The 141443-nt window shown below is 41.9% G+C and overlaps 14 protein-coding genes and 1 gene segment (V, D, J or C); 9 read left to right on the top strand and 6 right to left on the bottom strand.

The window, feature by feature from the left end:
- LOC308375313 (uncharacterized protein) overlaps window positions 1-3998 on the bottom strand; it is an 8700-nt gene extending 4702 nt beyond the window's left edge. The window contains exons 1-7 of the mRNA XM_080851389.1: window positions 3866-3998; window positions 3205-3407; window positions 2770-2856; window positions 2565-2660; window positions 2367-2477; window positions 1833-1980; window positions 1-1077 (exon numbers count right to left, since the gene is read on the bottom strand). The exon at window positions 1-1077 is cut by the window's left edge and continues 531 nt beyond it. Coding sequence (XP_080707515.1) covers window positions 1-1077; window positions 1833-1980; window positions 2367-2477; window positions 2565-2660; window positions 2770-2856; window positions 3205-3407; window positions 3866-3893 — 1750 coding nt within the window. The 5' untranslated portion in view covers window positions 3894-3998. The remainder of the gene's footprint in view (window positions 1078-1832; window positions 1981-2366; window positions 2478-2564; window positions 2661-2769; window positions 2857-3204; window positions 3408-3865) is intronic.
- Window positions 3999-5974: 1976 nt separating this feature from the next.
- LOC308375312 (Ig kappa-b4 chain C region-like) lies at window positions 5975-6677 on the top strand. The segment is given in 2 exons: window positions 5975-5981; window positions 6361-6677.
- A 7929-nt stretch (window positions 6678-14606) lies between these two features.
- LOC308375311 (scavenger receptor cysteine-rich domain-containing protein DMBT1-like) lies at window positions 14607-20045 on the top strand (the record flags this gene model as incomplete). Its single annotated transcript, XM_080851388.1, has 11 exons — window positions 14607-14817; window positions 15673-15981; window positions 16074-16382; window positions 16562-16864; window positions 16975-17058; window positions 17414-17725; window positions 17820-17981; window positions 18434-18568; window positions 18822-18920; window positions 19451-19522; window positions 20005-20045. 11 exons carry the CDS (start codon window positions 14607-14609, stop codon window positions 20043-20045), a joined length of 2037 nt encoding a protein of 678 aa, XP_080707514.1.
- A 1610-nt stretch (window positions 20046-21655) lies between these two features.
- mcm6 (minichromosome maintenance complex component 6) lies at window positions 21656-29178 on the top strand (the record flags this gene model as incomplete). 3 transcript variants are annotated; one of them, XM_080850951.1, is made up of 17 exons in its annotated part: window positions 21656-21796; window positions 22291-22437; window positions 22778-22888; window positions 23080-23329; window positions 23601-23766; window positions 23998-24143; window positions 24489-24639; window positions 25433-25574; window positions 26021-26162; window positions 26307-26414; window positions 26678-26833; window positions 26917-27045; window positions 27292-27453; window positions 27862-27979; window positions 28195-28383; window positions 28632-28771; window positions 29056-29178. In XM_080850951.1, the coding sequence occupies exons 1-17, from the start codon at window positions 21699-21701 to the stop codon at window positions 29176-29178; spliced, it is 2478 nt and encodes an 825-aa protein (XP_080707077.1). In that variant the 5' UTR covers window positions 21656-21698. The 3 variants fall into 3 exon arrangements, with proteins under 3 accessions (XP_080707077.1, XP_080707075.1, XP_080707076.1); XM_080850949.1 differs by having other exon boundaries at window positions 27862-27994; XM_080850950.1 differs by having other exon boundaries at window positions 27862-27997.
- Window positions 29179-33173: 3995 nt separating this feature from the next.
- Window positions 33174-43429, bottom strand: tmbim1a (transmembrane BAX inhibitor motif containing 1a). 2 transcript variants are annotated; one of them, XM_080850860.1, is made up of 12 exons: window positions 43279-43429; window positions 38707-39086; window positions 38351-38424; window positions 36809-36873; window positions 36606-36659; window positions 36356-36406; window positions 36119-36158; window positions 35616-35653; window positions 34728-34815; window positions 34437-34532; window positions 34221-34274; window positions 33174-34040 (listed from the first exon to the last, which is right to left on the bottom strand). In XM_080850860.1, the coding sequence occupies exons 2-12, from the start codon at window positions 39068-39070 to the stop codon at window positions 33891-33893; spliced, it is 1074 nt and encodes a 357-aa protein (XP_080706986.1). In that variant the 5' UTR covers window positions 39071-39086; window positions 43279-43429; the 3' UTR covers window positions 33174-33890. The 2 variants fall into 2 exon arrangements, with proteins under 2 accessions (XP_080706986.1, XP_080706987.1); XM_080850861.1 differs by having other exon boundaries at window positions 38351-38421.
- A 9107-nt stretch (window positions 43430-52536) lies between these two features.
- pnkd (PNKD metallo-beta-lactamase domain containing) lies at window positions 52537-56649 on the top strand (the record flags this gene model as incomplete). Its single annotated transcript, XM_080851794.1, has 9 exons — window positions 52537-52697; window positions 53048-53163; window positions 53253-53365; window positions 54235-54293; window positions 54535-54627; window positions 55084-55250; window positions 55473-55559; window positions 55954-56069; window positions 56254-56649. The coding sequence occupies 9 exons, from the start codon at window positions 52537-52539 to the stop codon at window positions 56425-56427; spliced, it is 1086 nt and encodes a 361-aa protein (XP_080707920.1). The 3' UTR covers window positions 56428-56649.
- Window positions 56650-57578: 929 nt separating this feature from the next.
- On the top strand, window positions 57579-60462 carry catip (ciliogenesis associated TTC17 interacting protein; the record flags this gene model as incomplete). The annotated part of the gene is made up of 9 exons (XM_080851387.1): window positions 57579-57654; window positions 57953-58138; window positions 58261-58316; window positions 58476-58562; window positions 58927-59094; window positions 59386-59510; window positions 59872-59948; window positions 60039-60127; window positions 60268-60462. 9 exons carry the CDS (start codon window positions 57579-57581, stop codon window positions 60460-60462), a joined length of 1059 nt encoding a protein of 352 aa, XP_080707513.1.
- Window positions 60463-60779: 317 nt separating this feature from the next.
- casp8 (caspase 8, apoptosis-related cysteine peptidase) lies at window positions 60780-66861 on the top strand. Of its 4 annotated transcripts, none has more exons than XM_080851564.1 (10): window positions 60780-60906; window positions 62046-62357; window positions 62543-62642; window positions 62984-63122; window positions 63238-63287; window positions 63518-63566; window positions 64487-64536; window positions 64816-64924; window positions 65755-66262; window positions 66359-66861. In XM_080851564.1, the coding sequence occupies exons 2-10, from the start codon at window positions 62047-62049 to the stop codon at window positions 66486-66488; spliced, it is 1446 nt and encodes a 481-aa protein (XP_080707690.1). In that variant the 5' UTR covers window positions 60780-60906; window position 62046; the 3' UTR covers window positions 66489-66861. The 4 variants fall into 4 exon arrangements, with proteins under 4 accessions (XP_080707690.1, XP_080707689.1, XP_080707687.1 ...); XM_080851563.1 differs by having other exon boundaries at window positions 63515-63566; window positions 64819-64924; XM_080851561.1 differs by having other exon boundaries at window positions 63515-63566.
- A 117-nt stretch (window positions 66862-66978) lies between these two features.
- On the bottom strand, window positions 66979-68795 carry casp20 (caspase 20, apoptosis-related cysteine peptidase; the record flags this gene model as incomplete). Its single annotated transcript, XM_080851618.1, has 5 exons — window positions 66979-67135; window positions 67419-67920; window positions 68120-68225; window positions 68371-68396; window positions 68495-68795. The coding sequence occupies 5 exons, from the start codon at window positions 68793-68795 to the stop codon at window positions 66979-66981; spliced, it is 1092 nt and encodes a 363-aa protein (XP_080707744.1).
- A 1256-nt stretch (window positions 68796-70051) lies between these two features.
- Window positions 70052-79255, top strand: dytn (dystrotelin; the record flags this gene model as incomplete). The annotated part of the gene is made up of 14 exons (XM_080851386.1): window positions 70052-70070; window positions 70603-70677; window positions 71024-71225; window positions 71676-71761; window positions 72431-72531; window positions 73106-73177; window positions 73353-73516; window positions 74175-74286; window positions 74850-74986; window positions 75487-75691; window positions 77006-77079; window positions 77378-77528; window positions 78356-78905; window positions 79146-79255. The coding sequence occupies 14 exons, from the start codon at window positions 70052-70054 to the stop codon at window positions 79253-79255; spliced, it is 2058 nt and encodes a 685-aa protein (XP_080707512.1).
- Window positions 79256-88701: 9446 nt separating this feature from the next.
- On the bottom strand, window positions 88702-106688 carry adam23a (ADAM metallopeptidase domain 23a; the record flags this gene model as incomplete). The annotated part of the gene is made up of 26 exons (XM_080850850.1): window positions 88702-88747; window positions 91932-92022; window positions 93773-93884; window positions 94206-94374; window positions 94606-94725; window positions 95184-95289; window positions 95609-95672; window positions 95967-96017; window positions 96178-96258; window positions 96355-96441; window positions 97155-97226; window positions 97932-98031; window positions 98323-98374; window positions 98506-98593; window positions 99125-99209; window positions 100261-100427; window positions 100618-100686; window positions 101029-101094; window positions 101395-101492; window positions 101713-101785; window positions 101988-102051; window positions 102291-102373; window positions 102805-102868; window positions 104098-104174; window positions 105534-105760; window positions 106610-106688. The coding sequence occupies 26 exons, from the start codon at window positions 106686-106688 to the stop codon at window positions 88702-88704; spliced, it is 2391 nt and encodes a 796-aa protein (XP_080706976.1).
- Window positions 106689-109553: 2865 nt separating this feature from the next.
- zdbf2 (zinc finger, DBF-type containing 2) lies at window positions 109554-115117 on the bottom strand. The gene is made up of 5 exons (XM_080851858.1): window positions 115077-115117; window positions 114919-114964; window positions 114406-114502; window positions 113314-113441; window positions 109554-112991 (listed from the first exon to the last, which is right to left on the bottom strand). The coding sequence occupies exons 1-5, from the start codon at window positions 115111-115113 to the stop codon at window positions 110534-110536; spliced, it is 2766 nt and encodes a 921-aa protein (XP_080707984.1). The 5' UTR covers window positions 115114-115117; the 3' UTR covers window positions 109554-110533.
- A 1703-nt stretch (window positions 115118-116820) lies between these two features.
- eef1b2 (eukaryotic translation elongation factor 1 beta 2) lies at window positions 116821-118876 on the bottom strand. Its single transcript, XM_080850939.1, has 6 exons — window positions 118714-118876; window positions 118085-118207; window positions 117772-117895; window positions 117532-117598; window positions 117151-117279; window positions 116821-117026 (listed from the first exon to the last, which is right to left on the bottom strand). Exons 1-6 carry the CDS (start codon window positions 118791-118793, stop codon window positions 116872-116874), a joined length of 678 nt encoding a protein of 225 aa, XP_080707065.1. The 5' UTR covers window positions 118794-118876; the 3' UTR covers window positions 116821-116871.
- Window positions 118877-119423: 547 nt separating this feature from the next.
- ndufs1 (NADH:ubiquinone oxidoreductase core subunit S1) lies at window positions 119424-126919 on the top strand. The gene is made up of 19 exons (XM_080850849.1): window positions 119424-119496; window positions 120207-120289; window positions 120484-120575; window positions 120798-120905; window positions 121055-121131; window positions 121248-121329; window positions 121460-121590; window positions 121901-122086; window positions 122334-122468; window positions 122716-122830; window positions 123079-123224; window positions 124007-124135; window positions 124267-124396; window positions 124531-124691; window positions 124920-125074; window positions 125303-125478; window positions 125777-125911; window positions 126027-126099; window positions 126442-126919. Exons 2-19 carry the CDS (start codon window positions 120211-120213, stop codon window positions 126531-126533), a joined length of 2202 nt encoding a protein of 733 aa, XP_080706975.1. The 5' UTR covers window positions 119424-119496; window positions 120207-120210; the 3' UTR covers window positions 126534-126919.
- Window positions 126920-127551: 632 nt separating this feature from the next.
- On the top strand, window positions 127552-135953 carry ino80db (INO80 complex subunit Db; the record flags this gene model as incomplete). Of its 2 annotated transcripts, XM_080851138.1 has the most annotated exons (10): window positions 127552-127880; window positions 129572-129818; window positions 130434-131119; window positions 131899-132004; window positions 132342-132551; window positions 132933-133042; window positions 133339-133472; window positions 134141-134373; window positions 134586-134743; window positions 134923-135953. In XM_080851138.1, the coding sequence occupies 9 exons, from the start codon at window positions 129601-129603 to the stop codon at window positions 135750-135752; spliced, it is 2685 nt and encodes an 894-aa protein (XP_080707264.1). In that variant the 3' UTR covers window positions 135753-135953. The 2 variants fall into 2 exon arrangements, with proteins under 2 accessions (XP_080707264.1, XP_080707263.1); XM_080851137.1 differs by lacking the exon at window positions 127552-127880 and having other exon boundaries at window positions 129562-129818.
- Between the last annotated feature and the right edge of the window lie 5490 nt (window positions 135954-141443).

The following is a 141443-nucleotide window of genomic DNA, read 5'->3' as shown; positions in this document are numbered from 1 at the left end:
CGCACTTCATGCAATGATGGGGCCGCTCCTTGGTATGGTAGCGCTCGTGCATCCGCAGCTTAAAGGCCGTGGGGAAGGTCTTCTCACAGTGAGGGCAAGGGTAATTGTGCTCTGAGGTGTGGCAGGCCTGGTGAATCTTCAGGTATGACCCCTGAGTGAAACCCTTTCCACAAATGGTGCACTTGTACGGTTTCTCTCCCGTGTGCACCAGGTGGTGTTTCGCCAGATCCGTGCGCTTACGGAACGCTTTGTTGCACACCTGGCACTGGAACGGACGCACGTTGGAGTGAATCTTTTCGTGGATTGTCAGGAAGCTGAGGGCCCGGAATGTCTTCCCGCACACAGAGCACTGGAACGGTTTCTGACCTGTGTGAGTGCGCTCGTGGTCTTCCAACAAACACTGGTAAGGAAAGCTTTTGCCACACTGGTCACATGTGTATGTCTCACGGTGCCGCCGAGTTTGTGGAGATTCCTGGGACTCGTCTGGTGAACCTAGACTGGACGTGGTCTTTCTGCGGAGAACAGTCTTGTCCTGATCAACGCGTAAACTAGTACGAGACCTAGCAGCAGACCTGGAACGAAGAATGGTTGATTTGGGAAGGCATGGTAGGAAAGGAAGTGAAATGACTTTGCTTGCTATTTGGGAGATCCATTTTTCCACACTTAGTGGTGTGACTTCTGTCGCTTTCATGCTGCGCTTTCTGACAGCAACAGGGTTTATCACATATACAGTGGAGGGGGTGGCAGGCTTTGCAACCGCTTTTGCAGGTTGCTGGATCACATATATTTGCTGGTTTGTCTTATTGCTCACAGATTCTGACACACCTTCACTTGAGGCGTCTCCTGGGCTTTGGAGGGTGTCTACTATCGCTCTTTCCTGGGGGGAAGGTGCTTCTTTGGGACTGTACTCTTCATTAGACACGTATTCTACACCATCGAACCCCTGTGGTTCATCACAGTCCACAATTTCATTAGGGTCACTTAAAGAGGTGATCACAACACTTTCAGCAACTTCTACTGGACTGGATGGGTCAGCCATGACCATAACTTCTTCCTCAATAGGACAGGCAGGAGGACCTGTAGGGGAGTGAATGAACAGAATACTATGAGAAAATGAGTCAGATATTGGATGACAGTACATATACTAAATCTTGCACAACTGCTTCATGCTGGCATTTCTGTATAAAAACAATAAAAAGACACATCAAAAGAAATTCTGACAACAAAAACAATTCTGAATCTAATGAGCATGTAAAACTTAAAGAATACACCACTTGAGGCCTTCTTGACAGCAAGAATTTGTTGGCATTTATACCAGTCAGGAGGGAGGGAGAACACAGGCATACAGAGAGTGGTGACACAACATTATAGGGTGTGGTCTTAAGCTTATGGCAGGAAGGGGAGACAGGTACTATGAGGACAGAGGACAAAAGGTTGGGAGGTTGCACGTTGCTTCTAGGTGGAAGGAGTTCAAATGCATACCACACATACACACACACACACACACACACACACACACACACACACACACACACACACACACTTCATGCTTTGCTCTAATTAACCCCCTCAGACTAAAGGTGGGGGGTTGCTCATTGCAGGAAGAGGGCTCTCTGGGGGGAAGGAGTTCAAATGCTTACAGGAGAGCAACAATCCTCACAAAAGTAATTTGAAAGCTAAAGGCTATTGTCACAGCTATCTGCTCTTACTGAGACAGGAACATGGGTCATACAAAATAATGTAAGCACGACTTAGTTCAGATGTAACACAACAGGAAAGCAGCAATATTGAGTAAACATAAGTAAACGTTTGACATAAAATTATTGGCATACCGCTAATCACCGCGACTTCACCAGCTTCCTCTGTGTTAGGACCAGTGTCACCGTGTAACTTCAGAAGGTTCTTAAGGTCTTCAGGAGGCATAAGTAGCTGTGAACAGTCCTCCAAAGCACAGGAGGCGGCACGGAGCCGAATTGCAGTCTGTGGGTACAAGCAAGGCAGGGTAGGGTGCGATAAAGAGCTTGGATGCAGAAGCTTTTATCACCAAATATTCTTTTTAAAATGTTAAGCCACTGGACAGATCTCTTGCAGGAAGAATGTTAAGGGGATGCGTGGCTTTTAAGTCTAATATTTAAGTCTAATAATTTGTCCTTTCATCTAACAAAAAGTCATATTAAAAAGACACTTTAAACGCTCATTACTCTTAAAAATCCTATTTTTATCTAAAACCACATGGTGATATTTGTATACCTTCCCCTAAATAAATTACTATTGCTGATGTTTTGCCAGGAACTTTTTTCTGACATTTGACTTTGAAGACAAATGTGGTATATTTTTTGGAGTTGATAACATTCACTGAAACTAACCTGTCTCAAGTCTGGCGCCGGCAACAACTCCTCCACTTTAGAGAGGAACTCCAAGACCAGATTCTCAAGTGCTGCATCATATTCTGGACCGTACAGCTCAGGAAAAACATTCTACGGAGAGGGAGACAAGTGTTTCCAGATAAAACTGTGTGGAAAGATACCACAGGTGTTGTTGTGAAGGATAGTACACACACTAACCTGGAAATAATGTCTTCTTGAAGGCGGGTGTGTCAGTACAGTTCGAATCAGTTCGGCGAAGTCATCCAAGTACTTCACAGCCTCTTCATCACTACTCTGAAATAAGCCAAGTTAAAATTGCAGAAATATCACTGTGTGTGGAGGGGTAGCAACCCCCCCCCCCCCAAAAAAAAGTCAAGTAAGTGAGAAAAACAGAATCCCATACCGACTGTTTCAGTTTGCTTAACATGTCAAGGTGAGCCTGGATAGTCCTCGGTGCCGGACATTTAGGACGATAAAACTCCAAAATCATCTGAACAAAGCAATAATAGACTTGCCTACATTACTGAAATAAAACGCCAATACAACAGTATAGCTTGGCACAAGGTCTCAGTTCTCTTAAATACTCTATTTGAATTCATCAACACATATATGACAAGGGCAATTATAACTGCACCCTACCGACAAATAAAGTCAGGAAGGGTTTCAACTCAACTACACAAAAATGAGACAAATGTAATTTATGCTTAAAATAAGTTAATATGTTCATTATCCATCCGCCAATAGCACAACGTATTTAATTGAACACATTAGTTGACAAGACAGTCCATCATACAATCTCAAGTACCATTACTAGTATCTTTGCACACTGTTTTCTCACCCGTGTCCGAAGCTGAATAACGAGCCTTGAGCTCTGGCTTTCGTTGAAGAACCTGGGGGCTGCCTTGGACACCAGACTAACAAACTCCTCCAACTTCCCATAATGGGCATAGTTGTGGAGTTCTGCCACTTGCCACATGAACGCTGTCATCAAGCGTGTAGGAGACACCAGAAGGCGCAGGGAGGAGAGAGGCAGGGAGGGAACTGTGCAGAGAGAAATCATTGCAGTTTACACACAAGGTCAATTTACACTATTGCAGGATACTGTAAAGGTGGAATAGGTAAGCTGAAAATGACAATATGAGGATGTGCACAGGCTGATCTGTAATGTAAAAAAAAAAATCCATTTGCAGCCAGAAATCTGAGGTAACGTTAACTTTGGTTATATCATCGTGCACAACATTGAGGAGCTAGCTATCATGGCCATGTTAATGTGTTGCTTATTATTTCACTGCTTCATGCAGAACAGAAATCCGAGTACTTTTATTTTCCACTTAGTGACTACTTCTACAATAAGAAAGAAGCATGTCTTCCTGTTAAAACTTTATTGAATGATGTCAGATTGAGGGTCTTTGTTGTTGATGTGTTCACGCTAAACTTAGCTGAAGTTAGTCGGCTAGTACTTTCAAGAAGCACGTAAAATACCAGATCAAAGAACTTACTAGTTTTGAAGTTCTCTGCGGATGACATTTTTTTCTTCGCAGGAAGCGAGTTATTTTAAATGTACGGTGAATCTAACTTAAAAAAGCGAGGAGCTAGCAACGGATCATTACGTGAACACAGAAACGACCAGCCATGTTGATACAGGAAATGATGGTTAACTGTAGTACTTATTCAAACATTTACAATGCTGCCACCTACTGCCGTGGAGTAGAACCTTTTTCTTATTTTATTTTATTTTATTTCTTACCATAAAAACAATACCGCCACGATAAAACGTAGAATATAAACATATTACTATATTAACACATACATATGATTATTAATATGAAACGGTATAAACGAATAAACTGTCGTATTCAAAAAAGTTAACGGTTTCTCAGTATTCTCAGTATCTGAATGACCACCTTCAACACAAGGCAAATTTGTATAGCACAATTTTTACACTTAGGTAATTCAATATGCATTTCAAATGAGCAGATAATAGAGCATAGACGTAAATTAATCCTTTTCTTTTTTGGCGAATACTATAACAACTACACTAGGCTACATATCTTGCCGTGAAGTAGGCATACTTTGCTAATGTTGTTAACAAGGTAGACCCAGTGTAGGCCTACAGTTGTTTACGCCTTGTGTTAAGCCTTGTATTTTGTTTTACCAATAGACCTGGTGGAACCATACTCAATTTGCCTTTCCCTGCCCACCGTGTCAAAACCGGGACCACAGTCGCTGTCCGCGGTGCTGAAAACCCATTTAGACGTTCACGTTCAAGAAATACAGTGTGTCTACCCTCTCATAGGAGAGCATTTGTGAATCTAAAAAAACCGTTAAGACAACTTTCAACCTTCTGGTGTCAAAGGTTACAGCTTTTATAATGTTGTCAGAAAACAAAAGAAAAAGCTTTAAGCGACGTATAAGATAGATACATTTTTGAGCAACCACTAAATGCGCTTGGATATGCTGGCCTGTGAGTGTCAAGACGCAAATCATTGTAGCGTGAGGAGGTTTTTTTTACGGGCTCTGAATGGAGTTGTTAGCCTGACGATGTCATACTCATAATTCTAGTCAGAATATGAGTCTGAGACCGGACCACTTGGCTGTGATTATGGGGCGTGTTTCAACGAACCAGGAAAGAAAATTCCTCTTCGCTGAATTGGATACCTAGAACCAATCAGAGCAACGTAGTATTATTACCATCTGATAGATTAAACTTTTACCTGATCCCGTAGGAAGGACGGCAAAAACATCTTTTCAATCGACAAATGCCTTGATCGCGTTTCTCTGTTCCTCTTTCAAAATGAATGCGCTGTCAATATCTGTTGAGATATGCCTGCTCACGTTACTTAATTAGCACTCAAGGCTAGAAGCTACCATTAGTTTCAATGTTTTTTTTGTCTACGCTGTTAGCATAACCTTTCAATAATGGTCTAGAGTGCATAAGTTAAGACCTACAATCCTAGGCAACATTGGTGTTGCGTATACACAACTAACCGAGTCAATGTAGACATAAAAAAAGTCGTGTAGATACCTTAAATCATATCAAATATGTCCCACTAAGCTCCCGAGACGGCGCCATCTTTGTTCGATGTATACCGGTATTCTATCTATGTCTGTCCATCAACGTATAAAGCCCGCCCTTACAATTTGAATGGTCAGATCCCTTTTCGGGGCCGTTTAAACCCTCCCAACTAGCTCGACTCCAGACTGAATCTCCCAGACCAAAAATGTTGTGGGCGGAGTTCAGGCTGGTGTCCAGGCTATGGAGTTGTATCACTGTGGTCTACTTTTGGTAGCGGCACGAAACTTGAAGTTGGATTTAAGTAGCAGTAACACTAATGTTTTGCTTCTTTGGATTTTTGCTCAATTTAGATTGATTGACCAACTGAAGTTTGACATAGCTTGCCTAATTTTCGGAAATACAACTGTACAAATACAATCTGTATTTTAAAAATAATTATGAACGACTTTATCAGCAATTAGCCTATACCTAATTATTTGGTTTTACTCTCGTTATAGTTTTGTTAAGGACTGGACCAGTTAATGTGCCAAAATGCCATTCTCTCTTCTGTTTGATAAATTATATCATAAATATATAATTAATGAAAGCAGAAATGTATGGTACTTAATGCCAGTAAAGAAATACATTACTAAGTAGGCTACATAAACCTTTAATAGTCATCTGATGAGTCATTTAGTTGCTCGGCAGGGTTGCTATGGAATCGAATTATATATATATGTATATCTATCTTTATCATTACCGAAATCTAGAAAACGATGCCCCAGTTTTTATGGTTGAGGGGAAACCGTCCAAAGTCCAAAAAACGTAAATTAGTCTACATTTTTTATTTTCTATGTCGAACGATGTGGCTACTGGATGAAACAAACTAAAAAAAATTATGAAGTTAAGTGTAATAACATTAATTGTTTTAAATATCATCGAATACGTTTATGTAATCTACTTGCTGTCTCCCCTTGGTCCCCTTGGTCTGTCCCCCAGGCAACACCAGTCCCAAAGTGACAGTCCTGCCCCCTTCTAGCATAGAGCTCCCCAGCAATAGTTCTGCCACACTGGTGTGTCTGGCCAACGGCGGCTTCCCCTCAGACTGGACTCTCAGCTGGAAGGTGGATGGGATCAGCAGGACTGGTTTGTCCAGTCGCTGGGCTCCAGAGAAGGATGGTCTGTACAGCTGGAGCAGCACACTGACCCTCCCCTCCCAGGAGTGGACCAAGGGGGTCACAGTGACCTGTGAGGCCAACCAGGGCTCCCAGTCTCCAGTCACCAAGGTTATCAAGGGAGGCGATTGCTCCGAGTAGCATGCTTCTAGTCTCTGCAGTCTGATCTGAGTGTCTCATTTTTATCTTGCTTACAGTAGGGAAGAGTAATTGTTGGCATGCAGCCACAGGCTTTTACTACTGTTTTTTTTTATTTTATTTTTTTTACTTCTCTTGCCTAATGTAACCCTTTCATGTTCTTGAGTTACTATTGCAGAATATTATGTGAAAAAATAAACGCTTTTTGCTGAACCATACCAATTTTTATTGATTTCAAGATTGGATCATAATTCACTTCACACAATGACATTACTTAATTCCCCCAAACTGCATGATTATATTATTACCATTTTGAAAGAAAATGTAAATATCAAAGCTCAAATTGCAATTTTTCCTGATAGATTTCCTATAGTATGTCTTACAGTTTAAAAAAAAACGGAACAGTACTGCACATCTGCTAATAGCTCATTTATTTTCTGAGAGCAGCAAAATAACTGAACCTTGACGATGTAAATGTGAGTTTCAACACCCAACAGTAGCCACACAGTTGCACTCTCAAGACAACCTCTCCAAGACTGTGCAAGTGTAGGTGATTGATTCAATTCAACCAGCATATGCAGTACAAATCTAGAAAGTGACCAATTGGTGTTATTCTGAGTGATACACATTTTTGTATTAAAAGGTATTGTATAACATGTGTGGTTATAGTATACTAAAACTGACTTATAGTTTAGCCTTGCAGTCAGTTGTCGAATGGATTGATCAAAGGACTTGGTGGAAAGCCAATTTAGTGGGAAATATCTTGGCTTATTTTGTGTATTGCATGGGGCAGATCTCAATGCTATGGTGGATATGTTTTAGACTGGAGGTTATCATAGTGTAGTGGTATTTTGAATCATCACCTTGTTTATTTTTTTTTATATCGCTCCCAGCATCCTCTTACTATGCTCTCAACCTCCAGACTCACACACAGAATACGGGTCACATGTTACAGGTTAAGAGAGAGAACACACAAAGGAAATGAAGGTAACACTGTGGGGTGCATCTGAGGCGCTGGTTGGAGTGATACAAGGGATGCCTAGCAGGAAGGGGGGGCGGGGGGCAACCTGTGGGAACTTGTTCTAGCTGCTGAAAAGTGTGCAGGCATATGCATACAATGACTTCAAATACGAAGGCCTGATGCTGACAGTGATTAGCCATTTACAATAACCATAGAATGCTAATAAACCAAAGGCAAGTCATTACGCATAGTTACGGACAAAGAGATGAGATCTTGAATTGAAAGGAAAGTACTAAGATAGAGAAGATGTAATGTCATGAAATATAATGTCATCAAATAAGAAAATCCTTCAGTAACCCAACATCAGCTGAGGATGGAGGATTGATAAGTCTATAGTGCATATTCTATTATGCCTGCATTCTAGTGGAACAGTTCTTGCTGGTGATCTGTCTCCTAAAAGCATTCACTCTGCCACACAGTGATGTTACATATTTGACAGTGTATCTTTTATCACTGTAGGCAGGCAGACAGGCATGTGCTTCACAGGGCTAAGCGTCACTGTGCCTCTGACTGACAGAATCAAAATCAGAAAGAGGTTTATTGCCAAGTAGGTTTTGAAAAAGGAGAATCTATGAACAACAGTGCAAGGTTGTGCCACAGTGAACTAGTCAAACTCATAAAGGTCCATAGAAAGAATCTCTTCCATGTGAATGGTGGAACCTGACTCATCAGATGACAACAAGTGTGTTAGGTCTCAGTGAGGATAGAAACCTTTTTTCATTGTTGAGAGAGCTGTACAGCAATCTGTCATTTTGCTGCTGTGATATCCAATCGTGTTTGGTTATGCATCTACACCATTGATCATTGATCAATTGTATACAAATGTATTTGCAGTATGCTGTATACAATATTAATTTAGTACACAAGAGTAGTATTTCAGTGTCATTTCAATGACGTTACTACAGGTCCCCCATTGTGTTATGGTAGTCATGTGTAGCCAGACTGAGGAAGGGTTTTTGTACGGCTCTGTTTCACTGTGTGAACACCTCAACGCTGTGTATACTCTTGCAGTAATAAACTCCACTGTCTTCCCGGTGGACTCCACTTATAGCCAGTGTGAAGTCACTCCCAGATCCACTGCCACTGAACCTAACTGGAGCATCTTGGTGGTGCACATCTGCACGATAAATAAGGATTTTTGGTGGTGCTCCTTCTTGTTTTTGGTACCAGAACAAGCAAGGTTTTCCTGAGCTGCTACAGTCTGGATATACTGGAGTGCTGGTTTTACAGTGGATACTGACAGACTCTCCAGGAAGAACATGTTTCACGTCTGGAGTCTGTGAGACTGTTATCTCTCCATTAGATTCTGAAAAGGAAGGATCATAAAGTTTAAAGAGTAATATGTGACATACAAATCTATTATGCTATTAGGCAATCATGATATTTATTTTGGTGCAAAATGTAGCTTCAAAATAAATGGCAGCTGTCCAAACGCGAAAAGCATTGAAACCTTTCACTAGAATTGATTTTCAATTGCACACCACTCAACCCTTAATCTTCATTCAGAAAAAAAGAACCTTACCTTGAAACCACAGAACAGATGCCCAGAAGAACATGAATGTACAAATCATTCTTATATTTTTGTGTCTCACTTCTTTGAATGAAAAAGAGCTTTTCATTCTCCGCATTGAACTCACAGTGCTATAAATACTTCCAAACACACCCAGATAAAACTCAGACAGCATTCATATGAGATAAGAAAGTTGTCATTTTGATACAGTTGAAGTCAATAACTTTTAATAAATGATTGAGGGCGTGAATACTCCTGGATGGTGGGCCATAGCTCTAGTTTACGCTAAGTTTGGTCTGTTTTCTAACCTTACATCTCGGGTACATGGGATAGACTAAGGTTCAATCTCCAGCTGCTGTGGAGCCTGAACTTTATCTCTTTGTTAAGTTTATGCTTCAATCTCCAGCTGATGTGTTTTTCCTGCATGTAGCACTTGTGTGTTGCTGCCTTTGCTTTGTGGGATGTAATGCTTACTCATTGTTTGCCAACTTCCAAACAGTAGGCGCACAGGGCTTTAAGCAATTAAAAAAAATATATATAATAAATAAATAAATAAAGTTTGAAAGGCAGCAATGCAATACAGCCATTCACTATTACAGATAAAGAGGGAGTGAATCCATTAGAATAGAAAATACTTAAAACAGAATAAAGCAGACATTCACAAACAAAAGAAAATGTGAGACTGGTGATTACCATGTGCCATGAAGTAATGGTTGAAGGTCAGAAAAACCTCTGGTTTATACTCTAATTCCATGATTATTTATAATTAACATACGTTTCTGATTAGGATTACCAATTCAACATACTGTAATGCTCATTTCCTGGTGCCAAAGGCTGCTGTTTTCTGTAGTTCAGTGTACCAAACTTCCCCTTGGCCCTCAGGGGATGGCTGAACAGGTCAGGTCTGATCAGGTCTTAGACGTCAGTAAGTCATCACTTCCTCTATTCTATGCAAAATCTACCTCTATAGCACACTTCCAGTAACCCAAAATGTGACATGTCTCAAGCATACTTGAAGGCAACATTAAATCAAAAAGTGGAATGTCATAATGTGAAAGTCATAACAAGCCCAAATAATGCCAACCAGTTCAATTTGTATGTCTGTTTTCCTCAATGCTTTGGTTTCTTTGCAAGATGTTAAGGGGTTAAGAGATAGGTCCTTGTCCTCTAACCCTTGACCCTAACGTAGCCTAGTGTGGGTTAATTCTATGACAGTCCATACATCAAACCCTTGGAGCCCAATAAGATGGTAAGCCATAGCATTTTCTCCCTCCAGAAGCTAACCGCTTCCCACTTCATTGTTGACCTCTGCTGTTGGTTCTTTTAAAATATTTTTTTTTTGCCTCTGATAATGATGTGCAGGTATGGAAGTGATGGAGCCTACGAGCCGCCAAAAATGATCTAAAAGCACCATCTACAGGCCAAATGTTCTATTGCTCGACTTCTGGGCCCAGTGCTCTGAAGGGTGTCTGAGGCATATTTTCAGTAACAAAACTTACTATTGCTGTGCATACTATTAGCATAATGCCAGAATTAGCTCTCAGGTCTGTGAAAATAAAAAAATAAAAACATGTTTTGAGTTGTGTGCGTCCTACTGATAAGAATCAATAGAGAAGGTTGAAGTGAACCTCATTAGCTCTTCTTGTTGTAAGACCTGAAGCAGAAAACCACAGCGGTCTCACAGCTGCATCAAACATGCAGCACAGGAGCTGATGGGGAAGAGGAGGATCATAATTGCCAAACCACAGTGTACACTCGTGGTGTTTGCAAGAACATGAGCAAATGAGCGTGAATGTACACACACTCATGTCTCTGTGCACGACTCATGACGTCCCTGCACATATGCAAAACCAGTATGTGACACAACTTTTGTATTGTCCTTCTGACAGGGCGCATCCTGTATGAAGACGTGGAGGAGGATCAGAGGACACCCATCTCAGGTAGGGTATGAGAGGGGGGGCTGCTGACTTATGTCGATGTCTGATGCAGGTCTGTCTTTACTTCCAGTTGCTTCTCTGAGAGAGCCGACGGTGGAGTACTATGATGTGACTGCTGATGATAATGAGACCAACCTCGATCAAAGCAGATCAGCAGATGGAGCAGAGACCGAGGCTGAGCTTGCTCCGCAGTAAACTTTGCAAATTCACACAAAAAAGTGAAAAAGCAAAAGTGTTCACAAAAAATTGTATTGCACAAGTTTTTTGTATGACTAAAATCCTCTGCATACCAGTATATACAAAAAACGGCAATATTTCATCCTTTTGTTTAACTAAAATCCTCTATATATATATATATACAAAAGACCAGTAACATTTTACACAAAAGAGCACTTTGTTATTTTAAGATTCATTATTCATGACAAAGCCGGTAGGCATTTGTTCATTACTTGGAATATTGCATGTATCTTACATTTCTGTGTTTGGATTGCCTTTTTTATGGGTGGATGTTATCTAATTTAAGCAATGGAGGAGACAAAGCCTGCCAATGAAGAAGAAGTGGAGTATTAAGATGACATCACAAATGAGGAGAATAACCTGAAAATGACAGCAGGTATGATGGGACTGTACCTTTTTTATATTGATACATCATGAGCAAACTTCATGTAATTTATATGAAGCGCATGAAGACACATTTAACAGAAATAACCCATAATTTACTCACTCTGTCACCATCTTGATATTTAAGGGATGATGACAGCAGACCAACTCCAGGAGAATGATAGTGTCGTCACTGGAGAGTACTCCAGCAATTTAATGGTCTCCAACTAGATGATGATGATGATGATGACTCATGATGATGATGATGATGATGATGGTGGTTGTTGTTGTTATAGAAACAATTGATGGTTATGATATGATGCTTAATATTGTTTCATAAATGTAATTGCATTATGCTTATTACTGAATTGAATGATTGGTAATGCTGTTTTATTTAATGTTTAGTAAGTCACTTTGCACAAATGTGCCTGCCAAATACCTTAACTAAAACTAGAAATAAATCATCAAATCCATTGCTTTCAATATCCATCAGCACAGATGTTTGTTTTGATTGGTCAGTATTATGAGTAACTCTTGTTGTTCTTGGTAGGTATTGATTATGATGATGTGGGGGTGGAGTCTGAGGAGTGACACTGGACATGAAGAGGTCAGCAGAGGACTCCCATCAGCTGTGGTGGACTAGAGCTCTGAGTTTATCATTGAGAGGTGCCAGATATATTTGATAGGGCTTTTAATGCCATATATTTTTTAAAGTGCCTTTACATTATCTGCTTATTGATTTATTTTCATGTTCTGCTTACTAAATTTTAGGCAATAACTATATGCCTTTTTTATGTAACTTTGTCTTTGTCCATGCAAATATTGCCTTCATTATCTACAGCAAACTAAAAGAAAAACTAGACATTTTAAACTCTGCACTCTAAACATTCAAATTATTTCCTTCAATAGTATGTGCAGGCATAAGTAGTATTCTTCTTAACAACAAATAAAAATGCCTCTGGACTTTTGATGATGTAACTCTGAAGATATTATGAATAAACAGTGATTCTCAATAATACTGTGAACTGTGAAGTACTCTGTTTCAGATCCTTTAAGCATCTATCTGTTTACATGGGCCCTCTATGTGGTCGACAAATGCATTTAAAACACTTTAAATGATCAACATACAAAAAAAGACTGGACAAACAGTACTGTATTTAGTTAGTGGTAAGGTTTAAATAAACAGCCAGATAATTAAAAAATCTTTGCCCAACAGTCAGTAAGATAGATACAGGCAAATAGATCAGTGATCAAATTGACTGTGTGGATAAGAGCTATAAAATAAGTTATGTGGATAAAGAAGTGAAAAACTGAGAAATCTCCTATGGCTTTTGTTTGTCACATACATAACATGGGTGATTGAGTGCCCCTAGTGGTTTGAAACGGTATTGATGGGAGTTTAGTATAAAACCCAAGAGCAGGGCCCACAGATCTGGGCCCTATTCGGCGTAGCTCGCTAAGCGGTTTAGCGAGCTAGATTCCAGGCTAAAATAAAATACGCACCTCTTTTTGGTTCGGCAAAGAAACTTTCGATAAATCACCATAGTAACATATCAATTAGCACTAACCTGCTCCAGGGCAGGCTAACCTAAGTTTAGCTGGATAAGCTTGCCACACCCCAGGAAAAACATTACTTCCCATTATTTAGTGGTATGGTCTAAATTAGTAGCAAAATAATTAATTGAGGGTTCATGTCTTTGCCCAACAGTCAGTAAGATAAATACATGCAAATAGATCAGTGATGAAATTGACTGTGTGGATAAGAGCTATAAAAGAAGTTATGTGGATAAAGAAGTGAAGAACTGGAAGATTAAGAATGTCATGTCTCATACACTCCTTCTTTTACTTTGCCATCTCTACTTGAAAAGCTCTGTGATGTCAGTATAGGAGTATGGCCTACCAGCTAAAGGGCACATTATAAAAATGATTTGGATTGATGTCTATTAGGTATTCCCTCAAACCCAAATTGAATCTAATAGTTTATGATCATAATGAAAAAATGTACAGCGTACAAATGTTCACAGCACCTGTGTTTGCTCACACAGTAAGTAAAGGGAGAGAGGGGCACGTGTTGTAAGCACTGCAGTAGACCTCCACAAAGATGTGTGTGAGCACACACACAAACACACAGACATATATCTTCTGTAGATGCAGTGCCTTCCTGACCACAAGAATGGGTCTGTGTGACATCACTACTGAGCGTGCTCATGGGTTGAGTCTAGAGACACTGTCTTACCACCAGTTTGACAAATATGGAGAACAAACTACACAGAGTCTTCTGATTTGCCACTGAAGTGTTTTTGATCATTTCCTATCGCTCTTCTAATATGGTCACATCGAGTGTGATTGGCGGCTCAGGGGACGCATTGGGTCTGGGGGGAACGAGGAGGGTACAGTTGTTTCAGTGAGTCGTCTAGGAGAGCAGAGGTGAGCCCCAAACTCAGAGCTTCTGCCGCAGGGGAGATGAAGATGGAAGGCTGCCTGTGGGTCATTCTCCTGTCCTCTGTGGTCCTGGCCAACCAAGAAGGTACTTATTTACAAGCTCCTATTTATAAAGAAAATAAGATGAACACAATTAACTAAATATTAACAATCATATTCAAGTAGTCTCTGATTTATGCTGATAGATTTAAAGTCTAAAGAACATTCAGTCACACAAGGATACAAATTGTACTGGAACACTGAGTAGAGGTCACTGATATTGGTGCTACATGAGATAAAAGTAAGAGATCTATTGAAATTCTGTTTTCATCTGTTTCGTTTTAGATGCTGTGAGGTTGGTGAATGGTGTTAGTCGCTGCTCTGGAAGTGTTGAAGTGTATCATCAAGGAGAGTGGGGCACAGTGTGTAGTTATGAGTGGGACATGACTGATGCTGCAGTGGTGTGTAAAGAGCTGGGCTGTGGTGATGCTGTGGAAGCTCCACGTTATGCTCACTTTGGGCCGGGATCAGGGAGAATCTGGATAAACAAAGTGGAATGTAATGGATCAGAGTCCACACTGAAGCAATGTGGCCATAGGGGGTGGGGTCGTCACTACTGTAGCCATGCTAGTGATGCTGGAGTCATTTGTTCAGGTAAGCAGCAGATGTTTTGAAATTATCATATTTAGTTGGTATAATTATATGGTGATATGAAATATAGTGAATAAGAGTAATGTTTAATGTTGCCACACAACATAATTGTTTAATACAATTTCTTCCCAGTTTACCATTATACAGCTTGATTAAAATTTGGTTGGTTGTGAATAAATTGTGAGCAAAATGGCAACATCTCATATTAGAGTGTTTAAATGGACCATGATAACCTAACTTATTTCAACCTGGTATGAACATTTAACTGTAAAGCTGAGCCACTTGATACGCTGTCCTCAAACACCCCATGTTATCTCACATGTGCAAGCCCAGGTCTAACAGTTCCAAAAGACGGCTTAAGATGGAGACGGAAGGATGAATTCACTGTATGCAGCAAATATATTTTTCAAAGTATACCACCTGTTTATAACCTGTTATCACTTTTCTATAGGGTTATTTTTTGACATTTCAAGCCTTTATTGATAGGATAGTAAAGACTAGACATGAAATGATCGGGGGACCAGGATGGTGAGTAGGCTTGGGTAAAATGACATCAGGACGGACTTGAACCTGATTAGTCATATTTACATGTTTAGCAAGATAGACAGCAATAACTGACTGAAGATGAACATGATTACATCACAGCCAATCAATATGGTAATTCGGGAGCACGGAAGGAAGGGATGTAACTTGATATGCTGTTGACCACAAATATCCGTACAAGCATCAAAAGTCAGCTCATGGTTAAATCAAATTACCATAATGTTATGTGGGGAGAGCAAATTAATATCTGTCATGTACTGTTTTGCTTGGGACATGGTGATGATGTTTGCATTACTGTCCTTACTTGAACTTCAGCTCGAGTACCCAGGCTGTCTAATGGCGCCAAATCATGCTCTGGGAGAGTGGAGCTGATTCATAAGGAGACCAGACACACAGTGTGTGATGCTGCGTTTGACTGGCAGGATGCAGAGGTGGTGTGTCGAGAGCTGGACTGTGGGGCTCCTGTAGAGGTGCTGGGAGCAGCTGCATTTGGAGAGGGAAAGGGCCAGGTGTGGTCAGAGGAGATCCAGTGTGGAGGCAACGAGACTCAGATTCAACTCTGCCCAACATCTGCTCTGAACCACCGCTGCTCACACGACAGGGATGTGGGACTGACTTGCAAAGGTACAAATAAAATGTGTTATTATTGGATTCATAAAAGACATGCAATATTTAAATACTGTCCCAATACATTATCATCTGTATTCTCTCCCTAGCTGCTGTGAGGTTGGTGAATGGTAGCAGTCGCTGTTCTGGAAGAGTGGAGGTTTATCATGCAGGAGAGTGGGGCTCAGTGTGTGGTAACGGATGGGACCTGCATGATGCTGCAGTGGTGTGTAGAGAGCTGGACTGTGGAGAGGCTATAGAAGCTCTTAATGGTGCTTATTTTGGACCGGGGTCAGGAATGATTTGGATGAGTGACGTGCAGTGTAGGGGGTCTGAGTCCACAGTGAAGGACTGCAGGTCACAAAGATGGGTTGCAGACAACTGTGGTCATCATCAGGATGCAGGAGTAATCTGCTCAGGTAAGTTAACTGAAACATACTGCTTCTTGTATTAATCATAGGCATTATTACACGTCACATGATCATAATCTAACTACATTTAGAAAACACATATCAGTGTATGAGGTTTGTCGGGACATTTTATAAACATGCTGAAATTTAAATATACTTTTTGATATATTTCAATATTTAAATTGTAGGAGTCAAACTGGTGGGCCATTCTCCTTGCTCTGGGAGAGTGGAGCTGCTTCATATGGAGACCAGACTCACAGTGTGTGATGCTGCGTTTGACTGGCAGGATGCAGAGGTGGTGTGTCGAGAGCTGGACTGTGGGGCTCCTGTAGAGGTGCTGGGAGCAGCTGCATTTGGAGAGGGAAAGGGCCAGGTGTGGTCAGAGGAGATCCAGTGTGGAGGCAACGAGACTCAGTTTCAACTCTGCCCAACATCTCCTACACCCTCACACAACTGCTCTCACAAGCATGATGTTGGATTAGTTTGTACAGGTAACTTAATAGTCTTATTATAAAAATAGCAGACCGTTATATACCTTTGTGAGTTCATTATCTGAACTATTAAGGCTGGAAGCCATGATGTTATTTTCTTTTTACTTCAGATCGTGTGAGGTTGGTGAATGGTAGCAGTCGCTGTTCTGGGAGAGTGGAGGTTGATCATGAAGGAGAGTGCGGCACAGTGTGTGGTACTGATTGGGAAGAGTTGTATACGGCAGTCGTGTGTAAAGAGCTGGGGTGTGGTGATGCTGTAGATACCATGCAATATGCCTACTTTGGAGAGGGAACAGGGAGAGTCCTGATTGCTGAAGTTGCCTGTGGGGGGTGGGAGACCAGACTTAAGACCTGCCCTCATAAGGGATTAGGTAAACATACATGCCAACCTCACAACAGTGTTGGTGTCATCTGCTCAGGTAAGATGCTTTCAGTAGTTTTTAATTATGTAAATAGTTAATTTCAATTTCCATTATTTAAATGATCATAAATGTGTGTCATACTTGAGACATGATTGCATAATGCAAAGAGCTTCTTATTTCCACACAGAACACCGAACTCCCAGGCTTGTGAGCGGTTCCCACCAGTGCTCTGGGAGAGTGGAGGTGGTCCATGGGTTCACCTGGGGTACAGTGTGTGAGGCTGCGTTCGACTGGCAGGATGCAGAGGTGGTGTGTCGTGAGCTGGACTGTGGGGCTCCTGTAGAGGTGCTGGGAGCAGCTGCATTTGGAGAGGGAAAGGGCCAGGTGTGGTCAGAGGAGATCCAGTGTGGAGGCAACGAGACTCAGATTCAACTCTGCCCAACATCTGCTCTGAACCACCGCTGCTCACACGACAGGGATGTGGGACTGACTTGCGGCGGTACAAACTAAATGTGTTATTATTGGATTCATAACAGACACGACATATTTAAGTACTGTCCCAATACATTATTATTTCTATAATCTGTCCCTAGATACTGTGAGGCTGGTGAATGGTAGCAGTCGCTGCTCTGGAAGAGTGGAGGTTCTCCACAGACAACAGTGGGGCTCAGTGTGTGGTAACGGATGGGACCTACATGATGCTGAGGTGGTGTGTAGAGAGCTGGGCTGTGGAGAGGCTATAGAAGCTCTTAATGGTGCCTTTTTTGGACAGGGGTCAAGAGGAATTTGGATTAATGACATACAGTGTGTGGGGTCTGAGTCCACAGTGAAGGACTGCAGGTCACAAAGATGGGTTAACGACAACTGTGGTCATCATCAGGGTGTAGGAGTAATCTGCTCAGGTAGGTTAATTGAAACGTACTGCTTATTGTTTTAATCATAGGCATTATTACACAAGTTACATGATCATATTATAACTACATTTAGAAAACATACAGCAGTGTCTTAATTAACCTCCTACAAACCTCACGTAACTGCTCTCACAAGCATTATGTTGGATTATTTTGTACAGGTAATATTAGAGTTATTATAAAAATGACAATTTCCATTATTAACAGATTATTGACAATCTTTAGACAAGAGGCCAACATTTCATGTTCTGTTCTCTAGGCATATTCTCAGTAACAACTCTAACTGCATTCTTCAGGGCCTACAGGTGGTCCATGTGAGCCTGCAGGGTCTCCTGTCTCTCCAGCGGCCATAGCGGCTCTGGGGCTCCTGTTCCTGCTGCTGCTGGGGTCTCTGGTTGTGCTGGTGGGGCAGAACAGGTCACTCAGGAGAGGTACTGTAAAGTCAACATCTTAATTATTTCAATAAGTGTTCTTTTTTATGTTTGACTGCCAAGGATTTTGTATCAAATGACGTATTGGTTTGAAAATGTATGCATTTGTCACAGTAAAGTAATTTAGACAATAACTAAAGCCTTAATGTCATCAAATATAAAGCACAAATGTAATTGCAATGGCCCAATGTAATATAAAGTATTACTGTATTAAACGATGTCATGGGGGTTGGTCACTCTTCCTACCCTACAGCTCACTCCCAGAATAGACACATCGCACAGAGTGAACCTGTCTATGAGGAGCTCGACCTCAGACTGACCACAGTCGGCACCTCCAGAGGTCGTCAGAGAGGTGAGAGGCCATCAGGCTGGGTTTATGAACACCTCAGACACACAAGCTGTACTCAGAGCACTGGCACCAAGCATGCAGACAAACAAACATGTACTGTATGACACATCACACATTGAGAACATGATGCCCTACTGTTGTGCATACTATTGGAAGACTGCCAGAATTAGAAAAAGTTTTGAGTTGTGTGCGTCCTACTGATGAGAATCAATCGAGAAGGTTAACCTCATTAGCTCTTCTTGTTGTAAGACCTGAAGCAGAAAACCACAGCGGTCTCACAGCTGCATCAAACATGCAGCAGAGGAGCTGATGGGAAAGAGGAGTATCACAACTGCCAAACCACAGTGTGCACTCGGGGTGTTTGCAAGTACATGAGCAAATTAGCGTGAATGTACAGACACTCATACCTCTGTGCAAGAAGCAGTGCGTGGGTGTGTCTTTCTTGATGTCCCTGAACATATACAAAACCACTGTGAGACTAGGTTTGTTTAGGTTACTGACTTTGACACAACTTTTGTATTTCCATCTGACAGGGCGTGTCCTGTCTGATGCTCAGAATTCATGGTATGAAGACGTGGGGAAAGATGACAAGAGACCCGTCTCAGGTAGGGGGATGAGAGGGGGGCTGCTGACTGACTCTTTGAAGGGTTCCTGTCGATGTCACATGCAGTTTTTAATGAACTTTTGATTTATTTTATTTTCACCAAATAATATTGGGCTTCTCTTTACTAGAAGGTTCTTACAGAACATTCTATTTTCCTCTTCGTAGCTATACATACATCCTATGGACATCTTTAATTTTTATATTTTGAAAGAAGAAAAAGTGTTATTAATTGTTGGATTTCCTCTGTTCTGTTGCCTTTCCGTTAGCACAGTAAATGGCATTGTCATGCTATTGCTTAAAAAGTGGCCAGTTGATAACATGAAGCATAATTAGCCAAAATAACTAATGTTTTGTAAATCGCTTTGGACAAATGTATCTAAAACTAGAAATATATCATCAAATCCATTTTTTTCAATATCTATGAGCACACGTTTGTCGTTTTGATTGGTCAGTAGTATGAGTAACTCTTGATGTTCTTGATAGGGATTGATTATGATGATGTGGGGGTGGAGTCTGAGGAGTGACACTGGACATGAAGCAGAGGACTCCCATCAGCTGTGGTGGACATCTTTATATTGAGTTTATCATCGAGAGATGCCATATATTTGATAGAGCTTTTTAATTCCATATATTATTGATAGTTTTTTTAATGCCACATATGTTTCAGGTGTTGTTTGACTTCCCAGGGGAGCATAGGCCATCGATAGCAAGTTTCCACCAGATTTTTTATTTTTTGTAGGCAGTGCATCGCCTCAATCACCCTTATGGACAAGCTGCTCCTGGCAACACATTTAATATGTGAGTAAATCAGGTCCAATAAGCCCAGTGGCCAGTGAACCTGGAAGCTCACTGCCTCCTATCTCCATGATGATATTTGATTGGATGGAGGGATATGTTTTCTTCAGCATGTGATGGTCTCTGAAGACTTATCAGAGTAGTTGATCGTTTTGCTCTCTCTAGAGGCCAAAATTGTATTGGTGTCAAAAACCTAAAGATTTTAAGCTATATGTATTTTTCCTAACAAGAAATGAAAATGCATCTTGATTTATGATGTAACTCCGAAGAGATGATAAATAAACTGCATTCCTGAATAATACTGTGCTGTGTAAACACTTATTCTGTTTCACAACCTTTTGAGTATGTTTACATGGGCCCTCTACGTATGTTGTCAACAAATGCATATAAAACAGAAAATGTCAACATGCACAAAAGAAGTGCAGGATGAGCTGTCTACAATTTGTATCTTCACATAGGTCCACATAGGTCTACACAGTTCCACATAGGTCCACATAGGTCACATCATATCTTGCTTTATTTTCGGAAGATTTTGTCTTAATAGCAAAAGTATATTGTAACATGCAAGGGTTTGCCTCCCTTCTATGTGCTGATGTTAATGGCAAGACTATATGTATTAATAGTAGCCCATAATGCTTTGGCCCTGGGAGTGTTGAGTTGTAGTCATTCTGGATTAGTGTAATTCTACCTCCCCTTGTGTCTAATGTCAGAGTGTATGACTGTTTCCACCGTGTGTATTTGCTGTCTGATGCCTTGGATTGGCCCCACTTAGCGTCAATGTATGTGCTGTGCCCGGGTATATGACCTTCATCCTCCCTCCTGTTCTGTGTGGTACTAGCTGCTCTTGGTGTTGTATGGTGTAAACCTGGGGCATGAGAGTCGCGTTAAGCTTCAGTGTTGATAGCCTTCAACTTGATGGAATTTATCATGACGTTTAACACCATTTCAAAAATGACCAGGAGGTGTCGCTGTTGCATTGGTTTTTAAAACATTGAATCCTTCTACTTATGTGGTTTCAAATGTTTGGAACGTTTTCGGGCGTTTCAGTGTTACACAAAGCCTCGCCAAAGAATGTCTAACAAGGGGACTCACGGATTCATATACAGTTACAGCAGTTTCTCGGGAGTAAAAACAACATAGATCTGTGCCGATTTTTAGTGTTGACAAAGGCATACGCAGATCTTCTCATGTTGTAGAACACACCCATTTTCATCTGGAAATCCAATCGTGTGTCAGATATTCATGACGTTGCTTGGTTGTCGGCGCGAAAATGGTCACATGGTGTTTTTTCGCGCGAAACTTTACCACTCCGCCAGCAACAGGGTAAGGGAGAACGTGTCGGCAATATTACATTAAAGCAGTTTTTAAGGAATTAAAACAACATGGATCTCGTCGAACCCGCGCTGGAGAATCCAGGACAGATGGTGAAGGATGATTTGGCAGAAAAATGTCAAAAATTGTTCCAGGCATTTTTGGAAGAGTAAGTTGCAATACTTAGTGTTTTCTGCCAAGAAAAGTTAGACGTTTAACGTTACAACAAATGTCATTGTTCTCCCATCTTGGTGACTATACTATATGTTTTGACACTGAATAATTCCACCGATGTATTTGATTATGTATCTGCTGACCTAGTTACCTTTTGTCTTGGTGAAACCACGGTACCTTTTGTTGTTTCCTCCTTTATTGTTAACCAAGTCCACGTTGCAGACTGAAAGCGTAACGTTAATTCCAGTGGTAACCATTTGCACGTCTATCTGACAATCCCAATGATCTGGACTCTGGTTGCGGAGAGACAATGTGCTATCGTTAAAGTATCTCGTTCTATTTAATGTCAAATTCCTGCTTCATGGCGGTCTAAAGCGAAACGGTAGTTGTTGCATTTAGTTTCTTTTAAACTGCTTTGATGTAGTGGATATAGTGTGTTTGTAAATCTCGGCGAAAGGATATTGACAAATTATTCTGTTCTGTGCAAAGATTCCAGAATGGCGACGGCGAACTGAAGTATCTGCGCGACGCGGAGGAGTTGATTCGCCCGGAGAGAAACACATTGCTCGTCAGCTTCACAGACTTGGAGGGGTTTAACCAGGAACTTGCCACTACCATACAAGAGGAATTCTACAGGTAAGTTAGGCGTCGTATGATTAGTTACATGCGTGATGAACAAACTGTTTTGATCCCCTATAAATACGGGGATATTATTATAATGCTACTTTTGCTTGGCTTATGTTTGAATCCGCTAGTAACAGATAGTTAGCATGACGCTACAGTGCTTCTTGTCGGCTAGTAAGTCAAGTCACGAACTTACCAATACTGGTTGTCTATATGTATTTTTACGAATTATGTTTTAGTTCTTAAACTACCAGGCTTTATAGCGTAACAGGGTTCGGAATGGCTTCAGACGGGAAATGATCAGAATAAGTCGTTGAGCTAAATAATGAAGTGCCTTTTTGAAATTTTGCAGAGTTTATCCCCATCTGTGCCGTGCTGTGAGGAACTTTGCCAGGGATCATGGTAACGTTCCGGCCTCTAAAGAATTTTATGTGGCCATCCAGGACCTGCCAACCAGACACAAGTAAGGAGTACAAAACATTGTAGACTTAACAAAGACCAGAACATGTGTCATGTGGTTGTTTGCAACTTGTCTGTAAGAGTTATAATATTTGTTTGTATCACTTTGGTAATGCTAAGTACTTTTCAATGTTATACATGAGTCCCCTTTCTTCTGCTTCATACATCAACCCTTTAAACCCTCTAACCATTCAGGATCCGTGAGCTGACCGCCCTACGCATTGGGGCGCTGGTCCGGATCAGTGGACAGGTTGTTCGCACCCACCCAGTCCACCCAGAGCTGGTGAGCGGGACTTTCCTCTGCCTGGACTGCCAGGGCGTGGTGAAGGATGTGGAGCAGCAGTTCAAGTACATGCAGCCCAGCATCTGCAGGAATCCTGTCTGCAACAACCGTAAGCGCTTCCTGCTGGACACCGACAAGTCAAAGTTCATCGATTTCCAGAAGGTAAAGGTCCCTCTGTGGAGACATCGCACCTACCCCCATTAAAACTTAAATGTTAAACGTTTGGCCAAGCCAGTTGTCCCAGGGCTCCAGTTATCCGGCTCCTTCAAGATTTCAATGTCTCAAATATATTACTCTCAGTTACAGTATTATTTTGGCTGTCTTCTATGGCTGTTACCCCCCCCCCCCCCCCCCCCCTTTGACTGTCAAACGGAAGTACAATGCAAACTTGATTAGGATAAACACCCTGAGCAGACTCTGTTGTGGAATTCAGGTGCGTATCCAAGAGACACAGGCGGAGCTACCACGTGGCTCCATCCCCCGCAGCATGGAGATCATCCTAAGGGCTGAGGCCGTGGAGTCCGCCCAGGCTGGCGACAAGTGCGACTTCACCGGGACACTCATCGTTGTCCCCGATGTCTCCCAGCTGGCAACCCCAGGTAGTCATTTCATCAACATGAAAGACATGGGCCAAGCCTTTGGGGAATTTCAATTCTCACTAACCACTTTAGTACTCGTCTCAGCGCGCACACCTTCATGAATTAACTATTCATGTTGTGTTCTGTGCCTTTTTTTTTACTTTGGCGATGGATGTTGATGACCAATACCTTGCATCTTTCTGTCTCTGTCTATCTGTCTGTCTGTCTCTCTCTCTCTCTCTCTCTCTGAAGGTGTGCGCGCTGAGACGAGTACTCGCACGGCAGGGGCGCAGGGCTATGAGAACGAGGGTTTGCGCGGGCTCAAGTCACTGGGTGTGCGAGAGCTGTCCTACAAGCTGGCTTTCCTGGCTTGCCATGTGTCCCTCACCAACCCAAGGGTGAGTGAACCCCCCACCACACACACACACACACACACACACACATACACATCCCCATTCTGTGTTGTATTGCACCAGCCTGCTACCTCATCTGTTGATTCACAGGGACTCCCTTTTAATAAATCCCAAGCATGATGATGATTAGAATGCTTGTCATGATGATGGTTAGAATGCAATCACATGTATAGAGAGTAAGATCAAATATGATATTCAGTATGATTTAAGACACTAGAACTATAGGCTTATCTCAGTTATCTTCATGTTACCTTTTGACCTGAGAGCGTCCATGTGGTTTCTGGGAAATTGAGTCTTTCTCCACCCTGACTTGAACCTGTGCTTTTGTAGTTTGGCGGGAAGGAGATCCGTGATGAGGAGCAGACGGCTGAAAGCATCAAGAACCAGATGTCCGTGAAGGAGTGGGAGAAGGTCTTTGAGATGAGCCAGGACAAGAACCTGTACCACAACCTCTGCACCAGCCTCTTCCCTACCATCCATGGTTGGTCAGATCTCTGTTTGCCCTATGGCATAAGCCTGATGGAGTGTCAGTTGGCACCAACTTGACCTAGGTTGATCAGTCTCCTCCACAGCGTTTTATTCACTACTCCAATGCAGATTTATAAATGTTCAGTGCTGTTTGTAATACTCGGTGTATTTCACTTAGTCATTTCCTGACTATTACCCAGTGTTTAGTTTATACATTCAGCCCTGGAGTTGATACTTGGGTGTGGCCTATACATTTCACCTGCCAGTCAGTAGCGTGCATAGTAACTCTGCCAGTTAAAGTGTGAATGGGGGTCCCGTTAATATAATCAGGTAAAAATAACATGGGAAGGATACCAAATTTTAATTCACTCAGTTATATAACGGTAAAGTTAAGGGTGTCTTGACCCACCCCCCAACTGCAACAACAAAACACCTATACAGTGTAACCCAATGCGGCAAGCGTGTAACAATATGGAAAGGATCTCTACAAAGCTAGAACTGTAAAGAAGCTTTTGCAAATGGCCGCTTCATAGCATAGTAGCACTTGCACCACAACTCCATGGCATTTAGATTTTGAGACATGATGACTTAATGTTGCATACACTGAGGTTAAGGCACAGGTGTGGTCAATACAGATATTTGTTTAATAAAATGACATGCATTACTGTGGTTTATGTACAGTGTAGTTAATAGTCAGATAGATACCATAACTGTACAAGTCAAGCTGCATCAAAGTGGAAAATAGTGAATGTAATATTTAAGCATTCACTGATGGTTCGTGTGTGGTGTTTCCCCCCTCCCCCCAGGTAATGATGAGGTGAAGCGTGGCATCCTGCTCATGCTCTTTGGTGGGGTCCCCAAGACCACCATGGAAGGCACGTCCCTGAGAGGAGACGTCAACGTGTGCATTGTTGGAGACCCCAGCACAGCCAAGAGCCAGTTTCTGAAGTGAGTGTCTCCTCAGCGGCGCACTTACGTCTTGGACTATTTCTCTTTGCATTGCAGCCATGCCTGAGGAAAGGCCATTTGACTTAAGCACATATGAAGGAAAGTGTAGTAGAAGGGAACAGTAGTTACATTCATGCACTTTTTATTCCTTATGTAAAGTAGTATTTATTGATACACAAGGCCTCTATTACTCGTAGCTTGATTGTTTTCTCCTTTGTACATTGCTTTGGATATAGTGTCTGCTCAATGTTAATGCAGGTTCTCTGGGTACTTGAGAGTAGGTTAAGGTGAGCTATGTGAGCAGTTTTTAAACCTCACTTAAGAGAAACTGCCCCTAACACCCCACCCTTCATGTCCCTCCTTTTATTCTTCCATTTCCACTGTCTTCCTCCTCTCCCCCTCCATCTTATCCTTGGTCTCTGCTCTGTTTCCTCCCCTCCTCTCAGGCACGTGGAGGAGTTCAGCCCCAGGGCTGTGTACACCAGTGGAAAGGCCTCCAGTGCTGCTGGTCTGACGGCAGCAGTGGTGCGGGACGAGGAGTCCCATGAGTTTGTGATTGAGGCTGGAGCGCTCATGCTGGCTGACAATGTGAGCAACGCCCTCTGAAATGCACGCTTATATCTCTCTAAAGCACGAGTTCGACAAGTTTTTGTGTAACTCCACATACATGGTACCTTAGAGAAAAGTGGTTGTGAACAACAATCAGTTTAAATGGGATGTCCTCGTCCACAGGGTGTTTGCTGCATTGATGAGTTTGACAAGATGGAGACGAGGGATCAGGTGGCCATCCATGAGGCCATGGAGCAGCAGACCATCTCCATCACCAAAGCTGGGGTCAAGGTAAGAGTGAAGCCCACTACTTAATTCTAAGAATTAGTGTTGGTTCAAATTCAGTGCTTACTTAGAGTGGTCACAATTTGTTTGGGTTTTTATATGTATTTATATATATACTTTTGTAACATTTTCCATGCGTCTTTTAGTGTTAATCTTGCTCTTGGATAAAATGTTCGTGTTTTATTCTTGGAAGATGTATTGGCTCACACTGCCCCCTTGTGGTTAGTTAAAAGTGGGTTAAATCCCAATCGATCTTGCTTTGTGCCCAGGCCACACTGAATGCCCGCACCTCCATCCTGGCTGCAGCCAACCCTGTGAGCGGACGCTACGACCGCTCCAAATCCCTGAAGCAGAACGTCAACCTCTCCGCTCCCATCATGTCCCGCTTCGACCTCTTCTTCATCCTAGTAGACGATTGCAATGAGGTGAGTTCCCTCATGAATAAAGTGTGTGTGTTGAATTGATCACATGCAGGATCAGTATGTCTCACCTCAGCCATTCTCGTCAGGTGACTGATTACGCCATTGCCAGACGTATAGTTGACCTCCACTCCAGAATTGAGGAGTCAATTGACCGACTCTACTCTCTGGATGAGATCCGCAGATATCTGCTCTTCGCCAGGCAGTTCAAACCAAAGGTGACTGAACTGGAATGTGCCAGCTTAGCTTGTCTTCAGTTTCTATAGTCATATTACTGCTCTTCACATTCAGATAAACTGTTGTCAATGTAGTTAAGTGTTATGTATTTTTGTATAAAACATATTCTCACATCTTGGACCATATTGACATTAGGTGGGAAATGTAAGCTCCCATTTGACCTAGAGTGTATACAGTATGTTTGATTTTAAGTTCCATTAACTGAAAATTCCATGAATCCTGAACAGATTTCCCAGGAGTCACAGGACTTCATCGTGGAGCAGTACAAGCGACTGCGGCAGCGCGACGGCTCGGGCGTCACCAAGTCTGCGTGGCGAATCACCGTGCGCCAGCTGGAGAGCATGATCCGCCTGTCCGAGGCCATGGCGCGCATGCACTGCTGCGACGAGGTGAGCCCCCCCCCCCCCACAGCATCTCTCGAGGGCCTCAGTTGAGCCTCAGTTGCTATGGTGCCAGTGGGCTTCTGGGAACTGTAATTGATTCGAGTAATGGGAGTCTGATGTGATTAGTGCTTCTACAATAGGAGTCTTGGCCACAGAATGCCATAGGCCATTAGCAGGGCTGTTTTGAGGGTGGTTCAGTGAGCTGCAAACAGGGTGGTTCTTCTGACTGCCACTTCACACTGAACATGCCTTATTTAACAACTACCAGCTCCACAAGAGTTGTAGTCACAGTATGTTGACATTAAGCAGTAATGCACAAGACCAGTCCACTGCTCTCTTCATGTTTTCCTGTGGAACACCATTTTCTTGACTTGACGCGCTCGTTTACTGAGGTTGTGTTCTCCATCCCTCCAGGTTCAGCCAAAGCACGTGAAGGAGGCCTTCAGGCTGCTGAACAAGTCCGTCATCAGGGTGGAGACTCCTGACGTCAACCTGGAACAGGAGGATGAGGCTGCCATGGAAGAGGAAGATGGTGACCATATTAATGGTAGTCCTCAAATCCGTCTGTTTGACCTGAATTGCATAAAATTGAATCCATTTAGATTTAGTTGTGTTCTTTCAAGTCCGAGATTTCATTTATATTGAGAGTGGTGGGTGGGTGGGTGAAATTGCATAAATGGAATCATCAGTATACTCCTTTTATAAAAATGTTTTCCCTCAACTTGCATTTCAACTCATTCTCTGCAGGTGATGTACCTAATGGAGGTATTAATGGCCATGTGAACGGCCAGGTGAATGGTCACGTTAATGGAACAAATGGCCACGCTGATGATTCAGAGAAGCAGTCTGCAGCAAAGCCTGCCATGCGCCTCTCCTTTGCTGAGTACCGCCGCATCTCCAACTTGATGGTGTTGCACCTGCGCCATGCAGAGGAAGGTGAGCGTTTACAACAACAACAACAAACAAACAAGGTTGACCAGTCAGTTTTTATTCGCACAAGTATAAACATTCACAAAAGACCCGTGTCTACCCTGAAATTATAGAGTAGATGGGTGTTGAGGCTGTATTAATAATCACATAATTGCCGTCAAAATATAAAACTACACCACATTATCCTCTGTGACTCCACAAAACTCTTCACTCTGGATGCTAAACATATTCCCATTTGTGGTTTGCGTTTCCAGAGGAAGATGAAGCTGCACTGAAGAAGAGTGCAGTGGTGAACTGGTACCTGAAGGAGATAGAGTCCGATATCGACTCGGAGGAGGAGCTCATCAGCAAGAAAGCCCTCATAGAGAAGGTCCTCCACCGACTGGTGCACTATGTGAGTAGCCTTTTCACAGATCTCTTCTCCAGCCGATTGATTAATTGTTTTGACAATTGTATTGTTGGTTGTCGAAGCACTGTAATGCAGGGGAAAGAAACATAATGTTCTCATCAACATTCACTAGTCAAGACTCATCACATTAAAGTACATTTGAGTTCATATTTGCTAGTCACAAAGGAAGTCAATGATCGACTTGAGAGGCGGGATCCAACACCTCTACACCTTAATAATGATTTATTTATTTTTCTAAATTATTTATTTACTTATTTTCCTATGGACAGGACTGCATCCTGATTGAGCTGTCACAGTCCGGTCTGAAGGGCTCATCGGAGCCCAGTGTCACGGAAACTCAAGAGGATGAAGTGGTGCTGGTAGTCAACCCCAACTACACGCTGGAGGATTAGATCTGTGCTCTGGGAACATTTTAATATTTGTGGTGTGAATCCATGAAGCCCATCCAAGTCTTGAATGTGATTTCAAAATGGTCATCACGGCTCGGGATTGTTGCATGCACATAGTTTTGAAAAACATGTGACATGTACAAATGTCATTTTTTAAATTGTGTTTTAAAATGACATTTGACTTTTTTTCCTTGGTGAGTTGGAGGATGGCTCTCTTAAAGGGATACTTTCTAAAGTAGTAAGCCAATTATTTGTAAATATGTTGCTTTGATTTCTACAAAGCATTTGAACCTGGTTTATTGGACCCTTTCTTTTTTTAGCCTTGTAATGCTTTCATGTTGCTCTTATCATGTTTATGTTCATGTAGGTCCTGTGAGACAATATTCTTTTAAAATAAATATGGATCTCTTTTATTCAAATTGCTGGAGTTAATTCACACAATGTGTAGGATTTAGGGCATCTGTTTGAAGGAATACTATAATACACTGATAACAGCAGAAATGAAAATCACTTGTAATAATGATTAATTAGTTATTGTTAGGATAATAAGCCTTTCATATCTGCATAGAGAGGAGGTCGTCTTCCAGGGCGTTGAATCAGCCGTGTTGCATCGTAATGTTTCAAGTTTCAACAGTGGACAGACCATAGTACTGGCTCTAGAGGACCTTTCATATTTTCATGGCAAGAGATGGCCACCGTTGGTCATCTTACACGCTTTGAGAGGTAGAGGTGATGTAGTGGTATTCAGTTGGTTACAAGCTGCAACCTTGCTGTAAGATGCAGCTTAATCCTACACAATGCACCTCAAGTCTTTATAAGCTGTTTATCAGTAATTGAAGGACAAAACATTAAGCAATCAGTGATTTGCAGCTTGCATCAGCTTATGATTTGGCCCTCACTTACCAAATTGTGCTAGATATACGTATGTGTGTAGATGCAAAAAAATTGTGATTTGCCAACTGCAACTTATATTTGTAGTGATCCTTTTCATTGGGGAAACAGTTCGGCAACCTTTCCAAAGTTTTAATTATAAAGACCCCGATAGCCAATTTGACCTTTTTTGTTGTTGGTGGGTCTCATGTGCCTGCATTTGTAAAGTAAGCCTAAACCTCATTGCTGCAATGGTATAATCATGAACCTGTACCGTTAAAGCAATGTGCATCAATTTGCCACATTTTCAGACTCCACATTCATTTTAAAGGTGCTTGTTCATTTGAAGGGCATATAAACACCTGTTGTGTAGTTTCCACCATTTACAAATCAAATGCATTATATAATTGTCCATGACAGACCTCCCCCCAAAAATATATAAGAAAATCTTGCCCCTAAACTTGCCAAAATCAGACCAAAATTCCATATACTGCTGCTTTGAAATGTCCAAATGTCTACTAATTTTTGGAGATTGCTGTGAAATAGGCTGATCCAAAAAAACAAAACATTTTGTTACCTGACTGGTATCCAAGACTAGATAGCACTTACACCCATAACTAGCCTACAGTGAATTGATGGCCAAACCAGGTAAGTGTAGGCTTCTCTCTCGTCACACATTCAAGTATATTACCAGCAGTGAAGGTAAGTTACCATATCAATTATCCAACATGAAATGTACACAAAGTAGGTTGGTATGATATACAAAATAACAAGCTTGTTACAGCAAATTACACGGTTTGTCAGAAAAGCAATGGTATAGGAAAAAAAAAAAAAAGAAAAATCTTAAAGGCACCCAGTGCAACTTGAAAAATAAACATTAAATTTCTAGTCTTTTTTACACGTAGTAAGTTTCAAAAACTCCATACCACTGATGTTATCATCAGATCTCACCACACGACGACGTCTCATCTTTGCTCCTTGAATGTCGATAGCTAATGGTGTGGAGTTATTGAAACTTACTACGTGTAAAAAAGACTAGAAATTGAATGCACTGGGTGCCTTTAATTTTGGAAAAAGGGGCGCTTTTTTTGTTGACCGGGGCGAGTCGTGACGATACGTTTTTTTAACCGCCCTGGTTCCGACAATAACCAACCTGTGCGCATGCGGAAGGAATATCCAGATTTACACAACAAAGATGGCGGCGCCCTGTAGATATGCGACGAGGTCGGCCGCAAAAGGTTTTGTTAAAACACTTTTCACACAACAAAGATTTTAAATATGTACCAACAGGATATCTTTGAATGCTTGTAATGCAGTTTTTCACCGGACATTTGACTGTACCATTGCCATACTGTCATACAACTTGCTGTAACGAGGAAGGTTTTTTTTTTAAAATATATATATAATACCAACTTGTAATTTTTTTGTTGGATCATTGATATTGTAACTTACCTTAAGTGTTGGTCGGTTGGTTGGTAGGTAGTTTATTTAAGGGCTTCTTGGCCCCGGTCGGTTCTGACAACGCTAGTCTAGCCACACCGATACCTTATTACTGATAATATGTAGTCCATAACAATGTCCGATATGTCACACATGGGAGTAAGTTTGGCTATGTGTGGACTTAGCGTCGTCCTGTCGATTTAACAAGCTTGATACCAGATTATTATCTTAGCTTTGCATGTGGTATTAATGTAGTTTGGAGGTAGTTAACTAACGTTAATATTACTATACAGGTTTTTGCCAGGTCTGGTTACAGCAGTGGGCACAGGCACCTGTGCGCCCATCCCTCTCTTGTCTACCTTGTCTGCAAGCTATGTGTCAAAGGAGACATCTGCACGGGAGTCATACTCCAGCTCAGACAAACATGAAGGTGGAATCACACAAAGCAACTGGACAGAACAATAACAAGACAGAATCCAAAACAAAACCGGAAGAGGATGAGGAAGAGGACGACGGACCAGAATACATCCCAAAGAGAAAGGCAAAAAACCCCATGGTCAAAATAGGTTATGCATGGTAAGTTCCTTCCACTGACACAGGTTAAATGGCTTTATCCTGTATATAAGAAAGTATGCTATGTTGAAATAACATCTAGCTCAAGCAAAGTGCCCTCTGGCCTTGGCGACCTTACCACTCCAAACAAGTCCAAAAAGTGAGAACATGTGTCATGATATGATGGGAGGAAAGAGTCTGTCTGACTTCGAGTAAGTTGCATTCACCTTCACAGATGAAGTGTTTGTATGTTTTCAGAGATGTTTTACTTCAGCCTTCTAGCGTTTGCGCCCAGAAACAGTCCTTCAATTGAATCCATAATGGCACTTCATGTTGTAGGCCTATTAAAAAATATTGTTCAGTGCAAGCCAAGAGCCTTCTGACTTCACGACTTTCTGAACCACTGCCATCAAATCAAATCATAAAGTTATAATATGTTTTGATATGATGTAGGGATAGAGTATGTTTGACTTCAGGTTCTGAGACAGGGGAAGACTGCTTCAATACAGTACTTCCTACCTGATTCATTTAGACCTCCATGGTAAGTCAAAGTAAGTGATTGAGCAAATGATGAAGGCTGTTTAGAATTTAATCACATATGCTCATACTGCTCTTTCAGGATGATTGGGTTGCCAACTGGAATCATCAGCTTCATCCTTGCCAAGAGAGAAGTAGACAAAAACCGACTAAAACAGCTACGAATTCGTCAAAGAATGAAGAACGCTAATGAAGGAGAATACGAGAGTAACCGATACAGGACCATTTCAAAAGTGGAATGAAAAACAAAAGCCTGTTCATGGAATTGCTGAATGTGCACCAAAGTAGGGAGCACAGCTTTCAAATTACCCACATTGGAACTGATTTAATATTCTTTAGAAAATGCCACAGAAATATCAGAAATACTGCTGGAAAGATAATGGGCAGATCAGAAAGAATGGTTGTCAACAGTTATCAGACAAAATGGCTAAAGGCCAAGTTGGATTATGGGCAAAATGACAACACTTGAAATGTTTTCTGCTGAGCATACGGCCCCTCCGATTATGTATATATGGATATGATTAAATATATGTTGATGTATATAAATACAGTTAGGACTATTTGAGGTGTGTGAATAAACTACCATTCATTGACCAAAACAGAATTAAATGTTTTATTTAACAACAATGTATACAATCCTTGTGTTTTTATATAAGGGTAAATTATCTGTTACTCGTACACAGATTACTAATTAACAATAAAATCTCAAATTATATTCATCCTTTTTCCATGTCTGCTTTGATTATCAGTAAATTGGCAAATTTATTTCTGTATAAAAATAAGGAACACAGTCAACAATTGCCAATTGTATAAAGTGAACACAGCATTGATGTAACAAAACAGCAAAACAGATAGTGCATAAAAACATATTTTGATTGTTATCATGATATTTATATAAATATTCAAACTAGTCAAATATTTAATACAGTGATAGAAAACAAGTATAGGAATATAGCTGTGCATCTCTGATGTATAACATCATCACGTCAGTGTTGAAAATGGTAGAAGTAATCCTTTATATTCTGCATGAAAGTCTGTTCATTCATTGTCAATGGGCATAATTGTGCCTTCTTTCTCAGTGAACACAGTATGCCATCAGTGACTGCCAGATACCCTTGCGTGGGCGTATTCTGGGGTTGTGATTACGAAATTATCTTTTGTATGATATCTGTGAGTTACAAAGCATATATGATATAGAATAACAGCCTAAATGTATCCCATGTTGCTTCATTTTGATATGTTGTATTCTGACATACTTTCATTTGTGTACCTTAATATCACGAAAGTGCTACACAGATGTGTTGAGTAATAAAGACTCATCGGTTTGAAGCACCAATGAGTTGTAGGAGGAGCAGGAAGATTTGGATAATGTCAACGTAGATGGAGAGAGCAGCGAACACGTACTCCTCAGGGCCGATGGAGTACTTCCTGTTCCCGATCAGAAGCTGGGTGTGGTAGGCCAGGAACTACGGTGGACAAAAAACAGCAATCACACATCCACCCCTTTAAATCAACAGAGCAGTTTCTACAAGGCTATTACGTGTTTACTTCTTGTGTATGTGTGTGTGTGTGTGTGTGTGTGTGTGTGTGTGTGTGTGTGTGTGTGTGTGTGTGTGTGAGAGAGAGTGTGTTTCAACTAAACTCACAAGTGTGAACACAATAGCGCCAGCTGCTGCGTACAGCATGTGAAGCCATGGAATCTGAAAAGTAAGCATGAGAAAAATTTGAACCAGCATTTGTGGTTTGAGGGTATAAATGCCTCTGCGATGCATTCCAGAGGACACCATAGTCAGTACTTAAAATAGTCCAAAATTCAAAATATTGAAGAAATATATTAAACTATTATGACTGGGTTTACTCACATATGTAATTGAGAGGACAATGGTTGTGATGATGCCAGTCACAAAGATGACTATTCCCAGGACACAGAAGAGGCCCTGGCATTTTGTGAAGTCCACCTGCAGGAGGACATGAAAACCACCATCAGTAAATGTCTTGACGACATCAATGAGCAAAATTAGGTTAATATTAGATCAAACAGGAAACATAAACCTATTCAAAGCATTTCCTCTTCCTGTAGTCGAGTGACACTGGACACACTATCTGCTGTGTGTGTGTGCTTGAGTGCATGGATGATGATGAACCTCACTTACCTTGGTCTGAAAGCAGAATACAGTAACAGCAATGGTCACTATAGCTGTGATGCCCAGTGCAAGAAACACAGCTTGGGTGCTGTAGTAGCTAGGGAGAGAAACAGGAGAACACCAGGCTTAGATCACCACACATGACATGACCCTTCACTACTAAACATAAATATTCATCCTAAAAATTGTTTTGAAAGTAAAAAAGAAAAAAAGCATGACAAAAAATGCATCGCCCCATTATGCGAGAATTGGTATTTACTAAGCTCCCCCTAAAGTTGCAGAGTGCAGTTCACTTTTACACCACTGTCGTGAATACGATTCCCACTTTGAGACCCCCTTATGGACAGTGGTACACGTGGTGGTTCATTTGTTGACAGGCTGAAGGACATAGAACCGGCAAAGACAACACCAGAAGCCAAGGAAGCATGTTGACTGACAAGGGAGAGTAATATTACAAGATCTTACACAAATATGACTCTGCATAGTTTAATATATTGAGACATCAGAAATTAATGATTTCATAACCAAAAGAACAACAACAACAAGAAATTGTTTCTGTCACCTCTGCCGTGATGTCCTTACAGAGAATAATTTGCTAGTTTCCTCTTAAAGCTAGTAGAAGAGTCTGGTTGTTGTTGTTGTGATGCCATTAGACATTATAAGGTTGTCGCACCCTGTCCACCAAAGTTACACCATGCAATACGACATGGCAGTGGCACAGACGCCATTCTCTGCATTACAAGTCAGTGTACCACCAAAAAAGTTTTGAAGCTGTTACTTAAAGGTAAAATTGTTAAATGATGTTGATTAAATAGCCAACATTTTGAACAGATCATATCATACCATTCGTTTGCACACTGATTCAAACATGAAAAGCACACTTGGAAAACACCTTACCTGGAGATTGTCCCTGCCATGTAAGACAATGCAAGAGTCTGTTGAAACAGAGGTAAGACATACTATTTAATTCAGGATCACTGGAAATAAAAAAAGATTTGCTGACAGGATTTATACCCTCATTTAATAATAGTGATTACGCAACACTGTTCCACATGGTTACAATCAAAGCTGGAATTTTGAGTAAATGTGGGGGAAGCTATTCTGTATCATCTTCGAAAACCTGTCTTGGGTCTTGGTGTACTTATAAGCCTTCAACAGGAAATCATGAAGGTTGGGAGAAAGTTACGGGTTGAAGTTCTACACTTCAATCAATCATTACTGAGATACTAAAGAGATCTGTTTCCCGAGTTGCTAAACAAACTGTTTTTGATGTTAATTAGGTATATAATTACTGGAACTGTTATTGCACACTACAAATCAAGACCTTTTTGTCTTATAGCAAGGTCCTGCTCTTAATATCCTCCAAGTCTCTAAGTGTGACTCAGTTCTTTATTACTCACAAAAATGCTCAGGAGAATCAGGTTCCATGGGTGACGCCTCCTACAGATGAAAACATTCACCAATTCAGTATTTTAAAAAAAATCATCGCCATATTATGTAACTGAGTGTAGTAAAGCATTTTTACACTGGCACCCATTTGAAAAACTGACACAAACAAAAAAACTGTTGATTATGTCGTTTCAGAGCTGACCTACTTAAGATCAGATAACTAAGTTTCAAGTCAAGTCTATGCTCACCTGGGTCCATTGCAGCAAACAAGCACAATATGAGTGATGAAATACACAGCACTGTAAAAAGAAACACCCTTCAAAGGTTAACACCAGTAGCATCCAACAACAGTGGCATACAAGCCTTAGTAATGTAAACCCTTAGTAATGAAGGCATGGCTAGACCAACACAGGCCTCAAGCGAAAAAATCTGCAGCCAACCATAACTAATGGAAACCAAAAAGTGAAATGTTGAGATTAAAGATGTGTAACCACTTACTACGATGCCCAGTAGAGAGCTGGATTATTTCTGACAAATTTGCTCACTGGCTCCCTGTAAGGACAGGGGGGAAAACACAAGAGTTGTACAATTACATACAATTGTTACATACTTTGGACCATACTGAAGTTAAAATACTTGACTGAGCATAACACAAAGGGCAATGAGAGAGATAGCAGATGATGCATGTATCAGATACTCACACAAAACAGAAAACTGCCACAATTCCAACAGTGACAGCAAGCTGAGCAGTCAGAATCAGGTATACCTGTGCAGGACATGAGAAGAAAGCCATTTAGATCAGTGGTTTGTATTTAGACTGCAAAAGGACACTACAATGGCAAATGGCACAACTGACATGACTGCTTGGTCTTTAAAGTTTTGAAACCAATGAAGAGGGAATCAGATTGACCACAGGCACACGATTATAATGAAATGGGTGGGGAAGCTGGGATGCCAATCTAGTTTTAAACACGAAATTCTAATAGACTTGTGACAATATGAAATTATTCATCCATTCATTCATGAGTTTTCCCAGTTACAGTACATTGAACACAGGTTTTGTCATTCTGTCAGTCAATCACAGTCCTGATTTCCAGTGTGCCAAAGTGTAAGGTCCCCTTCTTGTACCCCAGTGTCAGCAGTTTGGGCCCTGCCTGTGGTCTTGGGCCCTGCCTGTAGTCTTGGGCCCTGCCTGTAGTCTTGGGCCCTGCCTGTAGTCCTGGGCCCTGCCTGTAGTCCTGGGCCCTGCCTGTGGTCTTGGGCCCTGCCTGTGATCTTGGGCCCTGCCTGTGGTCTTGGGCCCTGCCCTGTGGTCTTGGCTCCTTCACTAGCCATATTTGATGCTGCTCTAATGATTCAAGGTGGCAGACTGCAGGCGTGGCCTGTACCACAGATTTATTTCTGTTGTCCCTTACCAATAAACATGCCAAGCAATGTCCCAAAGGGTCTCTGGTAGAACAAGCACTGTCACAGAGTGAAATGTCATTGGCATAGTATGACGGAATTATGACCATATCGAGTAATAATAACGCATATTACGTCTGGAAAGGAGAATAAATCAAGCCCAGATCCCTAGGTTACTCTTAAAGACACAGAAGTAGTGATGGATCTTGTAAGGAGATGCATTGCAAGCAGGAGAAAACAATGGCAATGCCAAAAGTGAGAGATGGGGGAAATTGTTTCATAACAAGAAACAGCTAAACACTCTCAGGGGTCAGCATGATGAAATTGGCCATGAAACTCAGAAACTATTAGACATAGACTGAAACTAGATGCCACAGTTACTGGGAGGCAGTTTCTCTTTTTCAGCCTTTGTGCCAAGTGATTATGTGTCATTTTGATCTACACTAGCTTTTTATAGAAGATTCAGGTGACTAAAAAATCTGTAGTAATGGTGCCTAAGAAATGTCAAATAAGACAAAACCATCTCTAAGAAGAAGCCATTGCCATGATGAGTTGTATTTCCTTGTTAAGTACACTATAGATTGAAAAGAGTAGTATACATGGGCTGGAGAGTGAAATGTTTGTCATTATGTTTTGAAAGAAGCGTAGGAATTCATGACATAATCCCCTAACTGTTCCAGGCAGCTGTTACAGGAGGCTGAGTGAATTTGTTAAGGGTAGCAAAGACTCCAGAGACCACACAAATGTTTTATGGCAGTAGCCGTACGGACACAAAACACAGACTAATCTGAATAAAAGGGGAAGAGGGACATGTGGCAGAGCAGCACTGTGAGACTTACTTTACGAATGAACTTGTGCCGAATACTGATATCATCCCAGTCTCCAGATGTGGTGAAGCCCTCGACATCTCCTGCTGACAACATTAGTGAAACCCTGTGTGAGTAACAGCGGCCTGCAGAAGCCATCACTCAACTTGGTGTCCCCCCGGCAACACAAGCAGAACCGCAAGGAGTCTGTTTAAGCCATTAACTCCTCCGACATCTGTGCACACTGTTATCCATGACTCACGGTCTTTATCCATGTTATGTTCTACATGTAGAAGGCTCCCTCTCAGTTGCATAAGAGGTTTGCACCAGATGAAAATGACGAAAACACAGAAACTAAAGGTGAGGTGGTGGATAAATACGAAGCTTACCTGAGCTGGGCATGGATGGGGGTATGAAGACGGGCATAGGAGGCATCCCAGAGGGTGGGAACCCCAAGCCTGGCTTAGGGCCAGACTGTGGGTACCCTTCAGGCTGGCCAGGGTAGGGTCCAGAGGGCTCGCCAGGGTAGGGTCCAGAGGGCTCGCCATGGTACGGTGCAGATGGTTGGCCAGGGTAGGGTGCAGATGGCTGGCCAGGGTAGGGTGCAGATGGCTGGGCATAAGGGCCTGGCTGAGGCTGACCTCCGTATGATAAGAAGTCATAGGAAGGGGGAGGGGGGTAGTTCCCTCCTTGGCCATTGTAAAGAGGGGCCCGGGAGTCATCATAGCCCGGTGGGAAGTCTGACCTGGACATGGTGCCCCTGAGCTTCCTGTATATTAGACAGAAGAGACAACGTATACATTAATATATAAAAACATAATGTTTTGGTTTCAGACCCTCTTCAACTTGCTCTCTCCTATCCACATTGAAAGCTTTAGTTAACTTTAGGTCAAGCCAACAAGAGATTAAAACCTGGTGGTCATCTGTGCTCTTTAACCTCCCATCCCTAGATGTGTCACACATGAGACACACACGATCACATAAGCCATTCACCATCTAATCGTTTGTATGTATGCCACATATCTGTTCCATTTTACACTAATGAATAGGAGGCTGACCTCTGTGAGGTTAGAAAGTTAGATGAGCTTGGTCCTGCAGATAGCTTAAGTGTTTTTAAGCAGAATGTTTCCTTAGTCATGTAATAACTGTAGACACGCTCCATGTACTGCGAAGACTATAAGACAGACATTTGGCAGCCTTCCATCGATGACATTGGAAAAAAAAATCATGTTTTACAAGGCGATTAGGCGAAGCATAATTATTCTGAATTGTTTGAAGTCCCTCCACTTGCGCACATTGAACCAAAACAGAAGACAGAATTGAGACTGGTGTGATGTGGCCAATATCAGTGATTTAAGAAAGAGGAGCAGGCAAGAAAATGGCCAAATATGGCCAAACCACTGTTTGTCTCAAATGGTCCTTCAGTAAAAAAAAAAGTCTCCGATTCCAACATCATCATAATTGCAGCATGGTTTGAGCTGTAGGAATTTGTCAGCTGACGGTCAAAAACAATGACAGGAGGAGTGTGTTGTCCTGCCAGGACTCACAGTGGTTGGTCAGTAGTTGTTCATGCCCAGAGCATTGTACTCAACTAATGGGACTATTGAAAGGCGGAATTTCTCTTCTGACACACTTCTCTTCTGACGTCACTGAGAAACTGACAGTTTGGGTATTCTCAGGGTGGAAGCTCACACAGTGTCACCAAACACAACGTTCTGTGTCAGCCACAGTGTGGGCGTGAGTACAATCAGCACATCCTGTTTTGTGGGTTAAATGTGGGGGAAAGTAAAAGCTACACAAGGAGTGACTCAAAATGACTGAGCTATATCAAACACCCCATCTATTCCATGCCCTGTGACCACTCTTCACTATCCAAAAACTGCATGGTGTTATTCAGTGCTCTGAAAAGTCCTCTGAGGTAGGCCTGCTCTCTGAGGGAGGATCAGTTGAACATATAAATCGTTTCCATGTGTTTCTTCACTTACTCTCCTCTTAAAGAATAAGCCACAGTTTGGCCGCAACAAGATTTTTCCTCCAAAAAAAGCCCACTATAAACGGAAGACATTAGGAGGTTAAACCCAATAGATTATAGGAGTATTACATCAATTCAACCGTCAACCCACTAAGAACACATTAAATAGGCCCTATACACTGTGTGCACAATTATTAGGCAAGTTGTATTTTTGAGGATTAATTTTATTATTGAACAACTACAGTGCTCTCGGTCAATACAAAATGTCAATAACCTCAAACCTGAATATTTAAGAAAGTAAAAGTGAGGTTTTGGTTTTCTTAGGAGAATATCTATGTCTGCACAATTATTGGGCAACTATGAGTGTGCATAATTATTATGCAACTAAATGAAAAACGACAAATTTCCCATCTCACTTGTCTATTTTCATCTGTTTAAGTAAGAATAATAAACAAACAGCTCAAAATATACAAATAAACATTTCTGACATTTAAAAAAATAAAAATAATTGACCAATAAAGTCACCCTTCTTTTCAATAACAGTAACAAGCCTTCCATTCATGGAGTCTGTCAGTTTCTTGATCTGTTGACGATCAACGTTTTGTGCAGCAGCAACCACAGCCTCCCAGACACTGTTCAGAGTGGTGTACTGTTTTCCTGCACTGTAAATCTCCTGTTTAAGAAGGCTCCACAAGTTCTCAATAGGGTTTGGGTCAGGTGAGGAAGGGGGCCATGTATTATTCTTTCATCTTTAAGGCCTTTACTGGCTAGCCACGCAGTGGAGTACTTCAATGCATGCGCTGGAGCATTGTCCTGCATAAAAATCATGGTCTTTTTGAAAGATGCAGACTTTTTCCTGTACCACTGCTTGAGGAAAGTGTCTTCTTAAAACTTGCAGTAGGTTTGAGAGTTGATTTTGAGTCCATTTCACTAATTTCAACCCAAAACGGTCCAATTAGCTCATCTTTAATAATACCAGCCCATACCAGTACCCCACCTCCAACTTGCTGGCATCTGAGTCGAAGTGGAACTCTGCCCGTTACTGATCCAGCCACGGGCCCATCCATCTGGTCCGTCAAGAGACACTCTCATCTCATCAGTCCATATCACCTTTGAAAAATCTGTCTTCAGATAGTTCTTGGCCCAGTCTTGACGTCTTAACTTATGTGTCTTGTTCAGTGGTGGTCGGGTTTACCTCCCTTACCTTGGCCATGTCTCTGAGCACTGAACATCTTGTACTTCTGGGCACTCCAGGTAGGTTGCAAGTCTGGAATATGACAGCACTGGATGATAATGGGTTCCTGGTAGCTTTACATTTGATTCTTCTCAAATCTTTGGCAGTTAATTTGCGTCTTTTTTTCTCAACACGTTTCTTGTGACCCTGTCGACTATTTGCAACAAAACCTTTGACGGTTCTGTGTTCACGCGCCAATATCTTAATAATTTCAAGAGTGCTGCATCCCTCTGAAAGACTTTATACAATGTTTGTCTTTTCAGAGTCAGTTAAATCTCTTTTTTGGCCCATTTTGCCTTAGGAAAAGAAACTGCCTAATAATTATGCACACCTTGATATAGGGTGTTGATCTCCTTAGGCCACACCCTCCCTCATTTCACAGATACATAACACCTGATATGCTTACATCCAATAAGCATTCAAGTTTATACAGCTTGGAGTTGGAAAATTTGCATAAAAATTATGATATGGTCAAAATACTCACTTGCCTAATAATTGTGCACACAGTGTATTTACTATACGAATGTTGAAATAAAGAAAGATTAATTTCACCCATATCTCAGCCAAGGTTACATTAATTTCCACTCAACTCAAATGTCAACAAGACAATCGGGTAACATGTATAAAGTTTACAATATTAGAGTGCAGTGACTAACACCCACCCACACCATTCAGAAAGAGAGGCACATTCACCTTTAGGAATTTTGTTACATCACTTTGCCTCTGCTAGGCAACAACAACAATAATACGGACTGGAAAAACTAACTTTTCGCCCTGACCTCAGCAGGGCGCCGCCCACAGTCATGACACCCATTACACAACACATGCACTGAAAATCCAAATTGACAGGCCCAATCTATACACTCAGCACACACACACACACACAAACAGTCTTCTTTTCAGAAACTGTGTAAGAGAGTCTAAAATGTCTGTATCTGCATCTTCCTCTGTGTGATTGCAAGGAGTCCATCTTGGTCAAAGAGTTTCAGTAGTTCACCTAATGATGTTCACCGAAACACATGATCTCATGTTGCAACTATGAACAGCATGGCAACCCGTTTAAGTCATATGATCTGACAACAGTGTACAAATTGACAGAATAAGAAAGCCAGTGATCGAGAAGGGTATCGTGTAGAATTCTGGTATATTCTAACAGAAATGTGAAATATAGAACTAGTCCAAGAATATGTGGACAGGCTATAGCCAAATACCTCTGCTAAACACTGGTAGGCTATATTTCTATCACATTTGCTAAGATTGGTAAATAGTGTATAAAGGAAAATGTACTCTTATGGTTGTGATACAGTTAAGGATCACCAATAAAACGTTTTACAACGTGTATAAATCTCTAGCCTAGGCTAATGCAAATCCAGAAGGGACACTTAACTGGGGTTGATCGTATGTCTCATTGCTTGTGTATTATTTCTAAATTAGGGGGATATTCCAAGGCGGCCTTAGTGACAAACCTGGGTAAATTGACTTGGAGTAAGCGGTAACGCCGATCGGCTAGAGTTTTAGACACGTTGTTCACGTTTTATTGGTGATCCTTACTTGGACCCCCCCCCCAGTTATTTTTTTCGGGACTTAACAGTTAATTATGACATTAGCGGTGGCCTATGTTTTATAATAAAAGTCTAGTGATAGCCTATAGCCGATAAGCCTAGCCTACATATGTTGCAGGCGCAGTTTGTCTAAAACCAAGCTACGACGAAACAGGAAGTTTACTATAAACAATCTCTAAAACAGATTACATACCAGGTAACGAGTTCCACAAAATAACCTAAAGTCGTCACCCAAAAAAACAATCACTCAAAGAGATGAAGGGGGAAAGGTATCCAAAACACTGAACGAGTGTATCCTGACGTTAGAATTCGACTCGGTGGCGGAACAAGTTGAGTGTCCAACCGTCGCCTGGTTCTCTGGAATAGATATGTTAGCTTGTTGCAAACGTTTCCCGGAATTTGGGTGACCAAGCCAGTAGGTGGGGTCTAAAAAGTTGTAGTTAGCCTACTCCATTGCTCTGTCTAAACTTTTTTACAGGGTCACACCCACATTGTTTTCTTTGAACATCACACCCTTATATAAGCAAGGCAGGCTGCCATTTCAGCACTCGGGACCTGCGTTAAGGTTGCAGTTTTCAACCTCAAACAGTTTGTGTGATAAGCTGCTGGCTTTAAGGTTAAAATGTACGACGTGCCTGAGATGCTTGTAGGACACACCCAGACAGTAGCACTATTTTTTCTGTTTAGGCTACTGATGGAACTAGACGTGGTGGTATTGTTGTCACCCTCCTGTGCCACACTTGTAAGAACCGTATAGAAGACTGCTCTTATTCAGTCATTAAAAGGTTAATAGATTGAGTGGACAAAGCATGCCAATTTTTTGGACCACATCAATGGGGGATACCCGGAACTGAGTTACTTCCTAGCTGCTTGAAACCGATATGATAGTCTATCTCCCATGAAGTAGCATAATCGAATGGATATATACTCCAAACAAATGATGGACCATCACCTCACTACGGAAGAGGATTAGGGCCACACATGTTAAAAAAAATTAAATTCTGACTTTAATCTCAGAATTCTGAGAATAAAGTCAGAATTCTGACATTAATCTCAGAATTCTGACATTAATCTCAGAATTCTGAGATAAAAAGTCAGAATTCTGAGATTAATGTCAGAATTCTAACTTTAAAGTCAGAACTACGGGTATCTGTAAGGAACAACCTCGTGGGAGAGACACTTTGCTTTGCTTGCAATAGGAGGCACACGCAAAGTAGCCAGTAGCCCTAGCCTACTTGTGCTATGGCTTCACTTCGCGACTTCTTGCGGGCTCGAGGAGTTCCAGAAGAAGCAATTTCTTTAATGGAAGACCAAAAGGTGAGTGAAACTGTAATATGTGTTGTTTTGGTGCCTGGAGTTGCACATGTGTTTGCTAATATGGTCGGACGAGTCAACGAATACATCGCGCCAAAAATGTTAACATTTCGCCCAACCCTTTTAGCTAGAACAACTGCAAACGTACAGTGTGCATGTCTAATGGGTCCATGGTGCATAAGGTGACTGTGTGCAGGTGAGCAGGCTACCAGCAGGTTGGGCAGGCTAAGTGAACAATGCCTGCAGACTCTTGCCAAAATAGTAAATAACCATTCGGGGTACTAGACGGCTGTTCTTATCTGCTAAGTTCTTCTTTGTGTTGTTAAGTAACTTCAATATTGCATTTGCATTGACTAAAACAACGATGGCACGGTCACGTTCATGTATGATTAATGGACTACCCCCCACCTGCGTCCCCTTAGCTTCAGATGCTATTACCGTCCGCCAATATAGCCTGCATAATTATGTGGTGCTTCTGTACTGTTCTCACTTGCAAACACATTAAAGCTCTTGGAGACAGGCTATCGATATGTAGCGTTTGCGGTCGGTGCATGGGTCAGTGCAGCTCATGTAACTATTTACAGTGTACCGCTGTTGATTTCTTCCTTATGCAGTCTAATAGCCAGCCACTCCGTCACTCACATTTCTCAACCACTACTGCCATCTATGGGCGGAAAATGGTATAGCACGAGTTATTTGAGGAGATCGCAGGTGACCTACTCAATTAGAACATTTGTGACAGAAATCCAATATAATTGGAACAAACTATACATACAAAATAATGTAATTGGGTTTATCTAAATACTTACAAAGGCATTTCCCTCCTAAACGTCAATGAGTATGTCAGTTTGTTGTTAGGTTAAAGTTAAGTTAAAGTTATTTAGCTCCATTCACCCCTGGCAGGTCAGTCATGAGTTTCCTAATGGCTATTACTATGAAAGTGTCTAGACTGAATTCAAATAAATAATATCAGGTTTGATTGCAGTATTGAGATACTCAAGTGAGTATGTAGATATGTATTTATGTAGATAAGTGAGTATGTAGTAGAGAATGATGCACATATAGATCAGTATTTTCCCACTGACTTAACAGGCTTTACCTTGACATTATATTTGCAAAGTGCACTTTAGAGAAAATAATTGTCTTTTCTTTTTTTTCTCCTCATGTGTAGATTGACAGCCAAGTCATATCACTGATGGATGATGCAACTCTGGCAAATTACATTCCCTCCTACGGAGACCGCATTGCCCTCTTCAATTTTTGCAAAAGTAAAACGTCCCTCCCACAGCGTAAACATGGGCTTCTAGAAAAACTTCGTGAAAAAATGAAAGTCAGAAAGGAAAGCACCAATGAAGACACAACTCATGCAGATAGAAGAGCAACTTCGACAACTCGGACAAAGAAACTCAAAACAACTCGAAATGTAGAGATAGGATGGATTCACAGTGACAAAAACAAAGCCAAACAGGTGAGGGGAAAGCAGGGAGGTGGCACCAGAAAAGTTCAACTGGAAAATGATGCTGGATTAGAAGAAATCCTTCAAGCGGGAAAGAAACTTTTCTTTCCTGATGGAATATCTCCTAAAGGATCTGAATCAGATTTTGAGTTTGAAGTGTGGGACTTTAAACAGAACCGCCTTACTAATGACACGTGCCTGTCCATTGGCACTATGTATGAAACAGTGAGGCTGACAATGTTACGCTTTTACATTGCAACAAAGCCAAAAGAACTTGAAGATGATGCGAGTGAGACATCAGACGTGCTCCTTGTCTCAGCTCACAGTGGTTTTGAAAACCATTCAACAGAAGTACAAGTGGAAGATGTCATTGGTGATTTTGATGGAGTCCATTCTGCTTTGGAAATGTCTGTTGTTTCTGAAATAACCTTTGGTCCCATTTATGGTGTTGAAGACGACACGGAGGACACGTTGATCTTTGAGGGTTTGACTATGCCTGCCAGTCCAACTCATCCAGAGGAAGTTATAACAATCGCCATACATAATGCTAACACTTTACATGACATGATAAAAGCTTTCTCTGATGCAGAGATTTTGAACAAAACACTGAAAGTGACGCGCATTCTTCCAGACAACACAGAAGAAGCAGGCAGTGGATCTGGGGTACTGCGAGATGTTCTCAGCTGCTTCTGGCATGAATTCTACGATCGATGCTCACTCGGTGCAACAGTTAAAGTGCCCTTCATTCGCCATGATTTTCCTGCTGAAACATGGAAGGCAGTTGGCAGAATCCTTGTGAAAGGCTACGAAGAATGCCAATATTTGCCAAACAAACTTGCCCTCCCCTTCCTTGAACAGGTGCTTTTCAACAATGTGTACAGTGATCTTAAAGAACATTTCCTGCAGTTTGTGAGCAACCAGGAACGAGAGGTTTTGATAGAAGCGATGACTGATTTTTCCGCAGTTGACTCTGATGATCTTGTGGAAGTTCTCAGCCGCTATGGCTGTAGAACAAAGATAACTGCTGATACTCTTCTTTTGATACTTTATGAAATAGCGCACAAAGAACTTATCCAAAAGCCTATGTTCGTGATTGACTGCTGGAAGGAGATCACCCATCATCAGCATCTCTCCCTGTGTCCAGAGACACTGACAAAGTTGTTCTCTGACCTTCAACCAACCACCAAAAAGGTCTGTAAAATGCTCAAATTTGGTACTGATTTGACTACGACACAGAAGGAAGTGGGAAATCATCTGAAGAAATTCATCAGAGAGCTAGATGAAAGCAGACTTCAGAAATTTCTGCGATTCTGCACCGGATCTGATCTCGTACTAACAGACAGCCTCCATGTGGAGTTTGTAGAAATGACAGAGTTCACAAGAAGACCAATTGGGCGCACATGTGGTAACCTTCTGCACATAGCTGACACCTACGAGAACTTCCCAGATTTCCGTTCAGAATTTAATGCAGTTCTGGAAAGCAATGTCTGGGTAATGGACATTGTTTAGATTCCCACAACCAGAACAACAACAATTCACTGTTAAAAGACATGTACACGTTCCTATGGACAGAATGGCAAGAAAGAACAAACATTTAGGACCTGCATTAAGCACTTCAGTATGGCCCAATCTTGTTACACTACAAATCTCAGTTGAATCTTAGAATAGTTATTCTGTAGCCATTCGTTGTCATGTTGACCGACTAAAAAATTATTTAAGCTCTTTTTATTTTAGACACTATGATTGTTATTGCACAGACTACACAATGCAGTCTGATAATTGTGTGTTCTTACATTACACACTTGTAAACCATTTTGATAATAGCAATACCAAAGTGCTGTAATTGTTCATTCTTACTTATTCTACAGTGTCATGTTCTCAGGTGTTTAGTTAGTCTTAATTCACTACCATAGTACAAGAGTGTCCAAAGTTTATGGAGGAAATGTTTTGGTAATTTGTGATCCTACAGATCATAGTTGAATAGCCAATTTTACCTGAAGTGTTTGATATTTTATATTAAGTCACCGATGTGGAAGATATGTTGTGATAAAGAAGCTATAAGAGAATGGCTAGGGCTACAAATCTAACTTTTTCTTTTATTTATTTTCTTTTCTTTTATTTATTTTATTTATTTACCCAGTAAAGCCACTTGTGAAAATGTTAAATGCTTCTTTAAAAATGTCAATGTTAGTTGAAAATGGTTCTTTATTGACCAGCCTATGTTGTCATGAGATTTTACAATGTTTTATTCTTTAATATGAAGTTGTAATTTTAATAAAATGTTACCTTTTTCACCACATTTGTATTCATGGTCTTCGGTTCGGTATGTTGATCTAATGTTGATCAAGCTCCCTATCCATATGGGTAAAAATAAGGCTTAAAATACAGCTGTTTAATAATGTTACAAAGCATTTTATTGATAATTATATTGGATACAAATTTAAGAAAAATATTAGTCCAGCTGGCATGAAAAACAATAGTGAAAGAAGTGTGTGGACAATTTAAACAAGTGAAATGCAAAATGCATTAAATGAAACCAGAATAGGGCTCTGAAATTACCAATATCAAGTGACTCATTTAAAAGGTACAGTGAATCATTTCGCCAGTAGCAGGTTACAACTAGCCACCATAAAACAGCTTGAAAAGTAGGTGGAAAGAACAGATTTTATTAAATATCAAACCTGTAATGGTTCTTCTGAATGTCTATTAATAAATGCACCTCTGTAATTTTGAGCAATTTTAGCAAAGTTTGGGCAGCAACAAAAACACATTCTTGAAAAGTGTGAAAGAAAAATACAACATGGACATGAAGTTGCTGAGTGTCAAACATGTATGAGGAATACATGCAATATCAAGCCCTGCAATTAATATTCATATCCAATTGTTTGGTTGGGACAAGGTAAGTATACAAAGTTCAGGCTACCTCAACTATCTTCACCATAGGTTACAGTTGTCTAACTTAACATTCTTGAGTTAGCTGCAGCACAGCAATACTCGTCCATATAGTGGATTTCATTGATCAAATATTTCCCTGTAGTTCCTCTCTTAACATGATGTATAGATCAGCTGCAGCTAGTGGATCTGCTGGAGCATCCCATCCTTTCTCTTCCATTATCAGACAACATAGTTCAAAAACAGTTTGATCGCAAGGAAACTGGCCTTTGGGAGTACACTCTTCCAAACACATAGTAACCTCCTCCATGGCAATCGGTTTGAGTCTATCCTCAGCACTGTGTAACTCTGGGAACGAGTAGATCACCACTGGCCGACCCGAACCCACGTCATTACTTGATCTTGGTCTGATTTTGTGTGAATTCCATGTATGGACAACTTCATCCAGTTCATCCTGCAAAGAAAGAAGCACAGTAAATACTCACTACAAACCTGTGAAATAGGAGATGTTGGACTACTGCTGCCTCTCTAAATTGAGGCCTAGGTTGCTGCGTCAGCTAAGTCAATATTTAACATATACTGTATACCACGCATTTTTGTAAACATCAAGGATAATCAATGTAAAACTTAAAGCAAGGAATGACCAGTTAAAAGAATTTATAATCTCAAGTATAACGCATTGTAACAGTTATTATAATGCACTATAAATCCATTTTAATATATTACAACTATGAAATGAAGAATACACTATTATCCTTGCAAAAACCATGTCAGTGAGTGACCAGCAATGAATTATGAGGTATTATGATACTCGGCCTTATAAGTCATTGAAAAATGCTTTATAATGTGATGTTATGATCACTGTTATAAAGCATTAAATATGTGTGAGTGCTTATAAATGTAATTATACAGTGATATATGCAGATTATAACTCATAAGTATGTTAATAATGATTTTCATACTACTTTTATTACCGACTGATTTCATAAGGCAAGGAAAATTTTTACCTGAACAAGATTAAGGAAACAGAATTGGATAAGGTTTTTGTCCAAAAAGTCTCCTGTGAAGTGCCCATCATCCTGGAAAGTTTTAAAAAGGTTCATCCAAAACTGTGCACTCTGTTTGCGGAGGGTACCCCACCATGCCTCAATGCGCTGGTTTGCTGTGCTTCTTCCGTAAAGGAAGCTTTTCTCCCCTGCAAAACTGTCAGGGTGGTTTCTCCGCAAAAACATCTGCATCTCTTCGACACAGCCATTTTCCGTGCCCCTGTCTGCACGCAGCCTCTCTGGACATCCTTCTATGCTTGAAACTGTCTTGATGAAGTAACTTGCAACCACTTTAGGATCATTATTTGTGGTATAGGCCTCCATCCATAACACATATCGGCTAAAACCGTCTATACAGCCATGTATGCAAATGCCATAGGGCTTTAACTTATCATAGCCGTCCATGTGCCAAAGTGCATTTGGCCCTCTGCAGCTGTATTGTCGTCTTCTCAAGCGCCGTGCCCGCCTTAATTCGACACCTTGTGGATCAACCAACTTGATAATGCGTCTTATGGTATCTTGGGAAACAACAAATCCCCGTTGAACTGCGCGAAGATGTAGCCAACGGTACCCCTGCATCTGTCCATTGGTCAAAATCTCATTTTGGACAAAAGCCAGCACTTGGTCCAAGTCAGTCTGGTTCTTCCTTCTGAACAGACCAAGTCTTTTACAAATTCTTTTTAAAGTTCTGATACTAAGTACTATATGATTGCTATGTGCTAAAATCGCAAGTATTTCCTTGTTACTAAAAGAAAGTCTGAAGTAGAGTTTAATTAGCTCATCCAATTCTGGCATTGCAGGCAGTGTTGGGAGCAGTTAAACTGCTGTAATTCTTCGAATAATGTTGCGAGTGAAAAAATGAAAAAATAGAAGGTGGAAATGTGTTCTGCAGTCTTCAGTCTGCCAGGAGTGCATCATCCATTAGCTTGATGATGTTGTCAAACTGCACATGAGGAGAAAGAAAAGAAAAGACAATCATTTTCACTAAAGAGCACATTGCAAATATAATGTCAAGGTAAAGCCTGTTAAGTCAGTGGGAAAATACTGATCTATATGTGCAGGAACGCTTTGAATGCAGAGGTCAGTACAATAATGGAACAACAATTATAATTTTTATTTTTTTGACTCTGTATAGCTCTTCAATAACTGGATCACACTCTCCTGGCTAGAAAAAAAAATCTAAAAGCTAGGGAGTGATAGACCTCTCAATGTAAGACTATACACATACTCACTTATGAGTAGGCTATCTCAATACTGCAATCAAACCTGATATTATTTATTTGAATTCAGTCTAGACACTTTCATAGTAATAGCCATTAGGAAACTCATGATTGACCTGCCAGGGGTGAATGGAGCTAAATAACTTTAACTTAACTTTAACCTAACAACAAACTGACATACTCATTGACGTTTAGGAGGGAAATGCCTTTGTAAGTATTTAGATAAACACAATTACAGTATTTTTTATGTATAGTTTGTTCCAATTATATTGGATTTCTGTCACAATTGTTCTAATTGAGTAGGTCACCTGCGATCTCTTCAAATAACTCGTGCTATACCATTTTCCGCCCATAGATGGCAGTAGTGGTTGAGAAATGTGAGTGACGGAGTGGCTATTAGACTGCATAAGGAAGAAATCAACAGCGGTACACTGTAAATAGTTACATGAGCTGCACTGACCCATGCACTGACCGCAAACGGTACATATCGATAGCCTGTCTCCAAGAGCTTTAATGTGTTTGCAAGTGAGAACAGTACAGAAGCACCACATATGTAGGCTATATTGGCGGACGGTAATAGCATCTGAAGCTAAGGGGATGCAGGTGGGGATAGTCCATTAATCATACATGAACGTGACCGTGCCATCGTTGTTTTAGTCAATGCAAATGCAATATTGAAGTTACTTGACAACACAAAGAAGAACTTAGCAGATAAGAACAGCCGTCTAGTACCCCGAATGGTTATTTACTATTTTGGCAAGAGTCTGCAGGCATTGTTCACTTAGCCTGCCCAACCTGCTGGTAGCCTGCTCACCTGCACACAGTCACCTTATGCACCATGGACCCATTAGACATGCACACTGTACGTTTGCTGTTGTTCTAGCTAAAAGGGTTGGGCGAAATGTTAACATTTTTGGCGCGATGTATTCGTTGACTCGTCCGACCATATAAGCAAACACATGTGCAACTCCAGGCACCAAAACAACACATATTACAGTTTCACTCACCTTTTGGTCTTCCATTATCAAAATGGCTTCTTCTGGAACCCCTCGAGCCCGCAAGAAGTCGTGAAGTAAAGCCATGTTGGCGACATGTGGTTTCCTCCTATTGCATAAAGCAAATGTCTCTCCCACGAGGTTGTTCCTTACAGATACCCGTAGTTCTGACTTTAAAGTCAGAATTCTGACTTTTTTCTCAGAATTCTGAGATTAAAGTCAGAATTCTGAGATTAAAGTCAGAATTCTGACATTAATCTCAGAATTCTGACATTAATCTCAGAATTCTGACTTTTTATCTCAGAATTCTGAGATTAATGTCAGAATTCTGAGATTAATGTCAGAATTCTGACTTTATTCTCAGAATTCTGAGATTAAAGTCAGAACTTATTTTTTTTTTTACATGTGTGGCCCTAATCCTCTTCCGTACCTCACCCTACGAAGTGAGTTTATAAAGATTTCTTGACCAGCTCCGGTTTGAGAAGGACGCTTACCTTTAGAGTACGTCATTAGGCCACGCCCTTGACGATGGCGCTCCCTGACTGGATGGTGTATTTCCTTGGTGTTGCTGTGTGTTCTCTGGGCCTGTGTATTTTCTCTCGCAGACGGTTTGGAAGGAAATGTACATGGAACAGTGGCTTCTTTATGAGAATCATGGCCCGCTCAGAGAAACCTCTCTTTTGGATAGCGTAAGTACCGGTCTGTTGTTCTGGTGGTTATCTCTGTTGGTTTCACGTGCTTGCTTGCTGTCAACAAGCTAGTTCGATAAAATGTGCAAATGCGCAGGCTAGGCTTTAAATTAGAATATTGTCGAAATGTGTTCATTCAGTTTTTGTACAAGCTACGGTGAACCTTGGGTTCACATACAAACTGTATGAGTTACTAAGCGTCATGACGTTTAAATGAGAAGAGAGATGAATTTGGTGTTAGAATGAATAGACTAACAAACGTACCCTAATCCACTATTATTTTTAAGATAGACCAAAAGCGATTTCTTCATCTATGATTTGGTGAAATAAATGTTGTTTTCATTTGTCAGGTATTCGCTGTACACAAAAACAAAACTTGGATATATGTTCTACAAACGTCAGATGAGAAAAGCTCGTGAGCAATATCCCACTGGACATTCAAAAACGCAACCAACTATAATGAATGGTAGGCAATGTCACAGGCTACACAAATTCATCTGATAACAATAACAACTAACAATGAGCCTAACTCCGTTTGCATCTATGTTGTTACAGGTGTCAAGATAATACCCATTCCGGTTCTGTCTGACAACTACAGCTATTTAATAATAGACACATCCTCAAATGTTGCAGTTGTAGTGGATCCTGCTGACCCACAGGCTGTCCAGGTTTGAGATTCAAATGTTGTCTATGCAGTTTAGTTTAGTTTAGTTTATTAAATATCCCCATTAGTCTACACCGTAGTGGAGACTTTTCTTCCTGGGGTCCAGACAAAACACATTACAATACAGATAAAAAAAAGTGCAGTACAGCATGATCATTGTTGGTGACCACAATACAGACTTAGTAAACAACATTTACATTAAATGTAAATAATGCAAAAAACAAAAAAACAGAGAATTCAAGACATTCGTCGTCTATATGATCATATGATATAAGCAGTCGTCTATATGATGCCCTCATGGCTATCAAGCCTATGTGTTATAATATGCGGAAGGGAATTAATGATCATTTAAGAGCATGATTTGCCCCAAATGTCCTGTTTTGACATGCTTTAGTCTCAAAGGGGTGCAGAGATGTGGTCATGTAGGAGAGAACCTGCGGTAGGAAAACTGTAAAAGCTGATAATGGATTACCGCAGATAAAAAGGAAAGATTAATTCCAGTAGATTTACAATTGGAATGGAATTACACTGGGTTTCCATTCAGTGGTCACGTTTGTAAACGAAATGGAATAGAACATCTACTGCAGATACTGTTGTCTGCTGAGATGAGGGGAGATATGGTAAAAGAGAAATCCAATCAAATCATACTTCAACAAAAGACATTATAAGCAGGACAGAAAAAAACATGTCTGTTTTGAAGGCCCTCAACCAAGGGATTCAGAGAATTTCTCTCAAATGACTTCCCCCCCCCCTTTAGCTCCACAGTAAACAATGTGTAATTCAGTGTTTGAGGTTGATATACCATGTAGAGTATTCTTTTTTTAATGACAGGCAACTGTGTCAGTTGTATAACACAGTTTCTCCATTGCACAGGCCTGCCTGAAGGAGGAAGAAGTAACTTTGGAAGCCATTCTCTGCACACACAAACACTGGTGAGATACTGCTTATAAAAGCCTCATTACTGGCCAGGGAGTTCTTGTAACAATGGTCAGTTGTGTACTTGGAAGTTGTCTTTTGTCTCCCGTTTGGGGCCTGTCTGAAGCTTGGGTCATGAATCATGTTTTATTCAGTGAGTGTATTTCTGGGATTCTATTGTGTATGTGCTGGTGTTAACATACGTTTACATAAATAAAACCGCTGTATAATTGTGCAATATTTTGTCATTGTGTAAAGGGACCACAGTGGAGGGAACAAGGGACTTACAAGACTCCATGCTGGCTGTCGAGTTTATGGAAATGCTATGGATAATATTCCAGGATTGACACAGTAGGTCCACAACGCTAAAAAATGGTGGCTGATTTCCAGCATGACTAATTTTAGCTTTTAATCGGAATGGCTTTTCAGAAATATCAACTAATAAATATAAAAGTAATTTCTTTATGTCTTTTAAGAATGTCTTATTTGAGGAATTAAAGAAAGAGATCCATCACCTCTAAGCCAAAGCCTGGCCCAATGCTATCTTTGCTCCAATGCTGAACAATAAAGAAATGATTTATTTTCCGTCCTCTCTTACCTACCCAAGCTCTTGTGTAAACCATGCAAAAATGTATTTGAGTTGTCTTATACCCTAGGTAAAGTTTTTGCCATAGTTGGATTCATTACATCCACCTGCTTTGACCTACCCTATATCCCTGGAGCCAAGTGTCATCAAATTGTTACTCTATTAGCTGCCACATGGTTATATTGGTATTTATGCCCACTGTTGTTATTTTGCCCCCTCAGCCCCCTCTCTGACAAAGACACCATAGAGATAGGCACATGCCTGCGATTCAGGGCCTTCTTCACACCTGGCCACACCGTGGGCCACATGATCTACCTGCTGGATGGTCGAACCTTCGGCAGCCCCAGCAGTCTTTTCTCAGGGGATCTGGTGTTCCTTTCAGGATGCGGTAAGTGATGGTCCTCCCTGTGTGACATTTAACAGAGGGAGGGGGGGGACCCTCAAGATTTCACAGCCAGGTGTTACTTTACTACGCCCACTATGGCTTCGTTCTTTACCCTACTGGTCACTGCGTAATTTTGAAATGGGGATAGCTGTGCAAGCCGCAGTGGAAACTGATTTCAAGTTGTCAGTAGTGCATGGGGCTGACTCATATTTTCTTATCCATCAGGAAGAATGTTTGAAGGCAACGCCGTGACGATGCTCTCATCTCTGGACACCGTCAACTCACTGAATGACGAGACTCTACTCTGGCCGGGTAGGGTGTGGGCATATGAGTCATATTCCAGTCGCCCTATATTTCTGGAAATAGTTTGACATCAGGGCAACACATGTTCTCTTTTCAGGAGGAAGAAATTAAATCATACATAGGAATGTTAGGCCAGACAGAACAGGGTATGACTGGGTTATGAACATTTAACATTTTGTTCTTTGGTACTAATTTCATTATATCACAATTTTTATGTAAATCGGATGACTTTAGATGGCTAATTTCACAGACTGGGCGAAACTCTTCCTGAGACACTATTGTTATTTGCCCATGATGTATTAAATATGAAATAGATTTGAGTACAACAAACTACAGTAAACATCATGACCCTGATATTGGTCTAGAAAAAATATATGTTCTGTGCCCCTGCTTTGGTCTACAGGTCATGAGTATGCAGAGGACAACCTTTTGTTTGCAGCCGAGTTGGAGCCCGCTAACACTACCCGGGAGCAGAAGCTTCAGTGGGTTCTTCAGCAGAGGGGTCAGAGACTCTGCACGGTGAGAGTGAAAGATACCTAAAACACATTCTGCAGTCTATTGCAAAAGTGTGGTGGTGTTGACCTATGTGATTTATACTCATTCTCTTTTTTTTTGGAAGAAGAAGAATGGTGAGCTACACCATTGGGTATGAAATTACTTATTTATTCAACTTTTCAACTTTACTTTTATTATTGGTATCCAGAGTCCCTCTACACTGGGGGAGGAGAAGGAATACAACCCATTCCTGCGTACTCATGCTCTTGAACTCCAGCGGGCTCTGGGACTTCAGCAGAATCAGGACGAAGACTGGACTGCCTACAGGGCCCGGGTTCTGGAAGAGCTCCGGAGACGCAAGGACATCTACAAGGCCCGATAGATTCTGTTCCTATCTCTCTCACACAGCACTAAAGACATCCCTTATTACAGTAGCACAGGCCTATGCTGCTGTTTATGTGAATTGAAATGTTCTGAAATGAGGCCTGTTTAGGTCAGAATTTGGGCATGATGCCTATTCCTAGCACTGGTTTCATAAGAGTTTTTTCCGTTTGGGGTCTTTGATTTTGCTGGCCTTGATAGTGATATAGGTCATGTGAACCATTTTGATCACACTTTGAATTTTAAACCCCTTACCTCATATTTGCAACAACTGTTAATGAAAATACATGTTTAAGATAGGCTAACAAAGGTACCAAATGCACTTATATTTATATTTATGAGTCAATTATTTTTAACAATAAATAATTGTTCCTATTCCTTTTGCAACCTACGTGCATCTTTTGTGTTTGTGCAGTTTGTTTCCCTGAAGATATTTTGGTAAACCTATTAGTCGTGTTACATACAAATTATATATTATTATCTATCTTATTCTCAAGGTCGGCTTCTGTCGCCTATATATGCATTGACCAGCAGAGTATTTTATACATGTTCGCTTACTGCAGTATACACCTTTGCAATGACAAAAGGTCGTGGTGTGGTGCGCCACGAAGCGGCTGACTTCTTTAATTCGCTTGGTCTAGTTCGTTGCTAAGGCAACCGGGATGTTGGGGGTTAGCTATGCTAGCTATAGGTCCAAAGGGGAAATAAGCGCTGAATGAAGAGTAAGAGGAGATGCACTTAACATCAACATAAACACTACAGACTGCAAGGTAAATAAAGCATCCTTATGTTTAAACCCTTTTTGAAAACTTAACGGTAGCTAGGCAGCAAATATCGACACGTTCAGTTAACTTCAGAAACACATGAAAGGAAAGCTATCAAACGGTGCCTCAGAGAAGTTACCCGTCAGTGCTGACAGGAGAGAAAGCTGTAGATTTAAGCCTGATAGCTAGGCAGCGAACAAATAAGGTTAGACAACTTACGTTAGTTGATAGTCATCTGTGTATTGCTAGCAATGCAATATGACTTTCGTGGTAGCGAATTCCGAAATAATCGACAATAATGTTTTACTGCCTGTTGAGCTATGATGGTTGCGAATAAACTAGCGAGCAGCCATAGCATAAATGACCCTTTCCCTTACTTAAATCAGACATGGAGGATGCCTCCAAGGGATTGACAGATGCGCTGAAATCTTCCAGTGAAGCACTTGATTTTTTATCAAGTATTGGTGAGTATATTATACATTTCATACATCATGAGTGGTTGAAGTTGGTTTTGACACAAGTGACTGGCTGTATCCGGTTCTATTTTCAGACCAGCAGGTTAACCATCTGTTTCTGGCAACTCAGAATTTAGCTTACACAATCTACTGTCTTTCACTGCCCCGCTGCCTTCCAAAACAAAGAAAGTTATAGGCCAATCTTAGGAATGAAATGTAGTTTATAGAGTCTAGACTTTATAAACCGCAGATGAAGACAAACGCAGAGCAATGCATGTTTTTTTTAAATGTTTTTCCCTGTGAACAGAGTTCGAGGATGTGCAGCGATGCTTATTTACTGACTCCCTGGTAACCGTGTCGGACACAGGAAGGGAACTAGGGGAGTTCTGCATCAGTATCCAAAATACTGTCCATAACAATCAGCCATGCTTCCTGGTCCATGCCAACAGCCATGGCGCTATTGACAGCATCCCCTGTGGGACCTCAATTACAGGTAAGGCTAGAGCCAGACTCTATCTGAGGACCAAAACTTCTAAACTTTTGAACTCATTTGTATTCTTTGTGATTGTGGTTAAAACCTGTCAAGGATTTGATCAAGCTTTCATGCCTTGGCAGGGTACGTTACTGCTACTTTTGAAACACTAGAACAAGACCTTCATGAATATGTGAAGGTATTTTTCTCCTATTTGTATTGCTTCCTCACTTGAATATACAGTATGTTGTGACTTTCTCTGACAAAAATTCACTTGCATTATGGATATTATATTGTTACATGTACATATGTGAATATTGCTATATGAAATAATCTTGTACTGTTACATTTTCTACAGCTACAGGGACACAGTCTGGACAGAAAGTCTCACATGGTGAGACAAGATGGGCAGCTGATAGTGAATAAGGTCACACAAGAGGAAGAGGTGATCTATAGAAACACACACATCACACACTGTGTGTTGTTTTCTGAGAGAGCCTGCTATTAACTATTCAATGTGTGTGTGTGTGTGTGTGTGTGTGTGTGTGTGTGTGTGTGTGTGTGTGTGTGTGTGTGTGTGTGTGTGTGTGTGTGTGTGTGTGTGTGTGTGTGGGTGTGTACAGAAACTTCCTATCCTGTATTTTAATATAAATTATATGAAGTTTCTGTCCTTCCCTTAATTTTGTTGTACGTCATACTCATAGAATCACAGAATTCTAATGATTTCCTACATTGTTGCTGTCTACCAATCAGACAGTCTTGGTGTCTTTCTCCCACTCTTAAGGACTCTCATTTCTTCTTGTCTGTAGGAGGTGAAGGAGCAGATATCTACATTTCCCCTGAGCTCTTTATGTGGCTTTGTGTCGGAGGCCTCCAACTTGCTCATCCTGCGCATTTTAGCCCAACGAAAGACCATTCCAGAGAATATGAAGTTTCTGTCATTCGATGCAGAGACTCAGATATGTCTCTCCACCTATGTGAGTGCCAGAGGGATACATTTACATATCAGGGGATACATTACAATCATGGGAACGAAGAACTGTGTATTTTGGAATAACACCATGCACATGCTATTATAATTCTACATCTATTAGTCAATTCTAAAGTTGTCCATCACCAAATAAGACTTGAACATATTAGTTATTGGTTGTACCTGCGACTGTCCTCACTTCCTTTACATATCCAGGGGGTTAGAGGTCATGTCTGCCATCTGTGGCTCAGTACTGACTTGCATCACGTAGCTTGAACTGTGTGCTGTTTTAAACCAGAGGGAGCTTGGGGAGACGAAACAAGTGGTGGGGAGTGAGACGGTGGATGGGTTTGGCATTGAGAGGACTGTTGACTCAGTGGAGGACATTCCGGCAATGTGGCAGTGCTATTTCCTACAAGATGGGTGAGATGCATTCTAAATGTTCTTGCCTCGTTTGTCTTTTAGAAGTGATTGTAAGCTTTCTCCCACTCAAAGAGTGAAGTTGCCTTCACCTAACACTTGTTTGTTTTTCAGTGGGACCGTATCAAATCTGTGATATTCTAGTGTGTTGTTTAAATTTTGTATCTTTTTTTTTCATTTGCATGTATTTATATAGGCTTTTCTTTTACTATTTTGGCTTTTCTTTTATTTATATTACTGATCTGTATTTTGCAATGTTTTATTCAGACTAATTGGATTTCATTCCATTTTTTTTATGTTTAAATTGCTTGAGAAATAAATATTCCTTGCTTTGTCTTACATACATTATGCTTTTCCCATACAGGCATTTAGTGAGTAGAGTTCAGATAGGCTCCCCTGTTATGATGAAACTTCTCAAGATGCCTACGCTAATAACTGGAGGTACAAATCTTTTGTCACATATTATCTATTTTGTACATTTTGCTCTTATCCATATGCAAGACACTATTCTGCATCTTTATGTGCTTGCAGATGAGCAGGATGAAAAACCTGTCTTTGAAAAGAGGCTTCTCGTGTGGGAAGAGGACATGCAGCTGTACTCAAAATTTCTCGATCGAAAAGTAAATATACCAACTACTTTCTGCTTTATATAATATATTTCCAATAGCATTACCGTGCGCAATTGGGTTTATACAGACAGTGGTAGTTTGCAGTCCAAATGCCATTGTGCTCTCTCTCATACACCCTGTCTTCCCTACAGGAGGAGTTAAAAGCGGACCATATGTCTTATGTGAGACACCACCCTGAGCTGAGGGCAGTTTTAGCTGACTTTCTACAGTTCCTCTTGCTGAGGAAACCTCAGGATGTCTTCTCCTTTGCCAGGGAATATTTTGCCCCTTTCTCTTCTCAGCGCCCACCAGGAGACACCTTCAAAAGCACCCGATCCTTTAGATAATCTAGAAAGTTTTGTGTTAAAATACCTTAATAATTGCAATTTATCAGTGCACTGACATTACGTGAAATCATAAATGCTGAATAAACAAGTGTTTTAAAACATGCCTTAACTTGTGTTCTTTATATAATTATTTTGGGTGATTTATTTGATGTATTCAACCTTTCTATTATTTGAATGCAACAAGACCAATTCCTAGGATGAAAACATAAGCATAGGCCGCTTGACATCTGTATAATACCACCTCTGTGACAGACACGTGACAACATTTTTAGACCCACTTCCGCAATGTGTAGAAACTGAAAGTAAAGATCCAGTGAAGACCAAACTTTGTATGGTCAACCGACTTGTTGAGGACTGGCTAAATGCATTAAAGAAGGGAAATATATGCCTTTGGTGGTCGACATCATACAATTGCTAAAATAGAACCCCTTGTTAATCGAAAGGGTAAGTATGTGGTTCGTAAAGCGCCTGTGGATTGATTGACATTTGGTAACTTCAACTACGAGGCTTAAGAAGTTAACTTCGTAAGGTTAGCCCGCAGACCAACTTTGGAGTGTTTACATAGATTTTCCATTTTCTTTGCGAGACAAATGTCATATCGGATGTTTTTCGAAGACTTTGATAATGTTTGACTAACGCGTGGTGCGTGTCTGTGAGCTGACAAAGTTGTTAATAAGCTAACCAACTCGAAGAGATCGCAATGACGAAGCGTTTCTAACACAAATGTTGACGTTGGGAGTTCACCTATTTGTTTTCAGAGAGCCGTGATCTCTCGTGTATGTCTGATAAAGGGCAGCTTTATTTGTGTTGTAAGAATGTCAAAATGTGAAAGTGAGTGGCATTGTATTTACATCATTTAAGGTAGCCTAATTTGTTCACATATTACACGAAAATCGGAAACTTTATCAGTGAATCATGAATACTAATATTCAATTAGTTATTATCATAAAGTGCTGCCAAGCCATGTCTTTAATTTGAAGTCAGGATATGAACATAAGGTTAGGGACAGCACAGCAGTGACTGACATGCCGAGCTTCAGATGGTGTAACTACGGTTGCTTTTCACATTCAGTAACATACCTGTATTTGCCGCTTTGGTTCCTTTTGTATGGTGATTTTCTCTGTGTGTATCTGAGTGTACTTGTGGGTGAGCAGCCTCAGAACAGGTGAACTGAATTATATCAGTTGTTAATGCCAGGTTTTGATTTCACACGCATTCAACCACACATTAGAATGTGCTTTCACACATTAAATCACATAGGGAGAGTAGGTAGGCTTGTTTTAAGTTTGCAGTTATTGGCTGTAGGCCCAAACCAAAGTCCTAAAAAAAAAATCCCCTTAGACAGCATGTTAAGTTACCTTGGTGTAAGACCATAGGTTCATGAGAATATTTGAAAACACTGTCTCAACAGGTGTATGCCGTCACTTATGTTTCTTTCTTGTACTCCTGCAGTAGCTCTGTGAAGCCAGTGATGTCTTAGGCTATATACTGACAACACGATTAATCTGAAAGCTGAGATTAATCGATAAATCAAATACAAGGAGAACACTCTGCAAAGCCAACTGTAGACATCCTCTGTTCAGGATGGAAAACAACCTGCAGCTGCTGTTGAGGATTGACAACGAGCTGAACTCAACAGAGGTGGCTTCCCTCAAGTTCCTCTGCAGTGACGTTGTAGGCAAGAAACACCTGGAGATGATCCAAGGTGATGCCAATGATCTCTTTGTGCGTCTGAATGAACAAGATCTGATGAACGGTGACATGATGTTCCTGCAAGAGCTTCTTTACACCATCAACCGCTTTGATCTACTGCGGCACATGGGGTCATCTGAGCAGCATGTGTTAACTTCACTCCAAAAGGGCAGAGAATTTTATGATGGCCTGTCTGCCTACAGGTTAGTTCCTGTGTTAATGCGAATCTGCCGTTTTTAAACTGTCAACAACGGGTAGTTCAGAGAGTTAAACAATCATGGTATGAAACCATTACAAGTGATGGTTCCCAACTATTATGTTCGTTTTGAGATTGATTTCATAGTGCAAGAGTTGTAATTAATTGCTTGTATTCTTCTCCATCTTACAGAAAGATGCTTTTTGATGTAGCTGAAAACATGACAAGTGAAAAACTGTCCTCCTTCAAGTTCCTGGTGAATCTGCCCCGAGGGAAACTAGAAGCCTCTGCAGTGAGTTAAACTTCTTGTCTGTAACTGTCATGGTTCTAAAAGGGAAATGCAATATAATTCAGAAATACAAATTAACCATGGTTCCACATGGCTTATTTATGTTTTTCATGAACGTCCTCAGAGCACTCAAAAACAAAAAACAAACTACGGATACTTAAGAATCACACAATTTTTGTATGTGCAGGGGCATTTTCATTGTTTTATAACAGAAAACCCACAAAAACTGCACCTGTGCAGTGTCTGTCAGTGTCGGTTAGTAGGCATGCAGGTGTAATTGTGCAGTAAGGCACCATCATGTCTTCAATGGGGAAACTGAGAGGTTGGTTCTTCTCACATTCCAGACCATCCTGGATGTTTTTACTGAAATGGAGAAACAGCAGCAGCTTACTGAGGACGATGTTGAGAAGCTGGAACGAATCCTAAACCAGTGTGATAAGCAGCTGGCTGGCAAGGTGGAAGAGTACAGGCTAAAAAAAACAGGTCATGGCCGCTTCAAACTCTCTACAAAATATAAATCTATATTTCTTCTATTTTGCCTTATAGCGATTGTGATAATGTACCCAATACTGACTGCTGTTCTCTTTTTGTCCATTAGGTGATACTAGTCGCCATGAACAGGAAAACAATCTTCTTCCAGAGTCCATGGTAGAGAACTTGTCCTCATGTGTAGTAGCTCATTAATTAGGTCAAAGTAGGCCATGGTTTCATGGCACCAGAAAGCCATAGTTACCTAGCCACATGTTATATTTTTTGGTAGTGTTCAAAAAAGTATTTATAGTTCTTCTTTGCTTAAAGCTTACATCTATGCACATTTTAATGAAGTATTTATTTTATGTATCTCAAATCATTGGTCATCTTTGTTTCATTTGAAGAAGAACCTGAGTGTTGAGACACATAGTGGAGAGGACTATCAAAACCTACCTCGTAAGTCCCTGCTGTTCTTCCTTGTTGTCCATGCTTAGGTATGTCTTATGTTCTAATTGATGTAAAAAGGTTGTTAGCAGATTAAATAATCCATTTGATAACTTTCTAATGATACAGTGTTGTTCTTAATAGTTGGAATTCCATTTAGGTAGTACTCAATTCAGTGCTTCAGTGTAACACTGTTTTCATTAATCAGTTCAGCGTTAAAAGTTGAAAGAATTCATATGGTAATGTCACTATGGTGTTCACGTGATCAGTCATTGAATGCCCTATTTCTAGATTCAGTAATGAACTGAAGGTTGGTCAGTAGGTCACTAACTTATACACAAATTTGCAGCAGAGGCCTATGCCAAAAGTTCCAATACAGTGACCACCTAATGGCAGCATCACTTATAAAAGTCCATTCACTATCACTGTTGAAAATATAAATTTGTGCTGTACAGATTGCTTTGGATAGAAAATGATAACATGTAGTAAATGTAGTTGATTGAAAAGAAGTGACACTCAAATAAACTAGGCCTCTGACAACAGGAGGTGGCTGCCACAGACCAAACTCCCAGGATCACAATTGCTTCCATGCGAAAGCAGTTTGTTCAATGACAGTATATTAAATATGCCTACAGTCCAGACACAGTAGCCTAAATACTGTAGACCATCTTGTTTTTGTGTGCGGCTATCGCAAGCTTTCAATACTATACGACTTTAAGGTAATTGGTAGTAAACTTCCCCTTCTCTGTGAAATTAAACTACAAATAAGTTTCAAAAGAGTTGTCATTAAAACACACTAAATTAACACATTGTGTATGTCGTAATATTAAGTGAAGATGAACATGAACAATACAATGTTTAAACGGATCTCATGCATTTATATCAAACATGGGCACAGAAATTGATTGATATTTCTTCTTTTTCTCCAACAGGTAGCCGTGGTCAGAGTGTGGTATCAGATGCAGGACCAGTGATAAATGACGTAATTAACACACTTCAGTCCTGTCACTTCAACGTTAAACTAAACTTAAAGGACTAAGGCACAAACTCACAACATACTGTATACACCCACACTTTTGTTTAACTTCAATGACGAGAGTAAGCAGACTGAGGGCATCTTCATTACCAGTATGTTAGTGCTCATGTTGGGCAATATTGTTGGAGACAGTGGAGTTGAGTACTAGTTATACATAAGTGTTATGTTGTGAGAAATAATGCTGTTTCACATCACAAATGACTAGTTATTCTCTGTTTCCCCCAGCAGGACGATTCATATCCAATGAACTCTAAACCCCGTGGAATCTGTTTGATTATCAATAATGACAAATTTCATCATCATCCAAACCGAAAAGGAACAGACAAGGATAAAGGTGAGGCTTATTTAATTGGACTAATTGAGGAGAAATGTGTTTGAGCTAATACAGCCTTCAGGAAGCATGCTGTTATTGCAGAAGCAGGTGCCTTAAGCAATCCAAGAGCTCGCTGTTCAGAGACAACTCACTGAAGTAGTGGATTAGAAGCGCATGGTAAATAAACACTAATTTGGCTACAAAGGCTCAATCCACCTCTAAATAATACAGTATATAAAACAATTGGGTTCTATCGCGTTATTTAGCTGTTACTGATCGGACAAGAGACGTTCCATGCTATAGGTTATCCGTCAACATACCAACAGGGACTTTTCACAGCTAATAATAAATCACTCCGCGATGAAATATTCTATAGCGCATTGATGATAACCGTTAATTCAAAATTCTTATAATTCCAAACCAAGACGTTGACAATGGAACAATTTTTTTGTTGCGGAGAAACAATGGCGAAATAAACAATTTTTAATCAATAACTTTGTGTTGAAATGTTAATTTGTTGAAAGAAGAATTTTTTTCTAAAAGCAATATAGCACTCGTGGGAGTGGCTATGGCCGAACACCACCCGTGGGATTATCCCTTACCTACCCCACTCCCACTCATGCTATATTGCTTAAATATACTGTATATTCCCATACTTAAATATTTTCAGTCAAGCACTAAGCCCCACCATCAGGTGTTTGGATTTTTTTTTTATGTGATTTCACATGAAAGACTAAGCTACTGTATATGAAGTATACTGTATATGTTTTGAGGTGGTTACAATATGTGCACTACAAATGTGTTTTGCACAAGCACCGTTCTTGATATGATTATCTTTTTTTTCCTTTCAGATGAATTGCAGAGAGTATTTGAATGGCTGCACTTTACAGTAAATGTCAAGACGGACCTGACTGGTCAAGACATGGAATCGGTTGTGCAAGAATATGCTAACAAGAGCCACTCTGCTTATGATGCTCTTGTCGTCTGCGTTCTCTCCCATGGGACGGAAGGCACTGTGCTGGGTGTAGATGGGGAACCAGTGCTCATCAAGCAACTCTACAGGCCTTTCACTGCCTGTCGTACACTGACCGGCAAGCCTAAGCTGTTCTTCATTCAGGCGTGCCAGGGTGTTGAGTATCAAAAAGGCCAAATAGTAGAAGATGGACCTAACGAGCAACTGGGTGAGCGGTTTGAGGAAGACGCTCTAAACCCAATGCTCCATAAGACGTCTGTTGCTGCCGAGGCAGATGTGTTGATTGGAATGTCAACAGTTGAGGAATTTAAATCATTCCGTCATACCACGTTCGGGTCCATCTATATCCAGGCACTCTGCAGGGCATTGGAATCAGGCTGCCCAAAGTAAGGTTTACACTTTGTTTTCCTTGGTGGGTTTATCCAAGAGGCTTCCTGCACTAGTCAACAAAGTGAATGTCTAATGTTTTTTCTATTTTCTAGGAAGGAGGATTTGCATGCTATCCTTACACGTGTGAACAATGAAATCAGCAAATGTGACTACAATACCCACAAGCAGATGCCTCAGCCCAAATACACACTGACCAGGAAGCTGGTTCTACCTGTGGACTAGTTAAGACCTGCTATCTTTTTTTAGTCCAGAGCTGCCTAAATCACACAACCTATGTCTCTGACGCGCAGTTAGTTCCATGAATTTCTTCAAACTCTACCTGCCACTGCACAGTGTACAGTGTGTTTACAGTAAAGAAAAGAACATGGATGATGGACTCTGGATGGAAGTAGATTCCCATAGAATTGTCAAAGAATGTTTTCTTCAGACATGTACGTTATGTCATTGTAACATATTTTGGTAAATTACATACATTTTAAGCGTAGGACAAATGCAAAATAGATCGTGTTTGAGATGACGTCTTTTTATTTTTTTCCCCATAATTTACAATATATGTATACATGAATTTGTTCCCCATTGTTTCATAATTGTCACTTTGTCCTTCACCAAATAAAAAATGATGTATATTTTGAATCCAAAAATAAATCAGCCTTAGCATTTTTTTGTATAAAAATAAAAATGTGTCAGTGTGGGCACACATGTCTGATCACCGCTACAGATCTGAACTCTTAGGCGCTGGAAAAACTAGCCGCTTCCGGAGTCTGAAGGACTGGTCAGGGACCTGCTTGGCTTTCTTTCCCCTGATGAAGCCTTCTTCCTGGCAGACATCATCATTGACTTTGGTAAGAACAGTTAAGATGTCATCCCCCCTTTGAATGCAAAAGTGGACATAAATTAGTGTTTCTCAGCTACATCACTGAAGAGCATTTATTCCAACATGGCAAGTTTTTCACAGATAAATAGTTAATAACACTGAAGGCATGAATTGAGTACTCAGTTGAAGTTTTTAGTGCCTTGCTTAACACCTGTGCTGTTCAATTTAATATATTCTATTGGTTTATGGGCTGAATGAATAACTAAAAATGTACAGCAAATAAAATATGCAAACAATGGATGAGTTGTAGGCTACACAGTGATTGATCTGTTGCTCACCTGAGTATGCCTTCTTCGAGCCGCTTGCAGAGTGACTGTATAAACCATGAGCCTCTGGTGGGGCTCCTAATAGAGTAGTGCTCGTTCACGGTAGACATGGAGACAAGGAAGTCAGCATCTGCTGGGATGGAGATCATTTCCCATTGGTTGGCATCCAGGTCCAATCCCCGGTTGTCTTCGTGAGAGCTGTCGGTGTGGATTTTCACTTCGTTCTGAAAACGTTTCCCTCGACAAGCCTGGATGAAGAAGAGTTTAGGCTTTCCAGCAAGGGCCTGGCAGTTGTGCCCTTTCAAGGGGGTGAGTATGTCTTCTATGGGAAGGACTTCATTGTCACACCCCAACACACCCTTTGCTTCTCCATGACTGAGAACACAACAGACGAAGCAGTCTCCATCAGCCCTCTGACTGCATTCCTGTACCATGGTCTTCATTTCGTCTTTGGTCAGGTCTTCGTGGCATTCCACTGTAAAATCCAGCAAGGTGAAGACTTTTTTCAGGGCATCTAAGAGACAGAGAGAAAGAAGAAGTGAATATAGCTCTGAAAGCAGATCAATTCAGAACTAAACAAAATTTTGAACCATTTTCACATTAATAAAAAACGCTTAAAACTAAGTTTAAAAAAAACCTGTGCATGCTGACTCAATTCATTTTTGGTTGTCTAAATTTCCAATGCAATAAGACCAGTGTGGTAACTTTCATACCTGCATCTTCATTAGACCCTTGTCGTGGTTGTGATTCTTTAAAGTTCACATTATTGATGATTATACAGACGCCACGAGGACTGCTAGTCATCTTGTATGCCTTGTCCTGTGAAAAGGTAACAAGCAGAGCAAACAGATCTTGTTTCAGGCTGAGCACTAGATAGAATAAGAGAGATAATATAGTATAGTATAAATAGTAGTATACAAATAGTAGAACTTGTTGAAATTGGTATTTGACTGAAACCCCTTACCAAGCTGGCCTCTTGGGATGAATTATCTGGAAGTTAATTAAAAAAAAAGATCAGTTAAACAGTTTGCAGAGAATGCAGAACTCAAGTCTCAGATCTTAGAAAAGGCCATGAAAGGTGACTGTACCTTGTGCAGGTGACTGAACAACCGGTTGATGAAGGAGGAGCTCTCTCAGTTCAGGAAAGGTGTTGAGGATTTCATTTTCTCTCAACAGAGAAATAAAATCCTTGCAGTACTGGTCATTTTTGTTCATCAGTTTGTCCAGCAACTCGGTTACAGTCTTCTCCCCATGTTGTGACATGCTTTGAAGGTAATTGTACTCCCGTCGAGTTATGAGAGTTTTGCTCTGGACATGTTGCAAAATGAAACTGGCATCAGTGGAGAGAACATCTATCAAAGATGGTTTTTTGGAACGAATAAAATCCATTACAATTAGGCAGGAATAACCCTGAGAAAGGAAAATGTATTGTATTACTATTATTGTATAACAACACAACCAAATTAATTAAATGGGTACACTATCTTGAACCACATAGGCCACAAATATTATATCAGCTTTAAATTTCCAGTCGGTTAATCTATTCATATAATAATTTTCAATGCGTCCGTCTTGACATCTTGGGGAAAGAGCCTACATCTGCAGTGCATAACATTGTAACGTGACGTCTATGACATGCATTATGGATAGATGGTAACCTAAGCTTAATATGGGACGCCTGCTGCTGCAACAATGATAGCACTGAAAAGGTCATTTCTTTGACCATGGGCTGACAGTTCAAGATCTTCACAACTAAAAGCAGATAGGGTGAGTTTTAATAGAGCATATCAATCTTCAAGCAAATAGCCTCATACTCACGCGTTAGCCTTTCCCCAGTTAATAAATGAGTGCGAAATTGCCTTTCTAACAACATTGTGATTACCAGTAAATAGCCGTAGTGAATAGCTTTCCTTAAACTTTGAATTGACAAGTGTCGTTCACAAAGATGGCTTCATGAAGTGTGGTTTGTGTGACTATACTGTATCTTTAAGAGCAAGTAGCCAACCTTCATAGTTTCTCTTAAGTCAGGTTCGTCTAATCGGTTGGAAGAGATGCAGTGAATTGCATGGAGAACGGCTTTCTGCATCAACGTAAGCTTATGGCCCTAGGTTATCCGTAGTAAATGTATATCACAAACTTCAAGTAGTTAACTAATATCATCCAAATCCCTACCAATGAATCCATATGAACTTCTTCCGCATATCGCAGGGTTTTACCAAATAGGGAAGCACAACGCACTGTAAGCGACTAGCCAAAGATAACTACATACGGTTATTGCATTAGAATTTATGGGATTCTTACTCACCGAACGTTTATGTACAAATCGCTCTTGCAGCGTTTAATCGTTACAAGTATTCAACAACCCCTGTCAAGATTGCACGGTTTTAAACTAACAACGAGCGTGGCGCGCTCTCCCCCTTTTTCCGGTATCGATGTAAATACGGCTCGCATATGAACTTTATTCCACAGGAAGTTACATTTTAGGCAATGGAAGATTGCGACTTGCTGTCCGCCCAAGGCTTAGCTTGGCTATTATAGGACTTGCAAACTGGGACACTTGTGAAATCTGATTTGTCATTGTAAATATTATTAGCCTATGTATCTTTGTTGCAGGCAAAATATAGAGAAGGCTTGTAGAAAACAATATGGATTTGGACAGTATTGGTAAGTTAAAGAGGTATTGCACAATTACATTCGGTTTTTTTGAGCTGTTTAAACTCAATTATATGACTTTTCTTGGCTGGCGCCCACTACTGATTAAAACGGCTGTTGACCTAAAGTCGTCCGTTTGGGACTTGGGCGGCCCACCTCCCTCAGTCCCCGTCTGTGAGTGTGAGTGTCTGCTGATGGAGACTCAACATTCTCAAGAGTTTACGTCCTCCTCAGCAGGGGTTAAAATGGTCAGGCTGTTGTAGATGTTTTCCAACTGAAAAACATTTAAGTCCCATGGAGAGCTTTAGATCTAAAATGTTTCTTTTGCAATGACATACTCGAACACCACCCCCCCCACCCCCCCCCCCCCCCCCCTTTAAAAAAAATTTAAGACAAGGATGTTTATGGTTTTCAAATATGAAGAGGAAGCTTAATTAAAGTTTTCCTGAAAACACCAGCAGCAGCCAGGACACCACTACCAAATGATTTATGGTCTTGATGTGTAATTGTCTGCATTGCAAGTGCCATACTGTGTTTTGTGTAGAGGGCCTGAATGAAGTCCGTCCAGCAGTATACCGTGCTGCGCTGAAGCTTCGCTCCCTACAGAAGCTGTGTCAGAGTGAGTGTAATGCGGTTCTCCTCTCCTTGTTACTTTATCATCACACAGAGACAAAGCACTGATGTGGTCTGCAAGAGCGTTTGATGATGCAGTGTTTTGTAAAAAGTCATACACAGTTTTGGCATACTCTAATATAGGTGAAGCGTGTAGCCTACTATTAGAGCATGTGCGGTGTTGTTCAGTGTCCCAGTGACTAATACAGACACGCAAACCACCGATGTTAGTAAAGAACTAATTTACCCCTGTTGGATTATGTCATGTTAAAAGATGCTCTTGTACTGTTTCAACGTTCGATCTGGATGGATTATGTGCTTTTCGTTCCTGAGCTGTGCCCATTATGTTCTAGTGCACACAGTAACTCTGCGGGAGCTGCGCCCGGCTCTCAGTCTCCTGAGTGAATCGGCCGACCCCCAGACACGACTCTCGGAGGCAGAGGTGAGACAGGGCCTGGAAAGACTCTTTCAGAGTGTGTCTGAAGAACATCCAGGTCAGGTGGTTACAGAGGCGATCGATCAGACTACCAGACTCCTCTTCAAGCTCTATGATAGGTCAGAATCACCCTTAATCAATGTCTACTGAAGCTTAAAGGCACATTCTGTGATTCCAATACACCTTTTGTCAAATAAATCAAATGGCTCTACACCGTCCTCTACCTGTCCATTCTGTATGTGTGGTCAGAAAAACTCATGTGTCTATACACTGTAAATGGGAAACAAACAAAGTGGCTCAAACCAACACTGTTGTTGCTTCAGGGGCACGGAAGGGAGCGGTGTAATTTGATTGGCTTTTGAGCTCAAATATCAACACCACTTTCTCCAGAATCGTGGACTGTACCTTTAAACAAACATTTTAAAGGCAGGACTAATTTATATATTTTTAAACAATGATGCTAACAGTAGGAGGCTTTGAAGGAAGTTTCTCACTTTGTTGAATGCAGTGAAGCCAGTGTGCTTCAGTGCAGGATTCTTACTAATGATTGTGCGTTTCTCTTTCTGTAGGGAGCAGACTGGATCTGTGCTTCTCCACTCAGTGGAGGCAGCACTGACTGCACTCTCAGGAGATTCACTCACAGCCAAACACAGAGGTGACATCATCATCATCATCATCATCATCATCATCATCATCATCATCATCATCAGCTCTCTCTTTCTTTAGCTCTATCTCTAGCTGTATCTCAGACTCAGTTGCGCTTTAATTTCTCCTGAGACATACAGTTAAGAACAGGAAGCCAGACTTTAAAGATTTAAAGAATTAAAGTGACATTATGTCAGTTACAAATACTACCCTTGTTAGTGGTCTTCAAATGCAACACCTCATAAGCTGTGGTAGAGTTATAGAGTGGAATAGACGCACTAAGCTCAAACCCTGGATGAGGCTGCAACAGTGTTTATGGAGGTGGAATCCATGACGTAGCCTACACCGCTCTGGACCCCCACATAGCAAGTCACAGATTTGATTCGTTAGACATCCTGTCATCCTGTCAATGTCTTCGTAAGGCGTAGCGTGCACAAACAACAGAGAAACTAGGCATAGCAAAATACTATATTGGCTATACTTCAGCATCAGAGTAGATAGTCATCACGAGCGAGACAGACAGACAGACAGACGCAAAATATCCATTTTTTGTTTGTATGCATGGGCGTGTACATATTGTAAATGTGTGTGTGTGTGTGTGTGTGTGTGTGTGTGTGTGTGTGTGTGTGTGTGTGTGTGTGTATGTGTGTGTGTGCACGTCTGATGCTGTGGTCTCTAGCTCTATTCAGGTTGGGAGAGAGCCTCAGTGGTCACCTGGGCAGCGGGGACAGTACGGTGACCCGTAGTGGACTGAGAGTCCTGCTTGATGATCTCAGCCAGGTAACCTTGCAGCTCTGTCTAATTTACAAGAAAGCATGGAGACACGTTTAGGATACCACTCAGACCTTGTAGGCTTTCCATAGTGTTTGATTTCAGAAGCTAGAAAACATATCACATGTGTAACTATAATTGACATATTTCTTTACAGCTGTATTGTCACTTAAAGCAACATTATGCAGACTTTTACATTTTCCGAAGTTATGTTCTAGGCAGCTAGCAACATTCTCAAACCTATGAAAATATAAGAACAACCTTTACAATACAATGTTGCTAAATGTATCGCCAAAATAAATTAGTTAGCAAGTTAGTCTGTTGGCTGTTAGGTAGTTAGCTCATTAGACAAATACTCAGTAATTAACTCTATGAACTGTAATCTTAAACATTTGATGCATGGCAACTCATAGTAACCCAAAGGCTTCAACTACTTGTTTGAATAGCTATGAAAATATGTTGACCACTATTTAATTTACTTTGACACAATAAGATATATTGCATTGTCCCTGCTATGTGGTATTGTTGTGAGACTGTGATATCTCCCATGTGGTCTTTGTTGGCTTGTCCACCGTGCATGCAGGTGCCAGCTGTTGTACAGGAGAGCCATGTGTTCGGCCATGTGGAGACTGCAGTGAGGTCATGTTTCAGTGGGGTATGCCCTGACCTCAGAGTCGAATGTCACACACACACACACACTCACCCACACACATGCACACACACACACACCCAAACTCACCCTCACACACACACACACTCACCCACACACATGTGAACACACTCACCCAGACACACACACACGTTCACTGATGTGCGTTTCACCTGTATAGGTTTTGACAGCAGGTGTGCGTGAAGAGGTGTTTGTGGGCTGGCTGCAGTCCGAGCCTCGGCTGCTCCTGTGGCTCTCTACACTATACAGGATCTCTGCCAGTGAAGCCGTTGTCCATGCAATCCGCTGCCGGGCCTGTAAATCCTTCCCCATCACCGGCCTCAGGTGTGTGTGTTTGCTGCAATTAGTGGCCGTTTTTATGGAGGGCATGGGTATGACAGGGGGAGAGAGAGAGATGTGTGTGTGAGTGTTGATAAATATTAGTGGTTTTATTTCATGACAATATTCTATTTCATGACATTAAATATTTTCTGTATTATGTTACCCACAACTCCATTGTCTGTCATTCTAGCCTCAGGTATTAGCATTTTAATTGTTGTTGTCAATGGCGAAGTACCACTAGCCCTAGTCTGTCCTTCTGTAGTTGTTAAATCTATATGCCCTCACACCTTCACCCACCGGAACTGGTCTTCCAGACAAACCCCTAGTGTCCTCCCTCTTCCAGAGTATGTAAATGATGTATTTAGCTCCCATAGCTGTGCAGGCATCTTGTTCTGTTAGCATGGTAATGTTGTGACAGAATAGGGACAAGAGGTAATACTAGAGGAAGGAACAAAGCCATGTGTAAGAAACACAAGAAGCACAAACAACTAACACGTTACACTGTAACAGGGATCTCCTATAAACCTCTGCTCCTATTTTCTCCCCCAAATGGAGTCTTTGTTTACTCCATCAGACAACACAACTTATTGAACTGAAAATTGGAATACAGTTAAATTCTTTTGTAAGTATGTTTGTTCCACCAGTATCTGTATCTTTACAGGTATCGTTGTCTGAAGTGTGTCAACATGCACCTGTGCCAAACATGTTTCCTGACCGAGAGACGCAGCAAGAAGCACAAGCCCTCTCACCCAGTCCTGGAGTACTGTTCTCAGGTCAGCTATTTTGCTGTAGAAGGAAATACAAAAGCAGATAGTGGAAGGATGGAAACTGCCATTGGACAGGATATATACAACTGTAGTTTACCACTGCATAGGTAGAGGGCAGTGTCGAGAAACAGGAATAAACCAACAGCTTTCTACTTTGATTGGACTTTACTATTTCTTTTTTTCTACTGAGCTCAAATTAGAGGACACATATGGCTTGTATCCAAAACACTTAACAAATAACAATATGAATGGATGAACAAACCTCTTTGGTGTACTGTTTCTGAAGCAATAATTACTTAAATGCTAATCTGAGTCCAGTTGGCATAGCTTGGTTCCACATGTTTCATAGCTGACTTTGAGGACCAAAATAATCAGTTTTGCGAAATTCCTGCCATGTGAGCGAAAGTTTTTTTTAAGGATGGATATAAACATTAAAAACCTTTCCCAGAGGTGGGATCCCAGACTCTAGGAAAAAGCCTAAATAAGCAGGCTCAGTGACTGAACAGAGCAAAGGAACTTCCTGTTTACACTTTGCCTGAACTGTCTCCCTCCCTCTCTCCCTTATCAAGCCCACTTGGAAGGAGTCGCTGGCCTCGCTGGCGTCCAATGCCCGCCACGCCCTGCTGCCCCGACGCTACACCAGGAGGGAGGCAGAGAGAAGAAGGGAGCTCACCAGAGGAGAGTCAAGTGGAGACCCAGCACACATGTGGGTCTCAATACTCTGTACAATATCTCTATCAGCGCATGTCGTGACACAGACAGGAGACACCCAGTACCCATAAGGAGACTAACATACACACAGATCCCATTCATTACTAACTGATCATACTGTTCACTCTCACTGAAAGACAAAAAAGTCACATAATTTAAAATCGTCAATCACTAAATGATCCTGTCCTCTGCTCACTGTCTAGGATAGGTAATAATGAGAGCCTTTCTTGGACTCTTGCACTACATGCTAATACACAGATTACTACATGCTAATTATAAGTATAAGGTCAAGGTAATATATCAGGTCTTCTTGGGCCTGACATAAATGAATGAATCAAAAACATAGTATTTCTTTACACATTCCTGTCATTTTGTGATTAACAGTCTGCGTGTGTGTGTGTGTGTGTGTGTGTGTGTGTGTGTGTGTGTGTGTGTGTGTGTGTGTGTGTGTGTGTGTGTATGTATGTTTGAGTGTATGCGCTTGTGGGTTTGTAGCCCATGTGGTGGAGCCCTAGTGGAGCATCAACAGCAGTCAACACTTTCTCAACAGTCACGTGACTTCTGGGAAAAAGCAGCCCCGGCTACACTTCCTTCTCCTGCTCCAGCTGCAGCCTCTCCCTCTACCCCCTCCGCTGCTGTCTGCCCTCAGGTGCAGGTGGAGTCCAAGGCCCTGCAGACAGAGGAGGACTTGGAGACTCAGGTTAGAAACCTCCAGCTTCACCTGACAAAGCAGAGAATGACTAGTGTAGACACCAGCACAGGCTACAGATCAGAGGCATAACTGATAGACATCCATGCTAACTTCTCAATACTATATCTCTTGGCTGCTTTGCATAAAAGTGCGACCAACTCTAGCTATGGCTTCCATTGCCCTGATTTAAATCTGATCATTTCAGAATCCCATGTCATCTTTATCTCATTGCATGAGGAAAAGGTTTGAAATAGCCTTACAATGGGTAAATACTGACTGAAGGCAGTGAATCAAAATCCAGCTTTTGGAAGTTGATGTATTAAAAATTATAATTGTGGACAGTGTGGATTCACAGTGTAGTTCCTTAGAGAAAGCAAAGCAGGCAAGGACATGGATGAGCTCAAATGCAGCACTTTCCTGTGACAACTGGTGGACAAAACAATAAAGATTGAGTCTCACTTCATTACTGGTCCGGTAGAGTGTGTGTCTGACACAGAAGCTCATTCATACATTCATATTCATAATGAAGCTGAAAGTGTTGTCCTTTTCAAATGGGTCACATTAAACAAGTATAGTCTTCTCTATTGTTTTTTTGTACATAATATGTATAATACAATATAAAATAGATATATTACTCAGCATAAAATACACTTACTTTGTACCTAATGTGTTCTTGATTAAACAGTGTTTAGCTTCTCTGAAGTATGCATTGACTTCCCTTATCTATGGCACTTACTCCCCTGCATATTTTCCAAGTCTTACTTGCCTTCAGTTTAAACTTCATTGCAAAAAGACACCAGTTAGCATGATTGTGTTATGGTAGCCAGCATGTGCAATGCTTTGCAGTGAGGAGACATGCTAGCAACAGATGCAAGCACCCATGGGTTTTAGCAGAGACTTTATAAGGAAGGTGATAAATCACTGACAGGAAAATGAATGGGAAATGAGGGGGGAGTCTGGAATGCTTACTGGATGTCCTGCCCTGTGTTATGTTAGGGGGATGAGTGTAAACAGTAGCGAGCGGGTACGGTGCAGTGCAGTGTAAACCTCACTCCCCTACAACCTCACTCCCCCCTGTCTTACGGTTGCACCCATTTTTAGCCTCCTTGCTAGCACACCCGCTTCTGTGTTTGAGAGCTTGAGTACGGTGCAGGACTGCAGTTGTCTACACAAGGCAGGTTACAGTAGCAAGCTTCATAAGCGCCTACTGTGCTGTAGTTGTTTGCAAGTCTGCCTTTTGGGTAGTTAGCTCACTTATGTTAGACCAAAACTCCTTACTTTAAATGGTGATGTCTAAGTGGGGATGCATGTGTTTGTTTGCAGAGGCAAACCTCCCTTCTCCAGAAAGACCTACATGTCACTCAGAAAGTCATGAGGGATCTCCAGAGAGACAAGTGGTGAGCCACAAGACAGGAGGGTCTTAATCACCTTTTGAACCTTAATACTTTCTCAATTACATCGTAGCTACATTTCACAAAAATGGGAACATAATGAAGTTCATGGTAGTATTTAAGGTAAAGATTTAGTATTTGCTGCATTTAATAGCACCTACCTCTATGTTTTTCTATTTCCTTTGTATTAATATACTCAGTTTTGAAAGTTATGCAACACAGTAACATATGTTTGTATGTGTGTGTGTGTGTGTGTGTGTGTGTGTGTGTGTGTGTGTGTGTGTGTGTGTGTGCGACCTCACAGGCTTCTAGAGAAGGAATTCCAGGTGTGGCGTGTGGCAACCCAGTCAGAGCACGATTCCCTGGAGGACAGATATGCTGAGCTGGAGGGCACCATGGAGACCCTGAGTCAGCACAACCAGAGCCTGGAGCAGGAGCTGCGACATGTCAGACATGTGAGTCCACTGAGGAGGTGTGTGTGTGTGTGTGTGTGTGTGTGTGTGTGTGTGTGTGTGTGTGTGTTTGCAGAGGGGAGGAGAGAGAACCAAAGTTAGCAAAAAGGAAAAAGTAATAAGGTGGAGGAAGACACTGGAGCTGCCCAATGAGAGGAGATGGAGGGAGAGAGGAGCAAAAGGAGGAAATGATAGAAATTAAATGAAAAGAAAATATCAGAAAATATTTAAGACAATTCAAGCATTTAAAGGCCCAAGGACAAACTGAATTAAATGGGAGTAAAGGAGCTGGGTCTCAAACATAAAAATCATAAGTGGATGATGGGACCTTCGTGAGGAAACAGACTGCGGAATTTTACAAAGAACCGTAAGCTTTTAATGTAATTATTGTATCTTATGTATGAAATGCCCCTCTCCCTACCAGGCCCATTTGTTTAAGTATTTACTATTTTCTTTATTACTGAGTGATGAACATCATAATAAACAGGGACGTGCACAGGAGTGGGCTAAGGTTGCTCGGGCAACTGCCCGTTTGCACTCCAACAGAAGTTGCCCCTCCGAAGGAAATATATCTTTTTGCGATCAAATGACGGGGGCGTGGCAGCGGCTTTGACAAAAAGTTAATGTGTTGCCCCTTTTTTCAAGGGCAGAGCAACTGAACAGAAATTCCTGTGCACATCCCTGATAATAAAGGCCAACACTAACAAGTATTTGGGATCCTTGACAGCAGTGTGAGCAGCTTCACCATTATTTCATCCGAGTTGTGATGTTAATGGCTGATGTGAAAAGGCATTGTTCTCCTCATCTCTCAATGCTGTTTGTTCTCATAGGCCTTGAGCCTGAGGACGGTGAACACTGGTGTTGTACCTCAGCCCTTCCACACGCCACCGTCCCCAGATTACAGCGACATGATGGGCGGACCCCAGGATTCACGGCCAGAGAGTCCAGCATCACAGCATCTCTCCGGTGAGGAGGGCGAGGAAAGAACACGGGAGGAGAAGGAGATTGCAGAGATGAGTCAAGAAGCAGAGGAAGAGGAGGCCAGGGAATGTTCAAAAGGAGAAGATGACTCTGAACTCTCTCTTAGGTCAGACTCCTCTGGCAGGGGCGCTGACCCGCGACCCCCAGACGTGACCTCTGCCCCTCAGCAGTGTGTGGACGGCACTGAGGAACGTTTACTGGGAGAGGACACTGGCGAAGGTGAGGTCTCTGACTGTGAGGAAGAGACGCACATCAGCAACCAGCAGACACTGGGTGGCAGGAGCCAGGAGGACCACCAGGGAAGTGCCTCAGAGGACGACGAGGAGGAGGGAGAAGAAGAACAGCTCTGTGAATTGGTACTGAGGCTCAAGAAATCTCTGTCCTTGCCCCAACACACAGGTTGGTGTGATTGTGTGTGTGTGAAAACGTATGTGATAGCAAAGGAAGATTTACAAACATACAGGGAGCTAGACACAACTTATCATCGTATCTTTAACTGGACCATTGCCTTCCCAGTACAATATGCCACCACTATGTCATAGTTTATGACAGGCCAATGTATTCAAGCAGTTAGCTGGCAGTATATTAGCTGTATCAGAAGTTTAGTAAGTTAAGTGTTTCCCTTCTCCCCAGCTGCAGGTTCACAGCGGAGAGATGTGCTCTTGGTGACAGCACAAGGTGTTGGAGATTCTGTGTCAAACCTCGTATCCATGGTGAATTTCTGCTCTGGAGATCCACGCCAGCCATGACCTCTAAAGTGTCACTGATTGCAGAGGAGCACAGGAAGGAGATCTAACTGTATTGGCCAAACCCATGCTGAATGTTGAAATATTTAATTAAATTATTCTGACTTTAGATTGTTTTAGATTATAGTACAGTGATCCAAATAATTGTTGCACAATCCATTTGGTGAAAGAGGTGATTTACACCCCTACACACCTTGAGGTTGAGGGAATTGTACTTTGTTAACCCTTTGTAGCCGGCCATTCTAATTTCAGAACATAAGTACCGATGACGTTTAGTCCTACATTTCTGCTGTGCTGCCACCTATTTTATGGCTGAAAACGTTTTTGGAAACCTCACATGATAAGCTATATAGTGATATCATTGGTTAAGGGGTTTGTGGCATGATCTGTTTTTACTACCTTAAGACAAAATGCAGGATTGACAATAAACGACTGATTTGCAACTGAAAGGCTCTTAAATTGTATAGCATATACTGTAGAGCTAGGCAGCTCTCAGAAAGGCTTCAGAAAGGCTCTGTTTCATGTCCAGCAAATTATCTAAACCAAAACAAACATTTTAGCACCACATCTTCTATATCAGCTCTTAATCAGATATTAATCCTGTCTAATGGATGTGGAGCAGACAGAGCTGTTGAAATAAAACCCGCTAATCCCTCTAAATATGCAATCACATCTCACCTAAGATTGAAAATACACATAGAGCAAGGGTTGAGTATACCAATTAAAGTTCATATTTATTGCAATACAAACATTTTCAACACAAAATATGATTGTAGTAAAGATATATAGTCAGCATACATATAACAATATCCTACCTGTCACTCTCCATTAAAGATGAGCACTCCTGGTGGTATTCATGCTCAGTTACTATATCAAAATCATTGGACTAAAAGATCATTACAGTTACAAAATATGTATTCATTGGGTAATAGATTTTTTTCTCATTTCAAAAAAAGACAATGACTTATGTAGCAATAGATGTACAGGAATCATTGATCTCATTCAGGCACATGGAAAACGAGGTTCTTCCTCAAGGTGAATCTTGGCTCAGGGATTTGCTTTGCCAATTCCATGCCGAACCTTTTCGCATCTTTTTCTGAGAAACTAGCCTCCTTTGCACTGACATCATTGTTGACTTGAGTTAGGATCGACAAGATATCCTCACCCCTAGAAAGAGCCACAAGTTATCAAAGATTAATTGAAGGAGTGTAAACTTGATGTGAAAACTTGATTAACGTTCAGAAACCATAGGATGAGTTACATATGCAATACTTATCAAATAGGTGAGATAGTGTTATTATGTGGCAGAGCAGTCAGGATCAGTGATTACTGGAGCATGCCCATACCATGAGTACGAGAGTGACACTGTAAATTTCGTCTATATGGGACCCCACTGAAACTGCTTAAACTAAGCTTTAAACGTAACCTCTGTCTGCTTTATGTTTGAGTTGCTATAGACAACAAAGTCAAAAGTTGGATTTTCACATATGAAACATGACTTAGGCTAAGGAACGCATACAGCAAACTGTGAATGATAAAAAAAAACACATTATGTTAAACATCAATGTTACTGTATATAAGAAATGATTGCCTGATGGAATTAGGTAGAGTATTGTTAAGAAGGACAAAAGCTTGACGTATGATATGGTGTAGAATATCATTTTCATTGTAAATACTAACTTTGGGCATGACTCAGCCAGATGCTTGCACAGAGACTGGATGAACCAGGAGCCTTCCTTACGATTTCTCAATGACACAAAGCTTTCAAAGGTGGACATTGATATGAGGAAATCCGCAAAACTGGGGATGGTGATGATGCGATCCAGACTAACGTCAGAATCTGTCTGGACTTCCACCCTGCCCTGCGCCTTAGAACCTCGACATGCCTGGATGAAAAACACTTTGGGCTTTCCTGCCAACGCTGGGCATTTGTCCCCGCTGAATGGAGAGAGTATGTCATCGATGGAAAGGATTTGGTCATCAGATCCATACACACCGTCCTTCTTGCCGTGGCTGAGCACACAACAGACAAAGCAGTCTCCAGTAACGGTCTTGCTTCGATTTTCCAGGTTGTTTTTCATCTCTTGCGCCGTCTTGTCCTTCAGGATATCAACAGGTTTAAAACCAAGCCATTCAAATGTTTTTTTTAGAGCATCTGAATGACAACGGGGGAAAAAAGGCGAAGATGAATTGTCACAATACGGATATTCCACTGTCCACAAAAGCAAGCTGTGAAAAACGAACGACGAAACTGTGATTACCGCCCTCCCACCCAGGGTTTTTGCATTAGCACAATAGATAGATAGATCAATGGATAGACAGATAGACAGATAGATAAAAACAGTACTTAATACTTTCCCTAAGGGAAAATTTCAGTGACACTGACCTGCATCCTCATCAGACCCTACGCGTTTACTCTCTGCAACAGCAAAGTTGACATTGTTGAAAATCACACAAGTTCCACGGGGGTTGCTTTTCATGGTGTACACCTGAGCCTGGCATAGAAAATACCAATGCTTTCATCTCTTTTCACGTCACTAGATGATCAAAGTATAATCAGTTTGAATTTTTTTTTATATAATAATCTCATCCTAGATATATCTAGACAGGAAAGCAATTCTTGGACATTTTAAAATATTTGGGATATTTGAGCCTTGAGGGAGTCACTTACAGGATTACTGAGTTGCTGGTTTGCAAAACCTAGAAAACAAAAATCCAAAGAAAATATTTAAAAAACATCTTAGACTTTAATAATGTAGATAACAGGAAAAATATGATTTATTTAAAGAGTTAAAAGAATGGAGAATATTACAAAGACACAAATACAACAAGCACTATAACCACTGCAAGGAAAATAAGTCTTCCAACCACTGACATATTTACATTTGTAATTTTAAATTAAGCCATCTAATTATTATTATTAATGCATAACTCATACTCATGAGTTCATAGATTTAAATTGCAACTAGTCTATGCTTATTAACAGTGAGTCGATGAAATATAAAAAAATAATAACTACATATTTAACTAACCTTTACTGGACAGTGTTCCACATGCAGGTCTATCACTGGCATTCCCCACCACTGAAGCCTTTTGTGTTTGCTGAACTGCAACTTTAAAATAGGACTGATCATTTTCACTGTTTGCAGATAAGATTACGAAAACGGCAATATTGGTTCAATTGCAAAAGTGAAAGTAATTTACAATTACAAAGAAGATTTTTGATGTTCAAACCTAGGCTATTGTTTTATATGTCCATTAAATTACAAAGATGACGTATCAGACAGAATATAGTTATTTAGCAAACAGGATTTCGCATGCCTTGACAAAAGATTTGCCCACGCGACCAATATTTACATTTTGCGAAATCTTCATGCAGTTTGGAAGCTGTGTTATTACAATTGATGAATATCATAATTTGTTCTGTTTTATCGGCTGCATGATCCCCAAAAACTTCTTCCAACAAATCCGCAAGCGCACCGTCGTCTTTGGTGTTCTCAATTTTACGCGTAGGGACGCTATCCCTCAATTTCCATTTGAACTTGTTTAAATCGGTGCTACTCAAATTCCCAAGATGACGCTCCAAAATAACTCTTACTGACTCCATGTCAAATTCAGAGCAAGTTTTCCGTGCTGCACAAACCTTCCTATGAACTGTGTGTGTCTATACTGTATCTTTTATCTTCTGTACTTTTTACCCTGCAGTGTATCCTTACGTCACACGTCCTTGTAATTTCATGATCCCGCCCCAGCTACTACATAGGCCCAGGTTCATGCATGGTGAGGAAGTACTACAGCACGAATCTAGTTATTGAGAGAAACACGCCACACATGTCCCTGGTTTATTCATATAGTGCACTCTTAGCATACAAGCAGTTACAGGTTTTGAGAAAGCAAGATTGTAATGTACATATTATGAAACAAAAAAACAATAGGGAAGAGTAAACTTGTTTAATGTGACCCAACTGAAAAGGACAGCACCTACAACTTCATAATGAATATGAACGTATGAATAAGCCTCTGTCTCAGACACACACTACCAGACCATTAATGAAGTAAGTGAGACTCAGTCTTTATTGTTTCGTCCATCACATCCAATGTCACAGGAAAGTGCTGCATTTGAGCTCATCCTGCTTTGCTTTCTGTAAGAAACTACACTGTGAATCCACATTGTCCAATTATAACTTCAAAAAGCTGGATATTGATTCACTGACTACCAATTTGAAGGCGCCTTTCGTCATGCCAAGAGTAGAGAGGATTCTGAAATTATCAGATTTAAATCAGGGCTATGGAAGCCATAGCTAGAGTAGGTCACCCTTTTATGCAAATCAACCAAGTTATATAGTATTGAGATGTAGTATGCTCTCTGAGATGTAAGCATGGATGCCTATCAGTTATGCCTCTGATCTCTAGCCTGTGCTGGTGTCTCATTCTCTGCTTAGTCAGGTGAAGCAGGAGGTTTCTCACCTGAGTCTCCAAGTCCTCCTCTGTCTGCAGGGCCTTGGACTCCACCTGTACCTGAGGGCAGAGAGCAGCGGAGGGGGCAGAGGGAGAGGCTGCAGCTGGAGCAGGAGAAGGAAGTGGAGCCGGAGCTGCTTTTTCCCAGAAGTCACATGACTGTTTAGAAAGGGTTGACTGCTGTTGCTCAAACACACACACATACAAACACACACACTCACACACACATACAGACTGTCAATTACAAAATGAAGGAGTAGAAAAGAATGAGAGGAGTGTGTAAAGACATTCATACATGTATTTATGTAAGGCCCATGACCTTGAAATAATACTTTTAATTATAGCCCATACACCAATAGAATGTATTAAATTGAACAGCTTTGGTGTCAAGCAAGGCACTGAAAACTTCAACTAAGCACTCAATTCATGCCTTTCAATGTTATTTACCTGCGTATCTGTGAAAAAACTTGCCATGTTGGAATAAATGCTCTTCAGTGATGTAGCTGAGCAAGACTCATTATGTCAATTTTGTATTCAAAGGGGGGGGTGACATCCTAACTGTTCTTACCAAAGTCAATGATGATGTCTGCCAGGAAGAAGGCTTCATCAGGGGAAAGAAAGCCAAGCAGGTCCCTGACCAGTCCTTCAGACTCCGAAAGCGGCTAGTTTTTCCAGCGCCTAAGAGTTCAGATCTGTAGCAGTGATCAGACATGTGTGCCCACACTGACACATTTTTATTTATCTAAAAATAGGCTGATTTAATCTGGGATTCAAAACATAGTTATTTTGTACTTGGTGAAGGTGGCAATTATGAAACAAAGGGAACAAATTCATGTTGGCCTGTTTGATACACAACAACAGCAACAGACGGCTTATGGACCATTGGGTTTAGAGCGTCTTCCTCAAACCGCTTACCCAGTTGATCGTTAGGTCCATCCTCTAATATTTGGCCTGTTTAATATGCATCACCCTGGCACGCCTGAATGAAGAACAGCTTGGGCTTGCCGGTCAGTGTACGACAGGCAGTGAAAGGCCTGTTGAGTTGCTTGATGTACACATCTACACCCAGCACACTGCCTTCCATCCTGTGGGAGAGAACGCAGAAGACAAGAGCATCATAAACAGAGTGGTTCTTGTCAGCATATTTTTTGCACAACCTGGGTCCTGGTCCTGGGTGTGTGGTGTCTGGCAGCCGCCTCCTGTTGTCAGAGGCCTGGTTAATTTGAGTGACACCTCCTTTCCATCAATTACATTTACATGTATTCATTTAGCAGATGTTTTCATCAAAAGCGATCTGTACAGTACAGATTTATATCTTAAACAGTAATGGTGAATAGAATATTACAACTGACTCTGAGACACTTATATGGCCATTAAGTGGTCACTGTATTGAAACTATTGGCATAGGCCTCAGCTACAAATTTCTGTATAGTAACCCACACGACCAACTCTCAGTTCATTACTGAATCAAGAAATGGTGAATTCAATGTCAGATAATGTGAACACCATGGCTACATTACCATATGCATTCTTTCAATTAAACAACAGTTGAACTGATTACCTAAAACAGTGTTAAACTGAAGCACTCAATTAAAATATCATCAAAGGCTTCATTAAAATGTGCATAGAAGCAAAGAAGAGCTATACAACTTTTTTAACACTACCAAAAAATATATCATGTGGCTTGGTTACTAGATATGGCTTTCTGGTGCCATGAAACCATGGCCTACTTTGACCTTATTTATGAGCTGCTACACATGAGGACAAGTTCTCTACCATGGACTCCAGAAGAAGATTGTTTTCCTGTTCATGCCGACAACACCACCTACCTGACAAAAAGAGAACAGCAGTCAGCATTGGGTCTGTGCTCCACATGCAGGACTATCACTGTCATTTTCCCCCACTGAAGCCCTTTGTGTTTGCTGACCTGCAAAGGTCAAAATTATTAACATTATTGTGACTTTAAAAAATATGGACTGATCTTTTTTACTGTTGCAGATAGGTCAATGAAAATGGCAATATTTAGCAAATAGACTTTGTGTTCAAACGTAGGCTATTGATTTACAGGTCCATTAAATGTCAAGATGACATATTAGAAAGATTACAGTTCTTAAGCATTAACAGGATTTTGCATGCCTTGGTAAGAGATTGGCCCATGCGACCAATACTTACGTTTACGTAATCTGTGCGCAGTTTGGAAGCTGTGGCGTTACATTCGATGAACCTCATAATTCCTTCTGTTTTATTGACTGCATCATCCTCAAAAGCTTGAAGCAACAAAACTGCAAGATCACCGTCATCTTTGGTGCACTCAATTTTACGCCTGGTGACGGCAGTGCCTTGGGCTTCATCCAACAATTTCATTCCTAACTTTTTGAAATCGCTGCTACTCAAATCTTCAAGACTTCACTCCAAAATATCTCTTGTCTTCTCCCTGCCCGATTCAGAGCAAGTTTTCAGTGCAGGAGAAACCTTCCTATGTACTGTATGTGTATACAGCCGCGGAAAAAATTAAGAGACCACTTCAAAATGATCAGTTTCTCTGGTTTTACTATTTATTGGTATGTGTTAAAGTAAAATGTACATTTTTGTTTTATTCTATAACCTACTGGCAACATTCCTACCAAATTTCAAATAAAAATATTGTCATTTAGATCATTTATTTGCAGAAAAATGACAATTGGTCAAAATAGCAAAAAAGATGCAGTGTCTTCAGATCTCGAATAATGCAAAGAAAACAAGCTCATATTCATTTTTAAACTACACATTACTAATGCTTTAACTTAGGAAGAGTTCAGAAATCAATATTTGGTGGAATAACCTTGATTTAAAGTCACAACTTTCATGTGTCTTGGCATGCTCTCCACCAGTCTTTCACATTGCCGTCGGGTGACTTTATGCTACTCCTGGCGCAAGAATTCAAGCAGTTCGGCTTCTTTTCATGGCTTGTGACCATCCATCTGGGCTTTCTTACAACTCTCAGTTGGAGTTGGTGTACTGTCATGATACAACTCTCTATCAGAGCTCATCTTGTCTCATTAACCATTACCTGATCGAGGTGGTTGCTCTGTTACATGTCAGTAGTGGGTGGAGGAGAAAACACAATCAAATGTATAAAGTAAAGAAACACAAACACAGAGGCGTTGTCAAGTGATACAATACTTTGTCAAGTCCTTTATTTAAATATTTTTGATGGTGTTCCCATGGGAACATGAGATGATGCTGAGAAAGAACGAGGAGATGAGAGCGGACACCCACGTAACCTTAAAAATGGTACACAGGACACCCAACGTGTAGACCTCTAGCCCAAAAAACTCTGGAAAGATCCCTTCAAACTCTTTGTTCCTACAATTGCACTCGATTGGAAAATTCGGCTTTCTCTATCACAAAGGACACAAGTGGTTACTTCCACCATGTCAGACAAATGAACATGATCAGATGAGTTTTGACTTTTGGACTTTTTTTTTTCATTATTGTTCCTGTGTTTACCAGAAGCTTGTTATAGAGACAAATGTTGAAGTGGCCAAGCATATAAAAGGCTGCCTTATCGTTTCAGTAGCTAAAACATGATTTTAGTAATATCTTCATAGTATCATTAAAGAATCATTACCAATCAGTAGGTCTGTGCAATGTTTTCCTTTGCATAGTAAGTAAGAGTTAGTTGTATTTTTTAATCCTTTGACATGCAGTAACCATGGGAAGCAGAGCAGTTGGGAAGGGCTGCCCTCTTAATAGTCTTGATCATGCAGCTCCTCAACAGACTGTAGTGTCTATCAACATGTTTTGTGAGAACACTGGGCAAAAAAGGGTAATGTTAGCACTGTTACCATATTTATCATGTGTGGCACTTGTGTATGAGAGTGTGTGGGTGTGTTTGTGTGTTTGTGTGTATGTGTGTATGTGTGTGTGTGTGTGTGTGTGTGTGTGGGTGTGTATGTGTATGTGTATGTGTATGTGTATGTGTATGTGTATGTGTATGTGTATGTGTATGTGTATGTGTATGTGTATGTGTTTGTGTATGTGTATGTGTATGTGTGCTTGTCTGCGTTGTCTGTGTGTTTTTCTGTGTGAAGTTCCCTGTTTTTGTGTTGTTCTGGAAAAGTTGTTAACACTGCTCACAAGTGCTCCCTTGCACTTTTCTTTGTCTATAATTGGCCAAAATATTCCCCCTTCTGATCTTTTTTTTCTTTCCATAATTTTTGTAATTAATACAGCCAAAACACCTGCAAGACAACATGCTAAAATTCTAACAAAAAAAATGCAAGTTATGTAATAGTGTAAAATGATATGTTGAGACTCAATATTTGATCTATGTTCTCAATGGTGACATTAAAAGCCTCTTCCTTCAGGGACTCACGTTGCCGGTAGCAACGCTACCATGTAGGGATGTCAGCAGTCCATCCTGGATGCCTTACATCTCTTTTCCATGGATTCGTGTTCATAGTCATTGACCGACTGAGTGATTGATTGTACTTGTACTTTTTTGTTTTCTTCTCTTTTTCGATTTGAATGGGTGACTCACTTCAGCCATGCAGTGCCTCAGCCAGGACACATCATGCTGGGGTTCCGCATGGAAGGTCAAAGTGCGCTGTACAGGAAGTCATGCCTGATGGGTGGGCTTTCAGAGCGCCCCAGCACACTACACCACTCTGTGTCTCTGTCAGGTGGGGGAGACTCTGTGGAGGTGAGGAGAGGGGAGGAGAGGGGGAAAAGAAGAGTAGTTGGGAACAAGTCAAAGTCTATTTGGGGGAAAGGAGGGGAAAAATTGGGTGGGGGTGAGGGTGGGTACTGTAGTTCCAAACAACTACAAATGGAAGATGCTCAGTAGTCTTCAGTTGTTTCATTCATTATCGTTGTTCCGTTTGGTGTCTTCAAGTAAATACTAACGCTAGGTTAGCAGCAGGAAAGGGTAAGGAGGAGTCCAGCGAATGTCAGATCGACTGAATCCAGCACAGGATCTGACCCCAGAGTGCACAGCCTCATCCAGTCCTCTAGATGGCGCTGGCATTGGCGTCGTAACGTCGTTTCTTGACGTTTCTTTGCGACACAGCGGGTAAGGTTGGGTGGAACAGAGAAAAGAAGTAGTTAGATCAGGCAGTGTCAAGAGGAAACATAGCCAACATGGACCCCTTCCAGAGAAGCATGTTGCCACTCCTGCCCCTAATATCGACACACAGGCTATACAGGCTATACTGCCTTACACAGGCTATACAGGCTATACTGCCTTACACAGGCTATACAGACTATACTGCCTTACACAGGCTATACTGCCTTACACAGGCTATACAGACTATACTACATTACACAGGCTATACAGACTATACTGCCTTACACAGGCTATACAGGCTATACTGCGTTACACGGGCTATACAGGCTATACTGCCTTACACAGGCTATACTGCCTTACACAGGCTATACAGACTATACTGCCTTACACAGGCTATACTGCCTTACACAGGCTATAGAGCCCATCAGACTTCTCTAACACAATATGAGTCTTCCTCAAAGAGACGATGTCAACGTCAGCTTCATGTTTTGTCTTACAAATAACTGAGCTTTGCTTTCCAAAATCAGAACTTCTCACGATCATAACTTTGTTGAATAACAACTTTTGGCTTGTTTTTGAAAACAAGTTTGTAAGTGTGTGTAAAGGTGCTCGAATGATCAGGGCAGGAATGGCAATCATCCATACGGCTTCCAAGACAAGAGGAATGGGTTAAGGAGGAGACTCCTCCCACTGTGAGTGTGAATGAAGGCCAATGCGAGCATCACGGAAAGATTGAAAACATAAATTAAAAGAGACATTACCTTCTGTGAGAGAACACTAACACGAACAGAGAGACAGGAAATGCAGTCTACCACACTGAAGGATGGTCAGTAGAGAGAAGGGGCGTCACACAGCACCAACTACAACACCGACAAATACCGACACCAACGCACACCGAACGAGAAAGGGAGTGGGGGGGTTGGGGGATGTGGGGGAATTTTTTTTTTTAGGAGAAGGGGGTCATCGAACACAACCTCCCCTTAGTGTGGCATAATGTGGGGCATCCGAGACTGAGTTACATGCATATCTGTTTCCTCTAGTGAGGTGACGAGAGACGCCACTAGCGCAGACTATTTTCGGGGGTGGTAAGTGGTGGTGAAGGTGGTGGTGGTGGTAGGGGGGAAGGTGTTGGGGGAGTGGAGGGGGGGTTAGGGGTTAGGTTAGGGGGGCATGCAGGTGCGTGTGAAGCGCGCGTCTGTACCAGGTCTCTGTGAAGCATTCAGCACAGGCAGCCGAGTGTCAGGTGAGGTCCGGGGTGGGGGGGTGAGGAGGGCTCTTGCTCTGCTCTAGTGCGAGGCGGGTTGGGGGTAGGCCCCCCCCCCCCAAAGGCCTTCCAGGAGGATTAGAGGGGCGGGCGTGGCAGCCAGCTAGCCATGGCACAAAGGCTGCAACCGACCAAAAAAAAAAAAAAAGCAAACGACGGGAGAAGAGGGGACGGGAGAGGACAGGGACATGTCCACCAGCCTCTCCCCCCTCTCTTTCTCTGTCTGCCCCCTCTCTGCTCAGCTTATACTTTCACCCTTTGCATTGAGAGTGGAGGAAAGGGGAAGGTGGATAGGAGGGAAAATAAGGGTGGGGTGGAGAGAGGGATCACGAGATCACAAGAGAGGAGAGAGAAAGAGAGAGAGAAAGAGAGAAAGAGAGAGAGAGAGAGCGAGAGAGAGAGAGAGAAAGATCACCGCAAGGAGAGTGGGTCAGATCAGAAAGTCGTCAGCCTTCCACCCCACCCCACACCCCCCTCCCGGCCCACCCTGCACACCCTGTAAGCTACCTGAACTCTACCCAAATGTCTTCCCCCCCCCCCAAACAGGTTTGCCCAGCCTTTGTGCGCGGCACTGGTGGCGCTTGCCTCTCAGCTCAATGCTGCCACCAGTCCAGTCAACATGCAAAAAAAAGCCTCCGTGGCCATAGTCAAGATGCTGTGCAAACCAACATGCTAGAGTGGGTAAACTCTTAAAAAGACAAATGCCAATAAGTGATTTTAAGGCTACTCTGATATGGACCTTTACCCATAATTCTCTGTCCTATATTCTAAACAAAACCAGCAGTGATAAGTCTGTATTCCGTGGTGACATTTCCTAACCTCTACAATAAGGAGGGACAAAACTGTGTTGTCTCACTTTATGAACTACATGAATTTTCCATTTGACCTTAATTGACTTCTTATAATGCTTATAATTTCACTATAACCAATTATTCAGATTTAGAAAAATGTGGTTAAATGTGGAACTACCCATTAGTTGTCCACTGAGGCTTAGTCAGGGGTCATATACTGTAGTGACTATAGCCCCAATGAAACTCAGCTATCACTGATGATAAACGAACTAACGCATCAGCAACAGTTACAAGATAAATTACATTTACATACAATGAACTCAATAATTATTAATTGAAAATGTATACATAACACAGAATTGATTGTAATACGGCATACTGTACTTGGTGAATCACATTGTATTTGAATACTTTTACTTCTTTGTGTCATTGCTAATATCTTAAACTTTAACTTATTGTATTTATTTAGCACGCATGCATGTCAAGCTTTGGGCTATCAGTCTGCTAGAGATTCTGCTAGAGTGTACAGAGGCTTATCCACCATCTTGCAGTCAGTATACAGCAGTGTGTAAATAAATGTATGTATATATGTTAAAGTTTAGATCTTAAAGACTAAAGAAGATGATTGCTAAATGTGCCCATACTGGTACTATACCATAATGCATCCTGAGTAAGAAGGTCAAGTTTCAGTTTCAGTGATGCTTTTACTTAGACTAACTCATGCTTTTTCGCATTTATAGATGCTGTATAGACCTGATATTCAGGTTTGAGCTTTTAAACTTAGCATGTAAACATAGTCGTCTGTTTCATCTTGGTCTTATACCTTTGCTCTTTGAGACCAAAAATTGATGAATCAGGGAGTCTTTTAAACGGTGTACTTTAAAAGCCTTATTCCAGACACCCCCTGGACCTTCAAAGTTTTGTTTTGACTGACTGCTGTGTTTTTTGGCTATTGTCCTTTTTTTAAGTCGTTCCGTATAAGTCGCTATGGAGCATCTGTTATCTGTAGCAGAAGCTCAGGCCTTGTGTCTTGAGTGGCAAAATGAGAAGAGAGATAAAGAGAAACGCCTGAGTGCAGGCGCGCAGGCAGGAAAGAAAGCATGCGGTTGCATCTCTTACTTAAAACCCCAGCCCGTCCCCCCCAGAACAATGGCCGCCATCAGGATAGCCCCCGCGATGGAGCCTATGATAAGGTTGGTGGCACTAGGACCTGCAGAGGTGGCGGAGGGGAAGGGTGAGGGACATAGGAGGAGGGGGAGGAAGGGGGGGAGAGGGGAGGAAGGGGGAGAAGACACCACATGAGCGCAGGGGACCCCCTTAAAAGCTGGGGGTCAACATATCAAAGGAGATAAAGCAGAGGTCAGCTCAACGGGATAGCGTGTGTTTGTGTGTATATGTATGTGTGTGTATGTTTGTTTGTGCATGTAGGGATGTGTGAGTGTGCTGTCTCTAAAGAAGCCAAGTGTGGAACTCAACTGTTAATGTTGATTTGTGCGTGTGTGTGTGTATGTGTGTGTGTTTGGAAGAGTGAAGGAATCATTTTACACTTGAATTATTCACAACTATATCGCCACGTTACATTTAGAGGACTGGCTCTGCAAACAATAAAATGTACACGTGTTTCCAACTTACAACATTTACATTCATTTGTTAAGACACGGGAAAAGATCAGCAAAGACATATTGGGTGTCCAAATGGGTTTGCTATAGTTTTGCAGCACAGCTGTGAGTGTACCCTAACGCTAACGCCAGCGCTAGCAGCATGTGTTTGTGTTGCTTTGGTCATCAAACAGATCTTTGCTGATTATCATTTCTGAGGTAAGAGGAAAAGACATGCAAATTTTATTAATTGCTTAACAAGTCCTTAAAGAAACAGGTCGCTGCAGACTTCATACTGTAGAGTTTTACTGGAATGTGAATGGAATGTGACCACACACACAGTGTGGTGGTCCGTGGTGGTGATGTCATATTCATCTGCTTCGTTACTGTATCTACTAACACTTAGCCAACTCTGGAACATCCACCGTCTGTCACTCTCCTTGTGCCTTCCAATGGGAGGATGGAATCATTAGCTGATTGGCTGATTTGTGTGTGCGGGTGGGTAGAAGTGTATATTTTAATATTCAAATATGCCCCACATGGCCGGGCTAAGGGGGGCACCAAACACTGGATTTCAATCACAGTCAACGGAAAAGGGGAGGCAAAGGAGGTCACCCGTCAATCAAAATCACAAATCCATCACATGACACTGACATGTCCAAGCACAGGGCACCATCACGGTCACCACAGAACGACAAAGCCACCACTGGGAGGACAGGAACACACACACACACACACACACACACACACACACACACACACACACACACACACACACACACAAACACACTCACACACACACACCACTCATACAACGGGGTCACATATTCTCCCTTAAAATCTGGGAGAATGGCGAAAGGGAGAAGCAGTTCTTACTCTATTCCCCACCCTGTGCCTCCAAAAATCACCCCCAGGGCCAGAATGGTCCCTGCCACTGCCCCTATCAGTCTGTTAGTGGCCACGCTCACTGCGCAGAGGAAATAGGGGTGATTTCAATAGAGCAACAAAAGACTCAAAAAAGAAAAAAATAATCCCTGCTCAACTGTAAATCCAGTCTGTAAATTTGGGCAAATACAGATTTACACATAATAAGAAACTCACGTCTGAAGACAACATTGATAAATAAAACTATAGTCTGCACACATGAAGAAAATCAGTAGTAATTGGTGATGAGCTACCTGGGGATAACACGTATCATGTGAGGAGGTAGAATGCATGGTGAGAATGTGTGTGTATGTGGGGCGAGGGGGCTGTGTGGGGGGGTGGGTGGCACGTGTGTGTATGTGTAGGCGTGTGTGTGTATGTGTAGGAATGTGTGTATGTGTGTGTGTAAGATATAAAGAAATTAACAAGAGTACAGACCCTTGGGGCCATCGTCCGGGACGGTGGGCGGCTCTTTTAGGGGGTCGTGCATACTGCAGTCTGTGCCCGCCCACGTGGAGTCACACGTGCACGTGGCTTCATTATTGCACACCTGTGACAGGTAAGGGGGACACATTAAAAGGGCTCCAGGATTGTTACAGTGCATTTTCGTCTAAGGGACACAGTGAAAGACAGAGAGAGAGAGAGATGTGAAAAACTTGTAGGTGACAGAGAAGAATCAAGGGATAGATAGATAGACACATACTACCACTACAAAAAAGGAGAGAAGAAATGAGAAGAAATGAAGGGAAAGAGCCTGAGAGAGAGACCGGAGAGAGCTTCGCAAAGTTTATTAATTTAATCTTCTCCATATCAAAGATGTATTAAATCTGTGACTTCTGTTACAGTAAAGGTCAAAGGGTCAGGCTCTTACCCCATGCGCGGAGCAGATGCGTCCGTTGGGGCCCGAGGGGCAGGCAGTGATGTTCAGGGAAGAGATGGGCATACACTTTCGCTCAAGGCACACCATGGAGGGGCCACATGGAGAACCCTCATCCATGTACCCCAGATCAGTGTCATCGTCCATCAACACATGGCCACCGCTGCACAGAGGAGAGACAAAGGGGGAGAGAAAGGGGGAGAGAAAGAGACAGAGAGAGAGGGGGGTGGAGAGTACTGCCAGTAAAAATAGAACACAGATTTCACTTTTTCCTATGTATCTGTCTAAACATAGTATGTGATAAAGGTAAGCAGGCTTTGTGCTTCGGTTAATGTAAGCATGATAGCAGGCTTGTGTGTGCACATGACTGCGTTTGTACATGAGTTTTGCTGACCTGCAGTCCACCAGTCTCCCCTGGTGGTTGAATGTGGTTGGGGTGATGTCACCCCTCATTGTTCCGATGCGCGGGTTCCTTCCAATTTTGGAGCACAGCAGATAGCCACAGAACACATCGCTGCAGACAGAGACAGAGAGAGAGTGAGGGGAGGGTTGGGGGTTGTGAGAGAGGGTATAGTAAATGTTTTGGAAAAACCTGTAAGACTCTCCTTGAGAAATAAAATCTTCTACAACAGTGGTTCCCAAACCTCTTACAGTCCCGTTCATACCCCTGGGGGTACACGTACCCCAGTTTGGGAACCAAGTGGGGTTCTATAATAATGGTTTGGATGGTTCACTGTGGAATCTTTGAAGGGTTCAGTTGATCTACTACAGACATGGCTGCCCCTCGACTGCATGTTGTTCTCGTCCATCTACTTCATTTTACTTTTATACTTCTATCTATGGCCCTGAGTGAACACTCATGAAATCAAATTCGTCAGGTGTGTGTGTATGTGGGTGGCTGGGTGGGTGGATGTGTGTGTGTGTGTCTGTGTTGGTCTGTGTGTGTCTGTGTGTGTTTGTGGAGAGACTGACTGTTTGCTGCAGGGCAGCCACTTCTCTCCATCTCGCCCACAGTTGCCCTTCTCTGTTCCCTCTGTGTTCAGCTTCTCATAGCAGTACTTCTCCGAGCCTCCGGCCTCTGGGAGAACAACAGGATGGGCAACACAAGGCAGGTGTAGAAAAAGAGAGAGAGAGAAAGAGAGAGCGAGAGAGAGAGAGAAAGAGAGAAGAGAAGAGGACGAGGATAAAAGGAGGCAAACAAGCAGAGGAGAGATGAAGAGAGGAGTCACCTCTCTGATCCGGTGTTCTGTGTTCATAGCTGAATCACATCATCTCTGCTGTTTTTAACTGGCGTGGGTGTACCTGTTCTGCTAAAACACCTGCTGCAGTGTTTATGGCATGTGTGTACCTGTTCTGCTAATACACAGTATGCAGTGTTTATAAAGCCTGGAACTTACTGGAACCCCAGATGTACTTGCACTGGTTCTCACGGCTCTTGCACTCCCCGCCGTAGCAACGACCCTGAAAGAAGGTCACCAGTACAGCAGGTCATCATCTATATATTTTTTCCAATTGGTTCTCAACGTTTTGTCGATGTTACATTACGTTAGCAACATGGAAATGGAAAGGTTACTATCCCAATATGGTTTTTTGTGTTTTTTTTATGTATTCGATTATCATTTGTTTTATGACTGAAGTTCATCATAGCTTATAAACAGGATTTATCAGGCACACTGAATGAATACAGTGACCCTAAACCTATTATAAATGTTTTTGATTAATGAGTCTATCTCTGTTTGTCATCGTGGTTCTCACCTGGTTAAGCTGACAGGAGTAGCCGTCCTGCTTGTGAAGGTTTGGAGGGCACTGGTTGATGACAGACGCATAAGAAATGTTTCAGTGTTTGTCCTCAGCGGACAGCTTGATATGAATTTTCTTTGATGCTGCCTTTGTGTTTGTGAATTTGTTTACTGTACAGCTTGCAATGTGTATGCATTTGCATGCATGCTGTGTGTGTGAAAGACACCTGTCCTGAGTCTCCAGAGCAGGTTTCTGAAATGTCGCAATCGTTGACAGCGTAGCGACAGCTGTACCCTCGTGGGTAAAACTGCAAAAAGTTAAGAATTTGAGAAAAAAAATTGCCCCCGAGGACAAAGATTAAATGCCTTGAGGGTGAGAGGTCAAAGTGGAGAAAGAGACTCACCAAGCAGGTGACATTACAGCAGGGGCCATCACTGCAGTGGGCACCGTTAGACAGAGAACACTTCTTACAGCAGTCCTTGTAGCACTCCTACAACACAGAAATAACAGCCACATAAAACACTCACACACACACACACACACACACACACACAAATATAGTAGACGAAATTACTCTTAATCTTAAATGGCAAAAGCTTTCTAGAAAATAACAGATGACATGTACCATACTACCACGAATAAGTGATGACATAGAATAATAACAAGATTGCAAAAGACATTGCAAAACCACAAAATTCGAAATAAGGAATTTTTGTGGGAGAAAACTGGAGATATATAGCGTTCATTAAATACAAAAATGTAGTTAAATCAATTTTGAAATAAATAAAAACAAAAGGGCATAAAGCATAACAATATGAAATCACTATAGTCTGAAATGTAAAGTTGACCAGTAATACGATTCCAATAATTTTACAAATAACAGTAACAATGAAAGACTGACTATAATAGCCAGCTATTTTGCAGATGACATGAAAAGGGCCCTGATGCACTACCACACTAATGTATGTATCAGGAACAGCAATTAACATGGCATGCTAGCAAGACATCCAAAGCAAGAAAGACAGTGAGCTATTCAACTGGATACTAACAAGAACATGACTTCAACCAGAATGTCTTAGAAAGAGTGCATGGCTTGTATGGAGTACAACACTAATATTTGTGCATAACATTGTTAACAGTGGGTGATGATTGCGTAGTGAGAAATGACTGCATGAGTCTGTAGTTCACAGGACTGTTACTCACCATTCGTGCGCCACAGTCACACTCCTCTCCCACCTCCACATATCCATTGCCACACTCTGTGGCCTCAAGCAGCTGTTGACACAAACAAGTCGGGTCAGAGCACACTGCATGTTGCTTTACAGGTACCGCAAAGGACACTGTAGTATATTAGTAAAATCACTGTACGAGTCTGTGAGTGTTTAAAAATGTAAGAAGTTGTGTGAGCCTGTGGTTGCCTGTGGATATGTATATATGTGCTGTGTATGTATGTGTGTGTGTGTGTGTGTGTGCGTGCGTGTGTGCACATGCTCATGTGTGCTTAAATTGGATAAGTGTGCACTCTCATGGTTATGTGTGTGTTTAACACTCTCATGGTTGTGTGTGTGTGTTAAAGTGTGCAATCCTGTAGTTGTGTGTGTGTTAAACACGCTCATGGTTGTGTGTGTGTTAAAGTGTGCAATCCTGTAGTTGTGTGTGTGTTAAAGTGTGAACTCTCCTGGTTGTGTGTGTGTGTTAAAGTGTGCGTTATCGTGGTTGTGTGTGTGTTAAAGTGTGCACTCCTGTAGTTGTGTGTGTGTTAAACACTCTCATGGTTGTGTGTGTGTTAAAGTGTGCATTCTCGTGGTTGTGTGTGTGTTAAATTGTGCATTCTTGTGGTTGTGTGTGTGTTAAACACTCTCAGGGTTGTGTGTGTGTTAAAGTGTGCACTCTCGTGGTTGTGTGTGTGTTAAAGTGTGCACTCCCAGATTTGTGTGTGAGGTAAATTATCGATTATGTTGCCTGTGTGTAAAGTTTCACCTTATTAGGTCTGTTAAACAGACAAGAAGCTCCACCCCTCAACAGGAATGTCTTATAATCAGATATGCTGCATTTGGAGAATTTGCGAGGGTGCTGCACCCTACGTTCATGTGCCATAAACAAGGAGACATAAAGAGAGAGAGAGAGAGAGTTTGAATGCAGATACTAACAGAATGCAACTGTGTGACGAAACAATCCTAACATCCTGACAACACAGGATTTTAACAACAAAAACAATTGTTGATGATGCTTAAAAAAAATCCATTATGCTCCTAAATCAATAACATACAGTAATGGACATTACATACAGTAACAAAGTCATGTATTCTTCATTAGTGTGTGTGTGTGTGTGTGTGTGTGTGTGTGAGTGTGTGTATCTGTGTGTCCATACCCTGTATCCTCCATAATGCATCCAATCCAAGAGTCCATACAGCCACACTCCTCTGTGAGAGACACAAAGAGACGCGTATGAACATGGATAGAAAGAGCAGCTTCAGTTACGTGGCATGGCAGTACCCCATGCGCTGTGTGTGTACAGTAGGACCATCTGCCACAGGCTGACTAAGGTACGTACTCCGCCTGGTTGGGGGGTCCCACTGGATGCCAAGGTTCTGTGCCAGGCTCTGCGAGAGAGAGGCTGCCATGGTCCAAGTAGTGCCATACTGGTGATGGGTGGTGTGAAGGCAAAGACAAAGACAAAGACAAACATAGTTAAAAAAAAACTCCCCGGAAAAAGACTGAGCAACAATACACACCAACAACAACAATAATAATAGTGGCAATAATAAACATCGTCAGAATAGGAGGAGGAACAAGAGGCTTGTTAACAACCGGGTATACAACATGGCTTACATACGTTTACAAAGACAGAATGACAGTGTTGAAAAAGACAGACATAAAAATGAAGGAAGATGACAACAAAGTGATTAAATGAAACTTCACACTGGACACTGAGGGAAGCAGAGTAAAAGTGAAAAGAGCTAAATGTGAGAGGACAGAGAGAAACAAGGATTGGCTAGAAGAGAGAGAGAGAGTGAGAGAGAGAGAGAGAGAGAGACTGTGCAAAATGGAGTATATGACTATATGTAAGAGGACTTTATGAGGTTGACAGGAGGAAAACTCTCTGTGAGATAGTGATGTTCAGAGACATTCAGACGCCGCAGAGGAACGGACAAAACCATAGCTGCTCTCACCTCGTTGACCCCGACTCCCCGCGCTGGTGAACACACCCCGCCGATGTAAGCCACGCTGCTCCGACCATAGTGGAAAGTCACATTCCTGCGAGGGGGGAGAGAAGTGCTGCGTTGCTAATGCTCACCGTTAAATTATTCAGTTGAAAAGGTCTGCATCTGCAGAGGTACTATTTATGCCTTCCGTGGAGGTTAGATCAAATGTATGTGATGTGGACAAAAAAAGAAAACGTCCAGAAATGCCAGTGAAAAGCGTAATATCAATTTTGGGGGAAATTGAGAGGAAAAAAATCACTCTTGCAACTTTGTTTTGTGCAATCATTGCTTCAGTGAATATTACGTAATTTAATTTGCTGTTACACAACCATGGTTGCTCCATACTAGCTTATCTATGCTAAAACTATCACTATCACAAAACATGGTCTCCAAATATGAGTCCAAACAAATGCAGGGAGTTTCCATAATTGTATCGTAATCCACGTATTTTTTACAAAGTATGGAAACAAGAAGTGTTTGCACTAGCTCTCTGGTAAAAAAATTAAATAAACTAATGCTGAGAATGAATGAACCTGATGACAAAGGAACAGTCTTTAAATATACTTGCAAAAGTTGTCCCTGAAGCTGTTTTAATGCATTTGTAACTTTGTACAGAGTTTGCAGAATTTTTTCCTTTTCAGGATTTCAGGCACATTTGTTTTTTGCTTAAGCAAGTTTAAATTCTGCCCGGCTGTTCCTGTAATTAGTCAGTGTCAGCCAAATGTCTTCATTAGATCTGCCTCTGTGTTTATAGTCCTAATAAACTAATTCAGACAGATGGACACATTTATAGAGGAGGGCCTTTTTGTTCTTTCTTGTCCTATACAACACCAAGATCATGAGTTCCAAACTCTGGAGGCACACACACTGATGGAAGTGTATATCTGTACTGTGCCGCAAGTCTCCCTGGATAAAATCCTGACAATAATAATAATAATAATAATAATAATAAACTTTGTTTGTATAGCACCTTTCATACATGAATAAACATAAATAAATCTTAACAAGAATACATTCTGAAAGTGTACATTAGCTACTACTACTAGAATCTAACAAAGGTGAGTGATGACAGTTGAGAGTGGGTCCTGGCGGAGTGCACTTACGTGAAGAGGTGCACGCTGTCTGCACTCAGCTTAATGCTGGCCTGCCGGTATTTGGAGAAGTCTTTGAGCATGTCCAGTGGACGCACGCTCGGGGGGATGCGGTCCCGGTCGGTCCAGATCTCCATGCCGACCAGCACTACACGTGTGTTCAGCTGCTCCTTGAAGACCTTGAAGATTCCGCGACAGAGATGTTCAGAGATAGTCAACTAATGCCAAACCCCCAATATACCCAAATGTATATACAACATGTTGAGATCAGAGGCTCACAAGAAACTGAGGACATGCCTGAAGACAGATAGCTAGATGCTCACACACACACTCACAGCAAAAGCCACAAACCACCCTCCAGTCCCTTACCGCATCAACAAGGTTGACCACTGACTTGGCAAAATTCCTGGTATGCTTTTTGGATTTGTGTCTCTTGAACTGTAAGAAGATATTGAGCTGATGAGACATTAAAAAGAGATGCTGACTCTCTGAACAAAAGACAATAATAAGGTGACAGCGAACAATGGTCATCTGATACGACATTTTTTTTTATGACTATAAATCAAGCCTTCTACCAGTGCTTGGTCAGACATTACTGTGGCCCTCTAGTGTCACAGAACAGAAAAAAAGATGTACCCCCTTGTGGTGTCTTTGAGGTACTGTGGTAAATGGAAGTGATAATGTAATGGACACTATTGATTTATGAGGACAGCCCAATCAGTGCTGAAAAGCTTATTGATTAGTCTCTGGCGTAATTGAATTCGGAAAAGGTGCATCCACCGTGTTGTGGTCGCTGACAATCATGATCTCCAGATACTTCATCTCCTCGAACACATTACGGGGCATCTGTCTCAAGGCAGAGAATAAAAACAAAGACAAACGATCAGCAAATTATCACAGAGGAGAATCTCTCCCAGGTATGTGACCATAGAGTCTACAAACTCTCATATTTAATCTATTTCTTAAAAGGGAAGGGACAAAACTGGCAGACCGTGTCCCTTTGCTCTTTTATGGCTATAATAAACTACGTGCTGATAATTATTATGGATAACCTTCAAAAGCAGACTCTCATCTCATGCATGGGATTGGACGGGTGACAGGTCATCACAGGGATCAAAGGTTATAGGGGAAAGGTCAGATACTCACAGCTCGTTTCCTCCGGCGTCTTAGCCAGGGCATGTCGGATAAAACCCCAGCCTCTGGAACATCCTCCACTTCCTCCTCCTCCCTCTGTTTCCTCAGCTCTGCAGATAGGGATGAAGTGAAGGTTACTCGTATAACTAGACAGGACAATCTCATCAAGCAGATACATTTACACTGGTGAAAATGTTTTCATTAAAAGGAAAAAAAAACAAACATAATAAACCGCAGTTGAATCAATCTTTTATCTGCAATGTTTCCACTCCCCTAAACGAAGTTCCAGGTTATTGAGTTTTTCCTTCAAAAGAAACATTAAGCTTTTACCCAGGTCCTCTGTGTCACCCAGTGAGAGCAGAGAAGTGGCCCTGCGTAAGGTGTGGGCTCTGGCCTCCATGTCCTGAGGGGGGGGGGGGGGGGGGGGGGGGGGGGGGGGGGGGGGGGGGGATCACAGGTGTAAACAGCGCACAATTAAAGAATGAAGAATGCATTCATTTACTGTATTTGTTTACAAAAATGTCAGTCTCTTGGTTTGGAGGATTCCTAGAAGTTGCAGAGAATGTGTTGTATAGAGGACAATGTTGGAGAGTCAAGGCCATTACCGAGTAGTGCGTCTGCTTCAGAGGCTCGATGAGGTACGCAAAGTCCCCATCATCAAACATACCACTGTTTCAAAGAGAGGAGGAGAGAGGGAGAAATGTTGAAGCAGAGAGTGGGAAGGTGAGAGTGAAAGAGAGATAGAAAGAACGAGGAATAATGCAACTGCATTCACCACAAATATGCAGGCTTTTCACACCTTAACATATACAGGCCTACATACACCAGATTAAAACCTCTCCACTTGCAAACCACATGGTGTCTATGTCTTTTTTGCAAGCTCAGGAAGCCTCAGTAAGGTCTCTTACTGTAGTCCATTGCAGGTAGAGAGGGCCACACGCGAGAACTCCTTTCCTCGCACTTGGCCATGGTAATAGCAATGCTCCCCCCCCTGCAGACGCACACATATCAACACATTAAACTGATGCTGTATCATGGGGATGTATCTATAATGGGTCTAAATATAGATTTTCATTTGAAAGTGTATAGGTCTAAACATGCTTTTTTAATTTTGAAACAAATGTATAAACTCAATGTGGAGTGAAAGGTTGGTCACAAAGGATGCATACTGTATGCTCATAATTTTAAAACTATGGAACAGAGGAATAAACTTCCATTGGCATGTTTGTACCTTTGTTCCGCTCTGGTATTCAACAACAAGCATATGCATCTGTTGTGTGCCGGCCAGCTTCTTTTTCTAGAACTCTTTGTTATACAGGTCGCCACACCAACTAGATTATAAAGGGCCTTTCCAGTGGGAAAAGTCCTGCATTTAAAACTCTTACAGGAATCAAACCGGCGTATATATCTGGACCATCGTACCTTAGAAAGTACAGGTTTCCCATCCTCATAGTGTATCTCTACATAGTCTGAGGACAGCAAATCACTAGAAAACAAAGACATCAACATTAATACATTGAAGCAATTTGTCATTTCTGCCTCAAAGCTTACAGCAGCGTCATCTATAACCTCAAAAATGATATATGAGTTCCGAAATCCAAGCCATCAACTCTCATCCCTCCTCAATATACAATTATAAACCATCCTTCAAAATAAACTACACACACACACATCCATCACACATACAGTCTACTGTTTACTATACACATCATATTTATGCAAACTCGCTATTTCAGTTTACAGTCCCAAGGGCTCTTTTTAAACAAGGTAAAGTCTTTCCTGTTCAACATCCTGGAACCCGATGTAAATAGTAGATTACAATATATGTCAGGGAACAACCATGGGGGAGTTTTCATCTCATTGTGGGGTGGGAGCCATTAGTGAGTCTGAGGTGCGTTGCACTTGGTAGGCGAAGCTCAAAGCAAGAATGAAGGTGCATGGTGCTTCGTCAAGTAGTGGGGTTCGGAAGGAAGGTTTCAGCTCTGATAGTGTTGACAAACCTGCCACAACATTTACTTTCGACATGATGCACCAAAGTTCCATCCGACCTGATGAGACTATGCCAATTGAGAGCTTAATGACCGCTCTTTCGTTGGGAAATGTGAGACACACCTGCTTGGATTCTTGATTGGGAAATGGTTATTTGCTAACGCAGCTGCTCAATATGAGAACTGAAAAACCAAATACAAACCAAGTATGAACACACACACATTCTAATTCTCTATTTGTACCCCATTTCCAATTTAAGGCCTTCAAATATTTCCAGACATACTTCCTGCTATTATGCTTCAGTATACAGAAAACATCGCCTGAGCCACACAGCAATGTTAGCAGTTACAGCTGCCATGGAGCAAAATGCTGCCAGCTGTCTGGCCCTTTTTTTAAGCAGGCCTGACAATCGAAGGCCGGTAACGGTCAGTTTCTAAACATGCCCAAGGTTTCCAAATATCAGTACCACCAACCTACATTTTTAACCAAGATCATGGATATGTGCAACTAAGGGCTGGTACATTTGTCAGAGAAAGCTATATCCATATATAGGTCAAAGACACAACCTATCTGGCCTTAACAGCGAAGTAGAGAATGTCTTCCCTTAACACACACACACATACACACAGGATCTCTCTCTCTCTCTCTCTCTCTCTCTCTCTCTCATACACTGCAAACAGTCTCTCTCTTTCTCACTCACTCACACAAACACACGCACACACTTACTTGTTTAAGGAAAGGTCCAGGGTAAATGTGGACCCAAAGGCCTCTAGCTGAAAGCTTGCCTGAGCCAGGTGGATCTCCTGGTGGAGAGAAAACACGGCTAACTATCACATCTGACTCAACATGCAAATTCAGACAGGCATGACTGAAATCTTATATTCAGTTTTTTTTTTCTTTCCTTGCACGACACACGAAACAGGGACACTCAACACAAGAGAAATCAGGGACTGAAATCCCCCATGCATCCTACTCATTGAAAACAATCCCAGTGTAAGAAACTGCATTGCGTTACAATAAACTGAGTCATTTTGGAGGCACTCTGAATTCTGAAGTGATTCATAGCACAGTGAGCACACATTTTATCAGCACCACTGCTCTTGGAGAACTAAGACCCTTAGCTATGAAGCTGGCCCCCAAGCTCTGTAGTTAGAAGAGATACACAGGCAATGTGCACTTCGGCAAAGGTGAAGGATTCAGCTCTTTTTACACAACACCTTCATCTGTGGTCTGGATGTGCTAAACAGACGAGGATTCAGCATTGCTCTGGACACATGCCACAGGGTCCCAAGCAGAGATCAAAGCCTCCATCTCAGCAGTGAGAGTCAGAGGCGCTTTCCATAAATGTGAAAATCTTTAAAAAAAAAAGGGATGACAGCTCACACCCACATGCTTCCTTTCTGAAGGCTATGGAGTGAGAGGTTCTGTAGCACCAGTCTGGTATGACTGGTCTCAACTCCACTAAAATCTATTTAAAATACGACACAAGCCTAGAGACAAAACCTAATGATGGTTGAGTGCCACACCCATTAAGTTACGGTCGGTCCTTATTACATTTAGCTCTGTGCCATCTTGCAAACAGCGGCATAATTCTTCTGCTCCTTCTGTGGTTGAGACTGCACTGACAGCAGGATGTTCTCCTTCCCTCATGCACCTGAAATTTAGGAGGAGGCGTGTGCAAGAAGGCAGAGGACTAAGGGGGGAAAAACTGCAAATTTGGCTAAAAGTGTGTGTCTACATGCACGTCTGGAAAGGAAACTGCAACTTTTGCTAAAAAAAGGGTGTGCGCATGTGTGTCGGAATAGGTGTGTGTGTGTGTGTGTGTGTGTGTGTGTGTGTGTGTGTGTGTGTGTGTGTGTGTGTGTGTGTGTGTGTGTGTGTGTATGTGTGTATGTGCGCGCGTGCTGGGAAGGCAGTATTCACTTTAGCATAGTGGGCAGGAGCAGCACAATGCACCACTTCCCACAGTGGATGTGTGTGTGTGTGACTGTGGTGCTGGGAGGCTGGGAATATGCAGTTTTTACTGTTTTAACCTCCCCAGTAAAAATCTGCCTTACCAGCGGAGGCTCCAGGGAATCCCAATGCATGTGCCAAGGTACACATCTGCACTCAGAAACATACAAATACAAACACGTCTAAACACCAACACTTTTCAGGCTCACCTGGTCCTGTGAGACCTGGTTCCGCGCACGGGTGTCCAGGTCATGGTTGGTACTCTCCGACTCCTCGTTTAGGTAGTAGATAAGCCTAGCAGGATAGGTAATCGTGACCCCCTGAAACAGCCCCTGGCGCGTAGAGTTGGCGCTGTCCGACGGCGAAGCTGTCGACTCTCGCCCAGGTTTGTCTGACGCCGTGTTCCCGATGTCCACATACTCAGCGGCAGGGGAAACTGGGTTACAAACACCAGCACCTCGTTACTGACAAGATCTCCAGTTTTAAAAGGAATCCCGTCAATTATACATGAACTAGTGCTAGAAGCTGCAGCCTTCCCTTACTGCATAGAGTGAATAGAAAATGCGCCGTTTCCTTTAATGTAGAGCACAAATAACCTACCACTGGTTGTGAAATTAACTAAAAAAAGAAACGCAGGTCGGAGTAACATAAATAATCTGGTCTGTTTAAGCTCTAAGGAAAGTGAATGCATGATGATAGAGGAAAACAGACGACCAAAGACTTAACAAATTGCATTATAGGTAAGTGCTCGTAAACTTATTTACTTCGAGTGGGGAATCTGATCGGCTCTTATTTTAGGCCTATCCATACGAAATACATCAGCTGTTGCGTAATTATATCATATAGCTTTCGTATGGCCTATCAACTCCATTTTCCGTCTTTCTACTTAATTCAATTGAGGATGCCGATATGTCTCGTCGCTCATCTAGCCCACAGACCCGGATGGCCACAGCTCCCCAGATTGAGAACATCCTTTAACTTCCCCTCCATCTACCTGTGCTTTTTAAATACATCTGTTAGGTTAAATTAACAAAAATGAATACATTTAACGCCATCAGTAGGCCCTCTATGAGGTCTTGGCTGACGGGCACTCCAGTGTCTTTCCAGTCTGTATGCATCTCATAGGATTTATCAGACAGGGGTCTCCTGCCGCGCCTGGTAAGTTACAAAAGGAAAACTGAGCTATCGCTCATCACAATCATAATGAGGCCCATCTGTCAGTTGATTGAGCGCTGACAGCACAGCTCCAGAAAAATAACAAAGAAGAGCTAACAGGTTTACATACCCGTTGACGTTGAGGCAAATGGCCATTGCAAGGCGATGAGGATGCTGACGACCAGACTCAGAAGGAATATCAAATGCATGATTCATATTTGAAGGCTGTAAAATGACATTAGCGTATCAATTTACGGAGCACATCACAGTCCATCCTTTAACCACTGAGATGACACGTTTTGTTGGATTCTTGGCGTATCCCACAGGAAGAAGTAAATCCTGCGTACTGCATTTGCGATGGAGGGGTGGGGAACGCGGTAAGTCGGCGGAGGGTGGAGGTACGGGTGGAAGGCGGTGGCCAGGCGCCTCATATCATCGGGCCAGCCTCTGCGACTGCGCAAATACAGACTCCTATATTAGCATCTCTCTATGTCTCTTCCGTGTTGCCTCAGACGCATGTACCTGCGTAACGGTCACCTTCACACCTCAAAACCTTTGGACCTGCCATAAATCTAACCACAGATAGCCTTGCGCATCATTCTAAGATCTGACACATCTCACCAAAAATGGCTGGAGATCTCCAAGGTATTACGATTGCGATCCGGAGTCAGGGAAGTGGTGAAGGTTTTGGAGAGAGGGACATACAAAAACACCAGAGCATAGAGTTTCATTATTGGGATAGCTATCGTAGGTATCCCCGTCCTATCATATTTATAAACGATACCATTATTAGCAACGGGACGGGCCACTTACATGTTAATACGACATATACACAGCAACTGGGGCAACAGAAGCGGAAAGGCGAAAACTTGACAGATTATTACTTTTATCTCAAGTGAACGGTCGAACGTGAGTCTATCTTGAACTCTACTTTAGAATAATTAGAATGTATAAACCCTCAAGGGAAACTCAAGTAGGCCTACTCGTGATTCACAGAAAATGCCAGATCTCATGAGTAATACAACAAATTATGAGTTTCTGTTGCCAAAAGGTTATGATGATTGTTTTCTCATGTTACAATATAGTGAAACTAACACATTTTACATTTTCTCCAAGGATGCTTGTTGTACTAGTGCTTTGTATCAAGGAGCAAGTATGTTCTATTTGATATGCTATTAACTTTTACATTAACACATCACATGATAAGAGCTCTTAAATGTCTGACAAGGTCAAATTGTTACCTGCTGAAAAAGACATGCACAACATTTTTTTTTACTCATCAAAAACTTTAATGTACAATCAATTAAAAAAGCCAAGCCATTTGTTTTATTTAAAAATATCCATTCTAAACTTAAAAAAATATCCAGCTTGTTAAAAAAAGTGTAGAGTAAGCACTTAAACACAAGACAGTACATTGTCTAATTTCATACTTATTTAAACCCAACTGTGCAAAACTTCACTGAATTCAGCAGATCTCATAACACTTCCTCTGAACTATTTTCTATACCCGCTGTTCCAAAGAAAAATGGAAGCCTGGTCATATATTTGCATTCCATGTGGGATCAATGTTCCAACACTGCTTCACAGGTAAGCAAAGTGTTTCCAGTCAAACAAGGGAAACATTTACAAAACTTGTTCCAGTAGGCTATCATGAAACCACTACGGCAACAGTCATGTGCCTTGGCATTGACTTTACAATCGGCTAAGAGACCTCTCTCTGAAGGATACAGCAGCCGGTATGTCATCAGACTTTCCAGCACTGGTCATTTTTTGGTAATGTGCCAGGGTACAATACACAAGACAATACAGTTTCCATGTGACTTCCACTGCACTGACGGCAATAAAAGAATGACAGTCAAAGCTAATGGTTCCCCATATTTTCATGCTTATTTGAACCGCTTGGTGCCCCAATACAGCCCAGTGAAGTTACTAAAGGTACCACATCAGCTAAAACAGAGCCTCTTTACAGTTAATCTAACAAATGGGTAGATGTCATTGAGAGGCGAAATGGTGGATTGTGGCGCATCCTTTATATTTGTCCCCATGTGGAGGATTTGTTTTCTTAAAAATGTCCAATGCCTGTAATATGTTAACTGTCACTCTGGGAAATCTCTGGAACGCGAAAGAAATGATCAGTTAAAGAGATTTGCCAGTATGAATCCTACCAGTTGTCCTTTTTTTTTTTTAAATTAAGGATCTTTAATCAACGCAGTGGCAGAATAAAGGGCTAGTGTCCCCCATGAATTTAATCAAATTACCATTATTTTCAGAGAAAACAACAAACAACAAACAAACCCATGTCAGAGCACCAATTTGCAATACCCAGCCAAGTCAAGAATTAACAGCACCCGTGATGATCAACAACAATTAATGTAACAAACAAAATACAGTTTCCTGAGAATGACTATGAAAAATGATGTAGCTTATCAAGGTGAATGCAATTTATCAACATTTGTTTTGCAGTACGAGTTGCTTCAGTACATTTTTTTAAAAGCGCTTCTGTAATTGCAACACCAACATAATTCAGGAGGGCAAAAATTGCTTGGAAAATGAAAAAAATGAAAAACAAACAAACAAAAAAAAAACCCACCAGAACATGTACACCTCAAGTTATTATAGAAAATAAGGAAATAATCTGGAAATAAAGGTCTGATACTGTATCTGCCAACTGGTCTGGCTATTGTGGCATACTTCAACCATTTCCTCAACCCTCCCAAAGGATACTGGCATGTTAAATACTCTGTGGTTAAAGCATTGCTTAGCACAGCACAGGGCATACACTGGATGCAGTCCAAAATGTATGGATATGTCATCTATGACAGAAAAGGAAAAGTAAAAAAAACTAAACAAGATGCAAATGTTAATCGTGCCGAATCTTTAAAACGTTCAAACATGCTCAAAACAGTTTGAACCGATGTACAGTACTCAACGTAATGCATTCCAAATATGACAGTTGCCAAACAATCTGCTCAACGTATTTACTCTTGAAGTATACACTTTGTTCCGAAATATCAACCAGCCATGTCCTGGACAAAAGTTTTCTACATTCAAGTTTTTAGCCAGAACTCAGGTATTACAGATACGATTATGAATATTTCCATATTTATGAAAGCAGGGTTGCCCCAATTTAATTTTTCTCATGAGATGTGATTCTAAGAGAATGATTTCTTGGTGTTTCTTCATGAAATAAAAACGTAACAATTAGGTCAGATTAATAAAATGACACAGCATTTCAAATGAGCTCACTCATTAGACTGTATACACGTTCAGTTGCAATGATGGATTTGTGTGTCCCTTGGAAAAACACAGAAACATAAAACCTGAACACAGTGATCCGTATCATTACTACTATTCCACTGATCTTGTCATTGGGACAGGCAATTACTTTGGCAACACTGGATTACCTAAAGGTTTATGATGAGAACAAAAACAGCTCTTCATTATTCCAATATGTTTATCTGTTCATACTGTAGATGCACAAATGAATGAGACTCAACCTTGACACGGACATCTGAGGCTGAGACACATCTATTTGGTCACACCACAACCAATTCAAGGATTTATAATTATTTATGTTGCTGGGTCCTGAAAATATATCACAGCTTCTTGAAACCAGACCTGACCTCTGCACTTCATGATGAGAGTACACACATGAAGTCAACTGATTTTAATTTTGGTTCTGAACATGTCTACAGTCAATGTTGAAGTCTGAAACAAATCTAAAGGCATGGATGAATGGTTCTGTGAGACTACACAGCTTTGAAGCCAGCACCTGATACTGCATCATACAAAACAGTTGACTTCACCGTTGCCCATTTGGATGTGTATCACGGTTTCCAAATCTTTCTCCTGACCATCAACACCATATACCACACATGTCTAGTTTCTCAACAGATGGAAGATTTTTTGTAAACTCTCAATGGCATTATGATCGTCGGATGAATTCAATCTGCTGTAGAGAGACAAGTTTTGCTGGTGGTTTCCCAGGATTGAGGGGTATTTTGAAACACTGCTCTACACACACACCTCATTTACTGAATAATCCGACTCTGTTTTAGGGTCTCAAACGTGATCGAGTCCTTGGGGAAGCCCGGGTGGCAGGTTTCCCCCTAGGAGATGTCCTGCTCCCTGCACACTTGCGTGGATGCACTGTCCGTTGTAAAGACCCTCCTCCCTTCCCCTTGGCCCTAGGCTTGGCCTCTTTTTTTCTCCTTTTGTACGGAGGGGAGGATGGATTTTTTGCTGGCGTCAGAGACCTTGCCTTCTCCCCACACCTCTTCCGCCTGCCTAGCCTAGGACCTCCTGTCTGGTCAGACGTGGAGGATGCCTTTTCGGGGCTGCTAGTCTGGGAGCCAGAGGGGGCCATGGTTGTGCTGTCTGGGATCGAGGGTGCAGGGGTCAGGGTGCTTAGGATGAACCGGTTGCTGCTAGACCTGGAGGAGCGGCTGAAGAGGGCCCGTCGGCTGCTGGACAGAGAGGAACCTGGCTCAGAGGGCCCTGCACTGTCCAGGCATGACCCTGTGCTGGAGGCACAGAGGTCGGCTATACTACTGCTGGCCCACCCCCTCGGAGATCCCCAGGATTCATTCCCAAACTCAAACCCGTACCTCTCTTTGTTATTGTCTGGACTGAGGCTGCGAAACAGCTGCCGCACATGGGGGAAGTATTTAGGTTTCGGGGCACTGGGTGAGCCTTTCGGCGGGGACTTTAAAATCCGGTTAGTGAGGTGGTCATAGTATTTCAAAGGGGTCCTTTTGTATTTGTACTTGTGAGCGCTGTCGAGGTCACACGTCTTCTTCTTCCTTCCACCTCCCGGTCTACGCTTGCCAGGTTGCTTGCTGATGTTCGGCATTGTATCCGCAGGGGAGGAGAGCACATAAACTACAGTTTTGGGCTGAAGGGGGCTCATGACCTTGCTGTAGGAGTCCGGTAGCCTTAGAGCACAGAGCCTGGTCTTCATCTTGGGCGTTTCGTTTCCAGAGTCTGCCGCTTGTCCCAACCGTTGTGGAGGCTCGGCATCATTCAGCGACGTGCTTGCCCCCTCGACTCTTTTGCGACGAACCATAGGGCAGCTCACGGCGGTAGTCTGAGTCCCGTGACTTACCTTCACCACCTGACAGCGGGATGCGATGCGATAGAGGCGCTTTTGCGGCTGTGTGGTCTGTTCCTTCACTGGCTGCTGTTGGAAGACATCCTCCTCAGAATGTTCCATGAGAGGGAGGACATCTATACAGTCCACTGCGGCATCGTCACCCTTCTTCTGGGGTTGAAGGTCATGTGTTTTTCTGCGTTTCTTCCTTCTTCTGCGGTGCTTTCCATATCGAGCCAGAGACTCGGTCTCAAAGTAGCAGCGGAATTGGCCCTCGCGGAACTCCTTCACCAGAGAGTCGATCTTCAGGTCATCCTCCTGCATCACCTGGGCCCATGTCTTTCCGACAAACGTCGGCGGTATGTGAGGGAGGTCAGGCAGCACCTCCTCTGCTTCGCTGGCAGTCCGGTCACCAGTCTCCCTAACCTCCTCCACATCCTGCGCAGGCTTCAGAGCAGAGTCAAGCTGGTTTGTGTACTTCTGGTCCTCCAGGCTTATGTGGGTCTCCATGAGGCCTGCAAGGTTTTTTTCTTCCATCTTCGTGGCTCCCAGGGCGGCCTGCAGCGTGTCGTCCCACCCCTTGCTTCCCGCAGAGTTGCTCATGGAGTGCAGGCTCAGATGGAAGCTTCCCTCGTCATCATCATCGTCGTCGTCGATGTCTTTTTTCTTCTGCTCACGTATGCGCCCGTAACAGTGGATGTCGATCACATCATTTATCACTTGATTAATCTGGTCGGAGACATCTGAGAAGGTGCGCTCTCTATGCGCACCTTTCCAAGGAGGCATTGCTGGAGCCCAGAGCACAGGTCTCTCAAACCCTGGTTTTCTGAGGGCCTGGGCTTTTGACGTAGGGACTCTTGAAGGTTGTGCTCCAACAAGAGAGCCAGAGGCAGATTCATTTCCTTCACGTCTGTTAGTCTTCTTGTTAGCTTTTCTGTGCTGAGAATGGGAGTTACTAGGCTGCTCAGGAGTTGGGTCTTTTGAATGCACAGGCTCTGTAGGCAACTGTGTTTGTGCGTGGCCTAACTTTGTAGGTACTTTTGTGGTGTGCTTGGAATGGGACTTTGACTGCGAGAGGGTTTGTAATGAAGTACTACTAGTCCTGTGCAAAAACCCTTGTGTGGGTGAGTCCTTTCTGGACAGAGGTGGATTAAGATTAGTCTTAAAGGTGTCCAGGCAACCTTGAGTGCTTGTTGTGGGAATATCTATAGCCTTCGTGGACGGATTGACGGCCATTGGTGCATCTTTCTTTGGGGCCAAAGGGGCCTTCTGCGATGGTGGACAGGATTCATCATCCGAGCTGGGCATCTCTTCTCGAGTTCCAACAGATGCTCCATCATCCTTTGATCCACAGCCAAGTTCTGAAAGTTCCTCCCGTGGGGCCGGTAAGGTAGTCAGATGTGGCAGATCTGCATGGGTTGGCCTACAAAGAAGAAAAATTAACATGCAGAAGAACATTATTACCAATATAGAGACAGACAGTTCCAAAACACATTTCATCAAGGAATTCACATTTTTAGCACCCACACTGCACTGGAATCAAGGCCTATACAGGTTCTCACAAATGTCAGCTATATAGCTTTTAGCAGAGTCAACTAACCTCAGAGCCAGCTCTGAAAAAAAAAATGTTTGGTTTTTATTGTACCTAACTGAAGTCAGAGTCAACGGGACAAACAATTGGTAACAGGAAGATGAAAAAGCAAGTGGTCTTCCTTGAAGACCATGAAAACTTGAATACACAGTACCGTGTGTCGTTGTATTGATGTGGATGGTGCCTCATGACATCCTTCAGGAACCTGTCCATCAGGCTCCCCATGGCAACGTTACTCCGAGCAGCCCGAACTACCTCTCTGTGCCTAGGACTTATGATGTGCTGCAGACAACAGAAAGAAAAACAGTTATGCCACAGTATAGTTAGGTGCCACTCACAATTTTTTTTAAATTAATTTTTAAGAGCTATTTGGTGGAGCATACTGAGTGGAAAATACTTAGGTTATGAAGATGAATTAATACCTATTGGACTGTGGGAGAGTTCAGTGGCAGGACATTACTGACTATACTTCAGCAACAGGAGGAGGAAATGAACCAACAATTATGACGCCTGACAATAAGCTGATAATGAAAAGACAATTGACAGGATATGCAATGTAAAATACCCAAATTGATACCTTTTCTATACTACTTTATAAATACATATGCTAGATGCAATTTAATTTGGTTAATATCACCAATAAGAAGTTAGAAGCAGCACAAAAGTGTTGAAAATATATTCTTAGCTAGCTGTTTTGAACTGCTAAATTGAAATGTTGGATTTAGTATTAAGTAGCTGTATGTTAAAAGGTGCATATACAGTATGATATGATAATAGCAACAAATGTGAAATGAAAGAAAATCATAAGGGTTCAGGGTGGTGTTCCAATGCGTGAAAGATAAAATCCCAGATTTCAGAATTAATTTTTCCTTTTTTACCCCTACTAAACTTTCCAGCAAATTCACTATTTTCATCAGTAAAAATACTGAGTTTAAAAGCAAGCAAGATGCTGACAAATAGCTGAGGTAGCCAGCTGCATTTATTTACCAGCTATTGCAATTCCTCCTTTTCCTGAGACAGGCAGGGTGAAAGAGGTGGTGTAGGTATACGGTTAAGAGCGGACAACACTGCAGATTATTTCTAATGACAACTCTGAAGTCGTATGCTTTAAATATTGGCCAGCCTCAACAGTAATTGCCCATTTACACATTTCACAGCAAGAACTACAAGACACAAAATCGGGGAAGTCATAGTCAACTAAAGCACAAATCATTCACTCCCTGGAAATCCTTCTGAGAGTGCTCACCTGCTCCACACTGTTGTACAAAACCTGACAGCAGCTGCAGTAGCCCTGCTTCTGGGGGGCGCTGGAGGGGCCAGGGATTGGCTCTCCGCCACTCGTCCTACAGCAAGAAAAATAGGAAACAAAAAAAATCTTTATTACTTTACCATTGGCTACTGAACGCTCTGGTCTGCTGTCAATATGATGGATACCTCATAATGACACCAGTAGCAGGAGTTTTCTCTCAGTGACATGCCTCAAGAAATCTGTCAGTTTGTTTTCTTGTATGACTGTTTTTTCCATGACACAACTAGAAATCAACTTTAACTTATCTCATTTTCAGTTAATATCAAAGATAAACACACCAATATTTCAACACAGTACATTTTTCACTCCAGTATGACATAAGAATTAACCTATGATCTCCAACAACTATAGAGAACAAACACAACAGCTGTCTCACACTTTTAGACTATACATGACATTATATACATGTACCATATACATTTCCACTGTTCTGAAGCTGCATCTGCCTACCTGCTGGCCTTATCCAGCTTGCGTGGTGGGTCCTTCTGTCCATTGTCTACAAGTAAATAAAACGCCCAATTTTAGGTAAATAAAACATTATGCAAGAGGTGATATTGCTTGGAGTCTTCCTCATATGTATTGTTAAAGTAGCAAAAAGTCTATCTTACCTTTACCAGAGGGGGAAGGTCCCACCTCAAGTGGCATCGTATCTGTCTAAGGGAAATATGCAGGCAATTGGTCAAAAGGCACCATATTGATGTTAGAAAGGGCGACACTGAACAATGTTAATGCTTACTTGCCACTTGTAAGTAGGGGAAATGTGGGCTTCTCTCGACACACTAGTCGATCACATGACATGCGAGTCCAGGAGGTCAGGGCCCAGATCTGAACACATGGAAAAAACAGAATTAGCACAGTGCAGCAGGCTACACGTAAACCTTTAATTTCATTTTAATGTCCATTGATATACTGATATTGACATGCAGAGCCCCAATAAGGAAATCATTCTCAAATGTTATGATGCAAGGTTAAGCTTTAATAAGGGTGGTTTGGTTTGATCATTGCTTTACACATGCGCTAGATTATAAAATGACAGACGACAACTGATTAAAAGGTGCCCGTTCCGAAGTCAGCTGCTATCTCAGCAGAAGTTTTTAATGAACCATTCTCATGAGACCACTGATTCGACCGTTCCTGCCAGATGTGCATTACAACGAATAGCATACAGAATAGACCAGAAAGACTTAACACCTTGAACATAACGCCAGTAATATGGTACACAGCAAACTATATTGAAGCCTACTTACAACTGTTCAAGGTAAGCGTAAAACTTTCCTAACATCTTAATTTAACGCCAGGTGTTTTTCCTATGAATTAACAACCTCACTCCTCTTTATTCTCTAACATTAAACGTTGTCTGCATTTAACAGACTATATATTTACCTGGCTACTCGAAATCAACAAACTTATTAGGAGTGTTTAGCGACATCTCAGATTGCAATATCTAACTTCGTCCTGATTGGCCAGGGCATCGGCCCTTTGGCCTGCAATATACACATATTCAAAGCGGACAAGACACTGGGATTTCCGGGCATTCATTGCATTGGCAATGTCTTTTGTGCATTTTACGCTCAAATTGCTAAAATCTATAACTTTGAAAAAGATACAAGATACTTACGATCATATACAAACGTGGCTCTGCGTTAGCTGGCTAGCTAGCAAGCAAGCTAGCCCTTGAGGTTGAATTCGGCCCTTCAATTATTCGTGCACAGGCGTTGTCACACATTAATGTAAAACAAGTTGATGTAAAACACCGAGTCAGGACCATCTGTCTTAGTTTCACACAGAACATATAAATCACTTAAAGCAATCCTGCACGTTGTTGTCATGCCATTCAGTGCCCATCGGCATCCGTATTTTCGCTCAACTCTTTCCTGGAATGACGTAAACGGATATTGTCGGAACCCGCCCAATCATGGTCAAAGCCGCAAACCAGGAGTTGTTTTAAACAGCAGGCAGAACTCGAGTAAAACGCTTAAGAATAATATAACGTTAGCAATCACTTCATGTGATCTCGTGAATCTTTGATAGCACAGGTTTACCCTCCGATTGAATAATTCAACTTTATTTTAAATCCTCTGGTCAGCCACGACTGTTCCTTGCCATTTAAATTTAGTTGAACCTGTAATGGAAATGGCTCCCCTGAAGGAAAATGCCAATTAGCTTTCAGAAGTATGTCTCACTAGATCAAATTGCAGACCAAAAGGAGTCACCAGGCTTGAACAGTGGTTAATCAAAAACATCCCATTCCCTACAAGAAAGGGGTCAATATGCACACTCACGCCAAGTTAGTAATGTGGCTAATGTATGAGATGCATCCATAACCGACACAAATAAAAGCACAGGCTCAAGTGTCTTGAAGTGCATTTTTATTGCATGTCTGCAACCATCTGCTTTGGGGCTTTAAATTTTGTTGAAGGCAGCAACATCCACAGACTGCACATAGTCCTCAAAAGCAGTGATCGCCTCTTCCAACTGATCTGTTCCAACTTTGTCATCCTCAACCACGCATCCGATCTGCAGTTTCCTGATGCCGTACCCAACTGGAACCAGCTTGGCTGAGAAGGAAAACGATAGATAAAGAAAATTGATTAGGCCTAGTTCTTAGAGGGAAAGAGCCCTTTCGACCCAAAGAACAAAGTGGCAGCATAGGATATCGAGGATATAAAAAAAAGCTCTTACAGGCCACGGCCCAGACAAGGCCGTCCATCTGAATGGTTCGTACACACTCTTCCATCTTAGCCATGTCCGTTTCATCATCCCAGGGCTTGACGTCCAACAAGATGGAAGACTTGGCGATTAGCGTGGGTTCTGTGTGGACAAGGATGGAAAAAAGGTTACTAGAGTACAAGGCTTTGTAAAAAAAGAAAAAGGAAAAAAAGCTAGACGCGTGGTTGGCAGTGTTCAGAGAAAAAGAATTGTCCATCACAAAATCAGCCGAAAGATGGTGTAAAACTCATCATTAAACCAACCACATGTATGCAGTTCAGTGATGGTTCACTGAAACATTTAACTGAGGAGTGTACAGCCATAATTCATCAAAATCAAACAAAGGACACATACTTTTGGACTTCTTTGCGTTGTAGGCGGCCACCCTCTCCTCAGCGATCCTCTTTGCCTCTTCACTTTCCTGGGGGAAGTGAGATCTTGATTAATCTCAGCAATAGATACCATGAAATGTATGGCTACAACACACTGGTTATCAGTGAGAAAAGTTGTCCATCACAAGTTCAGCCGAAAGATGGTTAAAAGTCATCATTTCACCAGTGGATGTAAGTTCCAACAGAAGAGAGGAAGACATACCTCCTCCTCCTCATCACTGCCAAACAGATCGATGTCATCATCGTCATCATCAGCAGCACCACCGGTTGTGTCTTCTACACCCGCTGGTCCATAATGACCAAGTGCTTTTTTCAGTCCTGGGAGGCTGAAGGAAAAAACATCTTATGCACAATACTTGACCCATTTATCTCTTTATGCATTTTCTGTCTCCAGGTGTGTCAGATTACAATAGGTGTGCATCACATACTCAGGCGAAAGATGGTGTAAATGTTCATCATTACATTTGGGGACATGGTCAAAATTAAGCCTCCACCTTCCCTGGTTTAAGACATACCTGGTCTTCACTTTCTGGAAGGACTTGATATGGTTGTACCAACGCAGAGCATGGCAGAGGTCGGCTGATGGGGCCCCAGAAATTGCGTCGAACACAGCGACGTCGGCTTGAGAGGGGACATACCTGGAAATAAATTGCATAATGAGGTGTATAGTAATAGATTGCTAATAATAGATAAGAACAAACTAAAGTCAGAGCTGCAAGGCAGAGATTTAACTGCAAGTTGTAAGTACAGGGAAATCAGCTCCAAATAATTTAAAGATTGAAATCTGTATTGATATGCATTGCAAATTAATATCAACTTCTCATTAAGACGTCTGTTAAGTAACTTGATATACTAACGTTAGCTGTTAGCTCTAAGACTTTCGGCCTTACAATTAGCAATCAAGCCAAATCCACATCTAAATAGCTCGTAGGCGAAACATTGTGATGAAGGGGATATTAAGCGGTTTAAACACACAAACCTCCCAGTCAACAACGCTAAATATGTGTATGGCTATTGGCCATCTTTCATGTGGCAAGTGATTGCTGTTAGCTTCTGCTAATGTTAGCTAGCTAGTTAGCTGGCAAATCACAACCAGTTATTGTAAATCATGACGATGCGGTCCCTTTCAGGTGGTTTTAATTACCCTTCGATGTAACTTTTGTCGGCCAAAAAGTCATTTAAGACCTTAAGTCCAGTTGGGGATTTCAGATCACCGAAGCCCATTGTTAATGATCTTAGCCGGTTTGCTCGACCTCGTGTGACGACGTGTATCTCCTACCTGCAGGAAGAGCGAAGGGCCGGCGAAGGAAGGAGAGAAAGAATTTATACGCGGGCCCAACTTTACTTGACTCCTCCTATCACATGGAAGCTACTTTTATTTTAACACTCTTCGTCTAGCGAGAGGCTACTATGAAAATACAATTAAACCAACAAAAAAAACTTAATTGGATTCTGAATAAATCTAAAAAGTGTCATCAAAGATATTTGATTTAATGTGCTAGAATCTCAGGTACGGGTTCATAATACTACTGACAGTTATCTTTGTGGAACAAACCTATAGATAAAGGATTGATGTCACCAAATTACTTAATATGCCAGAACCCTTTGTAAATGATCAGCACCTTTATAGAGAAAGAGCGTTTAGCTCTCAACGGAAGTGACGTTTCATCATGAGCGTACACTTTTTTTAATAAAACGTTTTATTTTAAATGTTAAGTAGGTAAATCTATGTAGTCTTTACCTAGAGAAGTATTTATTTATATTTATGATATGTATTATAATGGCATAGACGGCATACATATAACATTTTGTTTTCGGTGTCGTAGTGATTTGTATATTTCCGTTTTACGACAGCTGATTTACGAAATCGCCAAACCTGAATACAACTGTATCGCTGTTCTGGTCTAGAAGGCCAAATAGCGACAAGGTAAGAATATAATAAACACTGAAGTTGAATATGCATGTTCTTAAATGTTGAGATAGAAACAATCATTTGATGGTTGCCAGGAAGGTTTAGAAAAGCATGCATGGGTCGAAAATTAAGTCTAATGTTCCTTCTGTCCTTGACCAGCTACTGCTCAGCTAACCCAGGCTAACCGGTTGCTGTTCGCCTTCAAAATGCAGTATGCTTTTGCTAGCTTACTAGCTCCTTGTCAACAACACAGCTATATGTGACATGCCAACACATTTCTAACGCCAGTCAACACATAACATGACATAGCTTACAAATTGGCATTTATTGCAGCTAATTGGGTTGTCAATATAATTGTCATATTCCCCTTTTTTACGTTTGTCAAATACTAATGGTTTTATGATTTTACGTTACATCTAACCTTCTCTACTTGGTAACCTATCTAGCAAGCTAGCTAAGGCAGCCACCATGATCTCCTAACGTAAATACCTCGTTTTCATACCAGTTAGTTAGTTTGTGGTGCCTAAAACATTTTGATCAGAAGGTTGAATGTATATAGTGTAAAAGTTTCCTTAACCTCTGTATTGGGTTCTTTCTGAAGGTAACCAGCATTCTTGAGGTTGTAGTTACAGTTGTGTAAGCTAGCCACTGGTAGTCTTTGCCATATTGTGTACTGGGCTTCTTTCACTCAAATACATACTTATGTATTGATTTGTCTGTTACAGCGTCATGTTGCGTTTGCCAGCCGTCAGCCGTGCCATAGCGGGGCTGGGCCACTCTAAAACATGCCTGGCCGCATCTAGTAATGGTAAGTTCATCTGATCCCCCGTCTGAGCGCTCAAATATCATTATCATTATCTCAGGTAATATGTATTATATAACCTAATTTAAGTACCATATAATCTGAATATCCAGATACATTTAATCATATTTTCGAATAACTTTGGGGAGCAAACTTTATTTGGAAATCTCTGAAGCTCAAGTGTTGTTTTCCTGTTACAGTTCGCGCATCTGTGCGGGCTGCCAGTAACATGGTTGAGGTGTTTGTTGATGGAAAGCCAATTATGGTGGAGCCTGGTACTACAGTGCTTCAGGTAAATCACTACACTGTTGCAATACCACATGAAATGTTACAATTTGGATGTCTCTAGAGTAACAACCTTGATTGCACTCACTTACTTTTTAACTCACTATTAAAATGGTCTATCAAGAACTGTTGTGAGTTTATGATTTGCTCTTGTGAGAGAAAAATACTTTTACCACAAACCCTTGTCCCTGCATAATAACTCATGACGACAGAATGTCTTTCTCCATAGGCCTGTGAACAGGTTGGCGTGCAGATCCCCCGTTTCTGTTTCCACGAGCGGCTGTCGGTGGCAGGGAACTGCCGTATGTGCTTAGTCGAGATTGAGAGAGCACCAAAGGTAATGCATGAGGGACCTGAATTTGGAAATATATTCTGCTCATTGGACTGAATCCTATTTTCAAGATATTTCTTCTTCACCATAGTATAGGTGGATTCATACACTGTCCTGCCCAATCTCTCATTGTCTGTGTTTCTTTTATTTGACAGCCTGTGGCAGCATGTGCTATGCCTGTTATGAAAGGCTGGAACATTCTGACAAACTCAGAGAAGACACGTAAGGCCAGGTAAGGCAGTACAAAACTGCAAAAACATGCATTTTTTTTTTGCATCTTGTGAATCATACATATTTGTGTATGTATCTCACATCGGTGAAAGTTTTTTTGTGTTCTGTGTTTCTTAGAGAGGGTGTAATGGAGTTCCTGCTGGCAAACCATCCTTTGGACTGTCCAATCTGTGACCAGGGAGGAGAGTGTGACCTCCAGGTAATACAAATGTGATTGCTGGGCGATTTTGAGTGAGGAGCAGCTTTAGGTAACAGTATCTCTATCCACTTTGTACTGGTGTGTCAGTATAAGGGTGATTTAAGGTATTGATTACGTGTCTGATGTACAGGATCAGTCCATGATGTTCGGCACCGACAGGAGCCGTTTTACAGAGGGGAAGAGAGCAGTGGAGGACAAGAACATCGGGCCACTCATCAAGACCATTATGACCCGCTGTATTCAGTGTACACGCTGTGTCCGGTAAGCATATTGCTTGGATCAAGGACAAAAAGTTAACTATTAGCATTAATGCAGGCTCTGCTCTGCTGTAAATCTATATTCGGTATCTCATGATGAATAGGTTTGTCTTGAGAGCTCATGTTTGTGTTTTGACATTGGCGTGTGCTGGTTGACATTGTTTTGACATTGCAGCTTCTTGTTTATTAAAAAGGCACAGATGTAACTATTCTTTGTGTTTTTATTGCTTGTATTGTTGAAAATATATAACACGTGTCAAATCAATATAATACACATTCCATTCTGATGTATTTATTTCTTCTAATGAACACAGCTTTGCCAGTGAGATTGCGGGTGTTGAAGACCTGGGCACAACGGGTAGAGGCAACTCCATGCAGATTGGCACCTACGTGGAGAAAATGTTCAATTCTGAGCTGTCTGGAAATGTGATTGATATTTGTCCCGTTGGAGCGTTGACCTCCAAGCCATACGCCTTCACGTCCCGACCCTGGGAGACCAGGTACGAGTCTAGTTTGGAAATGTTAGGTTACCCTAGTTTTCTCTCTCGCTCTCTCTCTCTATCTTTCACTGACTCTGACACTCACACACACATAGACAGACACACACACACACACACACACACACACACACACACACACACACACTCTCGGTCTGTCTATCATGTACGGTAAGGTCAAGGTCACCTGTTGTGTCTGCAAGTGTGAACTGCAGCCTCTTTCCAATGCTTCACTTGTTTACTCCCACAGGAAGACCGAGTCCATAGACGTGATGGATGCTTTGGGCTCTAATATTGTGCTGAGCACCAGAGGAGGGGAGGTCATGAGAGTCTTGCCCCGGCTCAATGAAGATGTTAATGAGGAGTGGATCTCTGACAAGACCAGGTAGGCCTTGGCTCTGGCATGCTCTGTGATGCCAGCATATTTCTGAAAGTTTGGAGTAGCCTTTGGAATTTTTGAGGGGCAGCAGCTACGTCTGTTGTTCATGTACTTCACGTATGTGTGTTTATATAAAAAAAAAAAAAAAAATGAACTGCAGTTCAATAGTTGATCAAAAGTTACGGAGGTATTGGTAACAATCATCGTAGGAATAGTACAATGGTTGATGTCCTTTCTTTCTCCCTTCCACCAGGTTTGCTTATGATGGCCTGAAGAGGCAGCGTCTGACCCAGCCTATGGTGAAAGATGCCTCTGGACAGCTGATTGCCACATCCTGGGAGGATGTGCTCACTCGTGTGGCTGGAGTAGTAAGTTCATCAACATAGGACATTTGTGGATGTCTGTTCGTGTTGTTTTCAGGCCCATTTATAACTAGTAAGAAATTGTCATTTATGTATAAGAGGTATGTTGAAAATGGGTAGATTCTTGTCTGTGGCGTATCTACGCATCATTGAACATAAAATCTTAGATTATGACTGTCTGCGTGTGTTAAATAAGCTGTGAAAAGATGAACTGAAAATCCCAATGATAAAAAAGTTGTGTTTGAATCCTGCAGCTCCAGACCGTACAGGGGAGTGAGGTGGCAGCCATCGCCGGTGGCTTGGTCGATGCTGAGTCCCTTGTAGCACTGAAGGATCTGCTGAACCGTCTCAACAGCGACAACCTCTGCACCGAAGAGGTCTTCCCCATGTCCGGGGCTGGGTAAGTCCACAGCTGGGCAGGATTCTATGAATGTATTTGGCTTATGAATGCCTGTGTGAGTAATGTGTTTACTATTTGTAATGTATGGTTTTTGGCTTGGGGTTTGCAATTTCAGCTTTTGAAGTGGGTATTTTTTTTCCAGCCAAATAACTGCTGGACTTGAATAGTTAGTGGAGAGATTTTGAACAGAATGCTATGTGTCCACAAAGATAGTTGCTGGATAAATGATCATCATCTTCAAGTTCATGGTGTTGTTCTGGATGTATTTGTATTGTTAACTTTAAAGTTGATGCGGGACCTCAAGGTTTGATTTGCATTGTCTGAATCAAGTCGTATTTGATATGCCCACACATAGCCTAGTATTTTTATGTGAACGGTTTGGAATTTGACTTCTCTTTATACTTTGTTGATAAAATAAGGAGATGGGTGCTGTGATTTGTGTTGTTGTCCTCCCAGTAGAGAAGGAAATATGTTTGCCTGACAGCACTGTCAGTAGTGCAGTTGGGTGATCACAGGTGTTGATTGAGGGAAACACATTCAAGTACACTTTGATTAAGAAACAAAGTTGCAGAAACCCACCTCAGTTTAATTTAGTCTAATTCCAAATCCACTTGGTTGTAACAACCTTTGAGTACAGCCTTTATAGGTTAATTATACACAAGAATTTACAGATCTCTGGAGGAATCACCTGTATCAGACAGATCTATAGGCCACAGTGTGATCCTCACCAGACCTTGAATGTGTAAGTGTCCTGTCTGAGCTCTCTCCCCTGTGCTCTGCAGTACTGACCTGCGTTCCAACTATCTGCTGAACTCTCGCATCGCCGGCATCGAGGAGTGTGATCAACTGCTGCTTATTGGGACCAACCCACGCTTCGAGGCCCCACTGTTCAATGCACGTATCCGCAAGAGGTACTGTCAGAAATAATCGCACACATGTACACCCCCACACACACCAGGTTGTTATAAAATAATATGAAATGAATATAGAGAAGAATCTTGATCAGAAGTATGAGCGTTAATGAGGTTTTAAAATGTCTCAGCTGGCTTCACAACGAGCTGCAGGTGGCAATGGTGGGACATGAGGTGGACCTGAGCTTCTCATATGATCACTTGGGCGAGTCCACACAGGTGCTGAAGGACATTGCCGCTGGCACGCACCCTTACTGCAAGGTAAACTACCGGTCTTGTGCACAGCCACATTGGAGGCTTTTCTGAATCTGATGTGTGGAAGAATAATTTGGGAAAGACAATCACGTCATTTCTAGAGCGAGGCGTTTCTGATCATTTGCCCCTTCCGTTGCCAGGTGTTGAACCAGGCCAAGCGTCCAGTGGTGGTGGTCGGCAGTAGCACGCTGCAGAGGGCTGATGGGGCCGCCATAATGAACGCAGTCTCCACCATTGCTCAGAATGCCCGCGCAAGTAGTGGCGTGGACGAAGGATGGAAGGTCCTGAATGTACTGCACAGGTCTGCCACACGCACACTCACATGTTCTGTTGTTGCATTTAGAACTACATGACGGGGAATCCTTCATACTGTTACAGCAAACTTAAAGATATTTCTGTCATGTTGTAGATCTGCATACGTTTGTGTGCGATGGAGTGGAGCATAGTACAATCAGACTAATAGAGCCAACTGCTTTGATCGGAAGCTCACTTACTGACTGGCGGGAATGTGTTTGTGATTGACTGACAGAGTGGCCAGTCAGGTTGCAGCCCTGGATCTGGGCTACCAGCCAGGGGTGGAGGCCATTAGGAAGGCCAAGCCCAAGGTGCTGTTCCTGCTTGGGGCTGACAGTGGCTGCATCACTCGCCAAGATCTACCGAAAGACAGCTTCATCATCTACCAGGGTTGGTTCAGTGGGAAAAAATATGCATGGCATGCACACACACAAACAACAATCACATGGACACATGTAGATAGTTGCACATAAACTAAGTTATACTTACATGCACAGGCACACTACACACCAATACTGACTTCTTTTTAATTCATTTGTTGGATTGGTGGAGGAGTGTGATATTCCAAAGATTCCATATCTTAAGTGTGTTACCCATCTCTTGCTCACTGATGTACAGGTCACCACGGCGATGTGGGAGCCCCAATGGCGGACGTCATTCTGCCCGGCGCAGCGTACACCGAGAAGAACAGCACCTATGTCAACACAGAGGGTCGTGCCCAGCAGACCCGGGTTGCTGTGACCGCACCTGGCATGGCCCGTGAGGACTGGAGGATAATAAGAGCTGTGTCTGAGGTATTCACACGCAAACTCGCACATGCACAGAAGCTCGTACGCTTCTGAAGAGCAAGTACACTCACATGTGCAAGGAATAGTAACAGCTAGAGTTTACCTTTTTATATTAATTATATTTGGGTCTGCTTTACTCTATCCCCACATTGAGGTATAACCAACATAAGTCATGTATGGGGGTAATTTGGTGGGATGGACTAAAACATGAGCAGGCATGCACACTGTTTTAAACCCTCTCACACACACACAAACACACCTGTTGTGTTGCGTGTATGCTGATGTGTATGTATCCGTGTCTTAGTTGGCTGGTATCACACTGCCCTACGAAACACTGGAAGAGGTGAGGGGCCGACTGGAAGAAGTGTCTCCCAACCTGGTACGCTACGACGATGTGGAGCAGGCTAACTACTTCAAGCAGGCCAACGAACTCTCACAGGTCCGCCATTGTAACCACAAAATTTCTAACACTACATCTGCAACCTTGTTGACTTCACTTCAAGTCGCTATGCCTACACCTGTCAGTCTTATGTGTGTGGGTTTTTCTTTCTCAGTCTGTGGATCAAACATTACTGGCTGAACCCCTGGTCCCTCTTCAGATAACCGTGAAAGACTTCTACATGACTGGTACCTTTTTTGTTTCTTTGTGTAATGGTATTTCTAAATAGAACAGTTGTTTTTCTGTCCAGCGTTTTCTTTGAATAATATGTATGTCAGTGATATGTTGGAATGTAATTATTAATAATAATAAGATAATAATATAGCCTGAAAATGTAGGTGTCAATACTACAGACCAGTCTGGTTTGACTTCATACAGGTGATGTTAAACCTGTGATGTCAGATTGGTAGTTTGATGGTCTGACCGCTTTTTTTATCTAGTTAGTACTTGACTAGTACAGCGTCTGGTGAGGCTCTACGTGCAAGTTTTTAATAAAGGTTTGAGCGTAATTCTGATTGTCTTTCCCTTAGATTCCATCAGCCGTGCATCCCAGACAATGGCCAAGTGTGTGAAAGCTGTAACTGAGGGAGCAGATGCCATTGATGAGCCGTCTATTTGCTAGAATACATCGTTGTCTGTCCAATCAAATGCATACCTGTGTGAGACCTCTGTCCTTAAGCCAAACCTACAACATAAATTCACATGCACATGAACATGCACAAATACTTCGTTACTATCACCTTAAACACACCTCACAAGTGTGTCCAATGTTCCATGCCATCTCTGACCTGCAGTCTCTCAGAACTGGGTTTGTTGAAGTAGTTCATATACAACAGTGTGACATTTTATTCTTGCTTTATATATTTAAGTGTGGTATGCTTAAGCAACAAATGTCATTGTAAAGATTTCATTCCCAAGTGAAAGTCGTGGGGCGCAGCTTTGTTAAAGAAAGCTTATACAAAAGTGAATATTAATAAAACTATTATTAAAGTTGACCCGCTGACAGTGTTCTTATGTTTCATATTTTTTATATGGCTCAGCCCTGAAACATATTGTTGAAACAAAGTGTCTCTGAGTGAATTTGTGTTGATATCAGAATCCTATAGAAATATACACATCTATGACCTGTTTTGCAACATTGTTGCCAGTAACAAAACACTGTCTGCATTTCCACTGAGAGGCAGCAAAGGGGATGGGGTTATTTTTCTTTATTTTTGCAGTACCCCAATGTGTGTGTAAAAAAAAAAACAGCAAAACCCTTTTTATTATATGTTTTGTAAAGGCCTTTTAGTGATGATCGTTGGGTGATGTGATGTCATCGGAGTTAGGCGTAAGACGATGAACTGTCGACTCGGGAGAGATACCCCTCAACTCATGTCAAGCACGACAGGTTTAATTAAACACAATGAGTTGGATTTCCCCGTCAGTATCGCAACCATAAGTTGCTTTGTTTAGTCTCTGCATCAAATACATGACTACTTTAAAATTAGGAGCCGTCGTTCCGGTACAATATCTCTACAAAGTTAATTTCCAATATGGTTGCAAAGGTTGTTGTTGTACTGTTGCCTGTTGTCATGTCCCCGCAGTGCCTGTAGTAGGCTTGTGCTGTGAGAAGCCTCACATCCGATGACAAAACCAACACCCCCTTGTCGTTGTATACGGACAGTTGTTACTCAAATAATCGACACTAAAATGCATTCGGTGTCCGAGCAAATTTTAAGGCATGGAGATAAGAAGGTAATCGCTCGGTAAAAACCTTAAACTGGCGATAGAAGCGCCCCATAGGGTATAATAGCTGTTTCTAGGTAGCGCTGGTGGTGAATAGCGTATTAGGCACTGAAGAATCAAAGGAAGACGAGGCTAACGCAAAGCACCGGGCTCGAGCTGAGGACATCCTACCTAGTGCGCAGAAAAAGCCGTCTGAAGCTCTACGCGAGGTCTGGGGATTACATGGTGTGACAGGCCAACGGTAACATTTATTTCCATTTCTGTTGAAATGCTGCTTAGATTTGCATACAAAAACACGCATTGTACAAATACAATTACAAACAGTCGACTGATTTTGGGTTTTTCTGAACGATTTTTTTTTTTTCAAAATAGTGTTTACTAGTTTTACAAATGGATTACTTTCGTCAAATATTTAAAGAGTCGTCGATATATTTAAAACAATATTTTTTAACGGTTGCATAAACCAGACATTTGTCTTATGCATTTATAAATCCGTCTTTACAGTTCTTTGAACCCCTTAAATAACTAAACGTTCCTTGTTACGTTAATTAAGCTAACCAGGCTAGCTAAAGCTAGTTGTGCATTAGCTAGCAAGATAGCTATTACTTATTTCCGCTTCCTGATCCGTCGAGATTTTATCGCTCCTTTTAGTTTTTAAAATGTAATTTTTAGGGTATTAAAATATTGGTTCATATGTTTGAGTATTCAAATTAACTATATCGTTATCGTTCTACATAACATAAAAGTGGGCGGACAGCCTGTCCACCATCCTCTTGCGTTTTTAGAAGTTGCTAAGCATGACAAGTACCTTGCCTGTCTAGTAATATTTGTGAACCACAAGCGTAACGTCTCTGGTAACACTACAGCACTTGAACTGATAGATCTTTTTTCAGAGCTGTGACTCACCTATTACGTTTTGACCGTTTCAATTAGGTTAGTTGTCGAAGTATGTAACTCAACGCTACCCCTTTTTCGTTATAAACACATCAGGTTACCTATGTGGACAGTTTTCTTTTTAATATCCGTACATTTTTGGATACTATTATTATGATTTACATGATGAACTGACAGTCAATTGTAACAAAACGTGTTCTCACAATTGCAAGGAAAACATTGAAGAGTTCTCCAATTATTGGATCAGCTCTGGGTCTTTCATATAAATATAATTTCACAAACGTCAACGAAAAACTTTTTCTTCAAAAATAATTTAATTTCCCGTACATTGCAATTGATAGGCTACATAAACGTACAGGGGCACATTACCCGCCTTCCAGCCCAAAAAATTATCATCGATCAGGTCCGATTTTAATAGTCTGTCCAAACTTGACAGGTGCAGATTGTTGATCCCAGGTCCATAAAGGATCGATAGTTAACCGAGGTTTTAGAAATCAATAAACTGGCTCTGGTGCATGGGTGAAAAGTTCCCTGAAAACTGTTCATGAATCATATAAAAGCGACACTTTCAAACTCTTGTCAGAAAAAAAGCTTGGGTCTTCACTGTCAAAAAGAAATGCCTACTGTGTTTCACATTCCTTGACATTGGTCAGCCAATTATTCAACCCCGTTTTAGTTTTTGGAATGTGTAGTAGTGTTGTGTATATGTAGTCCTGTTCAATGTGGTGAGGGTCTGGACCACATGATAGCAGGTGATTCGAAAGCATCTGGCCCTGATCCGGTATGAATCTATTCCAGAGCCATTATCTTAGGACAGCTGCTGATGAGAACCTCGCCCATCTAACTGCTCACACAGTATCGGATCAGGCTTTTTTTTTTTTTTTTTTTTTTTTTTAATATGGCTGCACTGTTGATATTCAGGCGCAACAGTGTGGCCCAAGTACCCAAGCAATAATAGGCTTATGCCAACATGTGTGTTTACTGTCCCCTCAGAAGTAATTGATCCTCATCTTACCTTGTCCCCTTACATGTGTGCAGCTAATGTGCTCCAACACTCAAGGCGCGGGATGTATGAAGGCAAACACATCCACTACTCGGAGCTGGACCACAAGCCCCTCTGCTCCTACAGCCCCAAGCTGTGCAAGCAGCGACGCCTCAATGGCTACGCCTTCTGCATACGCCACGTGCTGGAGGACAGGAGTGCTCCCTTCAGGCAGTGCGAGTATGTGGCCAAGTACAATAGCCAGCGCTGCACCAACCCCATTCCCAAAGCAGAAGATCGCAGGTTTGTTTTTGTGTCTGTGTGTGTGAGAAAGTTCAGGATCTGAATGTTTAATGCACTCAATGCCTTGTAATCCTGTGATGTTACCAGTTAGTTAACTACTATATACTCTATGAAAGTTAGTTCAGTTAGTTGTAGTTGGCAGTCTACCCCTCATCTGGTATTGCATGATTGCATTCACTGTACCTCAACTGCAAATCTTACCATTGTAAAGTAATGTGTTAGGAAAGTTTGCAAACATGTTTCCATTCAGATTACTAAAGCATGCTTTGGATATATTGGTTTTGAATATTACACTGAGACCTGGTGAAGACTTACTAAGGTCTCAGGTTTGTTTGGCCGTTTATAGAGCCTTCTGTAGAATTAGGAACAAACAGGAAGCTTATTTCCTGATGCAGGCATGTGACCTGCTGTTGCCACAATTGTAACTGACATCAACTGGCATCGAATTATTTATTCCGGGAATTATTTAGATTGAGGAAAAAAAAAACTTGGTATGTAATCTAGGCTGAACTATTTCAAACATTTGTCTTTTCTTGTGATGTGCATTGCCAGTGCCATGGTCAAGCAATTTAGGTTAGAAAAGGAATACTTAATGCCTGATTGTCTGATTGTCAGGTACTGCAATAGCCACCTGCAAGTCATGGGCGTCCTTCCCAAGAAGGAGCGCAAGAAGAGGCACGACTCCTTGGAATCGCTGGCCCTCAACATCACTGTTCCCTCTCTGGCACTGAAGACACCCAATGGACTGGACCACCTACCCCCTTCTCCACCCCAATCCCTCCCCTCCTTTCTGTCGCTGGACCCCTTTGGACTGTGTGGGGGTGTAGGCGTGGCTCAGACGGAGACCTGGCTACAGAAGAAACCTTCTCAGGGTAGGCAGAACCCCAACCCCAAACAGAAGCCAGTCAGAGAGGCAGAGCCAGCCAGGCCATCTCCCCTGCCACCCACACCCAGCCGTTTGGCTGTTCATCTCTCGCAGCAAATGAGCACGCAGCAAAAGCCGTTAGTCCCTCCCGCTTCCGTGTCCATCACGTCTTACTCAGCCGGACTTCAGCAGAGTTCATGCAAGTCTGTTCCAGCTCAGACCCACATGAGTTCAGCTTCCTCCAATCAAACACAGGAACTGGGCCCCAGGCCTGCTCCGAACAGGATGTCAGCCCCTCTCATGCCAGCTACCCTGCCCACCAACACCAGTGCCATCTCACCTGGGCGCCTGTCGATGACACCTGGGAGGCTAACGCTGCTGCAGAAGGTCATGGAGGAGCACTCAAGCAAACCCAGCGACCTACACACACATTATGGTGAGTCTTTACAAAGACCAGCGACCTACACACACATTATGGTGAGTCTTTACAAAGACCAGCGACCTACACACACATTATGGTGAGTCTTTACAAAGACCAGCGACCTACACACACCTTATGGTGAGTCTTTACAAAGACCAGCGACCTACACACACATTATGGTGAGTCTTTACAAAGACCAGCGACCTACACACACATTATGGTGAGTCTTTACAAAGACCAGCGACCTACACACACATTATGGTGAGTCTTTACAAAGACCAGCGACCTACACACACATTATGGTGAGTCTTTACAAAGCCCAACTCTTCAAAACTATAAAGACGACTCAGAGAGCATAGACCTCCGTCAAGGCCAAATGCCATTTATTCCAATGTTTACAAAAGCAGAAAATAATTAGTGTATCGCCTCTCAATCCGGATCTTATCCTAAATTGAACGGGGCCTTCCTTGGCCCATGGTTCACTCTATCACCAAATTTCATGAAAATCCGGCTGGTGGTTTTTCGGTAATCCTGCTGACAAACAGACATACAGCACCTCCTTTGCAGATGTAATAATTAATATGGACATGAGGATACCTTTGATTGTGGATTTTGTGATTATAACTATAATTATATTTGTGATCTTCCATTCATGCACCTTCCTCTCCTCAACTAGGTTTGGGCTCAGACTCCTTTATAGCTACTAGGGGACAGGCTGGTTTTCTTGGATTTAACAGCCTGTGTTGCCAGTATTAAGGAGGCTGAATCTAATAGGACTAAATGTTTTGCAACAGGTCTAGACTGGTCTGAGGACAGCGCTGCGGAGGATGACGATGTGGAGGTGGCAAGGGTTGCATCCTATCAGTACTGGAGGCTTCAGGCGAGACACTCAGAAGAGAGGTACGTCGGCCAGCTCTTATTAACCCTCAAGCCTGAACAACAGGTTTTTTTTTTCATAATATATATGTAAACATTACTGATGCACTCTCTCTGAGAAATAAATACTCTCTAAATAAATTAATACTAATTACAAAAGAATTGGCTTTGCTCCTCACATTTCTACACATCATTGCATTTTTGTGCGTGCCTTGTGTGACCTATTGAATGTTTGCAAGAATGTCCTTGTCAAATGTCCGTGAAATGAGGTATCGAGCTGTACACGTGCTCAATAACCCTTCTCAGTTTATATTCCGGTTAGTTTATACTGACTGTGTTTTTAATTGTTTTCCCCCCTCAGTGCTCAGGGTTGTAGCTCTCGCAGCCAGCGTGTGGCGGGGCTGGCCTCTTACCTGCAGCAGAAGTACACGCACCTGCGCCGGGAGGACAGCGCCCTGCGGCGCCACAGGAAGTCCCAGCGGGTCCTGCGAGAGGCTCTGGTCCAGGCAGCCAACCGGGACCCCAGCGAGACGGCCGAGTTCTTGCAGACAGCGAACACAAAGGCCTCAAGGTAAATGTCACTCACTCACACACACACACACATGGATACAGACACACACACACACACACACACACACACACACACACATGGATACAGACACACACACGCGCACACACACACACACACACACACACACACACACATACATGGATACAGACACACATAGACACACTCATTCACTCAGTGATGTTATTTCAAAGAGACACACATCTATGTCCGCATCATTCAGATATCTCAAAATGCCAGTGGCCTCCTTCTTAAGTTCAAATACACAACCACGTACATACTACTCAGCTCCGATCAATACATACAAATCAACTTGTGTGCCTCGTGCACGGTGAATGTTGTGTATGTTGCACCTCTGATTGCTGTTAACTATTGTCTCTCCAGTACCAGTCTGTCATGGAAGCAGAACTCTAAAGCGGGACTCTGTTCTGGCGGCACCAAGAGCGAGCTGTGTCGGAACGGGGCTCTGCCCTTTACACAACACTGTTTCCAGCGTATCCTTTCACCTGGTCCCGAACCAGCAGAGCCGAGTGCATAGCGCTGATACAGGTCCCGGGTGCCCATGTGGATAATAAGGCATCAGCCTAATTAACAAAAATCAGCGGGATGTAGAGCTTGATCCCCAAGCTAAAATAATGACCAGCCTGACATAAATGCCTCAGTCTTGATGTGTGGTTTTCACATGCACCGAGCCATGCATATAATAATAGTTTATAAAGTAGCATATAGACATTGCAGTGCTGTGTGTTTGTGTGCCCCTTGCATTCTCCTTGACCTTCGACCCCTACAGACATTCTGTCAAATGGCTCCCAGCAGCTCTTCAATAGCTGTACAGCGCGCTTCGCAGACGGGGCGCAATGTTCCGTTCCTGTCTTTGACATCACGCACCAGACACCACTCTGTGATGAACATGCCAAGAAAATGGTGAGCTGAATTCTTCATCTGATCTCCATAAGCCACTGAGGGTAGTCTAAAGCATGATGCATACTAGCACTTATCGTAATGGTGTTAAGTATCGGACGGCGTGTGCTATAGGCAAACGTTTGCGTCATGTTAACCCATTATTAAACTGGGCGTATCGATTGTTAATCCATTATTAAACTTAGCATTTTGATTGTTTAACAGAATGGCCGATGTTTGACACTGTCCGATAACTGACATAGCTACGCTTGCGTTTCAGTGTGTTTGAGCACGTTATGTCCCAGTTTCTCAGATGGACTTAAAACCTTGCCCTCAATCAAACTGCTTTCTGAATGGAGGTTAAATAGTCAGATTTCACCCATGCCCAAACTCCCATCTCGTTCCCTCTATGCTTTATTTGACAATAAAGAAAAAGATGATAAACTTGATTATTTAAAATTCTACATCAACAAATTCAGAAGGTAAACCCTTAAAATGGGTAAGTCACTGTAGAGATGCTGTGCTCATTTATTTTGTCGAAGTTTGGGTCTATGATGGCTTTTCATTGCCCCCCTACCTCACTACGTATATTGCCCATTACTTCTACCCTCATCCTGGTTGTTCATCCACCATAAATGTGAAGGCACTTCTTAACTGAACTGCCCATGTGTCCTGCCTCTGCTTCTGCTCAGGATAATTTCCTGCGCGGGGATGTGAGTCGCCGCATGTACCATCAGCAGCAGCAGCAGCAACAGCAGAGGAAGCCCCTGCGGAAACCCAAGGCAGCCGCCCTCACCAAGAAGCACAAGAAGAAGGGCAAGAGAGGGCCACGGCGTCCCCAGAAGCCAATCCCCCCTGCACTGCCCCAGGGCTACCTGGGAATGCCCTCCGCACTTAGTGTCCCCTCACAGTCCTCTAGCATCAGGTGAGTTTGAATTTGGTCTCAGGCATGGAGCCAAGCCCAAAATGACAGCAGGTTTATGTCATCTCTCATATGATCCTTTCCATTTTGAGCCTATGATCTTTTTTATCTTTGTTTCTACCTTGCATGCTTGAACTTTGATCACATTGGAAGATGATAATGCATGTTTATACTTCAGCATGTATGGTTTGTAATAATTTTTTTATTTTATTTAGAAGCCCATTGACCCCAGACCTAAGCACGGATGAATTCCCTGATGACATCCACAATGATATCCATGACATGTCACATGAATTGGAGCTCAACCAGGAAGACTTCTCCGATGTTCTTCCAAGGCTACCAGATGATCTGCAAGACTTTGACTTGTTTGAAGGTGCATTTCATAAATCTTCTTCTCTTTCCTATGACCTAATGTTAATCTTTATCTCTTGTGTCTTTACTTCGGGTTAGTTCTTTTTGTGTATTAATTTCCATTTGGTCTGTATTCGTTGCTTATCCATCCTTGGTGCAGTCACTAAACAATAACAAATACTTTTGTGTGTTTATGCACAGCTGCAGGCAAGACCAGCGAGCTTCTACCCACTTCAGAAGAGGCTGATGAGCTGGTGCGCGTGCTACAGGCCATGGGCTCCTACCCAGAATCCCTTGCGTGCCTGAGTGGCATGGGCGATCTGGGCCACCCGGAGGGCGTGGAGTCCAGGTCCCTGCAGGGTGGTGTGGTTGACCTCCTGAGCTCGCGCCTCTCCGCAGACACCTTCTCCAGCCTGGACCTGGACCCCACCCTTCTCCACCCTACGGACGATGGCTTTCCCCCGTCGCCACTCTCGCCTCAGCCCCCCCTCACGCCCCCGTCCTCAGAGCCCAACTCCACAGTCCTCTCCGATGGCACCTTTATCCGCAGGCATTCCTCACACCGTGCAGCTGATGGGAGCAGCAGCAGCAGTAGCAGCAGCAGCAGTGGTGCCGCCTGTCACATTGACTTGCACAGGCTCCAGGACCCCAGTTCTGTCCCTTGGAGCGGCCTGCCTCTGAGCCTCACTGACGCTCCTCCCTTTCACAGCCTGGTTGGCTCGGAGACCCTACTGCTGTCCACTGCCCTCTCCACACCGCCGGCCCCCCTGCCCCCAGGCCCATGCCAGCCCACGTCGCCCCTCTCTGCGCTACCCCAGAGCAGCCTGACCGCCGCCCTTAACCCCTCCGACATCCTCTTCATCTCCTCCTCCTCTGCCTACACCTACACCTCCACCTCCCCGCCTCATGATGCTTTCTATTCCTTAGCCTCCCTCAAGCATCCCTCTCCCCTACTGCTGAGCCACTGCGGAATCCCCACCGACCTTCAGCCGTACCACAGCTCACCAGCGCCCCCGATGGACCAAGCGTAAAAATGCAAACCCCATCTTGCCTCACTAGATCAGCCCAATCACAGCTACAGAGAGAAGACCGTTGGTTACAGCACACACAGTATTCAGGGATCATGTTACAGATTATAAGTGTCAGGGGTCTGTCTGGTAACTTTAGTTTTTAGATCATTTTCTCGTTGGTCGTACAGTGTCTTTTCTTGTCACACGAAGTATATAAGTGTATATATACAGCCGCGGAAAAAATTAAGAGACCACTTCAAAATTATTAGTTTCTCTGGTTTTACTATTTATTGGTATGTGTTAAAGTAAAATGTACATTTTTGTTTTATTCTATAACCTGCTGGCAACATTCCTACCAAATTTCAAATAAAAATATTGTCATTTAGATAATTTATTTGCAGAAAAATGGCAATTGGTCAAAATAGCAAAAAAGATGCAGTGTCTTCAGATCTCGAATAATGCAAAGAAAACAAGCTCATATTCATTTTTAAACTACACAATACTAATGCTTTAACTTAGGAAGAGTTCAGAAATCAATATTTGGTGGAATAACCTTGATTTAAAATCACAACTTTCATGTGTCTTGGCATGCTCTCCACCAGTCTTTCACATTGCCGTTGGGTGACTTTATGCTACTCCTGGCGCAAGAATTCAAGCAGCTCGGCTTCTTTTCATGGCTTGTGACCATCCATCTTCCTCTTGATCACATTTCAGAGTTTTTTTTATGGGATTCAGGTCTCGAAATTGGGCTGGCCATGACAGGGTCCTGATCTGGTGATACTCCATCCACACCTTTACTGGCCTGGCTGTGTGGCACGGAGCATTGCCCTGCTGGAAAAAACACTTCTCAGAGTTGGGGAACATTGTCAGAGCAAAAGGAAGCAAGTTTTTCTTCCGGGACAACGTTGTACTTTGCCTGGCTGAGGTTTGTAAAAGACCATAAGGATTGAAAAAAGCGGACTGGAGGGTCTTCTAGTTCGTCTTCTCTGATGAGTCCAATTTTCAGCTTTGCCCAACACATGGTCGTCTGATGGTTAGACGGAGACCTTGAGAGGCCTACAAGCCACAGAGTCTTGCACCTACTGTGAAATTGGACTCATCAGAGAAGACGAACTTAGAAGAACCTCCAGTCCGCTTTTTTCAATCCTTATGGTCTTTTACAAACCTCAGCCAGGCAAAGTACAACGTTGTCCTGGAAGAAAAACTTGCTTCCTTTTGCTCTGACAATGTTCCCCAACTCTGAGAAGTGTTTTTTCCAGCAGGGCAATGCTCCGTGCCACACAGCCAGGCCAGTAAAGGTGTGGATGGAGTATCACCAGATCAGGACCCTGTCATTGCCAGCCCAATTTCGAGACCTGAATCCCATAAAAAAAACTCTGAAATGTGATCAAGAGGAAGATGGATGGTCACAAGCCATGAAAAGAAGCCGAGCTGCTTGAATTCTTGCGCCAGGAGTAGCATAAAGTCACCCAACGGCAATGTGAAAGACTGGTGGAGAGCATGCCAAGACACATGAAAGTTGTGATTTTAAATCAAGGTTATTCCACCAAATATTGATTTCTGAACTCTTCCTAAGTTAAAGCATTAGTATTGTGTAGTTTAAAAATGAATATGAGCTTGTTTTCTTTGCATTATTCGAGATCTGAAGACACTGCATCTTTTTTGCTATTTTGACCAATTGTCATTTTTCTGCAAATAAATGATCTAAATGACAATATTTTTATTTGAAATTTGGTAGGAATGTTGCCAGTAGGTTATAGAATAAAACAAAAATGTACATTTTACTTTAACACATACCAATAAATAGTAAAACCAGAGAAACAGAAAATTTTGAAGTGGTCTCTTAATTTTTTCCGCGGCTGTATATATATACAGTATATATACACACACAAAGCAATAAAGACTCCCCTTCAGTATAGAAGTAACGTTTTGTTTCTGTTCATAGGAGAGGGTGGACAACCTTGGAATTTTTAGAAATAAAACATGCATATTTATGAGTATGAGTATGAATAGGTTAGTGGTCTGAAGATATGGTTTTTATCGACTAGTGTTTATCGACTAGTGTGAAAAAGTGTGGTTATCGGTGGAAATTGTGAGAATATTTAAAACAAACAAAAAAATGTGGAATGTTATTTGTCATCTGCGCATTTGGTGGAGAAGGTCATTTGCCCTCAGTTTTGTTCTATGTCGATAAAAAAAATGGTCGTGGTTTGTGACTGATGGTGTTGTTAACATGCTTTTGGTTGCTGTAGAACTGTGTGGCTAGTCGGTGGCACAGATATTTGTCAGATCCCCCCCCCCCCCCCCCTCCTCATGGACCCTCTAAGTAAAACAGCATCTCCTCCTCAGTCCCACTCAAAACAGCCAAAACATGCATTGGCGTTGACTTTCCCTGTGCATGCTCTCAGCCTCTACCTATCCTGCTATCAAGAACAGGACAATGAAGACTGATGGCAACTTTCCTCCCTCAGGGATTCTGGAGGCCAAATTTGGGGAAATTTCTCAAAACAACTTGAGGTGTTTTAAGGGTATAAGGTGGTTAAAGCTGCTTTTTGCAAACACATGTTATTATTATAATAAATGATGGAGGACAACTCAGATAAATCCTTTAAAATTCCCTTGTATTCATTGAATGTATTGTTATCAACATCACATGAAGCGTCTGATAGTCTAACAAGCTTTTATGAGTCCTTTTTATGTGTTAAAGGTATTTTTATGTATTCAAGATGTTTACATTTTTACTTATATTTTTTTCTCTGAACAGATATTGTAATATGTGCGCAATACACATGTACTTTCTGTATAGTGAGAGAATTTATCTTTTCAGTTTTGGTTTTCAATGTGTGAATTAAACTTGCTGTGACCATGTATTGTTTTGATTTCTGTGGTCTACGGAGTATAAATCTGAATGTGCTATTTTGGTCACGGAAGCAAGAGGACTATGGGTGACAGGTCTTAGGCTAATATTTTAAACCACGTAGGTAGGTTTGTTAAAACCCTCGTCCTAATGCCGACGGGGTCAACTTTCTATGGTTACAGCAGAGGGCGATAGAGGCTAGATGGAATAGGCTAGTAGCCTAAAATAAGTCAAAAAATGTTTCACAATAGACCAGCATCCTGCCACAACAGGATAAAAACCATACATGGTTAAACAATACAGATGTCTTGTAGCCCATAGTTTAAAAAGAAGACTACTATCATCGGGTCTACGACCCAATAAAGTTCTAAATGCAATCCATCAGCATCTAATTTTCCCTGAACCCTAATTAACATGTCATGGGATAAATAAAACCCATGTTAGAAGTGCGCCTGATTGACCTTGCCACAAAAACAGTTTGCAACAGATTTTCCTCGTATTTGCAATAATAGTGTAGGCCTAATTTGTGTTGCATGATTCATCTCACTATGAAACTATTTTGCGGGCAGCTGTTACGGCACGGTTTCTCACTTATCACTTACTTAAATAGGCCTATCATGTTACGGCACGGTTTCTCACTGATCACTAACTTAAATAGGCCTATCATGTTTATTCCGATTTCAGTGCAAAAGGGTTGGGCGCACGCTCTTTCACTCTGGAGCAGACACTGGCGTTGCCTAGCAACCACCCCGGTACGGTACCCTCTCGCGCTTAGTGCCAAAACTCCGCCGTTGTTGTTTCTATTTCTGTGTAGTACCGCAGTCGCCGTCTGCTGAAACCCGTCTGCTGAAACATTCATGGCGTAGCCGTGTCTCTCGCTGTTTCTCTAACAACCCAGTCTCAGCTTTAGACTCGAGGTTTCCACGGGTAGACTTTTCTGAGCATGATGTCTGATGCATCAAATTGTAGATGACAGAATCAGCATCCAGCAGTCTCATTGCTGTTCGACATGAGGACGTGATAGGCTGAATATGTAATAAGTTCAAATGCTTGACCATGACCGAGTCCACGACAGTAGTTCCTTGATAATACTACAAAGCAAGAGTTCAAAAGTGAGTCGAATGGATTTGTGAGATTCAAGGTTTACCAACAGGCCCAGAACTGATGGAGCTGGGAAAAATAGTTGCAGAGTGCCTCAAGGCGACTTCTGTAGGAATGCCTAATTGTTTTGTCTTGTTTCACTGTTTCCAGCCACTTCACTTCCCAATCCAATAAACTATGGCAGGAGTTGCAGCCTTTGTACCAGGTACAATCCACAGTCTCCCATAAAGCTGCCCTTCCTTTGCCAGAGTTCCTGGCCCCTTGTTGTTGGTTGTTGAAGCTCATTTTAGGTTTCACCTTACTGGGTTTGAAGAACTAAACCATGTGTAGAATGCATCCAAATAGGAACTTGGTCAGTGCTGTTTCCAAAGCTCTCTTTTGGCCACGGCATTGGTGTGGTATAGCTACCAGATCTTTCACCCAAATAGCTTGCTCAATCCAATCTGAGTGGGTCTAGATCCGGTTTTGGTGGTGACCAAAATCAGAATATCAATGTCAAGTCCTGGGAAGCCTTCCTGGAAAGTCTTGGCCTTGTGTAATGAAGCACCTGCCAGCTGGCAAAAACGTAATTTGCAGATGAGAACACTTTGATCATTAATCTAGCTTTCATGTCCAGATGCTCCAGTGTTTTGTCAAAGTGGTCATTGAAAGTCTGAATAATCAAAACCCTTTATTATTGCCAGATCACATGATGGAGGTTTGGACTTTCTCTGTTCCTCTGTCCCCAAACCTGTGTTCTACCATTGCGGTTCTTCTATTTTCACCACAGCCTCTGTTTCTTGTTTTGCAGGAGGAGGGACACTTGTGTTAGGTCTTCAGCTGTCAAAACCTATTTGTGGGAGTGTCTTTCAGCCCAAGTGTTGTGTCACTCAGTTCACAGTTTATTAACTGTACACCGTTGATCTGTCGACCATCTGCCTCCTCTGCATCAGTAAGTCCTTTTGATACCCCTTTCTAGTAGAAGAGTTTGAAGTGCACACAGCTGCTGTTCAACTGAGAGATGTATCGGGAATTATTTTTGTCTTAATAAATGAATCCGTTGTCTCATTAAATATTTCAAAATACTTTGCTTCTTTGGAGCAACACTCAGACACTTTAAATACTTGGTGTTGATTTAAATTGAAAATTCAATTGTGAAAGGTGCAAACAGTAAATTATGTATTCATTATTGTCTCATTAAGGATGCATTAACTTGGCACAAATATAATTAGGGCATGAGGTATGAAATTGATGAAATTATGTAAGATGTTCTTTTGAACGTGTTCCATTTTGGATTAAATTAAAATTGATTGCACCTACTTGCCAACACCGTTAAGAGGCTATGATGATGGCAGCTATGATACTATGATTTGATTGCAGTAATTACTATTCTTGCTGTTATTGTTATCATACAGTTCATAGTAATTGTTGTTATTACACATATTGCTCTGTAAAAAAAGAAAAAAGAAATATTTTCTGTCAAATATTGCTTGTATTTCTCTCTTTCCTTGTCAGAGAGAAGTATCAGATTTTCACATAAGAGTGCTTGTCCTCGAGGTTGGTGGCAGTTTATGCTTACATTTAAACACACACACACACACACACACACACACACACACACACACACACACACACACACACACACACACACACACAAACACACACACACACACACCCACACACACACCCACACACACACACACACACACACACACACACACACACACACACACACACACACACACACACACACACACACACACACACATACCCAT

This window comes from Sprattus sprattus (assembly GCF_963457725.1).
Source record: "Sprattus sprattus genome assembly, chromosome: 14".
In the NCBI taxonomy this organism is placed as follows: Eukaryota; Metazoa; Chordata; class Actinopteri; order Clupeiformes; family Clupeidae; genus Sprattus; species Sprattus sprattus.
Note: the sequence above shows the minus strand (reverse complement) of the source record. Positions and strands in the feature narration are given on the sequence as shown.

What these genes read in the sequence shown, in the direction of transcription:
- tmbim1a (XM_080850860.1), bottom strand. Translation starts at nt 39,070, where the DNA reads ATGTCCAGGTCAGACTTCCCACCGGGCTATGATGACTCCCGGGCCCCT. An exon ending in GTGGCAGTTTTCTGTTTTGT is followed by an intron (nt 36,660 to 36,808) that starts GTGAGTATCTGA and finishes CTGTCCTTACAG; the next exon opens with GGAGCCAGTGAGCAAATTTG. An exon ending in GTTTGCTGCAATGGACCCAG is followed by an intron (nt 36,159 to 36,355) that starts GTGAGCATAGAC and finishes TTTCATCTGTAG; the next exon opens with GAGGCGTCACCCATGGAACC.
- casp8 (XM_080851561.1), top strand. Translation starts at nt 62,047, where the DNA reads ATGGAAAACAACCTGCAGCTGCTGTTGAGGATTGACAACGAGCTGAAC. An exon ending in ATCTTCTTCCAGAGTCCATG is followed by an intron (nt 63,288 to 63,514) that starts GTAGAGAACTTG and finishes TTTCATTTGAAG; the next exon opens with AAGAACCTGAGTGTTGAGAC. An exon ending in GGACTATCAAAACCTACCTC is followed by an intron (nt 63,567 to 64,486) that starts GTAAGTCCCTGC and finishes TTTCTCCAACAG; the next exon opens with GTAGCCGTGGTCAGAGTGTG.
- zdbf2 (XM_080851858.1), bottom strand. Translation starts at nt 115,113, where the DNA reads ATGCCACTTGAGGTGGGACCTTCCCCCTCTGGTAAAG. An exon ending in TGTACAACAGTGTGGAGCAG is followed by an intron (nt 113,442 to 114,405) that starts GTGAGCACTCTC and finishes TGTTGTCTGCAG; the next exon opens with CACATCATAAGTCCTAGGCA. An exon ending in CATCAATACAACGACACACG is followed by an intron (nt 112,992 to 113,313) that starts GTACTGTGTATT and finishes TCTTCTTTGTAG; the next exon opens with GCCAACCCATGCAGATCTGC.
- eef1b2 (XM_080850939.1), bottom strand. Translation starts at nt 118,793, where the DNA reads ATGGGCTTCGGTGATCTGAAATCCCCAACTGGACTTAAGGTCTTAAAT. An exon ending in GCAGTGATGAGGAGGAGGAG is followed by an intron (nt 117,599 to 117,771) that starts GTATGTCTTCCT and finishes CACTTCCCCCAG; the next exon opens with GAAAGTGAAGAGGCAAAGAG. An exon ending in CCTTGTCTGGGCCGTGGCCT is followed by an intron (nt 117,027 to 117,150) that starts GTAAGAGCTTTT and finishes TTTCCTTCTCAG; the next exon opens with CCAAGCTGGTTCCAGTTGGG.
- ndufs1 (XM_080850849.1), top strand. Translation starts at nt 120,211, where the DNA reads ATGTTGCGTTTGCCAGCCGTCAGCCGTGCCATAGCGGGGCTGGGCCAC. An exon ending in AATGCACGTATCCGCAAGAG is followed by an intron (nt 124,136 to 124,266) that starts GTACTGTCAGAA and finishes AAAATGTCTCAG; the next exon opens with CTGGCTTCACAACGAGCTGC. An exon ending in AGGCCAACGAACTCTCACAG is followed by an intron (nt 125,912 to 126,026) that starts GTCCGCCATTGT and finishes TTTCTTTCTCAG; the next exon opens with TCTGTGGATCAAACATTACT.